Below are 134,213 nucleotides of genomic sequence, written 5' to 3' on the forward strand. Positions count from 1 at the left end.
AAGTGGGGCAGGATTTGGCCCACTGCTTGTATTGCAGTGTTTAATACAATGAATAAGCCCTGCTTCTCTGATATAACTGCTGGCACAATTTAGCCCTGTATAAAAACCAGCTCAAAATGCTTGTTTTACAGCAAAGCAATTTATTCACAGTTCTAAGCATCTTGCAGCCTTTTTTTAACTCATTGAATAATCCTTTTAGGTTGCCCATAAAGCAGGTGAAATGCTTCTGCTGCAGTCCTAAGGCAGAACACAGGCTGCATAAATAGCATCTAAATTACTAGGAATACAAAATACACATACAGTAATACATACCTACAAAGGCAAATTCATACTGACAGGACTGCAGTGTGTGCTTATCAGCAGCAAAACATCTCGGGGAAAAAAAAAAGTGGCTTTATATTGAAATTTTGTATATATTTCTCTTTATATAAACACTTAAATACTATTTTTTGCATATTCTAAAGCCCAGATGCAGGTTCCTTTTTAATGAGCCTGCCTGCTTAAACATTTATTAGCTTAGAGATGTATAGTTTTCATAAAGCTGGCTGATTCTTTTTGCAGAATATCTTTGCAAAAAAAAGCTTTTTTTTTTTGTGTACATGGCCTCAGTCCTTGCAACCTCCTAGAGAGTCTGTCAAGGCACAACTTAAAAGCTCGTTCAGGCGACCATGACCCCCTGCTAGCAGATTGTCTGCCTAAAAGGTAAGGGAAAGCTAAAAAAGAAGTAGAAACTTAAAAGTAGCTTCTCAAAGGCTGCATAGATCTTTTTTTTTGTTAAACCTAAAGTGTTTAAAAGCTTTAATATTGATGGCCTGTCAACTTTGTCCTGATTCTTTGGCTTTCAGTTAAAAGGTTTTTGTTGTTGTAGCTTATGCAGTTGCTCTGTTGCTATGGAAACGTGACATCAAAATGACGTTTCTCTGTTTAAAAGCTTTTAACTAAATTCCTGCCTGTCAGATGTAGGCCCCATTTTGTGCACTCAAGCTTCAAGCTGTTGCAAAAAGGTTTCATATGTTCTGTTGTCATTCAAATTCTTTATCCACATATGCATGTCTTGCACTACAAAAAACCTAAACTAAAAACTCAATCTATATTAAGTGTCCTCTTTTAAAACCCTTTTAGGTCAGTCAGCAATGGCTGCAGCAGAAATTCCCAGTTACATTGTCTCTTCTCAGACTGAGAAACACAGGAGGGCCAGAAACTGGACTGATGCAGAAATGAGAGGTTTAATGCTGGTTTGGGAAGAATTTTTTGATGAGCTGAAACAAACTAAAAGGAATGCCAAAGTTTATGAGAAAATGGCTAACAAACTCTTTGAAATGACTGGAGAAATTCGCCACGGAGAGGAAATAAAGATAAAAATTACAAATATGACATTCCAGTACAGGTAAGCTTCAGTTAATTCTTTTTATTTTAAAAGATTTTAGCAGGGATGGCGCAGTGATTTTTGCCTTTCAGAAAGAAGTCTCCTAGAGGAAATCTGTCGATAAAAGATTAAAGATTGTTCATATCGCTTTTAAAATTCTCTCTTGCCAGTGCTGTTACGTCATTGTTAATTTCCCCCCCCCCCATTTCATGTCAAACTCTGGGACAACTTTGTTTCTTTAAAATTAGCTGGCGTTGTTATGATGCATAGGGATGGAAATGTATTTAATGGGGAAAAGAGATTTTTTTTTTTTTGCGCTTTGCTGAGGGGACTGATTGTGTTAGCTTGGCAGCCAGTTCCTTGCAGTGAAACTCCTGCAGTTTCAAGTGGCCACTGAGGATCGGAATTGCAAGGCAAAGTTAAAAAAAAAAAAACAAACTAGAACAGAATAATGTTTGGGGGGGCTGATGCTCCTAGATTTTGGTCTCATGAGTTGAAGGGTTACACTTCACGGGGCCAAGAATAATTGAATGTCTTATTACTGAGTGACACACATTGCTATAATTATAAGCAGCATCAGTGAAAGAACTATTATATCTGCAGAGAGAATCAATGTGCACCGTCAATACTGCTCCAAAGGAGTCGGGGGGAGGGCGGAGGTGTCTACAAGGGGATGATAAAGAACAGGCAAGCAGTCAGGAGGGGAAGTTGGCTTCAGAAAATGTGAGGCATTTGTGCATTTGTTGTTTGCAGGGAGAAAAATAATTAGAACTTAACAGAAATATTCCCATATCTTTTTTTTTTTTTCTTAATTCTTATCTCTGCGAAGCACAAACTGCCTCATACTGGAAATCCTGAGTGGTGATTTGAGCTATGTGCTTGTAATGCAAGAAAATCAAATATGTGATTCTTTTATTTAATCTCTCCTCAAAGCTCATATTAATAATAAAAAAGGTTATTACAGCAGGCAACCATGTTAAAACTGCTCGCTTTTCTGTAAGGCACCCTTACTGTATTTAATGCAGAGACTACTCATCAAATAGAAAACTAGGGAAAATCCTGTAAACCCCTTAACTTTGAATGTCCTTCTACATTTCTATGATCCACAAGCATAATGTTTAACATCATTTGCCATAATATTAAACCTGATGTTTCGTAGCAAATGCTAACATCTCCAAAATGTTTTACCAACCCTGCTGTAATCCCTACAGTTTTCTTCACCCAGACTGTAGATGAGAAAGCTGGAAGTAAGATAAATTTTTCTCCAGCATCACCGAGCAATTCACACTCAGATGCAGATTTAGAAGTCGGGAGTTGCTGGCTACCAGGCTTTTGCTTAGTCTGCTAAATCTGCAGTCTTCCCTGCTGGGAATTGCATCTCGCGGCACTGAGATTTTACAGGTGTCTGTAGCAGCAACACTGCACGATAGTTAAGTGCCGTAATTGTCAAGTGGAATAGGTTATTTCTGTCAGTCTTTGTTCTAAATTTACAGTGTTGTCATCAATCAGAGAGTCTCATTTTTTTTTTCTAAATAATGTTTTTACTTTAAAGTTGCATTGGGGGAAGGGAAGAAATAAAACCACTCGCATACGTGCACTGTGTGTGTGTGAGAAAGTGTACTTTAAAGAAATATCCTTCTATTTCTGTGAACTTCTAAGATTGCTTCTGTTGCATGTTGTCACTCTGCTTTTCTATTTTGCAGTGTATTGCAGCTCCCTGCTTATTGATTGAGATGCTAATTTAGGAGAGTTAAAAACTGCCTTGTGCTGTCAGAGAGCTGTTTCATTTTGTGCTCTGGCTTATGAAATGCATCTTCTTATTGTTTGTTAACACGCCTGTGTGCTTTGCTGTCAAGGTGAGCTGGTATGGAGAACAGGGACAAGCAGAAGCTATTACTTTAATTTCTAGTTTTCTGGGTACTTTTTGGTGGTGTGTGAGAATAAGGAAGGTTGTGGTGAAACTGTAAATGATGTGAGTGGCCACTGACTGCTGGCTTTGCTGTGAGGCAGCCAAGTTTTTAATCCATGTTCAGGTACTTGCAGGACACTTGAGGAAGACGCTTCACATCACTGTATTTCTGGGCACCATCTGTGGCACAAACTGGAAAAGAAGATCCTGAGAGTAGGAAAACACTCTATTTTGAGATAATAATGATTTGTAATGATTTTGTTGGGTTAGTAAGTGTGACATGGGAGAACATGGCACCAGTAGCAGGAGGGAGGGCGGGTGTTCTGCACTTGAGTGCTTATTTCTTCCCCCATTTCAGGATCCTTTACTTCTTTGGGCAACTCCTAACAGTGCTGCAGAGGTGGAGTGGCCTCTACTCTTCCTTTAACAGTCAGAAATAAACTGCATTAAAATATTTAATCAGATGATATTATTTAGCTCTGTGCCACAGTTTCATAAAGGAACATAAAACCTCTGTCCTACAAGTTACTACACATACGTATACTGATGAAAAATAAGCACATTTTTATTATAAAAGGAAAAAGCAGTACTTAAATATTTCTACATGTCTTTTTAACCAAGTTCAGTTTTAAAAGTGCTATCACTGGCATGTCTTATCCTGGGACATCTGTTTAAACAGATATGGATGATCTGAAACATACAATGATCTGAAATAGAAAGCAGTGAACATGTTTATAATGGTGCTCTCCAGTTTGAGGATCCCATGGCATTCTAAGAGACAGTTGAATAAATGCTGTTTTCTTTATTCTGCTCAGTGAAAGACATTCATGATGAATAGAAGGTGTCCAAGCCAGACAAACACATATGCACAAGTAGGGAATGAGTGTTTCTTGGCCAATAATTATTGCAGCAAGTGCAACCTACATGGGTGTGTACAGTGGCTCAGAAGGGGCTCCCACCCCAGGTATTCACCCTGGTTCTGGGTGTGTTTGGATCCCACTTGGGGTCTTGTGCTGCCAGGTAAAGTTACTTCAGGTGTAGCTCATTGTGCATGAGTATCTATCACAAAAGCAATTTTAGGGTGATCATATCCCATTCCTCCACATCTGAGGTGAAAGCATTTTTCAGGTGTTAAAATGCCATACAGAAATCTATTTCATCTCATTATTTCCTCCTTGAATTCTTGTGTTTATTTCTGCCTGCCCTACATTTCAGCAAGGTGACAAGAGAATGAGAAGAAGCTTAGAGAACAGTTAGGCTAAGATGTGGAAAGCTTTCTTTAGTAAGAGAAGTGGAAAAGTTTGTGAATGCTTAAGGAGTTTTAGAGGTGCATAAAAATATGCACTATTTTTCAGGATGTAAAGCAGATTTTTTTGCCACAATACAAGAAGTTATTTATAAGAATTGCAAGGCAAGAAATGTAAAACTAGTTAAAGTCATATAAATCTGTATTGCACTGCATAGTAAGCATGTGGAACTCATTGCCACTGAAAACCATTGACAAGAAGAGAGCAGCAGGTTGTTTTAGTATTATTATTATTGTTATTTTTACTAAAGATTAGATTTATTAAATAAAAATAATTTAATAATTATATAAAACAAACAGATGTTTGTCTTCCAATTAGGTATAGTTATGAAAGACAGTGGGTTTCAGGATATTACTGGCTGTTGATGGAAAAATAATCATGTGCTTTTATGGGTGAATGTGCCCTCAAAAGCTGTCTGTCAAAATCATTCTTGAAGTATTTAGCACTGACCTTTGTCAGAAGAGAGTGAGATGATGGACTGATCTGGCAGTGGTTCCTGTATTCCTCTGCATTACTGTAGTCCAAGTGCATTTGGAGGAAACTAATCAGGGAAAAATATATCATGACCTGAAGTAATTCTTACTGGAGTCTCAGTATATTAAGGGACCATTTCATCCACTGTGGAAATTGACTGGGTGGAAAATTCTCCACACCACCATAGGTGCAAGGAAAACCCTTTCTAAAGGTGTATTTGAGTAAAGTTCTGCTTTTAGGCATTGCTGTAAAATCTGAAATATCTGCTGTGGATAGATCAGCCACCAGGTTTTTAATGTTCCACTTCAAAGATACCTGTGTGGTGAGCTGCATGAACCTCCCCATTTATCCATCTTGGAAGAAGGAAGGGCTGAGTCAAGCTTCCTGGAATTCAAAGTTAAGCTTTCAGATGTGCTGGTCATCAAAAGTTTTCCTGAGATTAGTGTGCCAGCTCTTGAGCTTTAGCATGCCTTAGAGTATGTACCCAGTTCTTTCTGTTATGCAGCCTACTCGGGGCTATCAGCTCATGTGAACCTGTAATTATTCCTTCTAAAAGGAAGCTCTGTCCTGTCACTGCTAATGTGCTGATCTCACTGTGGAACAGGGCTCTGTAACTGCTGTTATAACACTGCCACTGACACAATACACACTGGCTGATAAAAAGGAAGCAGAGTTTGCACAGCTTGCACAGTGGTCCACAGTTTTGACTGATTCCTTCTGATGTTTAAAAATAAGAACTGTGTGAATGCAAATTTATTATTTTCAAAAACATCACCCTCCCCAAAGCCTAGAAAACAGGATGCAGCTGTTGCTCTTTGATTTGAATTGCAGTCAATTAATGTTAATGATTGGTAAATTTGAATCAGTCTCATGATTTGAATGAAAGAGTAGTCTAATTTTTTATTTTCATGTGTACATGACAGCAATTAAACATTTCTGCTTGTGTAATCCGTTGCTATACTCTATGACATTATGCAACTGGAATATTTGACCTCTGTTACAGCAAATGATAAAATATGAGTGTAGCCAAATTACTGTAAAAAGTTGAATTTGAATATTTTACTATCTTTCGCTTTAATTCAATAATTTATGGCAGATGCACAACCTAGTATTGTACTTTCATCATCTTTCTTTTCCTCACCATTGATTGGTTCATAAACAGTTGCTATTTATTATTTATTTTGAAAGCTTTTCCTAGAAACCCCAGGAGATGGATCTTGTATCCATTCCTTAAGGCAAGTAGTAATATCAAATGCTGCAATAATAATAAAAAAGCAATACTGCTTTGAGCAAAGCCTAAAAAAATGAAGCAAGTTATAGATTGCTTGCTTTTTGCTGACTAAATAATGATGATTTAAAAACTCCCAACTCTTTAGAACATAATATTGTAATAATTTTGTTTTAGGAGGTGGATTAATAGGCACAGAGAATAAAGTCTGAAAAAAGGTCAGTGGCAGCACATATGACTCAACAGTTGTCTCAGTCTATTCAGTGGAGCATTTTGGCAGTGGGATCTCAAAGTCCATTAATTTATTCACTTCTCTGGAATAAGACAAGCAATCACCTTTCAAATTAACTGGGTTGGCATGCTTTGGGTATTTGTCCACTGGAAATCTGACTTTGATCCCTGAGTTTTTGGAGAAAGTTCTCAGTTGCCTCTGCTCTCAGCTGGATTTTAATAGAGCCTCATGAAACAGCAACAAGCCTAGATAAACTCAGTGTGAATTTGTTTTGCAAGCTCTGCTGACTTTCTCGCTTCCCGGTGTTTCTTACCTCATTTTTTCTGCCTGGCTTGCTCAATCAGGCAGTGATTTGCCCAGTTTCAAAGTGTTAATGTTTGGCTCATCTTGCTCTCTCGTTTCTGGACTATTGCATTCCAGCCTTCATATTGTCCTGTTTCTTTTAATATCCTCATGTTTCATTAAAACAAACAAAACCCCAACTCTTATTTTTTGGAAGCAAGATTGCTGTGATGAGTTATGCTAATGACTGAGGGCAGTAAATTAATCTCTGCTTCAGACTCCAGTTTTTCCAGGGTTACATTTACCTCAATGCAGGCAAAGGCTCTCAACTGTCTCACTAGGTTTTCTGGACTTCTGGCAGTTGTAGAAAATATACTTAAAAGTCAGTAAATCCTGGAACTTGACATTAGTATTATGAAGGCAGCTATTTGGTTTGTTTTACCAGAAAGTTCAAACATCACCACTATTGCAGTGACTGTTCTCCCTATTTACCTCCACCTGCAGCATTTCTACTTCTCTTCCAAAGGACTGACACTCCCTTTCCCCTTATCTTCTCATCTCTTCCTCTGTTTCATCCTTTTTTCTGTGTGTTGAGCCAGACTCCGTACAGGTAGATGATTGCTGCTGGTGCTGCTTTTAAGCTAACACAGTTCCCTTGTCTACCTCCTGGTAGAGATCCCTTTTATTTAGCTCAGAGCTATAGTAGGCAGTCAGAAGTAGAAGAATTCGTATCCATTCAGTGTATTGAGAGCCAGAGAACCTGGGTTTATGTAACTGCAACTCTACAGCTCTGTGAGCAGACAATAAACAACAGCTCTTCCTTCAAAATTGTCATAGTTCTGTAAAAAAGGGGGTCTAGGTACACAGCTGAGCTCAAACAACAAAAAAAGGGTACCGACCTACTCAGGCAAAATGCCTGTGCCTGAAACCTTTCCATTGAATCACAGAATGGTTCGGGTTAAAAGGGACCTTTAAAGACCATCTCGTTCCAACCCCCTCCCATGGGCAGGGACACCTTCACTAAACCAGGTTGCTCAAAGCCTCATCCAAACTGGCCTTGAACACTGCCAGGATGGGGCATTCACAGCTTCCCGGGGCAACCTGTTTCAGTGGCTCATCACCCTTACTACAAATTTCTTCCTTATATCTAGTCTGAATCTACAACAAGGTGTTCCTGGACCTTTCTCTTTTCCAGGCTGAACAATCCCAGCTCTCTCAGCCTGTCTCCATGGCAGAGCTGCTCCAGCCCTCTGAGTATTTTTGTAGCCTCCAGGTTTCAGGAGAGCAGAGGGGCGGAATCCCCTCCCCCAGCCTGCTGCCCATGCTGCTTTTGCTGCAGCCCAGGATAATGTTGGCTCTGTGAGCTACAAGCACATTGCTGGCTCATGTCCAGCCTCTCATCCACCAGCACCCCTAACTCCTTCCCTGTAGGACTGCTCTCAATTTCTTCATCCCCCAGCCTGTATTTAGACCTGGGTTGCCCCAAAAATCACCACAGGGGTGGGTGATTTAATGAAAGCAGATGCAGATAATAAGGCTGAGGATACTTGGTATCTTTATTTCAGATAAACTGCCCAGATGTCTCAATCAGGTGTGCCTGCAGCAGAGTTATCAGAAATACCAGTCGTAGAAAAGGACTGAGTCAGGAATGATCTCTGAAAGTTTGTGAAGATTGAGGGAGGTTCCTGGGGACTGAAGAAAGGCTGTTGAATCTTCAGAAAAGGCAGGAACAGGAATTAAATGTTCTTCCCTTCAACTCCTTGGAAGATCATTGAGCAAACAGTCTTGGAAGCAATTTCCAGTCATGTAAAGAAAAAGATGGTGACTGGGAGTAGCCAGAATGGATTTACCAGCACTGAATTTACCAGAGTGACCTGCTTGGTTTCTGTTTTTAAAACACTAGATCTGTGGATAAGGGTAGAGCAAAGTATTGTCTAGCTTGACAGTACAAACCCTTTTGACACCGTCTCCGAGAACATCCTTGTGTCCCTGCTGGCATGTTATACTCCAGATGGAAGGACTATCAGCTGGGTAGAAAACTGTCTGGATCTCTGGGCACAGAGAGTAGTTGTTGGTGGATTGTATTCTGCCTAGAGGCTCATTCCCAGTGGAGGACTGCAGCGATTTGGAACTGTTTAATAACAATCCAAAGGAGAAGGTGGAGTGCATGTTCACTATTTTGCAGATGATGCCAAACCGGGGGGCTGCAGTCTGCACCTGCGAGGGCAGGACTGACACTCAGAGGGACCTAGACAGGCTTCAGAAATGGGCTGACAGGGATGCCATCAAATTCAACGAGGACAAATGCAAAGTCCTCCCCCTGGGATGGCCGAATGCCCTGCACTGGTACAGGCAGGGGACGGCCTGGCTGGGCAGCAGCTCTGCTGATGGGGACCTGAGGCTCCTGGCTGACATTAGGCTAGATACAAGCCTGTCCCCTGAGCAGAGTCAGCAGAGTATCAGCTCTAAGCTTGTCCTGTCCTTTTTGACATAATGTTTTGCAGTCCTGAAGGCTCAAACCATGTCCCAAGAAGTCTTAATGCAGCTGCTGGACTTGGCAGTGGCTGAGATGTGCTCACCCGGGCTTTTGCCATCTCACCCGTGGGGATGACTGACCATGGTGAAAGCACTGCGTAATTGCAATTCAGTTTTAAACTCCATAGCCTAAACACATTGGGGGTTTCAACACAGGCAAGCAAATGTGGCATGTAGGCTTGGCTACTAGCTTATAGTGGCATAATTGATATGTTTTTCATGCAAATGGCCTAAACAATTGAACTAAAAATAATTTATATTAATTGATGGTTGTTGTCAGGCCTGTATTTAGCTATTTTCTGTTTGTGCTGGATGGATATGCATGTATTTGTAGGCTGTGCTTGATATTCTCTATGAAATCACAGCAGTAGGTTGTGAAATATGTATGAAATTAAAATTTTGAATGCATAGAGGGCATAAAAGTATGGATGGCTGTGAGGCTTTGCTTTGCAGGACTATGATGTGCATTTCTAAATAGCTGGAAAAGCTCATCAGACCTTACAAGGACAAGGAAAAAAGAATCCTCAAATGGCTTTAAAATCTAAGCAATCTTACTGCCTTCTTTTCTCACTAGTGGATTTCCCCTTACTCTAAGCTGAGAGTGGTTTAAAAGGGAGAACTTCAAGTTCTCACTTTTAAGTCTGGCACCATTTTTTTCATGTTTACATGTTATTTAATTCTATCCCTTGCAGGACTGGTGGGGGCAAGATGGATTCTGAGAAGGAAAAACCTGAAAGGCTTCAAGAAAAAGAGGGTGGGCCAGGTGTCCAGGAATAGTTTTTATCCTTTTTTTTTAAAATTTTTTTTTATTTCCTGCAAATGCAAACCTCTAGCTGTGAGAATCACAGTTGGTTCAGCTTTTTGTTGATTTGAATGAAATCTGGTTTATGAAAATGGAGCATTTGTCATTGGTCTTGCCTTTCCTGTTGTGTTCCCTTCCTGCCTTTTGATTTAGAGTAACAAGATCTGAACTGGGAAAGGCAAATGAAATGAAAGTTTGGGACTCTAGTTGTGCTCTGGAATTTCTTTGAGATGTATACTTCGTCTATATACCTCATTTTATATTTCTCAGTAAAAGAAAATAAAGTAACACTGGGTACCAACTGGGATAGCAGTGAACTTGTCTGCAGACTGAAAAATAAATCTCATAGTAAGATACATGTGAAAGACAAGGTCATGGTTGATAGTCCACTGTAATGTTTTTGTGCATGCTGTTTCTAATGCATCATTAACTGTATTAGTTGGTGTTCTCGCTCTCTTTTATTTATTTTTTTTTTTTGGTAAATTAATGAAATTCTGTACTTTTGCTTACATGGATCTTTATTCTGTAACAAATGAACAGACATCTGTATCTATGGTTGTTACGAGGATGTTTACCAAGGCAATTCAGGGCTTTTAGGCAATACTAGAAAAAGGATATGCATTATATTTATAGCCGCTTGTATTCATTATAGGAAATAGATACTCTTTCTTCAAAGCATGGAAGGACAGGGCTGCCCACAGTTTGGTAAAGGCTGTGGTGTGTTGCCTACTCCTGTTGTCAGGGGCTGCTCTCAGATTGGTTGGTTGGGTGTTCTGTAAGGGGAAGAAAATTATTCAACCACCAACACAGTCCTGTTTCCATTAGAAGTTGTAATGTTCTTTATTTGTACTGAATTTCATTTGGGGTTTACATGCAACTTTTTATCACAAGTCAAACCTAGGAAAAGAACCTGAAAGGCTTCACTGGAGGTTAAAGAAGAAAAGTGTCTAATTTTATTCTCATTAAAAGCATTCAGTTCAACTCCTAAATGTGACCAGAACAAATGTTTTGAGATACATCTGTATGAAAAGTACTTTTTATAGGAAAACAAGCTTTAATGTTTTGTGCCTTTTCTTACAGGAAATTAAAATGCATGACTGACAGTGAAACTGTGGCACCTGACTGGCCTTACTACAAAACCATTGATAGGATCTTATCCAAAGTGACAGACCACAGCGATGTGAAAATGCATGAAAATCAGCAACCAGGTCCTTCTACATCACAGACAGAGGCCTCACAGTCTCCATCAGCTAAGTCTACACCTCTGTATTTGCCATATAACCAGTTTACATATGAAGGAAGGGAAGAATGCTTTGAAGATGAACATTCAGAGAGCTCATCAAGCTTACTTTCCTACAAGCTGAGGTAGCATCTATTTTCCCCTCTTTTTAGTGTTCTACAGAATGAACCGAATTTGCTGTATAAAGGGAACACCCTCACACATTTTTCTCTAGCAGCTCTTGTATTTTTTCTGTAAATCGCAAATGAGATCTGTTCCCCAATCTCAGCCACTTTGCTGAATTAGGCCATTTTCTTTATTCCTTTATGAAAGACTGGAAGGGAGTAGGAGAACTGGACAAAAAGTTGTATATTATTGCCAAAACTCAGCATGCATGTCACGGCTCACATCAGGGAGAGTGTTCATAAAAGCAGTACAGGCATGTTCAAGAGAGTCCCGCGGTGCAATCAGAGATATAACATACTGCTTAGATGATTTTTGGCTTGCTCTAGTTCTGCTTTTGATACGAGTATGAAATTTCTCTGGCTTCAGTTATTATTAAAATGGTGAAAAGATGCAAAATAAATATTTCTATAGACACTGAGAAGCTGCTAATGCAGTTTGAAAGTACATTGCAACATTTTAAATACTATTGAGAATGTAATTTTTTTCAGAGTAAATGCTACTTTGAGATGCAAACATGTGATTCTTTTTTTTTTTTTTTTTTATTTTTTTTTTTTAATATGATTTGAGTTCCCTGGAAGGCAGCTTTCTTAACAAAAGGCAGGGTTGTACTCTTGGTACAAGTTTTAGACTTTACTGGTCTTATTTTTCATCCAGAGTGGTGTGAAATAAGAGTTGATTACAGTTTTCTGGCAGGAAAAAAGTTGATCCTAGAGATCCTTATCATGAGTCTGTGAGGCTTTAACTGTAACAGTAAAATTACCTGTCAGTCATGCAACTGTAAAGATGCTGAGCTGGAAGAAGAACCAACCAAACAAGTTTGAATTATTAGTTCCAGACCCACTCTTGGATGATTGAAACTAGGGTAAATTCATTCAATCATTCCAGCAAATAGTCCTTGAATAGCTGATTATTTTTAAAAACTTTTTTTTTTTTTTTTGGCAGCTGAATATTTATTAGGATGTGTAACTTTTGAACTATAGCAACCTTAGTGTTCGCAAGCAATGATTTTTTTTCATCCTAGTTCATTGTAAGTAGTTGATATTCCTGATACACAAACTCATTGACTTTAAGATTTGCAGACTCCACAGTCATGTTTCAGATGCAATAACTTCATTTCCAATTTGATTTACAATAACATTATTTAATATTTAATTAGAAGGTCACATTTCCACAAACGTTGCGGAGTTTATTCACTTGACTAATTGATAACATCAGGTTTTTTAAAGATGCAGGATGTTAAGATTTTTCAGCTTAGGGACAATTCCAGGACAACACAGATTTTGTACCATAAGGAAGGACAGAGGTCACCACACCCAGTTTCACTACAGAACATGGACAACCCTCACAGAAGTCAAGTTAATCAACCCCAAACCCACATCAGTTGTGCCACAGTTTGCAGGTGGACCCCCACTCTCAGGTAGATGCTTTCATTTACAGCTAAAGTGGACTTAAATCACTCAAACCAAATTATTTCTATAGTGATAAGCTCTGGAAAGTTTGGGCTATGATGCACTTTAGTCAGCTTCACATTCGGTAGTTTATTTTTTTAAACTTTGTCGAAGGGAATTACCTAACCTCTTATAGGAAAAAGTATTTTAACTTTGCTTGGCTAAATTTAGAAACTGCAGCACATTTAAATCAAGCCTCTAATGGCACAGGCTGGCTTTCAGCTGGCTGCAAGTCTGGGGCAGGTAATGGCACTCAGTCCTTGCAATGCTGCTGTTGCCTGCTGGGAGTGGCTGCACTGGCTGGCTCAGGATGGTCTGGGAGCTGGAGGGAAGGGCAGGGCAGTTCTCAGGGTGGTGGGACCTCCATAATTTAGGAATGCAGCCATGCTCTCGCAGTCTCCACTACGAAAGAATTTTGTGCAATAGAATATTGTGCATATAATTTAACAGCAAGGTAGGTACACATTTGCAAGTTAAAATAGTCCCCTATTTTTTAAAAAAGGAGAAGTTGAGCAGTAGATACCACATGAGAGATCAGTGTAATATTACAGGTGAGCATCGTGATTGGATTAAAAATTAGAAGGCACTTGTGATAATGGGGCATGTGTCTGGAAGGAGAGAAAGTGTTATTCCAATAGTCATAGGGGGTTTGAAAAGCTTGTCCAGCTTTCATCTGTTTAATTTAGCCTGATGAATGAGAGCAGAGTAGGGAACCCTTTCTTAGCCAGAAGAAAATACAGTGCTTGCTAATGATACCAGATGGGTTAAAATCACTTAGAGCTGCCATGGTTAGACAAGGAAGTTAATTCTTTTAGAGTTACTAGTGGAAAATTATGAACTGAGGAAGCAATTTTCAGCTTAAGCAATTAGTGTGTCATCCTGTATTTGAAAAACACTTTGAAATAGCCAACAAGAGAGAAAAGAATTAGCATAAAAAGTTTGGGACCACCTTGGCTTTTTTATCAAATCTCTTGCCTCTAAACAGTAGACAGTTGATCCAACAGGTACAAAAAAGGAACTAAAGACAATTCCGGGAATTGAAATCAAAAGAACATTTTAGGTCCTCAATTTCCCTATTTTTGTACTTTACTGTTATGCAAAACAATTACTTTGAAACCTATTTTGAAAAATACACGCACGTCTATATGTAAAATACAGATGTGTTTTGCAGCTGTACATTTTACAACTTACACCACGGGACTTTTTTCTTCCTTAATAAAAATCCTAATGTTATGGCAACAATGGATAGTGAAGAAAACTTTCAAAAGTAGTTCTTTCTAAGTAACTTAAAAACTTCTGAAAACTTTCCTGTTATTCCTTTAAACTCTCCAACACAGCTTTAGAGTGTCAGCTTTATGTTTTCCAGAGTATCTTTGAACATAGCAGGAGGCTACTTGGCTATATAAATTGTAACTTTAAAAAAAATTCAATTGAATGTTTAGCTTTCATGATAGCAAAAAATGTCAAGTTTTCTACTTCAATCAGTACATACATATTGTTGAGCTAAAAATAGTTGAAACTGGTTTTCTTTGCATTTCTTTGAGTTTGGGACGTTCTTACAAAACCCAAATTTTGCTAGTTAGTGATAATAAAATTAATGTGAGATAAAATTAATTTTAATTTTTGTTTCAAATGTGTAGATGAGAAAAACATTTGGAATCCCTTTAAAGGGGCACCTGCTATTTGTTTAGTATTGTTCTAACACTAACACTATTGTACTGTACAAAACATCTGACAATAATAGAATTTTTCTATGATGGTAACAAAATATAATGCAATGTGGTGGAGTCTTGTACTGCAGCTTAAACTTTTAAAATCCAAATTCCTGACACCACTCTAAGTGACTTTTTATGTAATTAAAATCGGTGTTTATTCACCCTGTGGATTAATTTATGGTCGTTGTTTTCATTGTAAAGTAATGACAGAACATAATTGTACGGACTGTGAAAATGGTTCAGAGATTATGTGTTCTGCCATTTCTATTGTACTGAAAATGGGGGTGAAAGAGTTACTGTCATAGATTAAAAGACCATAATAAAACCACTGTGTCATCTAGCCTGACTTCCTGTTAGATACCATTTGAATTTGGTTATTCTGATGCAGAGCCCAGAAATGTTATGGAGAGGGTTCTGTCACATCCTTCCCTCAGCAGGGCACTGCTGCACTCAGGAGCCCCCTGTCTCTGCTGTCCTCCACTACTTTGTTTCTATGATTTGTTTGATTCTGGGAAATGTTTTGCTGAATGTCTGGTCTATATCTGATAAATTCAGAAGATGGAGAATTCACTCTTCCCTTCTTTCTCATGATAAGCAAGCCCTTGTCTAAAACAGTCTCTTTTTTCTAATCTGAATTTAGTGAATGAAACTTTCAGATGTTACTTCCCCTTACCTTTCTTTTCAGTATATCGGAGAACCTTTCAGTGTTTTTTGCTTTCTGGCAAGGTGGTTGTGTGCCATGATTGCACTGTCTTTAGTATTTTTAAATTTTTAAATGTAGATTAATTAATTTGGTCCAGAAGGTTTACACAGGGAGAAAGAGTGAGAATTGGTAACATGAATTAGCCAAGATATGAATTAAAAGAAGTGCATTAAAACTCGGTGATGATGCTAATTTGGGAAACAACAGCTTTGGCAAAGCCTTTACTATTTCTAAAATTATGCCACGGCTATTTAAATCTGAATGGGCATCATCTACAAAGAAGTTTGAGCTTTAGGCTATGTGCATTATGTAGTGCATCTTAGCTCATTATGCAGACTTGTTATCCTAGCAAGGTGCTTTGCCCAGGCTCCAAGCCATTTTTGTGATTCTTTTCTGTGCTTTACTTCAAGGATGAGCCTTGTTAATTCCTGAATGCATCTGAATGCTTGAATGAGCCTAGTTTACCAGAAGATCCAAGTTGCCCCATCCTCAGTCCTTATGCTCTGAAGATCTTTGTATCATCTCTAATATTAATATTGTTTATTTCCAGATCATTGTTAATTTATTTTTCATAAAGACATGGGTTATGGAGGTCTGCTTGGATTTGTATGTAGCTAAAAATGCTAAAAAGCAAAACAGCAAGAAACAGCTGTTTGGTGTTGAAAGCCATAAATTCCAGGAACTGATGGTTCTGGAGACCTGTTTGCTGTGAAGTAGTCAGAAATTAGGAATTATTGTTAGGGTTTTGTGGAGATAATAGATTTTGATAAACAGAGAACTCTTTGTATTCAACTCCTGCTTCATTAAATATTCACACAGGTCCCTGAAACAAGGTGTATTGGATAAGTGTAAGCAATCAATCAAGGAACTTTTAATTGAACAGTGAATTAAATTTATATTAGGTAGGCAGACAGCAAATGCAGTTGAGACTTGCCTGTTATGTTGCCTGATTCTATCTGGAGGTTTTGCTTTGTTCCCCCTCGTGTCCATTACACACTGTCCTTTCTGCTCAGTCTCTTAGATGAGATGGAGCAATTTCTTTCCCTTGGTTTGCTTCCTTGGAACTCTGCATGTCTGTTTTAGAGCATAGCATGGAATTATCTTTGTGAGGTTCTGCTTGAAACATGGTTCCAATGCCAGAGGTCTTCCACACTTCGTTCATGTGGTCAGGGGAATACCAGTGCCAGTCTCTTGTAGGTTCCCTGCCATAGACACTGGAAGCCCAGCAGAAAATTGTATTTTCCTCAAAATCTACCTTCAGAGACTAGGCTTGGCAAAGAGGGAGGTGCTTCTTGGGCAGGTTGTGGATGCTGTCAGGATCTGTTGCACCCCTGTTGTCACAGAGATGTTGGCTGCACAGGAATGCAACATGGAGAATGGGCAACAGGAGCTGATTGATGCTACAGCAATTGTCAGTCGTTTCTTACACTTGTGCCTATACATTGGCAAACTAGACATGCTCCTAGCTGAAACCGTTTGAGAATAGTGATGCTGGTCGGGTTACTTGGTGCTGAACCCATATTCCTATCCCTGCTTCCCTCTTTTGTATATATGACGTTGTTATAAAAGTTATTGACAGAGAGGGGTCTCTAGGACACCTAGAACTTCTCAAGAAAGATGTCTCAGTATCTGAGGAAACACTTCAGTATTCAAATAACTCCTTCAGGCATCACTGGACATTTTACATTATTTCATGTTGCGAGTGTTCTTTGCTCGTAAATTAGATTCTTTAGAGCCTTCTTTTGTAGACCCATTCTCAAGAGCTCCCTTTCAGGACCTATTCTGCAAGAGGAGAGGATTGTAAGTGCCAGGTCCTTACTGCAAACTTGTGGGTGACCACAGAACCCTTTCACTCTCAGTCAGTGGAGAGAAAAGGAGATTGGGACCATCACCAAAGCTAGGGGTTTCTGAAAATTTCTGAAATAAATCTTTCTTTTCAATGAAGGCTAATTACCAAGTTGTGTTTGTTACTGTGAACAAATGTAGAGAGTACTTGGGAGACCTTGAAGAATCCTTGTGTCGTTGCTTTGGGGGCACTTCTCTGTGCTGAAACACAATTCTGAGCTAGCACTCTTCAGTGAATACTTTTTTAGTTATTAGCAGACTGCAGATAGTGCTGACAGTAAAAATTTGCTGCTTTTTTCTCTCTGGAGCTGTGCAAGGCAGTTACTGTCTTGGAGGTATGGTTTCATGTCTTACAGTCTTTTGATGGATTTAACTGAAAAACAGGTAAATCCTTTACAGACTCTAGGAAAACACTTCAAAGATTCTTTTCTTCCTAAAAATGAGGCTTATTTTAGATCTTTCAATCTAAATCACTCCATCTGAGTTTTTTATGGTTTTTTTTGTTGTTGTTGTTGTCTCAGTTGAAATTAAAACCCAAATGGTGGCTACTGTTACCAAGAAAGACACACAATACTCAGTGTATCTCAGCACCATTGACAAGCCTCAGATTTTCTCTCTCATTCCTTACTAAGGACCATTCTCACCAGTGCTTACTTTGACAACACACAAGCCCTCTTGTGGAGTGAGTTCTTACTGGTTTCAGGCAAGAGATCTTACCACAGCTGCTTTCTAACACTGTATGGGAAAGAGAATACAGAATCATCAAGTTTTCAACATTTAAATCCTCTGTGAAGACAAGTTTAAATTCAAAATGTGACTTTGGCTAAAATAATACCACAATTTCAGAAAGTTTCTTGCTCTGCCTACCAGAAAGCATGCATTCTTTGTGAATGTGAGTGCAGTGATGGGAACCTTGGAATAACCAATTCAGTGTTGTCCTTAGACTGCTGTAGATCTTTTCCACTGGCTTGACCTCTTTGAGGACCACATTTGAAGTAAAATTCTGGCCCTTAAAGTTAATGGGAACAAACAGAATTTAGCATCAGCCAAGACCCATTCTCACAAGATTGTGAGACGGTGATGATTTTGGTGATCAGCAGCAAGCTTGACCCACAGTTTGAGCAGAGCCACATGTATTTATTTTATTCACGTTTATTTGATGCTCTAAATCAAATATGCTATATAGAACCTGCAAAGCTGAGTTTATTGTATACCTTCCAAAGTTTTATTTAGCATAAAGTTGATGACTTCTCATTTGCCATAGCACCATTGTGCCAGTATAATGTTGATGAAGTTCTTTGAGTTGTACAGGTAACTTTAAAGTCTTGGGCATTCTGAAAGTCAGTGGTCTTTGTTCACCCTGTTAGTGTACATGAAGGAAGATTGTTTTTTTTTCTCTATGGATTCAATAGCATTTAATTTAATCTACTTGTTTATTTCCATAGATCTCACCCTTTTTGGGTCACTGCACGCTTAAATGTCAAGGGGCTTGTGTCTTTTTCTTATATTTGCATTAAGCCTTTCAGGTGCTAAGGATTGTTTCTCCTGCTGAAAGACCTGAATGTCACAGTTGCTGCTGCACAAAGCCTGTCAAGTAGGATAAGAACATGAAGCAAATTATGATACAAATCTGCCACAGCTGAGTGACCTCACCCCCACTATCCTTCCTCACATTAATAAAAACCCATTCTGCAAGAGTTCAAGTTATCCTTATTCAAGGATGTCTTAAAATCTGCAGCATGTTGACATGGCATACTAGTCACAACTGTACTATCTCATTATTGCATTTCACCTAGAAAGGATACTGCATTTGGCAGAACACGACTGAGATTGCTGTTTGTGTTAAGGGACTTTGAGATACATCATCAGGTAACTTTGATGTTGGGGACTCCAGTCTGGAGTTACAAAAAGTGTAAATGAAGACATGGACTCTCACTTGAAGTTAGGAAAGGAGTTATCCAGCTCTAACTGGAGGTTTCTCAGATGTGCAGTACACTTACACATATGCCTTCTACTTGCCTTTCTTCCTCTTTCATATTTTATCATGATTCCTTCTTAGGTTGCAGGTTAAGAGGCACAGATCTGTGTGTGTGTGTGTTCTCACTTGTATGCCATGTGGGGTTACTTCGACTGTGTTGCACTGTCACCCCAAGTTAGAACAGCCATGTGAACTTTACACCTTGAGAGCACTGTCTCTGTTGCCATGTTTATCTCTCTTCCAAAACAGAAACCCAGCATGATAAAGCATACAGGAAACTCTTAAAATATCCCTGAAATTCCACATGGCAGTTCTGCATATTTCAGATGAGGATGTCTGTTGCCTTTCTCTGGACATGCTCCAGCCCCTCAATGTTTTTCTTGTAGTGAGGGGCCTAAAAATTGACAGAGTATTCGAGGTGTGGCCTCACCAGTGCTGAGTATGGGCGACAGTCACTGCCCTGGTCCTGCTGGTCACACTATTGCTGATCCAGCCAGGTGCCCCTGGCCTTCTTGGCCACCTGGGCACACCTGGCTCATGTTCAGACACTGTCAACCAGCACCCCCAGGTATTTTTTCTGTCCTTTCCAGCTTTTATGTTGTTTATAATGTTTTGAGATGGAATATGAAAAAAAGAGTGGTCAGTGCCACTGCTGTGTCTTGGTGCAAGGACAACAGACCCTGAGACTCGTATCTGGAGTGGGACCAGCCTTACTGATGCAAAGCTTTATAAAACAAGCTGTAAGATACCACCACATGTAACCATGCAGCACTTTCTCTGGATTGGGATGGTTATAGCAGCTTTAAAATTGGAGTTTCAATGGCCAGATAAGCCAAAATGTCTCTCTCAAAACAGTGTATAAATTCAATGTGTAAGACATGTCAAGATTAAAAAAAAAAAAAAAGCCTGGTATTCTGCAGGGGAAAATTCTTATTAAAAACAATGAGATGTAAAATCTCTTTTTCTTCTTTATTTTTTATTTACAATCTGTAACACTGTGCAATAATACATTAAATACTTACGTTTTGGCACAAACTTGAGAGGGAATTTATTGGAGAACACAGGGCTTTAAAAATATGACTAGGTTGTAGCTTGCCCAAGAATATGCTATAGAATTTTGGGTCCTTTTTTTATAAATATGAGTTTAATTTTAACATTAATATTCACATTTCAGAGCTGAAGAAAGACCAGTTAAGAAAAGAAAAATGCAAAACTGCAGTTTCCAAAAGAAGAAGCTAAAATTAATGGAAGCCATGTTGGAAGAACAAAAGAAGTTGAGTAGAGCTATGGAAGAAACCTGTAGAGAAGTGCGCAGGATTCTGGATCAGCAGAACATCATTCAAGTTCAAAGCTTACAATTACAGGAGAGAATGATGAATCTACTGGAGAAAATGATCTCCAAGTCTAATGTGTAGGTTCCTTTGTGAATGCCTCTGACATTACTATTGCTATTATAGATAACCATTTATTGCACACCATATGTGTGTCTGTTGCCATATTCCCAGGTTTTCCATGGAAATCCAAACCCTAGTGTAATCCTAGTTCAGCAAAGAAAACAGATAATGCAGGGCGAGAGCTATCCAGTATGATAAAATTAGTGCAATATATGCCTAAGTTGAATTATTTTTATACAGAAAGGTTAAGGGATAAATAGCTCGGGGAACTGAAGTACTATTTATGCCTACGTCAGGTATTGTTTTGCAAACAGTGGTGTTGCATTTGCTTCACATCAAGGACTGCAGCTTAATCTGTTTTAGGAGAATGAAATAGTGCATTTCTAAACATGGTTATTGCACCTTGACTTTGCTGATGATTAAACCCTGTTTTGAAACATCTGCCTGATTGTATAAGTGACCTATGGTTCTTGTGAAGAGCTAGTTGGGACCATGAGATACATAATTTTAAACTCCATGCCTGATATGAATAGTACTCTAAATTATAATGGTAAAACTAGTCTATTCAAATACATCTTTTGATATAAAAAGAACCCCCCCCCCCCAACCACCTTACTATATACTGAATACTAAAATGTATAGAAGATACTTGAAGTTGCTTTTGATATTAAACGTCTAATTTTTTTTCTTTATTAACTGGAATCTGTTGACTTAACAAACAACCAGCAATGAAAACTTTCATTTATTCTCTATCACAAAAGTATTGTACTGTGTGTATATACATATATATAATGTCTATCAAATGAAATAAAGAAAAAGAAGAAACTTACTGGTTATTGCTGGGCAGATAGTATGCTTTGGGACAGCAGAGGATACTGGGAATGATAACCGCAGTGAGAGGTTCACAGTTACTAATTGCAGTGTAAAGATCCGCTGGGCTGATGCCCAGAATGTAGAACTGGAAGTCACGGTGAACACTGAGCAGCTCCCCAGCAGTATTTGCTGGGGGCACGGCTCTGGGGGAGCAGTTTATGTTTGATGGGGCTCTGTCAGGCAGATGGACAGGGATGCACCACACGAGGGAGCCGCAGGCACAGAGGATTTTACCCAGGGAGCTGAGATGAAGCACCAGCACGCGTTTGGCTCCTCCATGAAACATGCCATTGAAATAATCTTTCACTTAAATTCGAAAATTGGCCAGCAGAATTTCCTATATGCCATTTCCTTTTGTGTTCTCCTTAAAAAACATATTTCTGCCGGTTTTACTGTACAGGCAAGAGCAAAGGTTGAATTCCAGTATAGAAACTATAGAATTAGTACAAGAAACTCAGGCCTTTTCCATTCTCGCTATTGAACAATGTCCCCTCTTGAAACTTTGTCTTTGAAGGTGTTTGCATTCTCCTATATTATTTAATGTGTTGTTGCCTATGCAAAGGTGAGCTAATATATTTTAAAACCCAGACATAGCAAATCAATCTCTAATTATGCTTGCTGAACAGGATAAAGGTTATACTCACCAAGCAAATTAATAATATGTGGAAATATTTCTTAGAAGATCCTGCAGGTATGAAGATTAATAATTATTAAATATATAAATGTGGCCTGTTCCTACAGAGTTTAATAAATGAAAACAGGATAAGGCAAATGTAGTAGGAGACTGAACTTGGAGAAAATGGTGGCTGCTGAAATAGAAGTGAAGTAACTTTCCCTCACCCCTTCTTTACTACAGTGATTGCATGATTGGAAAAATGTCAAGTGTCTGATTCTGCAAAGATAGTTTTATGCATTTCAAATGTAGGTCTGTCACAGATTCAGGTAAGCTACATGTTCCATGCTTCCTGACACTTTAACTTGCTTACAGCAAGATATGAAGAAACTTGCCCCTGACTCCACAGGAATTAATAGTATTTACTATCTACTTAAATCATAGAGCAATTAAATCCAATTAATGAGCAATAACAATGGCAGCACAGCTGAACTTTGTACTGTTGAGTAGGTAGCCCCTCTCCTTTCATGTTATTACAGCTCCAAATCTGTAGGAACACAAGAATGGAGAAAATGTTCTTATTCCTTGTCTGCTACCACAAGGAACCATGTCATACATTCCCTTTTGTAAATGTGTGGACCTGTATCTTAAAATCAGTTAGGTGTTTTGTCCTCAGAATTATATGAAGATCTGCATTACAGACAGTAATATAAGATTTATATTACAGTTTATAAGATTGCCTCTAGGATTATTCCTGATTAATTTATACCAACTTCTGCTTGTATCAACATTGATTTTGCTGCTTTATGTAGCATTTACTCTTGAGAGCCAGAGGTTGTGTTCCATACAACTCTTCTGATGGATAATACTCTTTTATAAGGTAGGATTTTGATGACTGTTCTGCTAATTTTGCTCTTTTGAGTTCATCTATTTTAAAGGGGAGTGACCAGAATGATACAAGCATTCGAGATGAGACTCTGAACGTTGTCTTACATAACTGCATTAAAAGAAATGATGTTTTCTGGTAGTTGTAAGATTTTTTTTTCTGTATAAAATGTCACTATTAGTAGTTTCATTTAGAAGTTCAATTTTACATCATCATCTCTTTAACAAAAGGCTTTATTCCCATCCTTGCAGATTACCTGTGTTCTAGCCCTGTTTTTGCCTAGAGAGTGAACACAGCAAAGCTGTAGACAAGTATTACTAGTTTCATGTATGACAGAATTTTTCTAATGCTTTTTGACAACAGGTTGAAAATTCCCTACCTACCCATAGTTTCTTTTTGCTCTTGTTTCTTTTGTTCCTGTAAAGACTGAACATTAACTTAAAAAAATAGGTTGAATGTTTTTTGTGGGGATTTCTTTTGGTTAAGGTACTCACAGCTTTTTCATCTGTATGTGACAGTTAGCTGCAGGTACAGATATTTGAATGTTTGTGATATTTAGACAAATTATAACTTGAAAGACCTGCCTAGAATTAAAATTCTTGGTAGGATTCCTGGCTTTGCAAAACAGAGACACTGCTTCTGTGTCTGTATGAGTACGGAGTATAATAAGTATTCAAGGGGACCACATGAGGGGTTACCCAAGTTTATAATTTTAACTAGGACATTAAAGGCACTCCCTCATGGCTTCTAGAAGTGTGATCAACAAAGAAACTGTAGCATAGGAAAATCAATTTCTTATTTTTCAGGCAGTAATGGGGTCAACTCAGTTTGATATCACTTTCACCAAATGAAGTGGTTGTACTACATATACACACACAGATGGTGCAAATGGAAAAATTAAATAGAGGAGGAAATGCACTGCCTGAAGGCAGGTGACTTTGTAAGTGATGGAAAAATAAAGGAAAAGGAACCTGAGGAGGCAGATGAGAAAAGGAGATACTGAGAAACACGCAAGTAATTGAGAAGCAGATTTTGATGGAAGATGGGGAAAAATATGTTGGGCAAAGGGGCAATGTAAATGCCTCCAAAAAAACCCCAGTAATGACAGGGATGAGAGAACACAACACTTTAGAAAGTGAAAATTAAAGAAAAAGCATAAAGCTGAAGGAGAAAGAGTATGAAAAGCTAACACTAGTGAAATTCTGTGTATTTTGAATAGACAGATAAGTTACAGTGTAGAGCAAGGGGTGACATTTTTTTCTCACCAGAGGAAAATACATCTCTGAACAAATATTTAGAAGCAAGGACATTTTTCACAAAGGAGAGAAGTTAAGTAATTTGTAGGGGTATCCTGCTGTAATTAAACAACATTTCCTTATGCTGGTATTAACAATTTGCTGGGTAAAAATATTTGTAAATTTTTTTTTTTTTTTTACTCCTTGACTTCAAATTGGAGAAGCATTTTAAGACTTCAGTTTATTTCAGGCCCTGCCAAGTTTAACAGTTATCCACCAAAGCAGGAGATATATTTATGGATGGGGAATGTCTTTTATCATATTCTCCATAAACTGCTCTCTCTTGCAAAGAACAAAACCAGAACAAAAACATGTATACAGGATTTTAATATTTTTTCCAGACTTAGCCTGCCCAGTCTGGTGTAGGCAAATGGTTTACAACTCTGTAGACTCACCCTAAGTTGACAGCCTGGTTCTGTGAATAGTCTCTTGTTCTAAAGTCAATGGGACTACTCAAATGAATAAATATATTGAAATCTTTATGTGTATGTTTGCAGGATCAGTTCCTATGCTGATAATGTAATGTGAAAGACAAATTTAAAAAAGAAATTTAGGAGCATTTGGTGGTGTTATGTCAGCAAGTAAATACTAACCATCTGGTCTCTAGATTGCTAATCTATTTCCCCTGATTTTATGGTAGCATGCTTCCTGTGTCTGCAAGCTTGAGACTACATCATTAAACTTTTGTGTTGATCTTTTTTAGTGTTTAACAGAAACATTTGAAATACTTTGCCATTTTGGATGTGAAATTTTCTTCCTATGCATAATTTTTCTGGCTGGAAATTTTTCATTCTGCTACAGCTTATTTTAAGGTGTCTCTTGAACCACATTCGTAATAAGGATGAATTATTTCAGATATGTTCTTTACAAAACAGACCAGTCATCCACAGTGAGTGACATCCAGTTATCTAGGGCTGACTAATTACTACCTGTAATTAGGCTGTAAGATCTCAGTCTGATCCTAGTGTCACATAGTACGAGGTTGGAAGGGACCCTGGTCCAGCCTTTCTTGGCTTTCTTTGCTGCAGCAGCAGCACCCTGGTCACTCATACTGAGCTTGTTGTCTACCAGCTCCCTTGCCACAGAGCTGCTCCCCAGCCAGATAGATCCCAACCTGTGCTGCACTCCTGGACTGTATTTTCCCCAGGTGCAAATTCTTGTCCTTGTGGAACTTCACAAAGTCCTTGTCAGCCCACTCTTCCAGCCTATCCAGGTCTTCCTGCAGGGTGGTTCTCCCTTCCAAAGGGTCCACTTTCCCCCTCAGCTTGGTATTATCAACAAACTTCATCAGGATACACTTGATCCCATCCTCCAGATCACTTATGAAGAAAATAAACAGACATGGGCCCAATATCAATCCCTGGGGGACCCCACTTGTCACAGGCTGCCAGTTTGAAAAGGAGCTATTTACCACCATCCTCTGGCTGTGTCTGGGCAGCCAGTTCCCCATCCACTGCATGGACCACTTGTCTAGATCCTAATGCATTCCTAGTGCATCCATTTCTTTAGGAGGAGGCTCTGGGAAAACATATCAAAAGCCTTGAGTCAACATCCATTGCTAAGCCTACATCAACTGAGTAGGTCATTGTGTTGTCAGAAGGTGATCACGTTTCTCAAGCATGACTTGCCTTTGGTGAATCTCTGCTGGCTTTTCCCAATCATGTGCTTCATTTGACTTGTGATAGCCCCCAGGAGAATTTGTTCCCCAACTTTCCCAGGGAGTGGAGTAAAACTGACAGGCCTGTAATTTCCTGGATCATCCTTTAAGCCCTCTTGTTGATGGGGTGACATTAGCCTTCTTCCAGTCTTCTGGGATGTCCTCTGATCTCCACAACTTCTTCAGGATTATGGAGAGCATCCTTGGAATGACATCAGCCAGCTCTCTTAAAACCCTTGAGCGTGTAACATCAGGACCCATCAATTCGTAGGGGTCAGGCTCCTGTAACAGCTCCTGTAACAGTTCACAGATCAGCTCTTTTTTCACTGACAATGTTTGTCTGTGTTTTTATAAACCTGGGTTTTTGATCCCAGGACCTGTAGCCCAACAGTACTGGTGAAGACAGAGGTGAAGAGTGTGGTGAGAATCTCCACCTTTACAGCATTGTGGGTGATTAATTCACCTCTGCTGCTTAACGGTGGGCCAGTATTTCCTTCTGCTTGTTGTTTATGTACCCAAAGAACCCTTTCTTGTCTTTTTTGACCTTTCTGGCCAATTTCAATTTGAGCTGAGCTTTTGCTTTTCTAACTGCATCTGTACACCCTGGCAACGCCCTTGTAGTTCTCAATGGGTTTTCCATCTCTGATACGCTTCTCTTTTGGTTTTGAGCAGACTCAGAAGCTCACATTTAAGCCCAGAGAGTTTCTTATTCCACCTACTTTCCTTATCTTTAAAGGGCATGAACTGGTTCTGTGCTTTCAGGAGAGTGTCCTTGAAAAACTGACAGCACTCACAAGTTCCTTCATCTTCCATGGAAGCTTCCCAGGGAATCTATCCCAACTGAATTTGGAGTGAGCTAACATTCTTGATTGTATGTTGTTACCTTAGGGGTAAGTTCTGGATTGCTATGCATCGCAAGGAAAAAAATGAATTGGTGCATACCATTAAAGGTATAAAATTTCCAACAGATTTAAATGTTGAGAAGCACTTATCACAGCTTGAGGAAGGCTTGTTTCACTAAAGGAAGCTAGAGAATATCAATTTTCTATGAACTGCAAAGTAAACATATTTAGAAAATTAATTAAAACTACTTTAAAAACTCTCCATGATCCTCATTCTTCTCCCTAGAGGTTTAAATATAATTTATCTTTAATTCAATATAATCAGATCAAATGCAATCTCTTTCATGAACGCCTAAGACCTTGCCTGCATGAACTTAAGTTAACTATAATGCCTATGCTTCCTTTAAACTTACATGAATAAGGTTTTATGTCTTTCCTTTTCATTTAACTTGGAACTTCACTAAATGAAGATTAAATACCCCAGTGATAAATCTTTAACAAAACTAACTGTCCACATAGGGTTTACATCTACAGATCATCTATTCAAGGAGTTAAGCATATTTTAGATCTAGTTCACATTGGTTAACATAAACTAAAAAATGAGACTGAATTTCACCAGTTAAAATGGCATACTACAGATTATACCAGAAATTATGCACTTGGTTTGTGTCTCCTTGCTGCCAAGAAGTTCTTGTGATTTGGTTTGTGCATTCTCATGAGAATAATCTGTGGCCTTATTTTAAGAAGCTGGTTAAAAATGCTATACTGTACATTGAAGAACTTTACTCTTAAGCAGACTTTGCTTCTGTAAGATTATCTGTATGTGTTCATTCATGCAATGAACTCCATGCAACATCCCACATGCATCATGGTTTGCTTGCAGAAGGATACCAGCATCTTCAGCTGACAGCCCTGTGCTGAAACACCAGGAACAGCAGGGTGCCTGGTGAAAGTTTGAACTGCCTCAACACTGCTGCAGTGTTCATCAGCACTAGAAAAAAATGACTCTCTGATAATTCTTATAGGCAGCCATCAGTCTCCAGGTACAACTGCGCCTCTGAGTCTCTTAGCGGGAGACACAGCAAAATCTTGTGATTTTGTCTTGCCCACTCCAAATGAAAAGGAAGTGCATTTGATGTGTAAGGTATGTGGCTGAAGTACACTATCAAGAAAAATATACCTTATGAAAGAAATCATAGGCTAATTTTCTATTTCAGATGAAATTAGGATGTTATGCTAGGCAATAACTTGGAGGATGCCAGTTATCAAGGAAAGAATGTAAGAATGCTTACGGAAGACCAGCCATAATCACCAGGACTTCAGCAGGAACTGCCTGGATCACCTGGCTCATGCAAGTCACCACAGATGTTGTATCCTTAAAAAGGTGAAAGAGGAAGTAGGCTGCCACATGTTCAAATAAATAATCCATCAACATTCAACTTTTACCATGGCACTGAAATTTTAGTAGGAGGCAAGACCTTAACCTAGTTCTGAGAGAAACTTAAGAAGCGATGGTGAAGGTACTGAGAAGAATTCCACACATGCTGTCAAGGCCAAAATGACTCTTAAGAAATGAACTTCTACTTCAGAAGGTCATTTAGAATAACTGCAAGTCTAGTCTTAGATGAAACCAAAGTTTTGGTGGAGCACAAAAAAAAATAATCCTCTTTTATGTAAGTATATCTCAGTGCATTTTGTATGAGTTTTAATTGATGAAGTTATACTAATAATCACGATAGTTTTTATCTGGAATGAGCAAGTCTCTTCTAACTTTAAAAGTCATTCAGAATCTAGTAATGAGGTGGGGGAAGATGAAGTCAGTCTGAGCTAAAGCAGATTTGAGAGCTAGGGCAGAATCCTGTCATTCTGTGTTATGAGGAATGGGTGCTGTTTGTACCGAAAGCACCTTTGCTAAGGTGGACCTAAGTGTCACTGCAGTCATGCCATGCCTTGTCAGCTGAACTTCAGGAGAACAGATTACCACAAGCAGAGCTGTGTCTCTGGCTGGTATCGTAAAGACAGACTGAACTTGGTCCAAAAGGACTTTCTGTCTTCTCCAAAGTTTGGAGGTAAAAAGCTTGGACGCAGAAATGGAAAAATGCTTGGACTTGACTTTGTCACATACCAACTGGAGCAAGGTGAAATGTGTTCTCTGATTCCTGGGTTAACTGCTGAGAGTAGAGCATCCCTCCTCCTCACTTTAATGCTGCCTAATTTGTCCTGGAGCCAGGGTCTTTTATCAAGGGAATTATGTTAAATAGGAATATGCAAAGTCAATTTCTCTATCTATTACTCATGTCACCTCTTCTGTGCCTCAGGCTCTTATTTTCACTCAGTTTCTTTTCATGGAATTGTATGTGAATATGGAGAACTCTCAGCATGTTTTTCCTGAGGTTTAGGGATATGAGGGGCATTTTCAGACTGACATTTGTACCTCATCACTTAGGACATGTGCTTAGTGATAACTCAGCCAGCAGATTCCTGATGTGTCACCCTTGTACGGTGTGTGAACCTGTGAGCCACACTGGAAATGACTTCAAAGAGGAAAAGAGAGGGACATAGGAACAGAACACTGGAAAATATAATGAATGATCCTAATTTAGCTTGCTGTTTAGATTCACGGATAGTTGGCTTGCTCTGTGAGTATTGCAAAATAATAATGACGTTTTTGGCATGGTACTTGAAGGCACAAGGAATACCTCCCTGAGATATCCCTTTCCCTTACAGCACCAAAAATACATAGTACTTCTTCAGAACATGTAAATTCAGCTGCTAGATGATACACATTTTTAAGCCCAATGGGACACTCTACTTAAATGAGCCCAGTGGGACAAGAGACACAGCTTCAATGGAGCCACAAAGCCAGACCAGGTTAATTAGTCAGGCAATTTTGAATTAGAAAATTAAAGCTTCAAGGCTTAAAGATCAAATAAACAAACAAAACCAACAATCCCTTTAGAGAAAAAAAAAAAAGGGAAAGAAATACACTAGAAATTTTTTTCATTTTGGTGTATGTGTTTTAACAATTAGAAGGTGTCCATGATACGATACGAAATAAATTTACACTCATTTAGGCTCAGCAAGGCATTTATCAGGAACTGAGGAAACTTTGCCCACAAGAAGTAGTGGGTGGAGGTTTCTGTGCTTCCACTGATACAAGTAAGGCCAAACTCAGGTTGTGATACTCAAAATTCCTGAGTTTCCAGTTCTTGACAGAAATGTATTAAGTATGCTTGTGTCCTTGAAGTAGATGTTTTAGCAGAGGTTTTGGTTCTATATACTGGGGTTGTTCATCAGCACTGAAGTTTTAACATGACATAAGCTTCAACAACATGTAGCCATAGTTAAGGAAAGAAAAATTGACACCAATGAACAATAATTTGTGTTTTTAGTTTTTGATTACAAAAATTTCTTAATTTGAATGGAATTTGGGAAAATAAATACCGCACATTCTATTGTAGGGGAATTAATTTTCTTAGGATATTAAATAATTATATTGATATTGTGGTGCTTTCCAAAGGCACAGTCAGGACCATGACCTGGTTGTGCCTGTTTTCACACACCAAAAATATTCCAGACAGTTTACCATCTGACCCTTCAATTTTGCAAGTGGCAGCATTCACATATTTAAGTGCACAAAAGAACCTTTCAACACAAAAACTATATAACTAAATGTTTAAATGTCATAGTAGGTAAGGACACAATTACAAAGCCAAGTAGATGCACAAGGATCAATCCTTTTAACCCTAAATAGGATTTGGGAGGATATGTCCTCTACTGGTCAGTCAAGATTTAACAGGATCAGTATCCACCCTCCTTTATATCTACTACTTCACAGCTCCTTGTAAGGGTTTTTTGTACATCTGCATGCGAAGGTGGGAAACACCATCATCCAAACCAAAATGCATTTATACAAAAATATTTTCTTCCATTTCCCACTGCCAAGACTGTCTCACACCAGGTAGAAAACTATGCTCAAAATAAAGGGAAAAGCATTTCTAGATATTAGATGAACTAGTAAACCAAGGTAGATCCTGATGGCTGTGTGTTCATACTGTCCTCAAAAAAACATGATCTTTGCTGACCCTTTGAACTGGATGGTTAACAGAAGGCAGACAAGCTCTCGGAATTAAAAAATAAGTCCTATAATGATGATTTTGCTCCCAACTACTTATTAACTGGCCAACACAAGCTAACTACAATGTATATGATACATAATCTTCCTTGCTGTTCAGAACAAAGTCAAGCTGGGAAAGCTGGAATCATGTTTGTAAAGTGAACAAGCATTCGATACTGACAATCATGTACAATTTTATTATTTTAAACAGGTTGAAAACATTAAATGATAAAAGTAGTATTTATGTGAGGATTTTTCTGTATGTCTAAAAACCTTTTTGGAACAACCAACACTTCCATTTCTTTAACTAAGGTAATTAAACAATGGCAATTAAAACCACAGACTTTGCATCAGATGCTGGACTATGTTTATTTTCTGACTTCTCATCTGGTGTTTGTGACAGCAATAATCACACTCCATTAAAGGATGCATTGTAAACCTCTCCAGATGAAACCTGACAAGCTGTTTTGTGACAGCCACCCTCGGTGTGATTGAGATGTCTGCATGCCCAACATTAAGCTACTTAGGCTTATAAACCAAAGCTTTTACACCCCAAAGCCACAAATCCTTATCACTTTGTTTCACACTCTTTCTTCCTTTATTGTCTCCAACAGTAGTGAAAACAGTAAGTTACAGCTGAGACCTTGTGTGGATTTTTGAGGGGCCATTAATCACCTTGCTCCAGATTATAACATGAAGTCTTAATCACCATTTCCGAAAGCACTGAAGCAAAGCACTAAATTCATTCTGGACAAGTTGGATTTTTCTGACTGCAAGTAGAGTGTGTGAGCACACCTGTTGGCATGTCAGTCTTCACTTCTTCGTTCCTGAGTGTTACTGACATAGGAAATTCTGCTGTAGTACAAAATAGCCTTCTGTGAAGCCAGACTAATTACATGCTCCTGTGCTATTACAAAAGTGCAAGCAATTCTGTTGGTTATCACAAATACAACAGGTTCAGTGTATTTGGAAGGGGTAATCTGACACTGCCATGGAATAATTAGTTTATAGTTAGCAGATGCTGATGGCACTTTTTAGCATCTGTCCTCTTTGAAACAAAATAAAGCATAATTTCTCTGTATTAACTCCATAAAGACGCAGTGGAGGACCTGCAGATACCTCTGTGGGACGCTTGAAATTCCACTTTACTTGTCACTTTCCAAGAGATTTTCTTCAGTTACAGCTGTTTACAAGGTCAGACTGAAATATGTGGTTGATCAATTTTCCATTCTGTAGGCAAGGAGGTTGTGCAAGTCAGTGCTAGACCCGTTTGGGTAACACAGCAACAGAAGTAGTGGCAAAAGACAAAGTCTTGACAACCTTAGGTGGAAGCTGGAAATAATTGGGCTATTAAGGGATGGCAGCCCAAACCAACACCTTTGATTTGTGGAATGCAATTCTTTGCCTGTGACACCTTCCCAGTCAAAAGGATACAGAATTATAGCTTGTCTGGGCAAATTTAAATCTCTAGAGTATTTTTAAAAATTCTGTACCTCACCTGAAAGAATCAACTGTGGGGTTTAAAAATCAACCCCTCAATTTTCTTCCTTATGTTTTGAATTTTTATCCTCCTTAAGGAATTAATAATTACTTTTATAGGACACAGGATAGCTAAAGAATTTCGGAAGTCTTACACTGATCTGCCGTGACATCTTCTGTGAGGATGAGAAAAAGATATAAATGCTTATTTTATTTGGTTATTTTTCCTTTCAGAAGCTTTTCCCATAAAACTGGATGAAAGAGATAGCAAAACTAGGATCTATGTCAATTGGAAATGTCTTAGATTGGAAGAAATCTCCTTGGGAGGGATTGACAAAGAAAAAACCAGCAGAATGAGAAGGTGAAGTCCAGAGTACAGGAGCAGGATCCTCTGTTTTTCCAAAGAGCTTTTTCCTTTGCCCTGTGTTTGTGTTTTTCCTGAAGATGCTGGTATACTGTAAGCATTTCAGCTCAGGAAGGAGTTATTAAGAAACGATTTCCTAGATTGGATAACAATTAGACAAATTACTGAAATTAAACCATTAAGCCACAGTATTACAATTTGTAAGTTATCTTATGGACATAACAGCGAGTTGGGGGATAGATATCCCACTCTGGAGACTGGGAAAAAAAACCAACAAAAACTCAGAAAAAGGTAAGAATTCTTCTTCACCTCGTTCTAGTAGGTTCAGTGTTGGTTTTCCCATACACAGAGAAATGAAATGAAATACTCTACATACAAAGGATTTCAACACGTACATGTTAACAACTAAAGATCCCATTCTTCTGCTAAGATCACAAAAATCTTAGAGATTTGGTTAATTCTTCCCTTTTTCTAACTCATATTCCTTACAAATTTCTTAACTGCTGTTAACCTTTTCCCCCCCTCTTCCTATTTCTCGTAATTTAAATAAGGGCTACCAGTTACCCTTTTGAAGGGAAGAGCTGTCTCCGGTGTACTTTTAGCACTTACTGTCTGTGCCCTGCTCCATCCCGGCGGCAAAACTCCCCCTCCGCACACACGCTTTGCCCTTTAGGTGCTTAATTACTACCAAGTGCCTCATCTACCTTCTCAGCCTCCCCGGATAAAAGGCAGTGCCACCCTGCTCCCTCCCTCTTGTACCTTTACCTTGCCCGGTCTGTCTCACTTTATTCCCAGGCTTCAAAGGCGCGGCACACCTGTCTAAGGCACCTCCGAGCGCCTCCCTGAGCCACCTGCGCTCCCGAGCCGCAGGCTATCAGTCCCTCCCCTCACACCGTCCGGGTGGGGCCGGGTTCCGCTCTGTTTCCCCGGCTCCGCGGGGCCGGACGCGCCGTGCCTGCGGTGCGAGGCCGAGCCCGGGTCCCGCTCCCGGCCCGGGGCCGCTCCCAGCCCCGTTCGAACGGCCGCCGCCAACCCGCGCCTGCGCACTGCCCGCCCCGCCGGAGCCCAGGGCGAGGCGAGGCGAGGCGGTTCGGGGAGACCTGCGAACTACGCGCTCCGTCGTGCCCCGCGCGGCCCGCTCCCCACGGCCGGAGCGAGCTGGCCGCTCGCAGGGCACGCCGGGAGCTGTAGTCCTTCGGCGCGGGGTATTGTCTCTCCCCTTTCTCTGTCCGGGAACCCGACCGCCACCCCGCCGGGCGAGCGCGGTGACTGACAGCGCCGGGCAGCCAGTGGCCGCAGGGCCGTGCGGCCGAGCCCGGCGCGTCTCCCCGGTGACCGGAGCAGCCGCTGCCTCGGCGGAGTAGCCGGGAGTCCCGGGGGACAGAGGTGAGTGGGTCCGAGCGGGGCAGCGCCCACCGCAGCCCGCCCGGCTCTCCCATCCCCCTCGCCGCCGAGCGCCCGGCCCGGGACCCCGCTGGGATGCGGCGGGAGGAGCGCGGACGGCAGATGGACGGCGGGAGGGGGGCCGAGGGGGGAGGGGAGCGCGACGGTGGGGGCCGAGGGGAGGGAGGGGGCAGACGGGAGCCCCTGCCCGCCCCCGTGGGCGCCCCTCGGGCTGCGGCGCTGCCCGCGACCCCCGGCGCGCAGCGCGGAGGGGGCGGCGGGTCCGCCCGCCGGGGGGGTCGCGGGCGTTCCGTGCCCTCCTGTCTTTTACCGCTTGATTTTTCAAATCGTCCCTGCGGGCTCAGGTGCCGCTTCTCCCCTCCCCGCAGCTCCACCCCCCGGGAAGCGGCTGCCCGGGAGCCGGGCAGTTAATGGGTAACCCCGCGGGGCGCTGCTCCTGGGGCGGACGCACCGCCCGCTCCGCCGCCCCCCGGGTCGCCCCCGGTCCCCGCGGGATGTCCCCGCACCCGCCGAGGGCAGTGCCGGCAGCCTGCCCGGGAGCGGGGCAGCGGTAGCTCGGCTGCGAGAGTGGCTGAACAGAGATGCAGCGAGCCCGCCGTGCCCGTCCTGCTGCCCCGGCAAAGCGCCCCGAGCCCTCCCGGCTGTCCCTGAGCCCATCCCGCCTGGGTGTCGCTGCTGCCGCCCCAAGTGCCGCCCTTCTGTGCGGCGTCCCAACAGTTCTGGAGCGAATGTGCAAGTAAAGAAGGGGGGGGAAAGTGCCTAACTGCCAACAAAGCCTTTCCACCTTCTTAAATACAGCAAATAAATTAGTCTGAATGTAGATGCATGACTAGAAAACTTAGCTTTAGAAAACTTTGTCCTTACTCGCATGAGTCTTGTCAGACAAAACAGCAAGAGTCCTGTTTGTGTTCCTTACACTTCGTACACTGTCTTCATTGGAAGAAGACTTTTTATTAACAACGATTTTTTAGCCTGCTGTTACTAATTACAGTCGGTATTTTTTGAATGATCACACTAGGTGCCCCTAAAGGAAACATAATGATCTGTCTTGCCTACTGTGAAATGCTGATGAGATTTTCTTATTACGACATTGTCCTGCCCAAGTTCTCAAACAACTGGTAGCTGTCTTCTACAGGTTGTGCTGTTACATTTCTTGTGTAACTTGTCTATTAACGTGTACCACATTTGAATAGTTAGTGGAATTCAAATGTTATAACTTCATTTGAGCTTTGTAGGGACTTGGCATCAGTTCTGCCTCAACAACTGGCATCCATGCTGAAAAGTCTTCTGCATTACTGTAAGACCTGTGTGAGGAATGAGGGAACTGTCTCTCTTTCTTCTATGCACTTCCACTTTGCATACTTTATTCTCTTACAGTCCCAGTATTGAAAAACAAAATGAAGCCAGACAGAATGAAACCAGACAGTTCTCTGCTGTCTCTCTCCACATTAACATGGATCCTGTAGTGCCAAGTACCAGCTCATTTCCAGAGGCTTTTTGGAAGGTAGTGGTGGTCAGTCATGTACTCCTGAACTTCACTGGCTCCCTCGCTGCCCTCTGTAACTGCTAAGTTACAGTTTAACATAGACTATAGCAGGAGTGTGCCTCCTGTTTCAGTTCTTTTTGTTGCTATGAGATAACAAGAGCAGAAGCAGGAAACAAACCACCTCTCTCCCTTGAAAGTAAGCAAATACATGTTATTTTCTTTGGAGTAGAGGGTTTGAAAATGACATGAAAAGCTAGCATGGATATGTAAAGACATTGCATACAGAAATGCAGTGTTTGTGGGATACAGTACAATTCAACCATAACTAGTATTTTTGGTGGTTTAGACCCCACAAATAATTGATTCAAATGGTAGACCAGAATGTTTGCTGGCAGAAAACTTGAATGTTTTGCTCTGTTTTGCAGTTCTGTGTCAAAGCTGATGTGTATGGGCAAATTATGTTGTTTCCTATACTTGAACAACTCTTAATGTGTATATATTAGTGTTTTTGCCTGAAATGTTCTGTGAAATATTTTGTAGTTATAAAGCTACAAAGCTTTATATCAATGTAAGTGAAATTATGTTTTTGTTTCACTGGATATGCTACACATTTGGTAATTTATTTCAGGAAAAGGATATTCAGACATGATTACGTTGGAACTGTGTAAGTTTGTGCCCCTTCTGTGTCATGTCTCTTTAGATCCAGGCTTCAAATCTGCAAAGAAATTAGAAGAAAAGTTAGCAATTAGATAACTTGATAATTTAGTTTTGGACTAGTCTGTTAACAGTTTGACAGTCAACTAATCTCTGCTTGTGAGAAACACTGTTTTCATATTTTTTCCATTTCCATGCCATTGTTGCAGTAAAACATAGTTGGATGCTGAGCGTTCTTGCAGAAGAGATACATTTGTCCTTTGTCTTGAAGTTTCCTAGATAAATTTAGTGAACTGTTGTTTGACATGGGTGTAATTAGCATAAAAATTGCACAGTAATGTTCAGGTACTGAGGGAGGGAAGAGGTGACTTTTTTAGTGAAGTAATACAGTTTTTCTTTGGTTGGTATTTTTTTGTTTGTTTTGGGTTTTTTAGTGTATAGACACATTAATTGCAAAAACCCTTTAATGTTGAATTATTTCCTAACTTTACACCTACAAATGTTTACAATATATTGTAACAGCTGAAAGCCTTCACACCTCTGGAAATCATTATTAGAGAAAAGTAACATGTTAGCGGCCTGTGGGTTTTTTTTATAATTGTCCGGGTTTTGAATGATGTTTCATTATCAGTGGTTATCATCTAAAATAAATGCTTGATGTGTAAGGGTCATAGGTTAGGAAAGCAAGTAGGTAAATTGACTTGTGAATAGAGTTAAAAAGAAACCTCTCTTAGCAAATGTGGAATTGTGAGGTAAGACAGCATTGGGATTTGCCTCTTCTATAGATTAGAGAGATAGCTGGAAAAAAATCTGTTTTTCTTACCAGCCACTTCAATATTACAATATTGAATCTCAATTTTTTTAGTAATAACTGCTTTTTTATTATATTTTTAAAATGAGATTATTTATCATCTCCTACTCTCAATTGTTTCCTTTCCTCTTGCAAGCTAGTAGCACAGTTTTAGGTGCCAGATAGTACAAGGCTTTATAATATGACCAGGTTAACAGCAGCATTTTGGAGGGTACTGGGGGTCACATTAGGCTGTTCTCCAGACAGCTGAGAACAGAAATATTTACTATAAAGCAAGTTAAAAGATGTATATATTCATGCTTATAGGTAGCAGGTTTTTATGTACTGTTGGGCATTTGTTGGTTCAAATTTTTTTTGTTAGAGAACTATATCTTGAAATATTTAAAGATTATTCTCAAAAAATACCAGACCTAATTAGAGATAGCTGAATGCACAGTGACCTCTTGGTTCCCAAGTTTAGCCCCATCAGGAAAGGGTCAAACTACATTTAAGATATGAGACTGGATGCAAGTTGATGAGGGTTTCTTACAGCAATGTAAGAGTTAAGTTTGGTTAAATGTTTGCAAAGCACTTCCTATATTATGATTTCCATTCAAAGGTTAAGTGTGAAGTTTCATTACTTCTTAAAGCCAAGTTGTTTTTTTTTTCCCTCAAATTATAGGAAAACTATCGTTAATGAAGCTGGATAATTGCTATATTAAAACAATTTGCAAAAACCATATTACACTGAATAGTCACAGCTGCACCATGGAGACATAAAAACCTGATGTCCCTTTGTTCAAAAAAATAAAAACTAAACCCCAAAAAGTAAAGCCAACTGGATGTCTTCTGGCATCTTGAAATCTGTCCTATTTTGGGTTTGGAAGGGTCCTGTGGGAATTACATCCTGCAGTTGTGTTTTAGCAGAATATTTGAGAAACAGCAGTAGTTTCTTAAATTTGGTAATCGAAGAGCTTGTATGTAGTTAAGATTATCATCCTAAATTGTATTTGAGTTTTGGTTTGGTTTTTAATTGGTAAAACTTTTGAAGTAATTGCCTTGTTTGTTCTAACCCAGGCAGAAATACTGTGGAAGTAGTGTGCTGTGGATTTAATCACATTCTGAGTGTGTTTTTTTTTGTTATTTCTGTAGCTGAGAGCAATGTCAGTAGGATTTCTTGGTCATTTTTCTTCCATGCGAGTAGTGGGTGGGACGCCACTAATTTAGCACTTTAGATATGATAAAGAAATGTGTTGTCTCTGTGTGTATGTATATTTATGTTTATGGGAATGTATTTATCTAAAATGTTGCCTGCATTTTCCCCATCCATGCAAAATACTTGGTTTCAAGTACCTTACACACTTCAAGTATGTTACAGTGTGACTGAATTAAAGATAAGCCTGTGGACTAACTCAGAGTAATTATTGTCAGATTAGTTCTCACTTGCTCAGATGGAGTTTATTGCAATTTTTTGTAGCTGCAGTCCCATGGTTATTTCTGTCAGTCATCCTCCAGACATACGGAAGGGAGGGTTCATATCGTGCAAGAAGGGGATAGTTGCAAAAGTTGAAAAAGTTGTAATTTCTTTTATTTGTGTGAGCCATTTTCATGCATTTTAACCTGCTTAGTGGGGGAAACCTCTTTAAAACAATGGAATTTGCCTGAGTATATTTAGAACAAGACATCCAGACTATAGTGCTGACACCAAAATGCAGTGAAATATTCTATTTCTTGCTGTTCATATAAAGCTGTTATATGTTAATTGTAAACTCATGGCTAGATTAATACTGGCAGCATGTGTCTTTTTCACTCCTTTTTTTTTTTAAATTTTTAAGATAAACTAAAACACATGGATGTTGGAAGGATGGTCTGAAATGCATTTTTACAGTGTTTTCTATCTGACAAATTGTTTTGAGTAGATTAATTGATGGGTGTAACAGTTAATCTGATCTTGGATCCCTTTGGTCTGATACATGACTGAATGCCCATTTGTCATTGCATATGTAAGTGAAATGTATGTAAGGAAGTTGGAGATACTTATTTTAAGCTGCTTTTACAGTCAGTGGAGAGATACAGGCAACTGTAGGGGTAATTAATCTATTTTACATGATACATGTGGTACCTGTTTCTGTACACTGAGTGTAAAGGGGGTGAAGTGTAGCTGAGTAGATGGGCACAAGCTCTCATTTTTATTTTGCTGGGAAAGGATGGATGAGCTTAATTAAAGATTTTCTCTGTGCTGTGAAATGGAGTGGTGCATTTTACAATGGTGCAGTATGCCAAAAGGTAACTGAATAGTAGGTAATGTGGGGGAGTTGGGGAAAACATAACATGCTTAGTATAAAAAACACTGACTGTACATCAAAAGACTTGGATTCTGTTCTTTGCCATTTTGTCACGTTGTTATTTTAGAGAGACACTTTATTTGCATTTGTAACTCCTTTCTTATCAGTAAAATTAAGACTGTGGTACCTGTTCTTTTCAAACTGTTTCCTGTGTTTCGTTAATTCTCTGGCAATAGCTTGTGGTAGAGTTCACTAGCAATTTTTCTGAACAGTAAAGGGAATACTGGGTACTAAAAAGACTGAAATACAATGAGAATTATAATGTCTTTTTTTTCTTTCTTTCTTTAGAGCTTCATCAGATGAAGGAGTGATACTCTTGAAACATGACAAAAAACTGGACTAAATAAAAATTTTCCTGTTTTAGGAAAAAAATCCAAAATGTATAGACCAGGAGAAACGGTCAAACGTCGACTCAACATGCACGCTCCTCCACGGATAAGAAGCGTGGAAGTTGCTCGAGGAAGAGCAGGTTATGGGTTTACCCTTTCTGGACAAGCTCCTTGTGTTCTCAGTTGTGTGATGAAAGGAAGCCCTGCAGATTATGTTGGACTTAAAGCAGGAGATCAGATATTTGCGGTTAATGAAATCAATGTGAAAAAAGCCTCCCATGAAGATGTAGTGAAACTTATAGGGAAATGTTCTGGAGTCCTGCACATGGTCATTGCTGAAGGGATGAGTCATATAGATTCATGTTCAAGTGATGAAGAGGTTGGTTTTTATGATGGGAAGGGGTGGCTGAAACCCAAACCTGACTCTAAAGCTCTGGGTATAAACAGAGCAGAGAAAGTTGTTGAAGAAATGCAGTCTGGTGGCATTTTCAACATGATCTTTGAGAATCCTGCTCTTTGTGCTGGTAACTCAGATAATTCTGCACCAAAACAAAGATCATTTTCAGTTTCTGCTGCTATTAAATCTGAAACTGGCAATGAAAGTGTAAGCAATCCAAACCTACTGTCAAAGGAAGAAATAGCCAAAGTTCTGAATGATGATTCAGTTTTTAGAATTGGACTGGAGAGTGCGGAAGACTTTGGATTAGATGCGAGCATTTTGAACGTTGCCATGATTGTGGGTTACTTAGGCTCCATTGAACTTCCTTCAACAACCTCAAATCTGGAAACTGAGAGTTTGCAGGCCATTCGTGGGTGCATGAGACGTCTGCGGGCAGAGCAAAAAATCCATTCCCTGGTGATGATGAAGATAATGCATGACTGTATTCAGCTCTGCAGTGACAAATCAGGTGTTGTGGCAGAATATCCTGCAGAGAAACTGGCATTCAGTGCTGTTTGCCCAGATGATAGAAGATTCTTTGGACTAGTTACAATGCAGACAAATGATGATGCAAGCTTGGCGCAGGAAGATGAAGGGGTCCTGAGGACATCTTGCCATGTTTTTATGGTGGATCCTGAATTATTTCATCATAAAGTTCACCAGGGTATAGCAAGGCGTTTTGGACTGGAATGTACAGCGGATCCAGATACAAATGGCTGTCTGGAGTTTCCAACATCATCTCTACCTGTCCTGCAGTTTATTTCTGTCCTGTACAGGGATATGGGGGAATTGATCGAGGGAATGCGTGTGAGGGCTTTCCTTGATGGTGATGCAGATGCTCATCAGAATAATAGTACAAGCAGTAACAGTGATAGTGGAATTGGAAATTTCAACCAAGAAGAAAAGAATAATAGAGTTCTGGTGGTTGATTTGGGGACCAATCCAAGTAAACATATTCCTAGCAGCATATGGGAAAATCCAGTAGGAAGGGGACAAAATCAGCCTGCTTCCCATTGGAATGGCTTCTGTCATGAGCAAGAGGGAAACATCCCTTTAGAAGTAATTCAGAATGATAAGTCCCAAAATGTAAGCAAACATTTGAGCCCTTCTGCTCGTATTGAAGTTCCATTGGTTTCCTCCCGAAATTCAGTACCCCCATCAAAGAAAAACGCTGCAGGCATGGGCAATCAGAGGTGGTTGCCTGTGCATGTGTTACAAGAGTGGCAGCATGGAAATGCCAGTGACCAGGAGTCGTACACTGACTCTACAGATGGCTGGTCGAGTGTTAACTGTGGGACCCTTCCCCCTCCAATGAGCAAGATTCCAGCTGACAGGTACAGAGTCGATGGCAGCTTTGGTCAGCCGCAACTAAAATCTCACAAAAGTGAATGGTCTAAGAAAATGTTCTGCATTCAGAACAAATTTGGCCCTCCGCACAGTATCAGGAAATCTAAAGAAGATAAAAAGGTAAGAATATGTTGGTATTGGTTCTTAACAGCATCAAAAAACCCCACACCCAAACCCATCTGCCTATGGTACTTTTACACAGTAATATTTACATATTAAAATTTAAACATGTATTATATAATTACAGAATTTCAGATGAAGAAAATAATATGTTTCTCTCTTGTTTGCAGAGGCACTGCATATTCCTCTTTGAGTGCAGCTCTGGAATTGTACTTCTGGTGGAAGTATTGTCTGTTAGGCCTTTCTCACTTTTCTTCTTGTCTCTTCATTGTTTCCAAATGTTGCAGTGGCACTGAAATGAAAAGGAGGCATGACATTTTAGCAACTTCAGTTTCTTCTGACCTTCAGCTGCAAAAGAATGGAAACAGTCTGCATCTTTAGTCTGGTTCCTTTTTGTAGAAGGCTGGCTTGCAAATGTTATTTTAGTGGTATCTATTTTTATAGAGACATGGTATAATAATTAGTCAAAAACCTGGATTATACACTTTTCACGGAATAAGACTGTTTTATTACAAAACTTCACTCCAGTGAACCTCTCAATACAAGGTGTGTTAAAAACTGACATCAAAACCTAGTTGTTAGTGGTAGGTCACAAATCTAACATTCTGCCAGTAAGCCTGTAATTCAAATTTTATTCCAAATTACTGTTCCATCTACTTGTTTTGTCTACTATTAGACAAAGTGAGGAGACTTAAAAAACAAAAAAAGGTGTGGGAGGAGTATTCAGCGTGATTACATACCCTTTGTGACACACACATTTTGCTGTTGAGGGAACTAATCTCAGGGGAGTCTGTTGTTGATAACTGGAATTCTAGTAAAGTGGAGCCATTGTTCTGATACTAAAAGAATCAGTAGCAGTTTTGTATCTGAAATGTTTGCTGACTCCAGGGAAAGACAGAATCTTATACTCCAAATTAGTCTTCAGGAAGCTTTGTCATTCCATGCTTATATAGCAGTTTTGTATCTGAAATGTTTGCTGACTCCAGGGAAAGACAGAATCTTATACTCCAAATTAGTCTTCAGGAAGCTTTGTCATTCCATGCTTATATTAGTGTTCACCTTACCAGTACTCTAGTGTATATATTAAATATACTAGTTTGGTTTTTTTTTATTTTCAACACAAAAAGAGTACAGAATACTGTTTGTGAAAATTTTGTGTATTGCTTATATGATTGTTTCAGATGTCCATCATGCTATCCAAATCTGTTTTGAAAAACTGTGTTTTTTTTCTCACCTGATTAAAAATATACAACCCCTGCTCAAGTGGACGACAGTAGAGGTTCATTAGTTGTTTCATACTGTTAGAAACTAAATCTTTGCAGTGCTGTGACAATCAGTCACAGACATTTTGGGGATTAGGCTGTGGAACTTCAGAACATTTTGGGTTTTGTGTGGAAAGAGAAATTATTTTTTATTGCTTTTCCTGCACTGTAAAGCAAACACCTTTTGCATACGTTCTACTGTATGCTTTTTGTGCTGAAAATAAAATAAACTAGTATGTATAATAGTTACACATTAGTGTATTGTTAAGGTGAACACTGCTACAGGCAGCAATGTTTTCCAGGCCTGCAATAAAATTAAATTTCAAATGTTCTTAAATACAAGGTGATTCACACTTTCAAAAACCAGACAGAAGTTAGCCAAACAGAAACACTAAATTTGTGAACATATCTCACCCAAACCACTTAAGAATTGATTCTATCTACTGCCCTGAAGTCTGTGTGCTTCATGATCTCTTTGCTGATGGACCAAGGAAAAGGCCTCTTTATATGCCGCACTTGGTGCAGGTACATGATGGATGTTGGTCCCAAGTGCTCATTAGAAGCTGAACCAACTGCATTGGATGCTGCTGAAATTCTTTAGGGGTCTCTGTAATAAGTTTGTGTCTGCAGTGTCATCCATGATAGTAATATGGATTAGATTTTTTTAAGAAACACTTATTTCATGGAAGTCAAGGTTATAATAATTAAGTTCTCATAGAAAATTTTACACTTCAAGATGAAAGATGCTCCATGTGTGGGTAAAGAGTAATAATGTTTCACCTACTCTATCACTCACATCAGCATAAACCAACACTAAGTATCTCAGTCTTCCCTTTTAAGTCTATTTGATAATAAAATAGGCATTCTGTTCTTTGATTACTGACAAATTTGTTTGCAAGACACATTTAAAATGTTCCTACATGGCTTTAGCATTTAATCTCTTCATTGAGGCTACAGAACCTCTTTCGCATTTTAATTTCATTTTTCAGTATTATTGAAGGCTGTTGAAACTGATGAGAAAAGCTCATAAAGGTTATTTGGAGTAATTCACAGAGATGAAATTGTACAATATTCTCATCTTAAATCTTTAATGAAGATAGGGGATGTCATTACTGATGAACATAGCTCTATACTTCTTCAGGTGCTGCAGAAATAGGGAAGATTTGTATTTGCATTTTAGAGCACTAGTTTGTTTTCATAAGAGAGAAATTCAGACTTTCTTTTTACTTTGTGTGTAGGGAAGAGGTAAAACTGCCCATTACAAACCATTATTCAGGTGCGTTAGATCTGTGTTCTAGAAAATTACACATCCTCAGCTTCCTGTGACCTTTGTAAGTGGTAAGAACTTATTTTACCCAGCTTGCTCGGACCCATTCCAGTCACGGAATAAAGTGAATAAAGTTGCCACATGGGATTACATTCATATTTTTACAACTTGGTGGCTCAGTCTAAGTCTTCATTTGGCAGAACAGTCCTTAAATTGCTTTTAATTGAGGTAGGTTTTTGTCTTTTACATCAATACTGAAGATAAAACCTCCTATGAGTGGGAATGTAGAAGCCACTAGAGGGAGAAAAGATTATCAAAGCTAGAGGTTCTTGTGGTGGACTCTGTACTTCTATGTTAAACACTGTCTTCCTTGGAATTTTCGTTACACATGAGTTCCTGGATGCAATTCTGCTCTAGCAGAGCTGCTGTGCAGATAAACAGTGATGATCACAGCGTGTAATTCTAAAATATATGCTGTACTGTACAATGCTAGTGGGGGGTAAGATGGGCATAAACTACTTCCAGATTTTATAGCTGCACTTACAAAACATTTGCAAATTGCACAGCACGCAAGAGCAGATGTGAGAAAGTGTTAGTGAACATATCTATTTAAAATTGCACTTTCCGAACTAGCCTGGGAAGTGCTTCTTGTGAGTCTGGCATTTCAGACTTCAGGTCACAAGCAAGTTAACACATTTTTTGAGCTTTTTTTCCCTTTAATAATGATGTTTTCAGCTCACAGACTAGAATTGTGATAATTGGCAAATTCACTTTTAAAATACTAATTTTCTTTATGATGCTGTAAGGCATTTTAAAATTCAGTGTAAGTGTAAATAGTTGAAAATAGTTAAAAATGCCTCATTTTGTTGTTAGTGGATAGCATGAGGTTTTTTGTTTTCTTTAAAATGTTGTAATCATTAATTATCCCCAAATTACTGAACACATACTTTGACAATTGCTGTATATATATGTTTTTTTTAAACCTTTTAAAATGGTTTCTGTGCATGGTAAGAGGAGAACTAAATCAGGGAAATTTTTGTTCTAGTCCACCTCTTTTGGCTGAGACTTACTAGAAGATATCTCTGGCCCTGTGCACCCCTCAAATTATTTCCTGAACCTCACCTTTCTGGAGTTTCTTAAAAGTGTCACGTGAACAGATTTCTATTGAAGCACCTAATGAGCATTTTTTGGTGGTATCCATGTCTTCTGTAGGTCTTAGATGAAAACAAGTAGTGAGAGGCCTGATGATGTTGCTGAAATGTACTGAAAAGTCATGGAAGGCAAGGTACCTTTCAATTTGAGATCAACTAAGGAGGATTTCTGGTGACAAGAAGCTTCTAAATTGCTCTAAGATTGATGCTGGATGGAGGTGTGTGCTCTCCTGAGGTCTGTGAGACTAACATGAAGGGCCTGATTATGGTTTCTGTGGGAATGGAATAATTCCTGCTTTTTTGTTTGTAATTCCAGTTGCACTATCCTGCCTTTGCTGTTGCATTGCTCTTTCCACCTTCTTTAGCATCCCCCTAAGTTCCAGTCACTTATCTACACACTCTTGTGCATGATTTTTGGGTGACGCAAATGAAAAGCATCGTAAGCAATATGAAAACATCAGGGGATGTTAGAATTGGCAAGGGACTTAAGAAATTGCTGAACAGGGAAGCATTCCTTTCCCTCTAGACTAAATTAATATAATACATTTGATTTTGTTCAACCCTCACTCTCTGTTTTCAGGCTAGTGCCTGGCCAAAAATATGTCTACCCATTACTGTTTTAAATTAAGTTTAACTGGGAAAATACTCATTTTTCCACTGGAAAGCTTCATAACAGCCATTTTAGTCTTTGAGGACTAAACTTGAGGACAGAATCCTAGGCATTGACCTCTCGCCATCTCTTCTGAAAAAAAGAAAGTCTGTTTTAATACTGTAGGAGTGAGTATAACACTGAAGATCAAAAGAAGTTTAACAACCTGAGCCTGATATAACTAGCATTTGGGCACTGGGTTTATTCCAAGAGAATATGACAAAGCTATTAAAATGTAATTAAAGAGCTTTTTAAAATTTTGGGTATTGACTTTTAGAAATCCTTTCCTGTTTCACACTTGTTACGCTTCTATCTTGATCACATTATTGTTTGTGCTGATGAAAAGTGTGAATTTGTAGTTGGATCCTGTTTGTAGATCTTAGAGGAAAACAAAACAGAAAATCTTATTGTATAAGACTCACTGGACAATAGTATTGCAAATATGTATGCATTTTTTTAAACCATAAAATATATCAGCTGCTTGGTAACCTTCCTAATTTAAGCTCCTGAAAATATTGTAAAAATGTAGAAGAGAAGACAGGTAAGGAGTAAGTACTGTGGGGTTCACTAAGGCATCTGTCCTTGCTAATCTATATCTTGGGTAACTATTATTGTTACTCTGTTTTGATCAGAGGTTTAACTGTAACTACTTCAGAGTTGTCTTTGTTTCCAAAGCAAGTATTACTGAAAAAGATATGCTGTTCAAGTTTAAAATGATGATTTTTTTTTTTTTTGTGGTGAAAATCTGTAATTTGCTTCAGATCCAAGTATTGCAGTTTTTTAATGTTGGTAACTGGATGGTGAGCTAACTGCAAAGCAGAGATTTTAGATGCAGAGACAATGTTGGCAAAGCTTTGTGGTTCTCATATTTGTTTTTTTGTTGTATAATTACATGTTTTTTTCCCTTTCTTTTAGAATTCTGTTTGCTCACTAGCTTGAATTGTTCCACCACAGCTGTTTTTGAAGCAGAATTAATGGCATCTGGATTGCTATTCTTACACAGTACAATTTAATGTTAACTTTTGGAATTATAGACTTTGATCTGATTTGAGATCTACCTATATACCTTAAAGAGAACTCAAGAAAAATCCCAAACACCAAGCTAGGTCTGAGAATGTGCTAGTGTGAATTAATCTGCAAAGAGGCATTTAGAAGAAATAGGTCCTCTGATTTTTGCTTTGAGAAAATGAAAAGCAATTAAATATTTAGTAATTTCATGCAGCCTTTTCATATGAATTGTAATCTTCTAAAATTATTTTTTAAATGGTTCTAGGATCTTTAAAGCATATAAAAAGGCCAAATAACGCTGGCTGTGTTTCTCTGAAAAATAAATCAGATAAAATCTGAACAGTAAATGTCTGTAGAGCGATGTCAACTTTTGTGAAGTGTCCTCATTTCAAATTTGTGTACTAGAAAGAAAATGGCATGGAAAAAATAATTAGGATAGAATGAATTGAAATAATGAAAAATGGCTTAGTTTTTATGGTATAAACATAAAAGCTTTGAGGTGGGAGGTTATAAAGTTATTGCCTGTACAAAAAAAAAAGAAATCTGAATTTCTTGAAGTTGAGAAGACTTAGAGGAGAAAAGGAGTTGTAAAATACCAGTTCTTCACTGGAGAAGAAATAGATCCATATGGAGTAAATATGGAATAAAGGTCTTTAATTAACAAAAAAATAAATATGGAATTGCTAAAACTTACCTGAACTTGTACTTTTTGGCATTCCTGATATCACTTGACTTATATATTCTGCAGTTTAATAGTGTGGAAAGAAAACACCACATAATTGTACTTTATCTGTAGTTTCATTTCATACCTGCTAATATTTGTCCTGAGAAATACTAACAGTTTTACTCTACTTTCTCTTACTGATGTTATTTTTGTTTTAAACCTCAACCACCAATCACTTACTTTTCAATCAGAAGTCAGCTTAGTCTTCTCCCATGCAAAAGTTTTTCCATAATTGTAATATAATTGGTTGCTGTAATACTATTTTTGAGATGGGTTGACCAGAGTTACAAGTAGTTTTAAAAATGTGTGGTCAGGCAATATATTCGTAAGACTTATTTCTTGATGTTTTTTTCTTTTCTGATGATTTTTGGTCATAGTTTTGATTGTTACTGTTTGTTGGACTATACTGAATTAATGTTCCCAGCTAATGCCTACCTAATGTTCAAGATGATTTGAAACCAATTGTTATGTCTGTATTTATATTTTTCTCCACATTTTCCCCTAGTGTAGTAAGTTCTTTCTGTTCCTCTGCAATTTCCAACTACCAGGCTTCCAACTTATATAAGACACTTTTATCTAGTTATAAATATACTAGCTATAAACATATATATATATATATGTATATATATATATATATACTGGGAAAATGATCTTTTTAATCTGCATAAACAACATCAACATTTATTGGGGTAGTTTTGTTGTTTTGGGTTTTTTTTTTTTCCTTGTAAAGGGGTTAGGATAGTACTGAAGTGTAGACGGGTCAGTGTTTTATGCCTAATATCCTTAGTACAGGAGACTAGCATTAAATTTCATTTACTTGGATGTTCATGTCAGGACAGTCTCTTTTCTGTGTCTTCCCAAAGTCCATATGGATTTTATATGAAAGATCTTACATTGTTCATTGTATCATGGGCCAAACTGGTATTTAAGCCATTATAATGGTTAGGAAGGGAGTGAAATGTGTCATTATCATCTGATCAGTAAAGAAGTATTCTTAAAAGTCATCGAATCTGTTGATCAGGACTGGCGAATATAGCAGTTGAATTCTTTGTCATCCTGGTGTAACCCAACCAAAAAAAAAAAAAAATTACAGGAATTGAAGTGTAATTAAAGCCTGCAGAAAAGCTGACAGTAAACTTTGAATGAGGATAGACCTTTTCTAATTAACCCTCTGTCACCTAATCTGGTTTTGTGAGGTGCTGTCACTCCATGATGATGGCACCAGTGCACGGCAGCCTGAAGGGTGTCATTCATTCTGGTTTTGTCCATAGCATCTGGAGCCCTCTCCAGCAGCACAGATACCTGTACCCCAGGACTTACTGCTTCCTGTTACGGGCCAGGGGACTGGACCACAGCCAGTTCTTTTCCCAGTTCCCCCCAGATTCCTTTATCTCTTTCAGAATATGAGAAGTCCTCACCTGGCATATCCCGTATGTTAATCCATCCTGTTCTCAGGCCGCACAGACCGTCATTTAACAAGAACTGCAAGTTTCACTGTCAGTTTTGGGTGGGGAACACGTGATGCTGGCAGGTGAGATGAGGGGCAAAGGGGGGTCAGGCCTGCTCTGCACTGCTCCAGGGGGGTGGTCAGTAGTCAGGAGAATGGATGCTTAGGGTGGGATGGACAAGAGAGGAAGATAAAACCCCATGGCCCAGGGCATTTGAGCAGGATTTGAGACTAATATTGATGGCAGTATAATATTTGCATCAGCTGCTTTTTTTTCTGTGATCCTTTCATTATGTTTTGAGACTTTGTACGCTTTATTGGCATTACTGTGGCATCCTTGTTTCCCATCCCTTTTCAGAAAGGTCGAAATCAGCAACTTTCTGAAGTCTTAAACCTGCATTTTTTTAAAAGATGAACTGCCTGTTCAGAATGACCCTTCTGCTGAGGGGCTCAACAGCCAGGATTAAATTTGGCAAATTTTGAGTATCTACAGAAGTTTCAAGTTATATGGTCAGTGTATCTGGGTTCCAAACTGTTACGCACTTTACCATACAAAGCCATAGAATGAAGCCTAAAAACAGTTAAGAGTTTTTCAAAGCTTCAGTATCTGGAAATAGGACAAATTAAAATTTGGTGATTTTATAGTTAGTATGATTAAGTTCTGTGACACATAGAACATACCAAATTCTGTTGAGCTCCTTAATTAACTGAGCTCCTTAAATTGAGGCAAGCAGTGTGACCGTTCTAGCATGTGCACGGTCCTTTTGTATTCTCTTAAGTGGCCAGGATGCAGGATGGTGTACTTGTTCCACCTGAACAGGAGGAAGAACATTTTCTCTAAAGATTAGTGCATACCAGTAATGATATTTTTGTCTTAGAGCTCCTAGAATTTTGTTCATGACATTTAATTACTTTCTTGCACTTTTTTTCATCAAACATTTAAACTTTTAAAACTATTTCATTCAAATCTTGTGAGATTAACTTTTGTTCTGAAACAGTTTTGAAAGCATAGTTCTATAAATGTAGATGATCTGGCTTGTCAGTGCTTTTTAAACTTTTTTGATTATCTTCCCTTATATTCTACCTTTCCTTCTTGCTGCTCTTCCACAGAGCAGGCAAAATCTCTGTCCCATCAGATTTAGTCCCTTTAGTTTCCTCTCAAGATCCCAAACTATAATGTGTTTTCCATGAAAAGAGTAAATTTGCTGGAAGTTGTAAAGCTGGCCTAAAGCCTCACAGCTTTTTTCTTTCTCCATTTCTCCCCTTTCTGGACTCCTGCTGCCAGCTCACTGTATTTTTTTGTTGTCAGGAATGCCTGAACTAACAAACATTTTCCCCTTCCGTAGTCTCTTATATTCCAGTAGCTGCCTGTGTTGTTCCTTGCTACCCCCTTCCTTCACCTTCAGCTTTATAACGGGTACCAGAAGAGAGGAAATTTATTAGTAATATCCAGACAAAAACTGTAGAGAGGCACAAAGACTACTTAGCACAAAATGGAAATTTCACGTTGTTGCATATGATAATTTGTTACAAAATTATTATACTTAATAAGTGCATTTGCTGGAATATGAAGGAGCATGGTACAGCTTGTGCTATAGATGGGAATTCCTTTAAGATAATTGAAGATGTTTTCTAAAGGTGTTATGTTTCTTTGTGTTCTGAATAATTGATAAGGTTTCATCGACTTTCTTCTGTGCTCTCAGGCTCCAGGTCACAGTCACATATTGGCTGTCAGTTTCGCAGTGCATTTGTTTGGTAGTTCCAGCTTAAAAGAGCTCCTGTTGTGCTCAGGCTGGAGTTGGCAGTGAAGATCATGATTTGTGCTGGCATGACTGTCTGTGGATCTGCCTTAGAAACAGGATTATTTCATTTTGTGAAGTCTAGTTTACTGTTAGTGGAGATGAGGGCACAGCCTGCTGCAATTCGTGAGCTTGCAGGAGTGGTCAGAGGTACATGCAAAGCCCTTAAGCTGCCACAGCTGCTGAAAATCTTATATGGAACTGCTGCCTAACTTGTTTATCAGTTAAAAATACTTTTAAGATCCCATCCTTTTCGTTCTGTTGTTAAATAATTATAGTTGTGGAAATCATCTTATATTGGATACTTTTTGTTCTTTCTGTCTGTCTGTGTGCAGTCTAACATGAGTCACGTCCTTCTTCACTCCCTCTGCCTTGCTAATACATGAAGTACAACATTTTCCACTTTCTCATTTGTACTTCTACACCTTTCTTGTTCTCAGACAGAAACTGTTGTCACTTGGACACATTCACAAAATGCTGCTCTATCAGTCCTCCCCTGGTGACCTGTTTTCAGTGCTCTCCTTGTGATATTTGCACTTGCCATTTCCATTTACCCTAAAAAAAGGGGTGATCTAGTAATTTATTTAAAAAAACAAAAGGACACAGACACATTAATTGTCCTTTTTCTCTTAGGATTGTACATTTACCTGGTATTTCAATCCATTCTAATTTTTACTTTTTTATAACAGTAGAAAAAGGAATGGATTTTTTAAGAGCATCAGTACTTTAATTCCTTTAATCCTTTGTTGTTTTTCCTTTCCATCTGCCAAATCATAACAAGATAAAGGCTTTTAGAGATATGCTCTTTTATACTGTCACCATGACAGATAATAGTAGCAGGGTTGCAATTATCAGTATTGCAAATAGGAGAGGATATATTGCTGTAGCACATGCTTCTCACTGATCAACTTGTTTTCACAAATTCCTGTGCTTTTCAGCTGGGGCTTCTGGATTCCTAAAATTTCTAAAATGAAGGCACTTAGTGAAATGTCAGGTGGACTTTAGTTTCTAATTCTGTTCTCTGATAGAATTTCTTAGATTCTCTTGACTATTTAGATACTTTTGGAGTTTTCTTTTACGGGTTTAGCAACCCTGCTTTTGGAAGAGAATTTTTAAGGTAGGATAATAAATTCTAGGGCTTATAGGCAATCTGTACTTAAAAAAACCCCAAACAACCCTCCAGCCTAATGTTCATGCAGCAAATTTCAGTGTTTTAGTTTGGCAGCTAACAGAGAATGAAACAGCATGTTTTTCATAGAGTGGCTTGGGTTGGAAGGGACCTTAAGATCATCTTGTTCCAAGCTCTCTGCCAAAGGCAGGGACACCTCCCACTGGACCAGGTTGCTCCAACCTGGCCATTTTGTTGGTCATACATGTATTGTTCTGAAATGTCTGTGGATAATTTAGTGGTTTTTAATATCTGTTTAATAGTCTAATAAAAGCTTTTAGAAGTATGATAATTTCTTTATGTCTAACGGACTGCAAAAATGACATTAATATCAGTCATTGCACTAACAATCTCTCTGTGCTCAAATACCATGTATTTCTTTAGCCGTGCTGATTAGTACATTCTAGTTTCAATGGCTGTTTTCTGTTCAAGTCATAGATGCTTTTATTTCCAGCTCTTCAGAGTCCCATGAAAAACGTGCCAAAACGGTGCTATTTGCTTAAGATACGTGATTCTTTCCTTATTTGTGTGCATGTGTTTATGCACAGCAATTTTTTAAATTGATCTGGAGAAGGAGGTCTGCCTTCATAGTCTGAATGTCTGGAATAGAGTCAAGAAAAGATGAAAAGGGAGACTTCCCAGGAAATTAAATACTTGTGAATTGCAGTCTTTCTGGTTTTTTTAGTAATGCCTTCGTTAATTTCCTAGATTATGAATTTGATTTTTCAGAGCAAGGAAGAGATTTTTGTCAGTTGAAAACATTTTCTTAATTGCAATTGTTATCCAGATGGGTTGGGGAAATGGTTAGCTCAGTGCATTTTTGTATTTTGTAATCATTGCTTAAGCGTTGTTTTATTCTCAGGGTCTCTTTTTTTTTTACCTGTTCTTATCTTTACTGTTCCACACAGGACTCAATAGTCAGTTTTGCATAAGAATGTCAAAACCCATAAATAAAAATCTTGATTGGATGCTAATTCACTTCCTCTTTTCTAATACCCCACAATTTACAAGTGGTTTTTGTCCACTCTCCCTCTTTCTCTTTGTTATTCTTCTGACCACAAATAGGTAAGCAGCGTTTGCTTCCAAACTGGGGCATCTGGTGATAATTAATCTTATCTAGAATCTGCTTCTCAGTGGAATCTAATTAGATTTGTCTTTAGGCAGTTGGTTCCTCTTCCTTCAATTTGTAATGTTACTGTTTGAAAAATTTTTTGAGTGCATGTTCTCCAGGTGCTTGTTTTAACCTCGCAGAATCATATATGTCAGTCTCTACCATTTAAACAAATACTGGACACTTCATATTCTTTTTTGGGATGAAATAGAAGGAAAAGTGAATTGTATTCATTATTCTGAATAGATATGTCTGCTAGTTTTTTCATCTTTTTCCTTTCACCATTTTATTTTCAATGGAAGATGAAGTTCTCTGAGGGATGCATCTGCTTTTAAGAAGCATATCAAAGACCATTAAGCACCCGTACTGTGTAACTGTTTCAAAGTACCAGTTGTACTCACACTAATGATGCCATTAATTTGCTGAGTTGTTGTTAGTCTGAGAGTTTTATCACAAATTCTCAGATTAAAAATAAATTGCAGAACTAGTGTGTTTGTCCTTGAATAGTGGTGAAATCGAGTAGCTGTACACATATATTCATGTTTTACCAGGAACATATTCATACAGGAGGAACCTTTTTCATGTTTTGATCAGCTGTGCAGCAACAGTAATGGATATTGCTGAATTCAGTCAGGGGTTGAGGTGAAGTTCGCTGTGTGGCACAGGTTACTGCATCAGGTGTAAGCTTTCCATTCAGACAGGAAAGGCTGGTGTGGCTGTAAGGGATGAGGCAGATGTGAACCACCTCAGCAGTATCTGCCTGGATGAACAGATGACTTTAAAAGTTGCTCAGAAAGACAGGAACTGTCCTCACTCTATTGGGTGTTCCTTGTCAACATTTACAGAGAGCAATTTTCCTCCCTTCACATTGATTTGATCATTTAGCAAAAGCCATCTTAGCTTGTTTATACTGTTCTTTTAAATGCTCTCTTAAAACCTTGGAAGCTAATCTTCGGTTACCAGATTTCCAGCTTTCTTTGGCAGAACCTGCCCAATTTAATTCTCAGCCAATAAAAAACCACCTTAGTAAATTGAAAATTGGGAGGGAAAGGGATTTCATGGAAAAATGGATCACTTTTATCACTGAATGAAGTTGGACTCTCAAGCCTGCTGAGGGGATGAACCCTGCTTCATACTTTGGATCCAGATTCCTGTTTTGTCTTGACAATTCTTTGAGCTTGTAAACAGAATCTGTTGATAACACTGGTGATGGCCAGAGCCCAGTTGCTATAGAACAGTGTTGTCTCCATGGGAATTAGCAAACAGGCAGACATCTCCGAGGCTGTATAATGCTCTGGCTGCTCTTCTCTGCTTTGTATGAGTGGTTGCTGGCATGAGGTTATGAGGATGTGAAATTTGTGGTTGTTCTTTTGATTAAAGTGACGTGTATAGACTTTCCAATGAGTGATCAAAGGGAGGGAGACCAAAATATTTCAGAACTCAGAGCACAGAAACTTGCCCAAAGGAAGAAATGAACACAAATAGAAAATTTAATAAATATTACAAATCTGCCAAATGAGCAATTATAAAAGTACTAATAAATATATTTTTAAGCTTACTATAATGAAGAAAGATGCTGACATGGAACAGAAGGGAATTTGCTCTGATTTAAAGTCTTTTATTTTCTAAAGCAAAAAGGATCAGTAGACAGGGAGGAATTTTCCTCACACTGAATGTTACAATGAAAGGAATCCAAAATTTCAGGCACATAATCACAAGTTTTTGTAATGTAGTGAGTTTATGTACATCTGCTTAGCACCAGTCACTGACTGTGTGCCTAATTTTAGGTTTAAGCTTACACTTTGCCATTTGGCATAAACTTGATATGTACATGCTGAGTAGCTTAACTGACATCTGGTGATTTTTTAAAGAGAAAGAGTATGATTATGGGTACAAGAGAAAACCATTAGATTTAATTACTGCAGCACCAATTCTAGTAATGGATCATCCAAGTGAGATAGTTGCTTTCCTCCGAACAAAAGTTCCTGCAATTTTGTACTGTGTGATTTAAAAAGTTGGACTTCGCAGTACCAAGGCTTTAAAACAAGAGTAGTGAAAGTAAGATTTTTAAAAATGTGGAGAAACATTCCAACAGAAGCTGGGTGAGATGATTTCTAGGATGGTAATTTCCTATAGAAAACCCAAATATTTTGTAGTTAAATAGTTTCCAGTTAAGACAGTATAGAGCTAGGATCATCTTACTTTTATTAGGGACATATATCATGGGTACATTTTAGCAACCTAACTGATCACTCATGTTTATACAGTAACTTAATGATGAACGTTTAAGATATTTGACTTGAGACTGGAAAAGTCAACTTTACTGAATTTTAGTATGTGATTTTACAGGGGCGTGGCAAATGACCAACTTGTTTTGAAACTTTGGTCCTGTTACAGGTTTGCAAATCCATTTCTTTAAAATTCAGATGTTGTCACTATGATCAGCAATGTACTAGAATTAAAGAAGTAAATTAATATGTATTTTCTGTTTTGTATAGGGTGCAAAATTTGGACATTCAATGGGATTAAATCAGGCTCCGCCCCCACGTTCTTCTGCTCGAAGATCATTTGGAAGATCTAAGCGCTTTAGTGTTACTCGCTCTCTGGATGACCTGGAGGTAATTAACTTTCACTTAAAATTTAGAAGTGAGTCTTAGAGAGCTTACACTAGATAAAGCTGATAATTGCTGGAAGAAAGTTAGTAATATATTAGTGTAATAAAGTTACTTACTATCATATGATATTTTTGTGAGGGGAGTACAGATTTGAGGTATCAACCTGTCTTTTTCAATATTTCTTTAATAGGTTACATTGGTGCCAGCAGTGTCCATTCTTTCTGTGCGGAATTCTGACTTTATTTTTCCTATCACACTTGGTCCTGTGTAAATACAAACAATACACTTTTGCTGATCAAAATGTTCATAATGTCTTAGAAATGAATGTATCATGATACATAGAAAAATTAAATGTTCATCATATTCTGGTTTTGTTTGTTTGATGCTATTTTACATCTGGTGTAACATCAGCTGATGCCTGGCTCTGAGTGGCCAAACCATATTGGTTTTGGTGAAAACAAGGAATGAAAAGCCATCCTCCTGTTCTGCTGTAGGAACCACCTGTAGGCATATGGCTTCATTATATTTTCTCTCCTAGCGTGCCTCCTCAGGAAAACCTGACCCACAGTGATGTGAAGCTGAATGGACAAATTCTTCCCTAACCCCTTTACTGTGCTTATTTGGTGGAAGGCTGGTGACTGGGGAGAAACAAATTCTGTGCAGAGCTCTTGGCACAAGAGCCATGGAATACATATTATATACCACTCTTCAGCATGGGAGGGAATGTGGCACACTGAGCCCTCAAAATGGGAAGGAGGTGTTTAAAAAGCATTTGAGATGGGAGGAGGAAAGAAGGAGACACTCTGAGTTTTCTGCTGTGGGAAAATGTAGGAAGAATGGCATTTCAGTGACTCTGAACTAAAGGAGAAGGGAGCTCAGTGCAGTGGATTTTTGGGGAGCAGAATATATGGAGGAACTTCTGGCATGCTTAGGGAATGCAGGTAGGAACTGTAATTATTTATTTCTCAGATGTTTTTAGATTTTTCTGTTTTTCATAGTGGTCTATTTCTATGTTGTCTGAAGTTTTTAAGTGTCTTGCTTTTTTTTCTAGTCAGAGGAAATACTTTTGCGTTTCTTTGCACTCATAACTTTAATACAGTAATAAGTAAGTGCATAAATTAAACACAGCAAGAACTTCTGGATAAAGGGGTTTGGGAACCATCCAACAACATCTTTCTTAATCAGAAAATGGTGATTTTTCTAAACTGAAAAAGCTTGTTGCTATATATTACCAGTTTTGACAGAATTTCTGGTTGCAGTAAGAGTGAATTCTCTCAGAATACCAAAGAGTCTAGTGCCAGTAATTCACATGCAGCAGGAAAAACATGGTTCATTCCACCGTCTTCTACATGGAAATTTCCTGCAGGTTTTTTGCACATCTTGTGTTTTGAGTGTTTTAAACATCAAGAATAAAATGTAATTTCTGTTGTTGGAGCTGTTTTACATTGCATAAATATTCATTAAAATTGGCACTTGGAACTTTCCATTAATTTTGGAAAGATACCATAGTTACTGGCCTAAAAAGCTCTTTTTTCTCTCATTATGTCCTAGTTGGTACTGGTTACTGTATGTAAACAGAGTAGCACCAACAGGAGGGATTAAGAGTCGATCTGTGTCCCAACATCCTCATTGTTACTGCAGTTACTTTGGAAGGGGAAACTTTCATTCTAGGTCACAATATGAATTGGACAAAGGAATGGTCTGTATTAAAATCTGTATCTGGATGAATGCCCTTACTACATGTAGCTATGTGGGTGTGGACTGTTCTCTGTACAACTGCTTCTTTTCACTTTGAAATCTTTTTTTCACTCTGCGTGCTGTAAGAGAATGAACTCCTAGATATCCCATCCACCAGGAGAAACAGCAATCCAGAGGAGAATTTCAAAAGCTTTGTATGTCAAAATAAAAATGGTGTTGGGGTATTTTAATTTTGGCTCAAACTTTAACACTGCTGCTTCAGCACTTGTCCCAAGTACTCTTACACTAAGTGTAGTAGAACACAATATTGTTAGTACATGTTTAGTTTATTTCAGGCCATCTATTTAGGGTTGCTGGAAGAGGAAATAACAATAGCAGGAAATTCTTAGAGACTCCACCTTTGGAATAATGACCATGAACATATTGTACAGGCTACTTGCTTGCTTTTGTGTTCTTTCCAGTTATCTTAGCAGAATGGATAAGGTAATAATCCAAACATGAAATTTGGAAGTTAATATGCTTCTCTGAGCTTGTGGGTTTGATTCCTGCTGGCATCCACAATCTTCTAAATTGAGCAGTGTAAGTAGGTTCCATGGAGTTTCTTTTATGGGCATTTGCTGAACAGTGTTCATTGCTTACATGTCTAAAAAGGCTGTATTTGGATTTTTTATTGAAGTACGAACAGTGTGTGAAGTACCAGCTGTCCGTGTTGCCGACTGCTGCCATAAGGTGGCGTGATTTCTTTGAAATTTGTTATTTATTTATTTTTAAAAAGATCTGTCCAAGAATACAGCATATTAATAGATACTTTAATAAATAAAAACATGATTTCACCAGAAAAATGTCATTTTTATTTTAAATTGTTAGATTACGTCTGGCTATACATGCACAGACAGAATTCTTACAAGGTTAGAACTAATGATAGAGTTGCCTCTCCTTAAGCATTTTCTTCTTACCTGCAGAAGCTGTATTACACATAGAAAAAAACAGACAAGTTTTTAGGATTAATGTCTAGGTGCTGTTTTTAATAATAGAACTAGTATACAAGATTATTTTAAATATGCAGAGATCAAAATGGGGTGAGAGTGAAAAATTAATGGTGCAGTTATGCTGTAATTGTGGTAGGAAAAATGTCTCACAAAACAGAAAATGCACAATTTTATTTCTGAACTGTGGAAATTGTGCTTGTTCACAGCAGGGCTGATTGTGATTAATTGTCCTGTAAATTGAATTCAGAAAATGAGCATGTCTAGTATGTGCCTCAGTCATGCTCTTTTCACAAGAAAGGTATTTAGAAATTTTTCTTTATTAAATTATAAGAAATCTGGTTTTGTTAAGAACAGATTTATCTTTTATGTAGTAATAAATTTTCCTACGTGAATAATTTGTTGTTATGAAATAGTGTCCACTAACAACCATGTTAACATTCTGTGATTTGCACCACAGTTTTACTTTTTAGCATATTTACTGGTTCATATTTTCAAGGTGTAACTTAAGCTACAAGGACCTTATGATTATTTAATATTTGGCTGAATGAGAGGGCATGATCCTATTCTTCTTCCCACTTTTCTTCCCTGTAGGTGAATGCCACTACTCTCATTCTCTTGCACAATTCAGTTCTGGAAAAGATGTTTATAAATTTATAAACACATTAAAGGTGTCTCTGTGAGACCGCAGACAGTAGAACACTGCCTATGTAAAAATTTACCTTAGCCACAATAATTGGAATTCTTTTACTCATCAACAGTTTTGGAAACAGATTCCATAACACTTTCAACTGTAGCCCATTCCACTTACCTTTTAATTTTTCTTGAAGTCTGTAAAAATGGGGGAACCTTGCAGTATTTTCTTGAAGACAAAAAAATTAGGTTCCTCCTCACCAAGAGGAACATTCAAACCTGTTTTTTCCTGAAAATCATTTTGGTACTTGTACTTTTGGTATTTCTCTGTGGTTAAAAATAGGGCAGAGTAGTATAAAGAGAGATATAATCTCTTAGGGAAACAAGTGTCAAGTTCTTTAAGTATTCTTAAATAATCATTTAATGCAGAGAAATTTTTTAACTTAAAGATGATTTAATTCTTTTAACTAAGTATCAGGACAAGAAAAGATGGCTGTTGCAACTTTTCTTCTTGTTCTCATCCTGTTTCAGAAACCTTAAAACTATATTGTATATGATAAACAACATTTGTTCTATCAAATTTCTAGAGTTTAGTAATGTTTTCAAAGTTGGAATGTATCATGTATTCTTTTTAAAAAGCAGTGTGAGGACTTTTGTTAGAATGTTCCATCTTAATTATAACCATTAACAATGTAGTATTATTAGGTGTTATTATCGATAATAATGCTTGATTTTTTTTCTGTTTTGTTAATTCTACTGAATCAACTTCTTTTTGCATTTCATCTGCAAATTGAAAGCATACAACACATCTCTTTGGTATGAGGTTTTTATACTAATGAATGACATGTCTCTGCTGGATATTAGCTTTGGCATCTGTGGGTGGCAAAACCCCCTAAATGCTCATTTGACTTAATAAGGAGTTTTTAAGTGGGTACCTGTTTTTGTTTGACTGATTTAAATAATCAGACAAAGCTTACACAGGGAGATAATAGCTTCTATTAGACCAGCTAGTAGGAAAATCAGACAAGAAGATCTAAACATGCCCCAAACTTTTCCCACCCTCTCATATGATCTAATAAAAAGTATTAACTCTCTCTGCAGAGGTTGCTTTACTGATGTTCTTAGATCATCACCATGGCCACGACATCACCACTATGGCGAGTATAAGTACATGATTTAAGTCAAGAGGCCTCTTCCTTCTCAGCTTATAATAGTGAATTTAAAATTTGAAAAGAATGTATAGTGTTGTCTTAGATTTCACCAATTTGTTAAAGCTATGAAAACTTGCTGTGGGCTGCCAGTATATATGTGTTCCACTGTGTACCCCCTTTAGGTATTGTATCTTTAGCAATATTTTGTCCTAATTTTTATCTAAGATATAACCAATCAATAGGCAGTTTTTCTGTCAGCTTTCATGAAAGTGGGGGAAAGGCCAGTTGTGAAAAAACAGTGCACACATGAGAAAATCTCCATTTTTGTATGTAAAAGGCAGTACTGTATTTTTAGCGTGCTGATAATGAGTTCTTAAAGGCTTAATCCAGTCTCATATATGGATATTCTGAAGTCTGACACTGAGCAGCCCCTGATGCTGCTGTGTTGGAAGCCTCATGGATCTGTGCCCACAGATGAGGTTCTTGTTCCTCTTATCCCTTTGCACCAGGGGTCAGCTTCTGGAACAGTGAGAGGTGTGCTTAGTGATTTCAGAGTCTCTTGCTATGCTGGCTCAAACTGTCTTGCTGAACCATGATATCTAGATTTAAATAGTGTAAATTAGTCATGACATTACACACTGATGTTTTTACCTTGAATTACTGATGTGGTCACGGAGCTGATCAGTAAGACATTGAAAGCATCCTGGGGTTTGTGCCAGGCATTCTTCTGCTCTGTTCAGACCCTGGGTTGGTACAGTCCTGGCTGGAGTTGTTCACCTGCTGGGCTGCACAGTGGCCACCCACCTGTGCTGGTAAGTGAAACACTGCCAGGACACGGGGGCAGGCAGGGGATTGCACTGTCCGGACTGTCACACTGTCCAGCAGCATCCTTTGGTTTCACATTTAGATCTCCAGACTGCTCTATTAAGAATTTTAGACTCTCCAGCCTTCTCTAGAGGATCATCTTCAGGCTTTTACTTTGGCATGTGGGATCTTACCAGGTACTTTAGTTATATCTGTTGTTACTCTTTGAAGAAGGAAACATCATGCTAGTAGTATACATTTCATTGTTCTTCACAGATTGTACACCAGCATTACTGTTAAGCTTTTGCTGGTATTTTATACTATACCATAACTTTTAAAAGATTGTCAGTACCTCAAGTTTACATTTATAGTCTTTTTTATGGAAGGTTCTTGTGCTCCTCATAGTGTTTTGTAAAGTATCTGACAAAGTTGGGTTGGTCAACAGATGAGCAGTTGTGTGCAACCTCTTTATTGTGAATTTGAGATACTTATTTCTAGATACAATCCAGAGTGAAACTGATTTTTTTCCCCAGACACTGAGAATAATGGGATTTATTTTCTGTTACTGCAATTGGTAAAATGACCGTCCTTCAGTAATGCTACTTTTTTACTCTTTTCTCCTACTTTTGGGTTATTTTCTTCAGATTCTGGAGGAATTTGCCATGTAAATTTGCATGTAAAAAGCAGAGTAGTCAGAGAATGTGCTGAGAGCTGGATCTCATCTCTACTTTTTTTTGAGGTGCATATGGCAGTGCTCATCACGGCAGTGCTCACCCCATGCTGTGGTGCTTGAGAAGAAACCAACAGTGTTGCCTAGGATGGATTCTGTAGGGAATTAGGTCCCCATATGTGCAAAGGCAGTTGGCAGTATATGGAGAAATTTCTTTTTGAGGAGGCAATCAATAGACTGTCTGACCCTGCCACTCATGTGCTGTCCAATCCTTACTGCCTCCAGGCTTGGCTCTCCAACGCAAGCCCATTTCTGTCACAGAACCAGAGACACGATATGTGCTTTCAGGGACTAGAGACAAACTTGTATTCTATATAAATTAATCTCCTTGTAGTAGCCAGTACTGCCATTCTTAAGATGTGTGATTAAAGGGACACAGGTGAATTCACAGGCTGTAAATACCTCTGCAGTTCATGGAACTACAAGGATCAGCCAGGGTGAGCAAATTCAAGTAACCATCTGAAGCTACAGAGGGGTTGTATTCCTTAGATCAGCAATACAAGGTCCTGGGCTTTGGCATTTTTTGGTTCTGGTTTCCTTGAGCAGTGACAGAACAGTCCATGCTCACACAAGTGGAGTTCTTGGTTGGTTGGCAACCTCTCAGGGGTGTCTTTCTCCCTAGCCTAGCATTTTTCTAAAATTGGGCTTACTCTCTTTGAACTGAAACTGTTCCATCTTCTGGGTCTGAGGCATGTGACGTTATGGCAGAATAATGCTACTATTTCTGCACTGGGGTCTGTTTCTAAAATGCAGAATTATTTGCTGCTTAAGGCTGATCCTTGCTGCAGTTTCTTATATTACATATGTTGATTCAAGGGCGTCTTTTAAGGCTCCTCCCAAGAAGGTGAGCAGTGAGGTGAAGTTACTCCAGGTAATAAGGACAAGAGCAGTCTCTGAAGATGAGACCAAGGCAGCTTTTACAAGATTGAATGAATGGGCAACAAAATGGCAGATGAAAATATACGCAGATTGATGTAAAGTAATACAAATGAGGCGAAATAGCCCTAGCTTCATATAACAAATGATATATATGTTTCTTAGCAGACTGTTTCTTCTCACAAGTGAGGTCTTTGAGTTATAATGGAGAGTTGCATGTAAACAACAGCTCAGTACAGTAGTAATGAAGCAAAATCCTGTACTATGGATTATTATGGAATAAATGATTCCATTGCATACACCTGTGGTTTGTTTTTCCATACCTGGTCTCTTTATTTTAAAATGGTCTGATATATTAGAAGAAGAAAAAATTTAGAAAGGTGTAAGAAAGAGTGGAAAATTATGGGTGGGATAGGAAAAGTAGTTAGGATTGACTGCTCACTCTCTCCTTCGGGACAAGAAGTCGGTACCATTAATTAAAGATAGCTGGAGCCAGGAGCAAAACAAACAGGAGAACACGATTGTTCATGTAGGAGGTGAGTCGGTCTGTGGGATGCCTCACCACTGAGTGCTGTGGATGCAAGAAATTTGCATGTCCTGGAGGGAAAGTGGACAAGTATTTGGGAAAGAGAGCCACTGGGGATTATTAAGGAGACAAGCCATGCCAGGTTCAGGAAATCTCTTGAACTAAAAATACCGGGACTCTGGGTGACTGTAATCAGGGAAATGTCTGAGTTGTTGCTCTGTGCTGCTTGCTGGTAGACTTCCATGTGTGGCCACTACTGGAAACACAACACTGAGTTTGATGAACCCATGTTCTGAACTGGTCATATTCCTAGATGTGAGGGTGGACAGTGCTTCTGCTTGGCTGTGGGACTGTGGGTGTCCTCTTGGCACAGGAAGCTGTGCTGCCTTTCCCTTGGTGGAAGGTTGTTGTGAAGGGCTGGCTGGCTGTAGGATCTCCTGGTGCTGGGTGCCTGCCCTGGGCACTGGGAGCGTTCCTTGTTTGTGCTGCAGCGCTGTGGGAGGTGGCTCTGCTGCCCTGCCGAGAGCTGCTGCCGCAGCTGCAGAAGCGATTGTCCAGGCAGCGCCTGTGTGGGAATGAGGAACTGCGTGACTGGTTTGGTGCCTCTCTGTTCCTGCCCTCCCTTGCTGCTCTTCCTGTTACCTGGTATGTCTTTTTGTCACGTCACATGACAAAATAATATTTAAGGAGGGATATTTGCTCTGTGATGAGACCTGGTTGATGTTAGGGAATGAATTAAGGCTTTATTGAATGAACTGAATTGGTATTTCTAGAGCATAATCACAGAATACATATGGCACAAACGATAGCATCTGCAAATTGTTTCTGATTCTCTCTCATGCTTAAACTGCTGGGATTTTGGATAGGAGTTCGTACCACTTAATTTTCACTGTCCTCATGTATTTGTCCGTCCAGTGAAGTTGAAAAAAAGAAAGGAAAAAAGGAATCACCTATAGCTTCTACTAGATGCTTTTTATTTATTTACTACTGCTTTTTATTCACTATTAAATCATTAAAGCATCTCACGTGTACTTCTAAAACTTAAAAAATACAGTAAAAACCCCATCCTCAGCTTCCGTCTGGACCAAGGAACTGCTGAAGAATGATATTTAAGGATTACTGTTGGGCAGAAAGTGCATGCATTTCTTTCTGAAACTGCACAGATATTGTGGGTCTGTCTAGAGAGTAGGTGTGGTATTGAAAATTATGAGAGTAATGTTTCGCTTGGAACATGTTCCTTGTAAATGCCAATGCTCTGCTTACTCACAAGAACACAGAGAGTTTTGGTAGGATGAGATAGGTTGCACAATATGCATACATGTGATTGTAATCACACTGAGAGACACGTACATACATGCCAGAAACTGGTAGAAATTTGCTGTGAGTCTTACGTGTTCTAACAATATTTTTTTAAAAATTATTTTTAGATTATATTTTAATTATTTTTAGTAGAGATTGGTGACTTAGTTCATTCAGGTAATATGCTCATCAAAGGGGAATGTATTAAAAAACAGAGAATACTTTGGATGAGAAAGCGATGTTGACTCAATGCTTAAACAAGTTTGGACAAACCTTTACGACAGTGTCCTGTAGGCCCTCAGTGGATGTATTTTACATTAGCAGATTCCTCAGCAGTGCTGCTGTCTTTACAGAAGCTTCATTGTTACGCAGGACCTGCCTAAACACCATTTTGAAAGCTGCCTGTTCCTTTTGATGAGAAGATACAGAACCAGTACTGAGGGCGGGGAATGTGCTGGGAAGGGAGGAGAATGGGAGAGGTGTTGATAGGGCAACAGACAGAGAAGCCTCATTTTTTTACTGGACTCTGGAAGAAGTAAATATGTGTTCAGAAAGAGCGTAATAATAAAGTTGAAGGGACTGTTTCTTAGCAATGAGATATTAAACTATTTATACATGGAGAAAACTTTTACTGATAGTCAAGTGTCTGTAAGTATAAAGTTTTGTTTGTCTAAAGCGAGCAGAAAACAGGAATACGGTTTAATGAGTAGTCTTCCGAGCTAAGAAATCTTGCAGTGAAATATGATAAATTATGCTTCTAAGGATTCATTGAGGTTTTAAAGAGACAAAGTTTGTAAGTATAAGTATTTAAGTTGACTTTCTATATAAGCTCTGTTATGAAATTAAGAATACACCCTTTTTATAGCCATGTTTAAAATTCTTTTGCAGCATTGTGTTGTTTTTAAAATGAGTGTGGAAGATATACAGATATTTCTCTAAGTTTTTTTACAAATCTTTCACTTAATTTTTATTATACTTGCATGTGTTTCCGTAAAGCAAAAATGTCGTTACAGATATGTTACCTTTTAATTGTTAGAGTGTTTTTTTTAAAGTTGTGCACCTAAAGGGATTTTTCTTCTTCCAGCTGGATTTTTATCCAATAAAACAGAATCCAGATGGTGTGAGTTATTAAAATAACTGAAAATAAGTTTAAGGTATTTATAGAACACAAAATTTCTGAGGTGTAGAGACTTAGATCAGTTTTGGCTTCTTGCTCAGAGAACACTTATTTTGCAAGTAAGTGTCCTAGCTGTATCATCAAATTTTGACATTATAGTCTTTTTCTTTATGTCTATATATCTCAGAATAAAATTGTTTTAAATGCTAAAAGTATGGCAGCAAAATTTTCATATTTTAAAATGAGGAGGAAAGTAAATAATTACAAAGCATAGGAAGATATTATATGCATTATTTACTTGAAGTATAGTAGTTTTCCTGCTCACTTTTACATTGATTTCCTCAAAATCCATTAATTTTTAGGGACTACATCTTCAGTAGTAGGAAATTCAGAAGTGACTAAATGTGTTTCAGTGATGTGTCACTTAATCATATCCTCTTTAATATGGAGTTTAGTTTACTGTGGGACTGCAAGTTACCTTCTATCTGCATGTGCAAGTTATGCTGTTTCTGCATGTTTTTATTAGTGGGGAGAATTCAGTTGTCTTAAAATGTTTATCAACGGAAGGGGAAAATAAAAATGGAATTGTTTACAAGCATTTTTGAAAAACTGTATTTTTTTATTTTCATTTTTCAGTCCTATAGAATTGTTTTTCGAAGTTTAAAATATGGCTTGTAGAACCAAATACTTGTTTTTAGAGTGGATTTCTGGATGACAAACCTTGAGCTTAGCCCTTGAAAACATGCACCGGAGTCTGAGCAGCGCCGCAGACAGCAGATGGCACTCGGAGCAGTCGTTTGCATCTTTCCCTTTGCTTCGCGGGATTTACTGTAGGGGAAGTCTCAGTGTCTGACAAGGCAGCTTCTACTTCAGTTATTTATACACGAGCAAGTTCCAGCTAGTTTGGCTTCAAAATATTTTTGTTAATATTGCATTGGAATAGGAAGGACTCTTATTTCAAAATTCATAGAGGGAATCCACAATGTTCTAAATGCGAGAATTTTTCCTCTTCTCATCAGTAGCACATATGGGGTCTGTTTATTGTTGAGTAGCTGACAAATCATTGACAAAAATATATTTAGACAGATTACAGAAAATTTGGAAAATTAGGGGAAAAAGCTTTTTATTTTATGGCAGAGCTTTCTTAATTTATGTGTAGGCTTTTTGATGCTCCTGCTTTTTATTTCAGTAACTGGGGTCAGTGAACTAAATCATATTCTTAACATGTGGCTGTCATGCAAGTTGTTGTTACTTTAATATGACATAATAAAAAATCAGTACTTGATGAGATTTAAGATTTTTGGTGGTGCATTCTGCCAATGTCACATTTAGCTTAGGACTCAGTGTGACAAGGAGCTGATCCAGGGGATTGCCTCTTTCTGGTTGCCTGGTGGTTTTTGTGTGTGTTTTCTTCTTTTAGGAGCCAGGGATATAATAAATCCTGTTCATCTTTTGACAAGTTAAAACTTATCCAGGCTCCTTGTCATTCTGTCTTTCTCTTCAGCTTTTTCTGCTCTGAAAACAAATGTACAAAAGAAAATATGAGCAGGAAGTGGAGGGAGGGTAGGAGAGAAAAACAGATCAACCTTATCTGGGGTCGCTACCCCTTCCCACAGTTTAGCTTCTAAGCAGATGGATGTGGGTTTACAAATGTCATCTTTGGTATATCTGAATAAGGCTTTTAAAGCTGTTGTACCATATTTTAACACTTTACATTAATAGCTTTTCAGATTAACATTCCTTCTGCTTTTGACCTTTGACCTCTGAGTTGCCTGCCTGATATACAAGTATGCTACACAAAATCACAAGATTTTATATCTGTAGCTGCTGAAATAAGCTATGAAAATGTAGAGGGATATGAATTTTTACAGAGCTTTCAGTGCCACATGACAGTTCATAGCTATGATCATTAACTGCTGCTGTCTAATTGGTAGAGGTTATTTTTCAGTGTTAGTGGAGTCACTGTATGGAAAAAACGTGGATGTGCAATGCTTAGTTCAGTGAAACAAAATCAACAGTTCTAAATGTCTGTTTAAACTAAAGGATTATTAGGTTTATAATGCTGAGTGTGAGTGCCTAGAATGTGTAAAACATTGCCCACCCCCAGTGTTCCCAACACTGCAGTTGCTCCAGTGAGCTGCTGGTCTTGCAGCTACATCCTGTTGTTGCGTGTGGGGTATTTTCCTCTTACTCCTTCTTATGGGCAACATTCTCACCTGTTAAAATTGTACTAGTACTTTTGGTCTTTCTAGGTGATTCCTAGAGGATTTAGGTTGAGTGTTGAGTAAGTGCTATTCATAAAAGTCCTGTTTTGTGTTACCCCAAAAGGGTGTTCCCAGGAAAGTTCTTCAAGCATTTCTGATCCATTTGTGGTTTTTACTCATCCATTGTAAGGATTATTATGCACCTGATTGTTTGTAATGGTGTTGCTATTTGGTTAAAGTATTGGCAATGAAAATACATTCTGCATCCCACTCAGTTTAGTGTCAAACAAAATGCAGTATTTAAACAGCTCTGGCATTTTTTTCTTTCTGAAGTTTTACGTTTTGAGTACTTATCCACACAGTAAAACTGTTCATCTGTGCAAGTGTCATAGGGCACTTGCTTCTGAAATCCTAGAGTAACGGAGGGTGTAATTTATAATTTTTAAAACACATTTCTTCCTGTCTACCCACCCATTTGTTTCCATTGCATTTTGTCATGGTATTAAATACTTGTAGGAACATTCATTACTGTAGTGGTGTGCCTATTTAAACAATAATCAATCAAAAAATTAACTGTCCATCACAGCAATTGGCTTATGCCACGAAAATTCTAGTTAAAATAGGCTTCATCTGATCACTGTAAATTAAATTGAGATGACTGAGTTTTTCTGTTAACCAAGTCTCTTCATCCTAAATGCAGAAATGGGAAGATGTGCAGACTTTTACATACTGACTGTTGCAAGTCAGTCTCACCATGGAATATTGAGTGAAGGCTCTTTTCTTTCCTCATTTTCTCTCTTTATAAGAAGTTCCAAGTAATAGTTGCCTTCTTCACAGGGTTGTTTGTATATTAGGGGCTCAAGCTAGGAACTTTATGCATGAGGGGGATTCCACATGCTTCACTAAACAAGGGAGAAAGTTCCTCTTTCCTGAATGACTACTAGTACGTCCACCTAGGGTTTAAGGATATCCCACTAGCATAAAAATGCCCACTAATCACTCCCGGTTTGGAGTTCTGGTGTTTCTTTTTAGCAGAAAATTGTGTTCTGATTGCTTTAAAAATGTCAGCAGTGAATGCTTTAGGTACTACCACTGTTGTGGACAGCAGCAAACTTCCTGAAATGCTGTACTTTCCATATAGAGTCTCTTGAAGACACTGCTGTCACAGGCAAGTGAATTGCACTTCCCTCTTACATTACAAGGAGCCTGTTTTGCTCTCTGTTCCTGAGGCTCTGTGCACAGTACTCTCTTGACATCAGCTGAGCACAGGTTCAGGTCGTGAGGGAGGAAGGGCAGAACAGCAGTTGGTTTCTGAAAGACGAATTTTGTCTTTAGTGACAAGAGGCTACCCCTAGGTTTAATGAAATAACGCCAAGTCTCCTTGTATTGCAGGTTTTTTTGTGCAGTTTATAGTGTTAACCACTGAAAAGTTAAGCAGAATGGACCGTTTGAGGTCCTATTTTGTTCTGGCTTGCATTATGTAAAGCTCTGAAAATAGTGGTTTACTATGTAAATGTTTCTATAACTAACGTTAGGGGATTAACTAGTGTTTTTTTGGAAACTGTCTTGGAAATCTGTTTTATTGAATACAGGACTATAACACAGTTCAGTGTCATTTTATTTTCCTGATTTGTTATAGGAAACATTCTAAAATACAATCAGCATGATTTATATAAAATGATCAAGCTTTTCTGGTGAGAGATAATTGAGATCTAATCTGAATCCCTGACGAACCACAGCTTCCTGCATTGGCCTGTTGCTATTGGTAACATAAAGGGAGTAAAATAGAACTTCATACGAAATGCCTTTAAACTTTACTGGCATGTACAGGCATGGAACAGCGTTGAATTTTTTAGTTTAATCTTTGAGAAGCCGACGTGTTAAGGAAATGCTTTTTCCATATTAAGTGAAGATGAATTTAGGAAGAGTACTGCTAGGAAAAATAACTGCTGTTTCTTACGAAGAGCGGGTAAGTGATATGAATTATGTTTAGCTAAAGCAAGGCATTGTTGCAGTGAGGAATTAGAATAGGCTATTGTTATTGGCAAGAAATTAGAGAAGAATGGTATCAGCTTCAGAATGCTTTTTGCTTAGCCTTTAAGCTTTTTTACTTTAAAATATTTGAGTTAAAATTCCTTTGTAAATGAAAACATTGGGTTTTATTCTCAGAGAAAAGTAATCTTGTTATAGCAACTAACACTGAGCTTTTGATATGTATTTATGAACTATGCCCAGTATGTATAGAGCTAAAAACCCAGTGTGTTTATGATGTGTGCCTATTTTTTAATTATGTGCAATGTATTTTGTATATGCTTTCTGTACCATTATATCAATATTATATCTTTAGGTAAGACTGTATATATCTTGTATATATCTTTATAAAAATAATTTTAGGCATGGTTTTCGCACTTAAGGCACTGTGTTTATATGTGATAGGATTGGTTTTGTTTGAGGTAAAAAGTTGAACATTTATTTCTTAAAGGAATTCCAAATGTCACATCATTTATTCTTCATTTATTGTTTTAATATATTCATATATTTGACAAAAATATATTGAATGTATTCAATAAAGTTATTGTACAGTAGTTGTACAGTATTTTTTTCTTCAGAACGCCTACATGCAGAATGCTTTTAAAGTGTTAACTGTTATAAATGCAATTTGGTGGTAGAGAATTGAAAAGTGAAATTGTGTAATAGTCCTCCTTTAAGTGGCATTCTGAAGGGGCACTCTTCTCAAAGAATTCTAAATCATGAAATTAATTGCAATAATATTTTGAAATGAGGACAAAAAGCCTGTAATGTTATGCTACTTTTTAGGTGAGAAGTACATTTGAGATTATTTATTAGAAGGAAAATCTAGCAATAATTGATGAGTAATATGGCTTTATTTTTTATTTAAAATGTTAGAACTGTACATACCATATTTTGTATGACATGATTTTGAGACATGATCACCCTCCCAGAGAACACTGGAGTTCATGCCATGAACTATGTTGATGCTGTAATATATTTAAAAATATGTGTATATCATGTAAATCTTGGAGTAATGTGACTGAAGACCTTGGGATCTGCTCATAATTCATACCTTGGCAAAAGGAGAAGTTGCTTCAGGTGATTTAAGAAGTAGTTTGAACGAAGTTAGATGCAAGCAGACGGTCAACTGAGTGATAGGCTTTCCTGAGACAAGTGACAGAATGTTTGAAAGTTGGCTCTTTGTATTCAGCCTGTAAATCTTCAGAACCCAACAGATTCCCTGGAGTTATCCTCTGCACTGAAATAATATGAGGAAATTAGTTTAGAAGGTTGGTGGAGATAGGTGTGCTATTGTAACCTGAAAGGCTTATTTACAGGGACTATAGTAAAATAGTGTGTAAAAACAGACTCTGGCAGCAGTCAGAGAATTCTTTGGATGCAGCAAGAAGTCGATGCCTGTATTAGAAGAAAGTGTGCTTTAGAAAGGTGACAGGTCATTTTTAATTCCTTTTCTTCTGAATCTTTCTGGATGCCCAGGAAAGGAATAGATATTTCTGTTTAGTCTATGATTTTGTCATTGTTAGAATAGGAGAGAGAAATATGTCCTCACTCTCCTTACAGATTTTACCCTCTGTGTCTTAGGAGGAGTGGGAAACAGAGACGTCTTTTTTGACTCAGGAAGGCACTCACCCCCACTGTAATAGCACAGATGATTTCATGTTGCTCCATTTTATTGCTAAGGCCTGGCATTTCCCAGTATGTGTCACCCCTGCCAGTATCCCCCTCTTTCCCTTTGTTCTACTCCAGTATTTGAGCATGACTTCAACTTGAGTGACAAATCTCAAGGTGGAATAAAAGGACATTTTTGTATTGTGTTACCTGGGTAGTCTGTACACATGGATTTATTTGCTCAATATAATGTCTGGGCATACATAATATAATGTAGGGTATTTTTTGGTTTTCTGCATGATATTGTTATGGCAGAATTTGACAGTACTTAGTCACTTCCCTGGGACCTGATTCATGTGAAATGGAACATGTAAGATGGAACTAAGTGGATAAGAGTTTCTGTCACCTGAAAGATGTCACCAGACAAGTTTCATGCAGTGGTGCACACATCTAGCAGGTTACAGGCTGTGAGAGCTAAAAGATATAACCTGTTCCAACCTTATGAACTTCCAGCCTTATGAATTATTCTCCTCTATGCCCTCTCTCCCTTTGTACCTTGTTGTTGGTGCAAGGTACTACGTTGTCTACTTCTATTCTGGAAAAAATATTAGGTACTTACAAAATAGTTTTCTCCCTGATAATTATTGTAAGATTAAATTATTTTGGACTTTTTGCAAGCAGATCCTGAACACAACATCAAAAGCTCACAGGCCCTTCTGGTTTTTCCACCTAGCAAAGAGAGATGATGCAAAGGGAAATTTAACATGTTTTCTCTTATTCAGAACTTTATGCTATCAAATATATGCTGAAGCATTTGCCAGTTTACAGAGACCTAGAGGATCTTTTATGCTGTATGGTGGCTGGAAAGGCAGTCTTCAGCTTGCTGGCCCTGCACTGAGCTTCTCTCTTGAATCACAGGGATCAAGATCCTGCCCTGAAGTCCCTGGAGCAGAGTTGCATCCCCCAACTTTGCGGGGGGTGTGTGTGTCTGTGTAACTCAGCTGCTAATCCAGCTATGTGAGCAGGCACAGTTCCCATGAAGGCATATACTGGAAGACATTTTAGCTTTCCTAAATTAGATTTATTTTTTAAATAAATCAGACTCCTGGCATATACCATGGGCTTTTTCCTAAACCAATTTGGTAACTGGGGCAATTTGAAGAACTAATTTCAGTTCTTATCTGGTTGTGAAAGATTTGATGGTTTCATGCCATTAGATTTTATCTCTGGATGATAGTTTATATATACATTCACCACATATGTGTTCTGCCATTTGGAATTAAACGCTTAAATACTTTTTAAAAAATCTTCACATTAGCCCTAACTGGCACAGAGTCATGTCCTGTCCTTCCTCCTGTTTCAGAAATGGCTACCTACAGGAGCTGTTCAATTTTATAGCTTTCTGATACATACGCTTTTCAATAGGTGGTTCTTAATATATGCGTAGTGTTAAATTTCATCAAATAATCAAACTTTTTAGGTGTAGTAGATCAAATTTTGTCCTGAAGAGCCTCCAGTGGTGGGAAACATGAGTGCTGAAGAATGAAAAACAGCCCCCAACATAAAGTGTATTTTCAAAATGAGATCATCATGGTATTTAAAAAAATCTGGTCTTGCAACTTATACTTTTCAAAGACAAATCTAGACAAGTTTCAGCTGAACAGTTTAGAAGAGAAACTTCTTTGTCTGAATGTGGACTGCATGCAATTTCTGACAGGTTTGTACTGAGATTTCTAAGTACTCACAAACGTAGTTTGAACATATTACTGTGAATTCTTACACAGTAATTACAAGCTTCAGTTTCTAGGTGGTTTTATTGAATTAGGTGGATTTAGTTACACAGATGAATTTAAAGAACTGTTCTTAAAATAGATTTTATTCTGTGATCCATAGAAATAAACAGATAATCCTTGGGACACAATAGGTATATTTAGTGACTCTGTAATGTAAAATATATTTCCTCCTATAGGTGCTTTTAAAAAATGATCTAACATAAAATCTACTAAGGCCTTTCTTTGAGACATTTTAAGATGCTAGTACATGTAATGTAACATGGCAGTAGACAAAGCATTTCAAATAAACACACAAAACCAACCCGTGGTGTGTAGAAAGTTCACTGTATTAACGTATGCTAAATTGATTGAGATAAAACTCTCATTGTCCATTAATGATTGAGCTTTTCTATGAAATTGCACCATTTCCCCTTTAAAATGATATTTTGTAATTGTAAACTTCCCAGTTTTTGATAAAAATAGTATGAATATTCTTTCTGCTATCATGAAAATCCTATTAATTTTGCTTCATACCTTTCAAAAGCATGAAGAATTGTACTTGGTGTTTGAATCTAGGTTAATGAAAGCTAACAAAGTAAATGACCATTCCTAAAATATAGATATTTTGAAAGTACTTTGATTTTTTTTTTTTCTGTCTAATGTGTAAACTGATACTATTACTTTACTTTGAGTCATCCTTTTCTTTGTTCTTTGAGAAATTACATTGAAGTTGTTTATTCACTAACTGTACTGTACCGTGATGTGACTAAGAAATTAGAAGCAATCACATTTATAAACCAGATTTTAGTAATGCAAATTAAATTTTCTAAATTACAAACATGAATTAAGTTATGGCTTCTGAATGCATAACATGATCACTAGACTTATGTGCAAAATAGAAGTAGAAAAGATGTCCTAAGGCCCACTGAAGAATTGTAACCAGAACTACGTTATTGATACCTGAAACAAAGCTATTAAAGGGAGATGCTTGGATATACTTTTCATTATATTATTATGCTTCACAGATCCAGAAGCATTTATTTTTGTGCAGTTAAGCAAGAAGTGTCACCATTCTTTTTGTTTTTTTAAAATCTTTTTCATGAGAGATGTATTTGTGTTTATCTGAACTTAGCACCAGAGAAATGATGTCAATAGGGGTTAGTTTAGACTTTTTAAGTCCCAGAATACTTGTGTCAAAGACTAGATCAGATCCTCTCCTGGTGGTGATGCGAATGGTGAGGCCACAACTATTTGTAACAAGTTCTTCAGAGAGTGTTAACAGCAGTCTGAGAGCCTGCAGTGAAAGAAAGAAAGGGGAAGATACTACTGAAGGTTTTTGTGGATTTTGAAGAAGAGTGGGAGTGTTTCTTGCCAAGGCTGAAAAATACAAACTATGAAGAGGTAGCTCTTAACTTGAACTGTGTATATATTTGTGCTTTTCTTCCTCTGTGTATTTCTGATCTTGAAGAAGTTGTAGATATTGTAGGGCATTCTTTCCTAGCTTTTTAATGGACAGTACAAAAGAAGAGAGTTTCTTTTTAACTATTTAGAAGGTTCCCTAAAGGTTCAAGGACACTTTCTATGACCAAGAAAAGATTCCCCAAACTGAAATAAAAATACTTTCTAGTAGTCATTAAAAAATCAACCTAAACTGAACTCTAAAAAGCTTTCGTTCTCCAGACTACACTCAGCTGAGTGTCAAGTTTCAAGCATTGGAGTACCTGTTTGGGAAATGGTCACTACTTGGATTTACAGAGGTATTAGATGCCTTGAGGTAATTTGTGATCAAAGTTGAGAAGTTTAGGGCAGATAAGTGCATAAACTTCAACGTTTCACTAGAATACTAGTTGTCCTTGAAAATCTGATGTACAGTACAGGTAGAGGTGGTGTGGAGTTCTTACTGGAAGTTAGTTTTAGCTTATTGCAAACACTCTGAATATCCTTGTGTGTCTGTGGCAGTCACAAGTGACTGATAGGGAAAGTTTTCAGAGTTACCTGACTGACAAAACACTGAATTTTCATTTTAATGACACATATCTCCAGATACTACAGCAAATTAAAGCGCACGAGGTATTGTTTTCGTTTTAAGTCTCTGCAGGTCAGTTTTAAGTATCTACTTTTTCACAAGTACCAGCCGATTGTCTCTGCCCATCTAAGGACTTTTGGAAGCAGTGTAGCTGCCACAGCAGAAATCTTCCAGTAAATATTAGTGGGATCAAATCCCTGGACAGTAGTGGTTGAAAAGCCTGGGGTGAATTTCATGGTGGGGAGAAAACACCTGTGAGAAGTAACAGCTGGTTTCTTTAGAATTTCCTCTCTAATATTATGTTATTAGTAAGATGATTAAAGTAGCTAGCACTGCCAGTACTAAGTGAAGCTCAAAGATTTCTGATACTTGCCATGAAACTTCAGTAACACTTCTTTTTTTCTTTCTTATTGCAGTCAGCAACTGTTTCTGATGGAGGTAAGCTGAAGCTTGTTTTTACTTTATAATGAAAAGTAATCAATTTTCCACATTAAGCAACATAATATGTGGTAAATTATGTGATATATTACAAGATGTGAGTCCAAGGTGGTGCAGAGCTCTGCGACTGCTTTGGGAACTGTGCCAGTGAAAATATTGCAGGGTTATGTTCACATACTTTCACTGGTTTATTTGCATAATATTTTTTTATGGTACATTTATATATGCACGTTTTTATTATAACTAGGCTTCTTTATTCATAATAATGAAGAGGCAGAGCTGGTAGACTTCTGTGTAATTGGATGGTAGATAAAATCTCATTCTCTGTTTTATTGTCCTTTACATACCTCTTTTGTTTTTGAAGAGATGTTCTGGCTTCTAAGTTGTAAGCTGTGTTGGTACATTTGTTGAGGTTGAACTTTGTTAAGTGTGATCCTTTTTGAGAAGGGGGTAAGTAATTTGATATTTGTAAAATCCCAGCGTGGAGCTTTTGCACTTCTGGAGTACTTCTAAGTAAACTCCTCTTTATTGCACATAAGCTTGTTTGTTTTGATTTTAACATGCCTTTAATGTTTTAAAGGATGTCCACTCTTTGTTAAACATTAGAAGACAATTTTTCTGAAGCTTTGAAGTTAATTGAAACAGTTTAAAAATGCTTCCTTCATGGAATGAAGGAATTTTTATAGTTCAGGGTATACAGGAGATGGCTTTTCTCCTTGTCTTCTCTGGCAGGACTTGGTTCACTTGAGCCTGCAGAGAAACTCACATATTTTTGCATTTGCTATTCTTTGACAACATTACAAGACAATTTTATTAAATAGAAAGGGCAAAAGGGAACAAGCTGTGTTGCTGTAATCAGTGCAGTGAAATTGGAAAAAATATTTGGAATGCTAAGGATAATTTTTTTAAATTACATGCAAATGTAAATGAAAATTAGCAATATTGTTTACAAAACTTCTTCATGTCCTAATTTCCGATTCCTTGCAAGACTAAAACTGCACTTGAGAAAAACATTACTGTTTTGGTCCTTTTGCTAGAGCCATTTTCCAGTGGCTTTGTCAGGCATTTTCCTTCTCTACTGCTGACACAGTCTAATGCTTTACTGTACTTCTGTCTGGATGAGAAGATAGGTTCTGTGTTCTATCTCTCTTGTCTGCAAAGTGACAAAACAACAAAACAGAAAATAATAGTGTTTGTTCCACTTTCTATTTCTAAAATGTAGCCTGTGTTTTTCTGGGAAAAATACTTTTTTTTTTCCCCCCCTGCACGTTACCTGCTTGATATAAAAATCAAAACAGACCACAGACTTTTTGTTTGTGTATATAGTTGCTGAGGACCAAAAGTTTGATTGATCTTTTTTTGCGTAAAATGCAATGTACTTGTGTCTTGTCTCAGGGTTCTTGTTCTATGTTAATGAAAGTTATTTTGGTGCTTATCCAAACTTTGAAATTCCTGTGATAGTACTCATACAATAATAATTTCAATCTTTTTGTCCTTCCAGCTGAAAATTTATTTTAAAATTCCACTTACTTTCAGTTCTTCCAATATGACTTTTGTATGTTATTCCAAATCTGTAGGTAACCATTTTCACAATTAATTCTATACAGTTTTTTGAACTCATGAAATCTAAGGGCTGTGTAAGGTCGCAGAGGTAAAAGAGCAGCCAAGAAGCTATGTGCAATTTTCTGCTGAGTTGTATTCCTTATTTTTTCAGCTACTTCAGAATTTAATATGAACTCTCTTTTCATTGTTAAATGGTTCTTAAGAAGGGGTATAATTTGTGTGAAAACTGGTAGTTGAACTATATTGGATAATATTGAATCAGTGCTTAAATACCCAGGTAGTGGGTTGGAAAAATAGGAGCCAGAGAGACTGTAACCAGAAAAAGTGAAATTAAATAAATTCCTAATTCATTTTGAGCTGCATGGAGTAAAAAGTTCTGATTCATGTGTGAATTACATTTTCTAGCTTTTACTTTCATTGAATATGTCACAGCACTGAAATTTTTTCAGTTTTCCTTAAACTCACTAATACATAAATAGATCCACAGACAGAGACATTTTAGGATATGTCTAGTTTAAAGAAATTTTCACCAGTGTAACTATTAGTACAGCACTGCATACTTCCTGTCCTAGACTAAATCTTTATCATCCAAGAATCACAGAATGATTTGGGTTGGAAGGACCATAAAGGTCAACTTGTTCCAGCTCCCCTGCCATCCAAGCTGGCCTTGACACTTCCAGGGATGGGACATCTACAGTTTCTCTGGGCAACCTGTTCCAGTGGTATCAGCACTGTCAGTGAAAAATTTGTTATATCTAATCTAAATCTACCCTCCTTCATTTTAAAGCCATTACCCTTTGTATACTCTTGTCAGAAGTCCCTCTCCAGCTCTCTCTTAGCCCCCTTTAGGTACTGGAAGGTACTCTAAGGTCTCTCCAGAACCTTCTCTTCTGCTTTGTATTACTAATTAATATTAGTGTTTGTACATATTGACTAGATACTATAAATACTGTTGTTAACCTTTAGTTTGGGAAGAAAATTCATGTGTAAAAAGCAGTTATATGTTTATATACATCCCTTCAGTATGGTGGGAGGCACAACAGTTCTCTGTATGTTTTCTTTCCAAAGTCAATGAAGCTTTATGTCATATGGCTTTTATTATGTTAGAGCCTGGCCCTGGAAACCATCTACCCCTTGTTTTGTTTATTTTATATTTTACATCCTAGCTTGTGCAAGGCCGGGTTATTCCTATCTGCCAAAACTCTGCACTTGGGCATTTCAAGATAGGAAACGTGTAAATTAGCATTGTTTCTAGATGTGCTGACCAGTGGCAGCTCTTAACTGTAATTGATTTGTGTAATGAATTGCAGGCAATCAGAATGCAAACTGTAATAATGTTTAGATGCAAGATTACTGCTGTAGATCAACTGATCTGCAGCACCTATGCTCTAGGAGTACAGGAACCATTTTATGTTACTACAGCGACCTGTAATTAGCAGGTTTCTCTTACTTCCCACCTCAGAAACTGTCCTTTGCTGCTGCCTGTGGGAGCAGTGGGAGTGTGTACACAGCATGCAGGCTGTGCCTGATGATTTGAGCACTGTGCCATCTGAATTGTCACGGGGATGATCAATAGTCTCCAGCTAATGTCTGACTTTGCTATTTATACCTGGATGGCACTTTAGAAAGGGAAAACCTTAAGGTCAAAAGATCTATAACAGAAGTGCCGTCATCATTCATCTCCCAGACAGAGAGGGTGAGGTATCTGAGCTAGTGAGAATGTCCAAGTCAGTTCTTACCTGCTATTCCCTGCAGAGATCAGTTCCACAAAGCTGGAGTCTGTTATTTCCAAATACTTCAGCCTAACAGGTATTATATGCACATCTTTTTGATGCTACTTTGCTGTAGTTTCTGCTGATTTTTGCTTTTAATGTTCATCACTTGGAAAGAATTTTCATAAGGCAAAATGTTTCTAAAGACCTTTTTTGAAAGGAATCTGATGTTTGCAGTAATAAATAATGTAAAACTGTATTTTAAAAAGTAACTGAAGGTAAGGCAAAAAATTCGCAATTAAGTACAAAATAAAACACTGTTTATGCTTTTTACACTATAGATACAGATGGATTATTTCCTTTAACAGGTATGTGACTTATTTGTCAGTTCTGCTGGTGGTGCATGCTCACTGTAGCTGTGTTCCACTGTAGCATAAATAATTCAAGTTCCTTTAGCAGCAGTGGCAAAAGGTCTTTTCTTTAAATTATTTATGTAGCACTTTATAATGCTTTGTGTTAAGTATACTATTGCTTCCCCCTGCTTGAAGCCACGAGGGTAAGGAATCAATTTGTTTAGAATGGTGTTAGAGGCTACCAGGAATTGCTGTGGGGAAATGCATTAGCGTCCCTCATCCCAAAATTGCAGAGGAACAATGTGCTGTACAGTCAGACTAATCTACACCCAATGGGTTCTGGAACATTTCAGCTGAACTTGGTATGGATTCAGAAGGATGGCTTTCAGTGAAGGGCTTGAAGTATTTGATTAAGTGGCACCACAGTGGTTCTTATCAGCTTTATCCAGGTAATGTATTTGGTGATTAACTAACTAGAATATCTTAATAATATGATTGTATGTTCCGATGATTACAAGGAATATGCTTAGCTTCTCACAACAATAAAAAGTATTTGGTTTGTAGGCTGAAAAATGTATACAAAATACATACAAATTAGCCTTCATTAATTGTATTCAGGCTTATGGCATTATATTATCTAAACCAAAACTTCTGAAGCCATCTTACCCTGAATACTTTCACAATTTAGTTGATTAAATGCCTGTATTTTCTTGCATAATTCTGTTTTTGTAAAATAAATAAAACCAAGACCCTCTGTGGAATGTGTAAACACAAAAGGTGCAAAATACTGGGTTTTGAGGATTTTTTAGATAGCACTCTGTGTCAGTTCTGTATTTCCAAAAGGCAATAAATGAAACGGAATGAGTTTGCACTCAAAGTAGTTTTTCCTCACTAGGTATCGTTGCTTTCAAGCAGAAGAAAAATAAAGTTAGGTCCCTGGGATTTGGAATGTTTGAGCAAGGAGCCTCCTTTTACAGGTAATGCAAGATGAGTTGGTGGTTCTGACAGGCACGACAAATGAAGGCAGACATTTGGAAAGTTCACAGCACTGCTGTTGTCCATGTTATCCATGCAGAGCTGGGATTTTTCACATTAAATTCCTCTGGCATCCTGAGATTCCCAATTGCTCATTTTGTTTTTTAAAATACTTTATGAGGAGGAGGAGTAGTAGTTCACTTTGCACAACAGCCCTGTGGTGAGAACGTTTGAGGCGGGAGTCAGGACTCTGTGTTTCCTCTGATGATCATCACAGAGGGTTCATTAGATGAAATATGTGACCCAGTTGGAAAGTTTCTCCATTCCTGCTTTCTAAGGTGGGCTGTGTGTACCTAGGAATGCATGACCTGTGAGAGTCGGGAAACCTGATGCTGAAGTCTTACATTGGAAACATTCCTCTGAAAGAGGAGTGGAGCAGGAGTTACAGCTTATACAGTCTTCATTTAAGTGTGATTTGGATAAATTGGGTACTAATGTTAGAGTCAGGGAGGTTTTTTCCTTCCATCTGACTTCTTCTCTGGTTCTAAATGGTATATCTGCACTAGGCTGTAACTGTTTAAATTGCAACTGATGATCTGGGTGGTAAAAGAAACTAGAATAACCAAGCCTTTTCTGGGAAACAACCTTGGTTTGTATTGTTTTCAGGTTGACAGGTGCCACAGCAGAAAGCTCTACAGATTTTGAAAGCAAACTGACTGAATTTTTTCATTAAGGGAAACCAAAGCTGTGTCAGGGTTAAGTATAAATTATAATGGTTCTTTTTGAAAAAAATCTGCATTACCTAAATTAAATCTAGCAGAACAGACAGTTTACTGGGAATGAGTAATCCCTTAATACTGTGTTAACACATTGGAGAACCTGTGCCAGTAGCTCTTTGGTTGTTGGAAATAGAGTCTTATTTTGGTTCATTTGTTTTCATGGGATCTCCAGAGTCAGCAGCGTATCAGACGAGGGAGAACCCAGTAGTTTAGAGGAGTGTAACTCTGAGGAGCTGGAGAGAGCAGGCAGCTGGTAGCAATTAAAGGTAGTTAGCAGTTACCACTGGTGTAAACACTGGAGGCTGTAATTGCAGCTTGGTTTCCCTGCTGCCATAGGGAAATTGAACGCCTGCCACTGGGAGGGAGGTGAGGCTGACTGGCTGATGATTGCTGTGCCTGCCACTTCCCAATTCCTTCTGAGTCCTAAGGCACTGTGACTCCAGGACTGAGAGTTGTGCTCTTGGTGTGGCTGCTCCCTAATTTCTCTCTGTCAGTCAAGTAGGTTTCAGGGGTTTGGTATGTGGGATGAGTTTGGCTTTCTGACTCCGCCTGAAAGGAACAAGGAAATTTTCATCGTTCATCACTGGAGAACACTGGGGATTGAACCCTCCAGGAGTGAGGCAGTATCTGAAACTGTTCCAGATCTATCAAGAAGTGGGTGTCTGTTTGTATCCTGGACTGTAAAATAGAACATATCCACCTGCAGAGTTAAAGCAAAATACTTCAGATAATAAATTTAGATATCATTCTCTTCAGATTCACATTAGCTTCTTTCACAATAGTTTCACTGTGGTGACAGGTATTCTCTAATGAAGTTAACAGTTGACTTGGTTATGCTCTTAGGTATGTTTTAAAGGAAAAAGTGAATATTTCTATAAGAAAATTTGGCATTATTTGCTGAATGTTTGCAATTAGCTTTGATTAATATGGTCATTAGGCAAAGAAAATGATGTATATACCTGTTTTGTTACTAGTTTCCTTAAATATTATCCTTGTTGAAAATACAGTTACATTTTGTTTTTCCCTAATCTTTTTCTGTGTCTTTGTCTTACTTGTTTTATTTTTGTCTTAAAAGATAGCTTTACTTACAGAAACTCAGAGTAGTTAACTATTACATCTTAGTGAATATTTCTGAGCTAAAAATAAATTTTAAAATGAAGTTTCAGAACTTTAAGAAAATTTTTTTTCTTGTCTTTACAACTATCTTCATAACTTTTTCCTATGCTTATAGCAGTTTTTGAATGGTGCCTTTTTCCAAAGCTCTTACTTCCAGGGAGGAACAGCAGTGTTTTGTAATGTGAAGTTTAGAAGTGCAAAGTGCTTTCAAATACTTCTAACATAAAAGGAGACCCTGGGGTACCTCATAAAGTAGGGTATTTTTGGTGAAATTACTCATTTCTTTAGTTAGTCCAAGTGATTAACTGAGGAAAATCATAAAAACGTCCCTGTGAAGCATAGTCCATTTCTGACTGGTTGTGAATTCAGTTTTCTCAAACAGATTGCATTCCTAGTGAGCTACATACTTTTTCATTTGGCATAAAATTGATGAATATACTATCTATTTAATTTGAGGGTATTATTTTCTCACATCTGTTACTTCAAATTTTTCAAATAATTGAATGTCTGTGATTTTTTTCATCCCTTCATCACAGAATCTCACTCAGTTTGGCATCTTTCTATGTGCAACACGTCCTGCTTGAAGCAGGGAGATCAGACTAGGTAGCTCAGGCTTTAGTTGTGTGTTCACAATGAATTAAACCTTCTATCACCTCTGTGAAGTGTATAGCTGTGAGTTCAGCATTGCCAGTTTTACATTTGTGTACACTGGGAGGTGGAAGGACCATTCTACAAAAGGGTGTGCAAGAAGTAAATGACAAATCTGTGAGTGAATAGAACCCTATTGTAAGCAGTTCCTTCTCTTACTTAGAGCAGCCATTTCTTTCCCCTTTCTACTTCTGTGAACAAATGGTCACTTTGAGATTTTTTGGGTGTGCATATTTCATTTACTAACATGTGACAAAGATGATCTGGGGTTAATACTTGAAATTGTTAGGCTGCTACACAAGGAGTTTTTTGTGTTTCCCTGAATTCTCTGTGGGTTCTTGGTAATTTGTTTTTCAGAATACAAAATCACTTCTGTTTTTTCAAGATCTAAAGAATCTGGTAATTTCTCATCTTGAGGTTTCTAGATGATTCCATTATGTTCGCTGGAATCTGGAAGGGATCCCTATTTTTATCAGAAACCATGATAAATTGAGGATCTATGGTTTGATGCCTGTATTTCCTGTGGATGAGGAAGGCGTCCCTTATTAGCTCATTTTCCTTAATGTTCTTTTCCACAATTGACTCCTTTCCTAAATTTTCAGTATAAACAGGAATCTTGTATTTCCATGTAAAATTTCACAGATTTTCTGTCTCTACCAGTTGAAGTGTGTATGAAATTTTGCTGTCTCCTATCACCAAGTAGGTTTTTGCCCACATTCTGGTGAACGGTGGGTTCTTGAACATCAACTTACCTTGGGTAATCTTATGAAGGTGTGCAGTCCTTAGAGTGAGAAATATCAACAGGAAAATGTGTTTTATTTTGTGGAACAATAAAAAAGATTTTGTTTTGGGCCTGCCCCTTTTGCTTCTGTCAGAGGACTGCTTTTAAGACACTCATTTAATTTTCTTTGCAGTAGAACAGAAGAAACTTGAGCGGTGTTTGGGGTGTTTTTTTTCTATGCAGGTGCTCTTAATAAAAATGGAGAGGGATATTTAGATACCTGCACCACTGTGAGCTTGAGCAGGAGGTGTGATAAGTAAACAATGTTGAAGAGTAAAAGTGAATACTACTTTGTTGACAGATTTAATTTCCTTTATTAACAGAGCTGAATAGCGCTGAATTGAAGGACTGCATCAGTGAAAACAGCCTCAGCAGCAATGCCAGCCTTCCCAGTGTGCAGAGCTGCCGGCGACTGCGAGAAAGGAGAGTTGCAAGCTGGGCTGTTTCCTTTGAGCGTCTTCTTCAGGATTCTGTTGGTGTTAAATATTTTTCGGTAAGTTTTGAGGGACAGCAAGAGGCTTTCCAAAATACCTGATACTGCCACAGTAATTTTCCTGTATTTTCTTTTATTTTCTTGATGCTATCCATGCACAGGACAAGAGACAGGAGTTCACTCATGCTCAGTTGTTATATGAGTATGTTTCTGAGTTTACACGGGTTCACAGTTGAGTAAGAGTTCATAGTAATGTACAGATTGCCATGCATTTCTGCACAGCAGAAGTTCAGGTGAAAATGGAAGCTATATTTGGCTTTGTCTTTTTCATTTCAGAAAGCTTCCCCATTTTGTAAAATGCCGTTTTGTAGCCTTTGTACAAGAAGAAGGAAGTACTTTTGGTAGTTTCCTAAGAATGGGTCATTATTCACATCTATCTCCACTGAAACGTTGGAAGCCACATAGAAGATTTTTTTCAATGATAGAGCGGCTTATTTTCCTGAAAAAGGTTTTTAGAAATACATTTTGGAAGTAGTTATGGTAGCTAAGAGTAGCGTATGGTTAAAGCTGCAACATGAAGGAATGATGTTGAGTATTTGCAAAGCATAAATACTTTGCAATACATAAATACTGTTCTGCACAGCACATTTATGGAGCTGTAAATAGCATCATCTCTATTTTGCATGCAAGGAAACTGAGGGTATATACTTTTGCTTTGCTGCACTGAGAGTATGTTGCTGATTCTGAATGTGTTACACAGGGACAGTTTGTGCTGCCCAAGTAATTTTCACAATGAGAATATAAGGAAACCTGTGGTGTAGGAGAGGTAGATTATTGGAATCTGCAGTAACTCAGACTCTTTTGCTTGATACAAAAGTATTAAGATATCACAATGGTTAATAAACAGACTTTCATGTTAACTGGTAAGGGGAACCCAAACCCCCACATTTACAGCGAACATCTATTTGAGGAAACAGAGAAGAGGAAAACAAAATAATGCATCTTGGATATTATGTTCTCTGGTTTAGCAGAGTAGCCTGAGAGTTATTAGCATTTCTGCTTTAATACTGAGACTTCTTGTCAGGCTGAAAGGAAAAATTCTGATCTGATATTAGAGTCCATCTGAAAAATGACATAATTTGTGTGCCTGCTACTGAAAACTCAGTTGACTTTTTTAATTACTTGTAAATGTTCAGTACACTTAGAAAATTGCTGCATTAATTTTTCACTGTCATGTTAGTTCAAAACTTACATTAAAAATGTAAAAACTAGTTCATATCATTTTATAATGATAATAATATAATAAATTTTCAGATTAAAAGGTGAAAGGTACTTTCATTTCAGCAAAAGCCAACCTCAGATATTCTGAAAGTTTTACTTTTCCCCCCATTTTATTCTAATTAGAACTTCTTTTTATAAACACTGCAAAAGTGCATGTGTTAAAGAAATACCCACTTTAAAAAACAATTAGGGAATGTTAAAGTTCATTGTGCGCACCACCATTTTCTTGAGGCCCAGGAGATTTCCAGAACCACTGCTTAGATTTATTTGCAACCTGGTTGTCATAACACTATGCAGTTACAGATTGCTGCCAGTATCCAAGAACGTTGAGGCACCAGCATTTAAATCATGGTTTCATAGTAAGTGTCTTGGTGCATTTGTGATCCAGCCTCTGCCTTTCCTGAGGACAGCTTTGTCACAGAGCAGGAATTACTCTGTAAGAAGGAGAGATTTTGCATGTTTTCCAAATACTCACACTTTGCATAAGAGCTGCTGCTTAGAGCAGTCAGCCAGGAGGTGCGAGTGCTGTTTGCAGGTTCCCCCATTGAAGGCATTCAGACCAACCTCTCCAGCTTCCCAGCCATGGGTGACTGCTGAGCAGCCTGATGTTCCAGCTGGGGCACCACTTGGCCTTCCTGGTGAAGCTGTGTTGTTGGACAGCCAGCTGTGCCCAAATCCTGTGGCCACAAGGAAGCAAGTGGGAGATGGACTCTAGATTCACAGGGAATGTGCCAGGGGAGAAGTAGGCAGTTTTGTTCCAGTTCCTGTTCACTAATTTGATTCTCTTTTAATATGTAATTACACGTAAAATGCAGAAATGTCCCCTGACTACTCTCTGGATTGTCTTTTATGCGTTTGGTGTCTCAGCTGATGCCTCTGAGGAGCTTTAAATTCAGAGCTTGCTTGGGCATTTAGATTCCCTGTATGCTGGTTTATCTCAATTGCTTTCTTACAGCTGGACTCCCTAAACTCTATGTAAATCTGAAAAGCACAAATAAGCTAAAGTTTATTTCTGTGGAGGTTCTTCTTACACAGCTTTCTGAGGCTGCCTTGTATGGTAAGGAAGCTTCAGTGATACACCATGTGACAACTGAGTGAAGGTTGTGGTGGATCAAATTATTTTTTTATATCTTTATTTTTCCCCTGATGGTTAAAATGCTTTTAAGATGCAGAGAGAATATTGAATTATACAGATTTGAACATGGGACAGTTTGTGCTTGTAGAGTTTTCCAACTGAATTGGTACCAGTCTTCATTTGGACTTTAGAATCCTGTAATATAAATGTCCTGATTATTGTGTATTGTACTGGGAGATATATTTTTTTCCTCTTAGTGAGTATTTTCCAAAGAGATACCATGCAACCACATCAGCGTACACTGATAAAAGATTTTTCTTTTGTAGTTGCTATGTGATGCAGAGAGATACCGTAATGAATCCAGAACTGATTATGGGCATTGCTTGATAAACATCTGCTCTGTTACATCAGTGGAACTGCAATTAAAGACAGTTTACAGTGTCATTTTTAAATGTAGTTTATAAATTATTTAAATTTTTATTAAAAGTTTATTCACTAGTTTATGCACTACTTAGCATGATATTTCAAACTTTGTACTTGCAAATGATTTGATTGTAACTTGATGGATTCTTCTCAGTTATATACATTTAAAAAACACGAGAAAGAGGGGAAGCACTACATATGTATTGGACATACATTGATTTTTACTGTAGAAGAAAACTGGACTGTGAGACTGATTGAAAAGTTACCTTTTTGCAAACTTTCTGAGCATTATAAATATGTTGTTTAAGCTGGCAAGTAACTTTTCTTTGAGACATTTATTTATTTGCTTTTTTCCCCCCTAGGAATTTCTACGGAAAGAATTTAGTGAAGAAAATATTTTATTTTGGCAGGCCTGTGAATATTTTAACCATGTACCTGCACATGATAAAAAAGAGGTAAGTCAATGTTGTATTCCAGTACATTGCATTGCTTCTTCAAAAATTATTACTCCTTCAAGGTTATAGAAATTAATGGAGCTGTGCTTGGTCTTCATACTGTGACGTCACTAAAATAGGGTTGGATGACCTAAATTTAAGATGCTGGGTATATTTGAACTGCAGCAGAGTGCAGAGGAAGCTCTGTAAGAATGAGGTAAGGTATCCTGGATGTTGGAAATGGCCAGCAGTGGTAGCCCAGTGCATGGAAGTGCAGAGCAAGTTAATTGAACATGTCAAGGAGAGGCCTCTTACACTCTTTTAGGTAGACTGCCTCCACCAACCAAGATTGTGTTTCTAAGTAACTTAGATTATCTGCTGCTCTAAGTGTAGTGCTCTCACGTTTGTTCACAAATTATGAGAATCTCCATCTCATTCTTTTGAGGGAATTGGTCAGGCAGTTTGGGTGAATATTGAGCTTTGTACAGGTTGGCAACACTTCTGTCTACACCACAGCCAAATCTAGTCAGGTTTATGTGGTGGAAACAGTTTAATCTTCCAAGTCTCTCTTAACTCTTTTGTCTACTAATGAGGTTTTTTTCTCCTACTTTCTTCTGTCTTCAAACAATGTATTTTCTGAACACCACCCTTAAGGGCTGTGGGCTCAGCTTGGTGGGTTTTTCATTATTTTTGTGATGTGGGTGTTTCAGAGTAAACAAGTTAAAAATGAGTGATTGTGACTGTAAACATTCATATATATATTTACTTTTTTCTCACTTCTAGAAATTGAATCTTAGAGGATTTATGTAAATAGTAACTTATATAAAAGGTCTAAAATCTAAAAAAATCTACTTTCCTTTTTAAAAAATACTTGCTGTGCTTCACTGCTTGATCATTTTAATTTTTATTTGGAGGACAACATTTACTGCTTAAGAAATAGTTGATGAATATTTCTAATTTTAAAGGAAAAACCCTATTTATGTGCCTAAAACTAACAAAAGCTGACTTATGAAGAATACATATATTAAAGAATTGTGGCTATCTGTTTTTGGGTGAAATATATCAGTGTAAGAAATGCTTAGCTAAAAATACAGTTTTAAAATCAACATACATTTAACATTTCTTTTCTGTAGCTTTCTTACAGAGCTCGGGAGATCTTCAGTAAGTTCTTGTGTAGCAAAGCTACAACCCCAGTTAATATTGACAGCCAGGCACAGTTGGCAGATGATATTCTCAATTCTCCCCATCCAGATATGTTCAAGGAACAACAGCTTCAGGTAATTGTAGTAAACATGAATGCTCTGTGTACGTCTGTTATCGTTTCCTTTATAATCTATATAAATAGTTTCACATGCTGTATACCTTAGATTCTGTTAGAAGAATAGAAAAAAGGCTGCTTGACTGTTTTTCTGTTGTGTGTAGAAAATTTTCATATAACTAAAAAATAATCTGAGAAGTACTGTTACTGAAATGAGGGTTTAGTGCGAGTAAATAAGTCTATGTATTGCAGCACCATTGCATAGAGTGTTGGCATATGGCTGGTTTTCTTTAGTGGAAGTTGAGTGCACAAATAGTGTCTACTTTTGGTTTTTAAAATGTCAGTTGTATTGAAGGAGTTCTTCTTTTATGCTTTAATACTACTGTCAGGCAAAGAGATTTTAAAACTGTTGGAGTCTGAAGACCTCTGAAGTGGATGTATTTTAAATAATTACGGATATTCAGAACAGTTATGCAACAACAGCATATACTTTACATTTCCTGTAGAATTTAAGTTTCTAATTTTTTCTCCTAAGTCATCTCTTTGGTAACTCTTCCACCCTAACAGTTTATTAGTAGAAGTAATTTTGAGATCATAATTTTGAAATCAAGGCCATAGCTTTAATGAACCAGGTCACAATCTTAGGACATAATCTCAGACCACATACTTTTGGTCAATATGAGCAGCTGGGTATAGTATCGTCCTCCTGCAAAGTGGAGATAGAAAGGTAGGTCTGACTGCTGGTCTGGCAGCTTCCAGCATTATAGCTATTCCTTATGCACCTCCTAAGATGAGCCTTCTGTGGGAATTACCAGTCACCAGCTTCCCAGACATTTTTTCATGCATTTGTCATCCTGGTGTTGTGGAGACTATGCCTGAATTCCTCCACATCCTCTCCCATTTGTTTGGTGGAGTACAAGGAGTCCCGATGAGTCAGGTGACAGGGCTGATGCAGGTTTTCTCCCTTTGGAAATGCTGTATCCTTAGTTGGAGGGCTCATAATGCTCTTGAGAAGTCCTGCTCTGGGTCCAGTCCCAGCCACAAGGCCTGTCTGTGCCTGATCTGCTTATCTCAAATTGTCAGTGCCTCAGTCAGATCCCTCAGTCAGACCCGTTCCTTCCACTGGAAAATGAGGTGAAGCTGGATGAGAATTACTTCTGCTGAAGGATGTGGCCTGGGAGCTTGTCTGAGGTGCTGGTGGTGTGTTGCCTGGCCGAGGTCAGCGCTGGGGAATCAGCTGCTCGATGGCCCTTAATTTCTTGGATTCAGTGAGTGGTTCTGCAGGAGGTCGGTTTGTGGTCTTGGTGGATGGCACCACCCTGAGAACATAGAGCTGTGGGTTGTGTAGTTACTGCATACACCCACAGACTCTCAAAGTTCAACTCATGGCAGTGCCACAACCTTAATAAAGCAAAAGCTCTGCATTTGTGGTCTTTCACAAGATTTTTTGGATTTGAACACTGACCACAGAGTGCAAGGGTGCTGCTCTGTGGTGGTTGTTGGATGACTGTGATGCTGGGGAATAGGGAGTGTTGCTGTAAGTCTGCACAGGAGTTGCAGAAGTGTGTGGGAAAGTGCCTTGGAAACACTTTCAGACCGTTCTCTCTCAAGCACTGCCTGCTGGGAATAATCCTGGAAGTTGCTTTCTGTCCATATCCTGGGAAATTTGTCCTTCATCTTGTTGTTAGAGGTTTTAATGGCAGTGTGGATGCAGCCAAAATAGCTAGTTGGGATGTTCTTTTTTATAAATTGAATACAAAGAAGCATTATGATTGTTTGTGGATGGAGGACAGTGTAGGTCACTTGAACCTACTAAAATAAGAATAAAATATCAAGTACTTCATGTAGAGTTGATAATGGATGTAAATTTTTCTACTCTTGTTTATCTGTAAATTTCAAATTATGCTTTTAAAAGATACTTTTCTCATTTGTAAGAACAAGAACTATCATCTACTAGCCTTTTCCAAATAAGCAGAAGTCATTAAGACGTGTAAATATGATAATAATGCTAAATATAGGAAATCATGGATGTACTGTGAGCTAGAAACATAGTAGGACAGATGATAATCAGCTCAAGGTAAATTAGTTACGCTCTCATCACTTTGTCCAGCAAAGTTAAAAGGTTGTAATTCTTGTGCTGTTTTAAATATATTTAATTTGCAGACTGCATCTCTGCTATAACTTTTCTTGTGTCTCTTACTTCCCTGCAATTTTTTCCTTTATTCTTCCTGCCTAGCATGGAATAACTATTTTATCTTCTTAATGGCACTAGACTCTGTGATGGGCAACTGTGTAAAGCTTTGTTTTCATCCTGATGCTGTGTTAAGTTTAATGTATTAGTGTAAGCTGTGCCATAGAATCATGTCTTATATTTTGGGGCACAAAATGCATTCAGTTGAAAGTACTGTGATTTGTTGAAGAGTGTAACCTTTTAAGTTTCATTTTCTTAAAAAGCTCAAGGACAGGTGAAATATTTTGTATTTTTCAGTTAGCTTGGGTTTTGCATCTGTGTTGGAGCCTGCAGGCTATACTTAGCATTTTTTCCCAGTAATCTTGTATCAGTGGTGCTTCTGTGAGTCCTTGAGACTGAGGCATTTTGATTTCTTTTAATTGCCCCTCTGTATTTTACACTGTTTTGGCAATACACCACAGTATTCTTTGAGCTCAACAGAACTCAAGAATTGTTTCAAAGCTGTGTGTGTTGTGTACACTCAATAGTCTGTTGAGGCTTGGCCTAAGGATTACATGTGCTCTGAAATTTGTTATCTTTTTCAATTTTGCCAGTGTACCTGTGGTCAGAGAAGGATGGTGTGAGAGAGATGTTCCCCTTTGTGAGCAAGGTTTCAAGTGAGAAATCTTTGGTACTAGATTGTCTCTTTGGCATGGCCTTGAGGGCACATTGGACTTTGCACTGAGCCATTTAATCATGTTAAGCTGTCAAAGCTAACATGTACGAAAGTATTTTTCCATCGCTTACCATGTGGAAAACAGTGCATTAGAAGGCCCAACAAAGATGACAGGCAGCACCTAAACAGGAATGGAAGTGTACAGAGGAGAAAGGCAAGAACATGGAAGTTGGCATTCAGTTTGATTTAGGTTTCTGTGACTCTGCAAGACCAAGTTCTCTCTGCTTTATCTTGCTGTTTCCAAGGTAAGTTTTGGGCTAAAGCCAGTTGAGAAGGGCATCTCTGCACAACCTTAAACATGATTTTGATCTGCAAATGGACCACTCTGTCTCAGTGATGGACTTTCCTTTATACTTCTGGGAATACCTGAGGGAATACTCACAGCTTTTACCGGCTAGGCTCGTAGTTCAATGCCTCAGAAAGCCTTGGGCAGCCTAGAGAGGTAGCACGGGCAATCCAGCATTTCAGTAGCTCTGAAAGTGGCAAATGGTAGCTGCAAAGCTGATACCACCAGCAGAAGCAAAGAGGGAGAAATAGAGCTTTTGGTTTGCCTAATTGCTGCAATTAGAAGCTTTCAAACAGAGACAGAGATGCAGATGTTTGCAGAAGGATTGCAAAGTCCAAGAGGGCAGGTCCCCTCTCAGGCCCTTCTTTTATTCAGAGAAGGGGAAAGGGGAGGACTGGGGGCGGACCCGGGGTGACCGGCCAATCAGACACTGCTAAAGAGTTTGAGTTGCGTTTGGTTTTGCCCACGCTTGGAACAAAGGAGTTCAGAGCACATGGCAAAGGCAAGTCCTGGCTTGTCTTGAGGAGGGGGAAGGGTGACCTCGGAGCAGGCAGCAACAAATACCATAACTGGTTGGGTGATGCATACCTTCCTTTGCTTGTGGGGAATTTGTCATGTCCAGAGAAGCAGCCATTCAAACTGTTTTTTCAGATCAAGTGAATCATGGCAGAAGATATAGAAGTAAAAGTATGGATTTACTTAAAACAGCAGGGTTGCAAAAACGGAACAAAAAATTCAAGCATTATTTAACATTTAAGAAAAAACTTTTCTTCACTTTCATAAATTTAGCTTTGGTTAAATCAGCCTCAGATATTTGCTCCAGGCCTCGTAAAGAGCTGCTTTCTTCCTCTGTGGATAAAGATAATGTAAACTGTTCTCTTTCAAGATTTACAGCATCTTGATTATTGAATTGTCCAAAGATATCAATGGTTTTTTTTCCTTATGATTGAGCACGTGACCATGGCTTAGTGGTGGACTTGGCAGTTCTGGGTTAATGGTTGGATTCGATGATCTTAGAGGTCTTTGCCAGCCTAAATGATTCTATGATTCTGTGAAGATTATATATACTGTAAAGGACTCTCAGCTTCTCCTCACATCAGCAATTAACTTTGTGTGTCTTGTATCATTGTGTACTATTGCATATTGTGATTATATCATATTTGTGTGTTTTAGAATATAAACTTTTCTTGTTCACAGCTACCTTAAAACACACTTGTATAACTTGATCCTGTCACATACAGTGTTAGTGTAATAACCTCTGAAAATGTTTTAAATGTTCCACATAGAATGGCATCAATGCTGTAAAAGAGGATGGTGTTGTCGAGACTCTACAGCATCTTAGCTTGCACTTTGCACAAATCCTAACATTTTCTCTGAACCTGTAATAAGGGAATAGGTCAAATTATGTTTCACTTTAAATGGGTGCAGCGTATTTATTAACCAGCTCTAGACAAAATCGTACCTATGCTGTTTACAACCGAATGTCCTAAAATTTGTGGGTGTTGGCTGTTGCAAAGTAGCTTAATGTTCTTGATGTGTTACTGAAGCGCATGTAACCGTTATCCACTGTGTTTTAATTTCAGATATTTAACTTGATGAAGTTTGATAGCTATACTCGCTTCCTCAAATCCCCCCTTTACCAAGAATGCATCTTAGCTGAAGTGGAAGGACGTCCTCTTCCTGATCCTCAGCGTGTTCCCAGCAGCCCCACTTCCAAACACAGCGTCAGTTCAGAGAAGTCCAACATGTCAACACCAAAAAAGGTGACCTTTGCATTCCTGTTATCTGAAAACCATGTTTTTAAATAATGCTTTTCAAGTTCTTTAGAAAATCAAAGATAATATATAAAATAAAATTAAAATGTGTGGTTATAGATGCTGGCAAGTACAATTGCAATATTTTTATATATTCGGGAAAAGACTTTTTTTTTTATCCTTGCCTTTGAATCAGTTTCCTAGATACTGACTTTCTGAATATAATTTTAAATCTTCATTATTATTTAAATAAATGTGTACAAATAAAAAGTAAGAGTTATTTTAATGTGCCAGTTCAGAAGCTTATTTAGGTTGAACATGGGAGTTAAGATGTGATAATTTAACCTTTGTTGAGAGCAGACATTTTATCAGAAGTTTTGGAGAAGACTTAACCTAAACGAACTCATTTTTGCAGAGGGCTTTTTTAATTTCTTAGCTTCTACTAAACTAAGATAATTCTGTGTTAAATAAGTACAGTTGCTTAAAAATTAGACCAGTAGTCTTACTGACTGATCTCCTGACATTATTTAGGGTTTATTTTTTTCTTCTTGTAGATAATACCACCATAGCATTACATAACTGTATGGGTAAATTATAACTTTTCGTTTTTCACGTCAGTCACTACAGATTACCCCATCTGTCACTATGTATTTTTATGACTAGGAACCTTTAAAAAGTGGCATTTTAAGGAATAGTCTAATAATCTAACAAGAATACTACCTTGTTAAAAGCAAGTTTAGTTTAATATCAAACATTCCTGACATATGTATTCTTCAACTCTAATAAATACTTGATTATACTTGTAAATGCTAAACAGTTCTTTGTCATTGTCTTTAAAAGCTGTTCATGTTCAAGCCTAACCTAGGAAAAATACCAAAGTGAAATTCAGTGTTTTAAAAGCGAGGCAAATGGCCTTTCCACATTAACTTAGGCGTTACTGGTGAGCTGGGGACAGTTCTTTCATATTTGCTGGAGCTCTCCATGGCTCATTTCCAGCTACTGTTTTGTATTCCCTACCAAGTAGCACATTTCCATCTATGTATTTCTTTTTGTTGCCACTGGTGAGGTTTTTTGGGTTTTTTTGATTGCTACTGGGAGGAATGCTGGTTGGCACAGACACTTGTGCGTGGGATAAAGAAGGCAGCTAACCTGGCCATCACACTCTTGTTTTAGGAAGAAGTGTGGGAAGGTTTATTTTAGACAATATACTCACAACTGTGATCCAACCAGTGATTTAATTGTGTTTTGGTGATAGCTAAGTGGTAAATCAAAGTCAGGAAGATCTTTAAATGAAGAGTCAGGAGAGGAGGACACGGAGAAGAAAAAAAGGGGAACATTCTTCTCATGGTCAAGAAGTAAGAGTTTGGGAAAATCACAGAAGAGAAGAGAAAATGGTGATTATCCAAACGGTGAGTGTTCACATTCCACTTTGTTTCAAGGTTGTTTCAGCAGTAGATGTGATTAGTCTTACTATGATTAGTTGCTATCTGAGTGCATTCTTGGGAGCGGCAGAGGAAAAGAACTGTCAAGTCAGAAGGCCACAGCATGGCTAGTATTGCTGCAGTTTTGTGGAAGACGTACAAGTGAACAGATGAAATTATGACAATATTTAGATCTGTTTTTACCAACTTCCAAAAGACTTTTTTCCTACTTTTTGGCACATTCTGCCTTTCTGTGTGCTGGTATTTGCTTTTTCAATAAGAGAGCTACTATTTTTGTAGAAAGATAATTTCAAATCTTTACAGAGAAGTCCAGGAACAGTACAGCAAATAGTGCTATAGTTACAGCTATTTAAAAATTCCTCCATCTGTGTTATCCTACTTTCTTTCTTTTGTCAGTAACACACAGGTATGTTCGCTTTTGAACAGAGTCACCATCTGTTTTCACCTTCCCTGACTAAAATGAAAAAAGGAGAGTCAGAGGTGTGAAAGCCCTTGTAACCTGCTGTTTTGTTACTTAATTGTGTTTGAGAATTTAGGGAAGAGTTCCCTTGTGAAAGCACCTGTACATGGCCTCTAGAGGAGATGAAAGTTCTGCAGTAAATTATTCTATTGAGTTAAAAATAATGAAGAAATTCCAGTGAAGTAGCAACTTTGGTCCATATTTGTTACTGTAGTTTTTGTTTCTGGTAAATGCCCAGACCTACAAGATATCTTTGATCATTGGGATACTTTGAGTGCTCTTAGTATATTCATACGTGAAAAGACATCAGAGGCATTTACTGAGATTATAGGCTCAAACTTCTGAAAGTGACTAGTAGTTGTCTCAGATTTTAGTTTTCTAACACCATACTTGCGCTTTTAAAAAGATGTATTTCCCTTCAAAATATCCGAAGAGGTAGAATAATTTTTAAGATGAAATATTGAAATCTTGTTAGATCTAATTAACTAAACTAAGTTTTTTTAATAAAAGGGATTATATTTTTCTTTTTTAATATAAAAACAAGTGGGTTTATTCAAGGGCTGCATAACCAAGAAATACTTGACCAAGAGTTGCTTTGATTTCCATGCTTCCATGCACAGTACAAAGGTGTTTTTTTTCCTTTTAATGAAAAAAGAAAAATTTATGACTGGAGAAGCTAATATTTGAAATAGTTTTCTGTATTATAATAAATAATAAAATAAGCCTCCTTACTGATTGCTGATTCTTTCCACAAACAGATTCTTTTCAGTCCAATGGATTGTCATACAGACGGGAATCACAAGGCTCCATGTCATCCACTGCTAGTCTTGACTTGGTAATGGCTGCCTCTTACTAATGAGCAAGTGGGGAACAGATAAAAAAGTGAATTACTGATTTTCTAAGATGTGTGATGTTTGATGTAACGCCTTGGGAAGGGGTCTTTAAGTGATAAAGCTGGAGCACAAGATGTAATACTAAGCAATTTTAGAGTGTTAGAAATGTAATAGAGGTTGCATTCATATACTAGTTCTTATTTTATCCTTGTAACAGAAAGATATTCTTTGCATCTTGTCTGTCTTAACTTCAGGCACCAGTGAACTACCAGAATAAAGTTTTCCTTTTAAAGACTATAGCTCTTTAAAAACAGTGTGTTCCACCTACCAGAGGGAGAATCTGTTTTGAACAACCACAAGTTAAAGCTTTCCCTCTTCTTGGCCTGTGCATTAAGGGGGATGCAAGTTGAATTAGGTTGATTTTTGTTGTGCCAGTGTCTGTCGTGCTTCTTCTCTGTTTATTTCTTTTAAAGTTGTGTGTTCTTGTCATTATGACTTAACTTGGTCCTAAAAATCTGAGAAGTAGGGAATTTTGTTGCAAACACTTTGTCACACTAATAAAATAAGTGAAGACACTGTGATTTCTAACCAACAAGTTCTACCTTCACAGTGTAAAACTAGTGAGATGCAAAATTAAAACACTATTTATAAAGCATAGATGTATTAGTTTATTTTAGCTATGTTGATATGGAGGAAGAATCTAAAAAAGGAAATTTTAAAGTTGTTTGTGCTTTTGATATCCCTCTAATTGACTAGATTCTGTGTAATTAATTACTAACTGATAACTGTGTAATTTTGCCTATGCTAAAATATTGATCAGAGAAACAAGCATGGTGAAGTCATGTTTATTTCTGTTGCAGAAAAGTCTTGGCTTGAGAAATAGAAAATGGAAAGCCTTCCTAAAGCAACAGCCCCTCATTTCTCTCCCACTCCCACTTGATTTAAGTCAGAAAGTTACTGTGATTTGAATGAGAAGCACCAAGTTAAAAAGCATGATGAGTACCCTAGAAGGCTGACAAACCCAGTATTTTTAGTGTCCTTTTAAGTTACAAGTGAGACTTTTGTTAAGTTTTCAAAGATACTTTTTATATTTAGTAGTAGTGTTTCTATTCTACTGTTACTCTAGAATAAAGGTTAGTGACTAGCCCATAACATCGTAGTTCTAGTTCCCTTTAATAAAAACAATTAATGGTCACAAAGCAAATAATTTTAAAATTTTAATTTCTCAGTGGTGTATTTGTGCATAGAATTCAGATTATGTTAAAAGAGGAAATTTTGAGAGGAAAGATTGAGAAACCTGATATTTAAAGGCATTGCTCCTCACTTAAATGTTGATTCATAGTGTGTTGATGGTAATTTTTACATCAGCAGGACATTATTGAGCACAGGCATTTAACTATTTGGATGTTTAATAAGATTTTACTTACTTTTATACTTTTTAATTAGGAGTTCTTTAGTAAATTTCGTAACTGTTTTACACACTCGCTGTATAAAATTTCATCTGTTCTTGAAATAAATTTATATTTGTGCAGTATTGTGATCTTTATCTAAATGTTTTTTCCCCAGGATTTAAATTTATCTGATATTTGTGGTATTTGGAAGGATTTCTAAAGCATGGTGGAAAGTATGGTTCTTGACTTGGTTTGATTTGTGCAGGCTCTAAAAGTTTATACCCAGTCCTAATTTTCCCATTGGGCACTGACCTTATTCTTTCTTTTAAGTCTGAAACCTCAAGATTGCCTGCATTTGTACCAGATAAAGACAAATCCCCCAAGTACTGCTGTGTAAACCTTCCGGATGGCTCATCGAGCAAAATGGCTGTGAAATCCGGGTTCTCCATCAAAGAGGTGCTCTCTGGGGTCTGCGAGAAACATGGCATTAACATAGCTGCAGTGGACCTGTTTCTAGTTGGAGGTGATAAGGTACTGTACATTCCTGGGCTTTTTTGGAAGCATTTTCATCCCAATTTTACGAATAAGGAGTTCTGTTCTCTCAATACTGACGTGTATTTCCTGGTTCTACCTATAGCTTTACATTGGCAATGCTGGTTAATGTAAGGGGAATTATCCACAAAGAAAACAAATGTGTGGTAGTAGGTGCTACTGCATTAAAGCCCGAAACCATAGTGACATTCAGTTGTTCAAAGATGAATGGGATGCATTAATGCTAGAAACGAGGTACAGGTTTTAATATTGAAGAAAATTTCCAAGACAACAATCTGTGTGGATGGTGCAGTGTGTATGTGAGGGCTCTTAGTCCAACAGAAATATCTCCAATTTAAAGACAAGCTGTGGGCATTAAGTATTCTTTTAAATTCATGCTTTTGATCCATCCAGATGATTACGATGACAAAAGTCAATGAATGGTCATAGGTACCAGCTTTTTCTTTTAAAGCTTTTAAAGACCTGGCTGTGTTTTCTAATGCACCATTTTGTATAATTTACGTAAGTTGAAGAATCTAGGTTTGTTTTAAAAAACCAAGTTCTTGAATACCTGCTGACTCCAGTGGAAATTGAGTTGTGGTCATTGTTTCACACCTAGCCAAAAGAAAATGTGCTTCAATCATGTTCCATGTTGTAAATGAATGCTCACTAGAATGCATGCAGCCTATAGTAATAATATTCTGAGTTATTTTAAAAAGAATTAACAACACAGTTGCTCTTTTTTACGTACTTTAAAATTAATTTTCTCTCTTCTCTTCTCCCTGATGTGCTCTGTAGCCTCTGGTATTGCACCAAGACAGTAGTATCCTGGAGTCTCGGGACCTGCGCTTAGAAAAACGCACTTTATTTCGGTAAGAGTCAAAAATAGCATCTTCCTCTGGCATTTTTCACTCCATTTTCTATTTTACTTTTCGTAAATGCAGTAAAGGATGTTGCCAGTTACCTGTGGAGGCTGTGGAGCTGCAGGAGGGGGATTTCTGGATTGCTCTTAGGATACAAGTGGGATCTTGATGACAGTGTTCTGGTTTAGGGACATTTAAATATTACTATGGTGTCAAACAGCTCAGGCTGAGGCAGCTGTGAAAGCACTGGACAGATCTGTGGGTCCAGAGGGACCTTCCACATCAGGAAGAGTAGGTTGGAGTAGCACAAGAATGGGATGGAAATTGAACTGTGAGTCTCCTAGTCTTAAAGTTAAGTGGATATATTTATTGATGACATGTTCCCATTCAGTTATATCTGTAATTATATGCCTACCTGGAAAATTACAGTAAGACTAATTGTATAAATAAAGTTCATCTGATGAACCCTGAGTCTTAAACAAGTCAATGTTAAAGTATTAGTATGGGTATAATATAATGCAGTACACGATATATTTAGTTTTATGTAATATATCTGATAGCATACTTTTTTTCAAAATAATGTTTGTATTTTTTTCCAAAATGAATCCAAACTAATGCTATGAAAACTTCTTAAATAATTATTTCAGGAAAAAGTAATGAAGTAAAATATATTACATTACTGACCTGCACTTTTGAAGTGAATAAAGTTTATTTTGTCAGGCATTCCTCATTTTGGCTCTATATTACTTTTCCTTAGGAAGCAGGGCTAGTTTCTATTTAAAGGTACTTCAGGTTAATAAATACTGCATAACATATTCAGTTTTGAAATTGAGATTGAGCAGTCTTTTATTAGGTGTGAGCTTGCTGGTTTCCAAGTTAAAAAGGAACTTTAAGTAGGCAGTACCATATGTTATTTGTGTGTTAATTAAAATGTAGAAATATTCTACATTATTCCCTTCTCTGGGTAGATGCTATGTAAGCAAATATAGTCAAATATTTGGACCACTTTCAGACAAAGGAGAAATACTATGTGGCTATACTTAGTTACCTCAATGTTTGCCACTTCTGTATCAATTACCAGCTAATGATTTAAATGGATCATTTCAATTTAGTAACTGTTGAATTCAAAGAAAATATGAAAGACAAAGTTTCAGTTATTCTGGCTTCTTGTGGAAGGGAAAAGTCAACATGACTAAACATCTTGTACATAAGTAATTTTTTTTATAGAAAACATGAGTTTTATATTTAATTGAGACTGACAAAATTACTGATAATTTTAATATCTGATGTACATTTCTTCTGATTGTTTTGTTAGTAATAAGCCTGTCCTTATTTTCATACTATAGTACCATTGCAGTCAAATGAGGCTTGTGGAGGATTCAGGGCACGGATAAAGAGCATTAAAAAAAAAAAAGGCACCAAACCAAAGCTGGCCACAGCTCTGTGCAGAGAAATAGATGCAAATGAATTATTTGTTTCGGTTTAGGGTTTTTTTTTTTAGTTTTTTATTTCATTCTTCTTTGCTGTTTCAATAAATTTATGCAAAATTGCAAAATAGACTCTGAAGAGAGCTGTCATTAGCCTGTAAATTCTAAGTTAATTGCTTTTACAGCTTTGCTATATAAGTTTCTCTTACACCAAGTTTCCATGATGTTGCATCACCAACCCTAAAAAAGTAGCATCATCTGCAATTCTACTGTGTTTGTTCCTGTGTGTAAAAATTAAAATACGTGTCCAAATCCATCTCAGGTAATTGAATAAGAGGTTGTGAGTCTCTCCTGCGGAATTGAGAAGAAATATTTTTATTGCATCCAAGTCTATAGTCAGGCATGGAATCACTTTGGAAGCACTCCTGGACCAGACTGGTCAAAGTATATCTCCCTGTAAAGATGAAAGTGCTGTGGAATGCTTTTCATTGGTCTGAAATAGACTGGCTCATGCCTTCACTCAGCTCTGGCAAGTGAAACAGTGGAATTTTCATTTGTGTTAAACATAAATAATAATAATTTAGATATAGTAATAAAGAAATAAAAATAAAATAATAAATTCTTTGTCGCTTCAGTTTAGGACAGATTTGTGCTACTGCCGTCCCAGCTAGTTACTAACTATGAATTGGTATAACTTTGCTGTAGATTGGATTTTGTATATTTTTGGACACTTTATTTACTGGAATGTTTCACACTTAATGTTACAATTACTGTGTTTTAGGCTGGACCTTGTTCCAATCAATCGGTCAGTTGGTCTGAAGGCGAAACCCACCAAGCCAGTAACAGAGGTCTTAAGGCCTGTGGTTGCAAAATATGGTTTAAATCTTAATGAACTTGTGGCAAGACTAGTAAGTATCTTTTGATGTAATTCAAGCAGCAGTATTTTCTGTCTGGAGAAGATCATAGTCCCTGGAATGATTCCTCTCCTGAGAATTAGGCATTAAAATATCTATAGCTACATGTTGAGATAAAATGCATTGTAGTCATAACCATTATGCTTAATAGTAGTCACCTCATATATTTAGTCTACATCTGTTTGATATTCTGCTTCAGAATAAATCCAACATCCTAAACAAGCAAGCCTGAACTTAGCTTCTTCCAGAGCTCAACTCCCATTATTAGCCAGGGAAAGTTGGTTGGATTAAAGCTTTTGTTCCATTATCCTGGGAATTATGAAATTTGCCGCAAATCCCCTTGCAGAAACTTTTTGTGAAAGCAGACTGATCCAGCTTCTCTACTACTGAACTCTTGGCTATCCTGTTCTCTTTTCTATTATGCTGGAATACCTAGGAATGTAAAGTTAATTTTGTGGTATTTCTAGTATGTATGCTGTCTTAGCTGAACTAGTCCAAGTTTTTAAGATAACTGAAAAACACGTTGGTATAAAGGTAACTTCATTTAATAAAATTACAAAATTAACAAAATACAATCAATTTAGAATATAAAATAATCTTCCATGTCCTCTGAAAAACATGATTTTCTGAAGATATACACTAATGGTCCTAGAGTATTTGAGCACACTTACAAATTGGATGATTTTTTTTTCTCCATGTATCTTTTTTCCCCCAAATACCATTCTCCTCACAGAAATGGGTTACACTCACTGAGATCAAGGTATTTTTACACCAATGGAGTAAACATTCTTAGAATGGTAGAAGACTATATTGAAGCTACTCTGAAGCATAAAAAACGCTTTGCTTGTTTTCTTTCAAAAATGTCAGGCTGCATAAATTTGTTCTAAAAACAGCTTTTTCTCTATTGCATACAAACTGTGATCCGACTTTAGAGTGGTGAGCAGGAACCACTTGATCTTGGTGTCCCTATATCTAATCTGGATGGTCAACGGGTTGTTCTAGATGCAAAAGAGCCATCAAAGGCTAGAGGTAAGTTAGTATAAAAGCTTTTGTTTATGGTTCCAAGTCAGATTTATAAACCCTGACTCTGGTTAGTTTTTCCTGTTGATGTGAAGGTGAGGCAAATGTGATTAAATTTAGATACATCACGTGTGGCATATATTCTTTTTAACTAAAAAGGAGTGCAGTTTCTGAAGATCAAAGATTAACTTAATCTGTGATAGCAAGTACTTCTACTGTTGCTGTAAGAAATTTTGCAGTAGTAATATTTGAATTTTTTGCTTGCATTCAGCCATAGATCCACACACGGACTTAAGAACATAGTGCCCAGTAATGAGAATAAAGAGCCAAATATCTTCTGTGCATTTGGCAGTTATTCAGTAAGGAACATTCTGTGTAAGAAAAACAGATGCAGTTTGTGCAGCAGCTATACATACTGCTATGATAATCTCCTTCTTTAGCATGAGAAAGTAGCAGAGCCTGCTTCTCCAGTTTTAAGTGGTGATTTCTGGAAATAATGCCAAAAAGGATAAAATTTGTGATTACCTTGGGCAACATAATTGGAAAAATAAAAATTTATCAACTAAACAGTTGACAATCTCTTGGCATAATTAACACTCTAGATTAATGTAAGCAGCCTTGAGAGTAAAGGTTTGGTTTCATTAGGAGACCTTTTTAGGTCTCACTTAATTTTAAAAACTGTATTAGATATGGTTAAATTAAGCAGACTTAGAGCAGAGATCCTCTTTGAGGGAGAACTGGCATTATAAAGACGGAGGTATTTATTGAGGAGAATCAGATTTGTCGTTTTTCTAGTCAACAGAAGCAACTGTTATTTTGAAACAAGTTTTCCATCTAAATACTCTCACAGATAATTTGTTTAAGAATTACAAGTAAAGTCTAAATTGCCTGAATCCAGTGTGCTGCCAGCAACTGTAAAAGCCTAAGTCATAGAGGATCATTCTGGCAGTGGATTGGTTCTGTGGCAATGTACCAGTGAAAGAGGGCTATGATTCTGTGTTGGTACATTTGCTGTAGGCAGATTTATTTTGATTGAGCCATTTGCTTAGCTAGAAGATGGCAAGGAGGATATGACAGTGTCTACAAAACAATTGGTGCACGAAACAGCTTGGAAAAGACTCAACATGGCCTTTCAATGGTCTTTTCTGCTGATTTTCTTTTTTAAATTCTAATTTTGAGAATTGCGAACTGAATTATTAGCTCAGATTTTACAATTATTTGATCGAAAGCAACTGAAAATTTAGTGTGTAAGTGAAACTTCAGCATCTTTAAACTTTAAAAGTAATGTTAGTATGAGGAAAATGTGAAGATGGGAGGGTGATTCTGGTAGGTTTTTACTGAAAAGTATCAGAGATACCAACTGTGCTCACTCTTTATTTTCTGAGTACATATTAGAGCAATTTTAGAGCAAAAATCTGTTGTGTCTGTCATTGTCACTTAAATGTTGCTTCTTTGGGGAGTTATAAATCGGTAGTTACAGAAGGTATGTTTATGTTCAATGTTTACAGAGAAACAAAGAGGCGTATTAGTAAAACAGACTGCAACTACTTCGAGAAGTCAAGGATCTACTGTAAGTCTTCTGCAACGATTTTTCTCCATTAGATCATCTTCTGTTTCCTTCTAGAATTCTAGACTAAAGGCTGCATTCACACATGATTTTGAATCGGCCAGACTATGTAACTAGATTGATTATAGCTGTAACTCGTCCGATATTTTTCCACTGTCAACAGCATTTATTTGTGAAGAACTTTGTCTTCATGATGAATCAGTTAACTCTTTCACTGTGTGGTGTTTGTTGTCTTGTGTCTCATTGACTTATCTATGTTTGAAAATAATTGAATTACTCTGTAGTTCAAAAGCCCTGTGTTATGTGAATTCTTCAGAGTAAAGAATATTATATTTATTTCTACCTTTTTTGGGAACTGCTGTGGCAAATGTTCTTTGCCATAATCAAGACTAAACTAAAGCGTTTTTTGTGGTGTTAGAGAAATGTGTTTCCAAAATAACTTTCTCATTCCCTTAGGCCATTTTATGTATACAATGATAGAACCTGAATGTAAGTAGTACCTTAACTTTCCTTCTAATGCAGGGAGAGGGAAGAACTCTAGGAAAGTCTAATTCTATCAAAATGAAAGGCGAAAATGGAAAAAATGCTAGGGAAGTCCGGCTGTCAAAGAGAGAAGACTCTATTGCAAAGATTGGGAAAAAAAAATGTCAGAAAATAAATTTGGATGAAGCAGAGGGTATGTGAACTTTATAGCTTACATATTAACATAAGTAGTCTTAGAAAAATTTTGTGTCTGTGTAGGATAAAGTACCATGTGTTTAATACTGTGTTGTGAAAATCATAGTTGTGACCATTACATTTTTGTTTGGTATGTTTGAATTGTCAAGTTTTCTTAAGTTGAAGGTAAAATTTTAAGAATACCTAAACACAGATGTAGGTGCCCAATGGGATTTTCAAAAGTGAGGGCTACCTAATTCCTGTAAAATAAAAAGGAATTGGTTACTCAACTGCAGCTGAACATCCCATTGGATACTCTTTGTGAGCTGTGTAGAATCCTGGCTTTCTGTTCACCTTTATGTAAGTGTTTGACTCACTGACAGGCATTGCACAGTAGTGTAGACCCTAATGTACTCAGGTAAGAATTTTTGTAAGTTTTCTGCTGAACTCTGTAACAGCCAGGGCAGTGCAGTCTGACTGCGGAGGAGTCGTGATGGGCAACAGGAAAACTTGCATTCAGCAAATGCACTGAAAAGGTGTTTAGAAGTAGAAATAAGCAAAGAGGCCATTGGTAATCTTGCATTTTCTGAGTCCTATTTTTACCTTTGTTACATATTAATAGTTCTGGTGATATCATCAGAAAAAATCTCATAAGAGAATTTGCTTTCTTATAGAAAGATGTCCATGGGAGAAAGAGAAATAAAAATGATGTAGCACTAGAAGTCTTGGTGTAACACCCTCTGCCCTAGGACATGAACTGAAGTGATTACCTGTCTGTCAGCCCTACACGTTCCTCCTTATTTTCCTATGTAGAAAAACAAAAATCAAAGGACATACTTGACCCACAGATTAAAATTTACTGCTGAAATCACCCCATATGCATATCCAAAACCTGGTTATGCACATTTATGCAGCAAATGAATGTTTTCCTCTGAATGTTCATCTGTGAATAAATGTCCACTGACTAGAACTGAAAAAAAAAAAATGCTATGACTAAAACTTCTACTGCTTAAAATAGATGTTTTTTAATGTAAGTTTTACTACAAAATATTAGTGCATTTTAAATTATTTTCTGTTACTTACTCTTTTGTTAACTTGTTTTTCCACATTTTAATACTTTCATTTTTTTTCCTAGGACTGAGTAAAACATTAACATAATTTGAAAACTTCAGAATTCGAGGCTTTCACATTTTATTTTGAGTTTTGTGAAATTTGTCAAAGTTTGGAAAATGCATACCAAATGTTGTAGACTGTTTTTTAATGCAGAAACATACAACTGTTCTATGAACTTTGAAATTTCAGAGACATTTTTGTATGACACATCTTAGAAATGTTGCATGTTTTAATATGCCTACTGCCATTTTGCAAAACTTTGGCAATAAGAAGCATTTTGAAGCTTCCATCTTGGCTACGTTCAGATTTTATGGCATTTGAAAAAGCATGTTAAAAAGTCATTTTTACAAATACATTGCAAAGCCTGCCAAGTATGAGTAGAGGATTTAGGAATAAGGTCATACAAGTGCAAGTGTATGACTTCGCTCTAAGTTAAAACTGATACTAACATTCTGTTGCTTTATTTCTTAATGGCTTTTGCTTCAAACAGTATTTATAAGCTGGGTTGGAACTGTTGATTTTTAATTAATCTGTTGGAGATGGCCTTTTAAAGCATCTTTTAATATTCTGTAGTTAAAGTGCTTTCCTCTTGAAAAATTAGGACATGCAGAGACCCTATATTAAGAATTACATATTTTTATATGTCTATGTTTTGTACCAAAGAGTTTGTTTATTGTTGCAATGCTTCTTTTTTGAGGAGTGGTATAATTCTTAGCTTACAATTGATAAGTTTCTTGTTGCCAAGTTTTGAAACTTTTTAGAACAGTGTTGATCTATTATGAGTATTATTTATATACAGAAACATATTAAACCATTGGATATCATTAAGAACATGATCAGAAAATCGCTTCTAATTGTGTTAAAACCTCTTTAAAAAGCTGCCCTATCGCTTTTGGTAGTGGCTCCTTGGATGGTTACTGACTACCTGTAAGCTACTGATTCATTGCAGCTCCAAGTAAAATGGGGTTACTTAAATCATCTGATCATACCCTGTGATGATAACATCCTGGTTTAAAACTACACCATGAATTGAATTTAAACTGTGATAAAATATAATTACACTGAGAGAAACTCAATATAACGAGGAAGTTTGCAACATTCTGAATCTTTGAATGTTCAAATGGCATGCTATTTTTGAGTTAAGATGGGTAAGACCCATCCAGAATATAAAAACGTGCACCCATTGTCTGTAAGACTAGAGCCTTGTTTTGTATAAAGAATTAAAAAATCCTGTGTATGTGTACAGATTTATTAACTGCGTAGAATAGAAGATGTGTTCAAGGCTCAGTGAATTGCAGCTGTTCTAAACTGCAAAACTCTTACAATAGCAATGCTGATGGTCTTAATTATAGTGATGCTAGTGAACATTGCTGCAATTGAAAAAGTTCCTAATTAACATGGGATCTTATTTCAAGGCAGCATTGAAAGAATTGAAGATCTTCATGGAAAATAAATGTGCTGAAAATGTACGTTTTAATGGCATTGCACTTTCTGACAAAAACTTGTCAATTTTGGGTTTTTCCCCAATAGAATTTTTTGAACTCATATCCAAAGCTCAAAGTAACAGAGCAGATGACCAACGTGGACTGCTAAGGAAAGAAGACCTTATTCTTCCTGACTTTCTTCGTTTACCACCCACTGGACCAGAACCATCCTCATCTACTCCTGCAGGTCCTAAAGGCCTCAGCAAGCGAGTTTCAAAAAGTGATGGCAATGATGGATGTACATCACCCAGTGGAAAACAGGAGTCCGTGCAAAACTTTAATGAAAATTCAGTAAAGAAAATGGGTTACTCAGAAAATAAACATAAATCTGCTTTGGCAGCACTCCACAGTCAGAAGACTTTCAGCGTTCCTTTTAGCCCTCCGTTGTCTCCAGTTCCGCACGCGCCAGAGAACAGTGCCACAGTATGGAAAAGGCAGTCGAGAGAGTTACAAGCCGAAGGCATTCAGATGGTAGATGATGAGAATGTGGCAGACTTGACTCTTGTGGCTGAAGGAGATATTAGTAGCCCTAACAGCACTTTGCTACCACCACCCCCGCCGACGCCACCGTCAGACATCAGTAAACTCACGGAAGCCAACTATCCACCCCCAACTCCTTTTGCAGGTAATCAGGAAAAATCTGGATTTCAAAGATCCAATTCAGGTATTTCTAGATTTTAATAGTGTTTCCTTTTGTGTAAAACTACTTTTCCTTAGCACTGTTAATCAGTATTTGGCACCCATTAAAACCACAAAGAAAATTCTCTCTGCACCTTAATTTTTTTTCTTTTTTTACCAAAAAAAAAAGAAGGAAAAAAGATTTTAATTGCCTTAGTCTATTCTAACTGTAATATTTCTGGTTGCCTTTAACAATGTACTTTTGTTTGGATTTAGCGTGTAGCCAAAAATGGCCACATGCAGGCAAATCTTTGAAATACATGCACGTGCTATAATTATCTCATTCACCCTCAGAGTACAAAACAGGGTATCAGCATTTTGAGCTCCATAGCACTGTTGTGTTCCAGATTCTCCGATCCATTTCTCATAATGAGATACATGATTAGTGTTTGGAAGTCTAAGTACTTTAACAAAAATCCTAATTATGTGGTGAAAATTGCAGTTTTGTTTATGATTAAAATTTTAAATGGATAAGCCTCAACTTAAAATATATTTCATTAATAAATTAGATATTTGTGACTAGAAATAAAAATGTTATTTTTTTTAACCAATACTTTGCTACACAGGGTAGATTGCATCTATCACACTTTCTCCCAGAATATTCACGTATCAAGTAGCTTTCTATTAGATAATTTTAAAGAAAATATGTAACTTTTTTAGGATGTAAGTTTCATGGTCTAGCAATATCACAGAGCAATATTATCCCAAGGCTGAAGTATGGAATTTCTTTATAAACATGGACTCTAATAATAATTGCTATTACCAGAAACAAGAATTTGAAGACAATGGGTGTCGTGACATTGACATTTTACAGTCATTGTACTGTGCATTTTAATGTAAAATATAAGAAGAGGTATCTATGTGCTACATTTATTTTTGATGTTTCACAAACATATAGTGCCATATTTGTATGATCACATTTCTTTGTGATGTGGGAATATACATTTTAATTATTTATCTTTTTACACAGAGTATTTGATACTGTTCTTTATCTGTATGGCTGATGATTTGTAAATACTTCTTTGGTTGTTGGATGCTTATAAATGGCAATGCAAATTATTCCCTCCTCTTGGTATTTTAAAAGCCAATTCCTTTATTAGTAGTATCTGAGAAATGTTCTATAAGCGCTACCACTTAATTTCTGAAACTGAGTATTGGATGGACTTGTAACCAGTGCCTATGAATAACAGAACCACATAATGTACTTCAGACATATTGATGTATATATGCATAGATTTGTGTTGGTGTCTTTCTGATAATATGACAAGTGTACAACATAGGTATCAATTTGCATATTTTTCAGTGAGAACTGTTAAAAAACCATTTGCACTTAAAAAAAACTTCATGAATTTACAATATTTTAATGCATGCCATAAGTTTCTTTGTAACCCTGAGCTGTAGCTTTCCCTTTTCCCACTTTCTACTTTTTACTTTGTAGAAATCTTTGTGTAGTTTTCACATGTATTTTGTATCTTTGTTCTCTCAGGAGTAATAAATTCTAGCTCTAGTTACACAAACTGGTTTTAAGCTTTCATTTTATTCATTGTTTTAAAAATTCTTTCAGTCCCGAGTTAAGAAATTATCTTATAACAAACAGATTAATAGATATGAACTAGCAATTACCATGAGACAAAGCTGACAAACGTTAGATTTGTTATTAATTTAGACATCAAAGGGCAAACGCTGTCTTGAGATGCTGACGGGTCACATGTAAAATCCATAGCATTGGCATGTGCTCCAGAAGGCAGATAAGACAGGAGATTTCTTTTGAATTAGTCACAACAGGAACTCCTGAAAGGAGAACATCTTCTGTCTTTGGGTTCTTGGGCTAAACTTTGTATTCATTACTTTCCTTCTTATTTTAAACTAAAGCAACTCTTCCCTGGGCTTTAAGAAGTGAGCTGGTAATCTCAGCTCATTTGATGTGGAGTAACCAAAGTAACCACCTCTTTATGTGGTGGTCTTGGGTAAGAAATGAGGGGTTGGATGGGTGCTGGAGACCACACTACTCTTTTCACTCTTTGAGATGGGTCCTACATAACAGCACTGTGAAGCCTAATTAAAAAAAAAAACAAAAAAAAGCCTGCAGAGAGGCCTGTAGTGCTGTTAACTAGGTCTCATTGTGTTCTGGGGGATGAAAATCCAGTTTTTCCAAAAGTCACTGTGTTCCCATGTATTCGTGGGCCTCCATGAAAGAAAATAAAGCAGTTGAAAGTCCTGTAGCAGTTCCCCTTCTAAAATTATTCAGACTTTTTCCTAACAAATAGCTAATACCCTTCATATTGAATTTAATATTTTTTAAATGTGTTTTAATTAACATATATTCCAACTAGTGTTCCCTACTTTCACTGGTGATTGTGTCTTATTATTCTGTCATAGTCACCCATGAGAGTAAGTAATCAAACTAATTTTGCAAAATTAAAATCTAAATTTATTTAGCTTTTTGACAAACCAGATTTTTTTTTTTTTTAGGAATAACAAAAATTTTAAAACAAATATAAAACACCTTTCTTTTTTGCTACAATCTTACTGCATAGAATAACTGCATTCTACACTCCTCTCACAACACACTACTATTTAATGGGAACTGTATTCTATAAAACAACGGTGATTTTATGGAAAAAGTGTGGGCTGAAGCAAAACTTTTCTATTTTCATGATTGGAGTTTGCATGGAAAGGCTGTTCAATGATGTACATAATTCTAATAAAGACTTCTGGAAACTCTCTCCAGTCAAGAATCAAATCTCAAAGGACTAAATCATTAATAATGGTTGCTTTTTTAAGTGCTTTAATGGTTCTTCATTCATAATCTCCTATCAATGGAAATTGCATTTCTGATTGGTTTATTCAATTAAAATGTTGGGATGTAAAGAAGAATAATGACCACATAATTTGAAGAGGTCTGTAATCTTGGTTCCAAATTGGCACAGAGACAAATAACATGTGTGCTCACCCTGCTCACGATGGGTTTATAAATGCTGGGAAAAGGACTGGAAGGAATGAAGGGGTCCCTCATGTTCTGCAAGGGGCAATTGCTGGTGTAGCAAAGCCAGGCCAGTGTCCATCCCTGTCATGGGTAATGCTTGAGGGTTTTTTCACTTGACGATCTAGAAAGCAAAATGTAAATGGAAGGCAGCAAAATAAGGCTTGCATCACTCTGAGCTTCTGAGAACAAATTTGCAAACACAGTTCTTAACTTTCTGAAATAAATGAAATGTTTTTATGCTGTATTAATACTTAGCTGTGAAGTAAATAGCAAATCAGTTAGCAACACAGGAATCATTACTGATTCTAGTTGCGTTACTCATCAAGAGAAAATGTCTTTATTTTGAATAAGCCTGCTAGTTCTGGCAAATTTCCCACTTTAAAAATCAGAGGTTTCTGGAATCTGAAGACATTCTTTCATGTCTCTGCATATAATGGTGGTCCCATCTGTGGAAGGAATAATTATTGTGTGGTGTGATGGGCTTGGAGTGATGCATTCATTTTTGAAAGTGTTAAAATGCCGATTTAATCTCTTTGGCGCTTTTTTTTATTTTCTTTTTTTTTAAATTGGCTGATATGGTCTGGGTACTTTGAATGTTGTCCAGTTTTTCCCAAGGGGTTGGGCGCGTGCATTACTCAAGTGCAAAATATCTGTCACGGGGAAAAGCAGCCTTCCAGACCTTTAGTCTCCTCAAGAGCTGTGAGTGTTAAGCCACAGGCTTTGCACTGGATTGTTCATTCTGCAATATTCCACTAGTCTGAGTTGATCATGATGGTTGTTAACTCTACTACAAAGTAGGTGGGCATTTAGTCATGATAGCAGTTGGGCTTTTTCATGGAATACCGTTTCATCCTGAGGTAGGACGATTTGCAGCAATCCAGATTGAAGTGCACAGACTGTAGATTTGAGTCCGTCAAATTGTTCTTCCTTCTCTTAAAAAATTCCCTATTGTTTTTGGGGCATTTTTTTCAGCTAGGATAAGAACTGTTCTTAAAATGACACTACAATTACAGTCAATGGAATTAATTCTTTACCAAGTATGAAGGTGTTTTTTTTTTTTTTTAGTAGGTCCTTTTTTTTTTTTTTCTTAAGGATCCAGCAATGCAATCTAAAGAAGAGTTTATTCAAAACTCCCCTTAAATAAGAATATAATGTCATTGGTTAAGATAGAGAGCCAGCTAGGGAAAATAAAAGCATGGTTAACTCTCTGGAATTATACTTTAGTAAAATGTCTGTGGAAGTTAAAGAATGAATTTAGAGAGTCTAAAGTTATATAACTGTTTTTTTGGAAGAAACTGCTTTGTTTCTGAAATAGGTATACAACTGTACCCTCAAAAGAAACTTGCTTCATTTCTTGTTGAAAAGATTTTTTTCAGAAATAGAATAGTTAGTACCAGTGCTAGGATGTTTTTGTTGTGAAAGATTAATTACACAGAAATAAAATGCAGGGTAATCTCTTGGAGCCTGGGACTGGCTATTGTTCCCAAAGACAAAAAAAAAAAATTCTCCAACTGCTCTTTATTATCATTCCCAGAGAGGATGCAGTGCCCTAGAGCTGAGGAATAGAGATCAGATAACAACAGTGGGTTTTCTGTGACTTTCACTTTTTTGGCTACTAAACTTTTCAATTCTAATGGTAATGAAGTCCAAGTGCAAAAAAGTTTGTGATAGTTAAGGAGATTAGGAGCAATCACATGTCCATCTTCAAAATTTGAAAATAAACCTTTGTTTTTGTAATAAATTATATAACTTATATAACTAATATTTTATATAATCTCTTAATTCATGTAGCATTTTTTAGAGACAGTCCAGTGGCATTCCCTGTGTAAATCAAGATAACCACATGAATGAAAACATAAATAAAAATTTAAGAAAAGGAAGTGATTATGACTTAAAAGATGTAAAAATAACGTAAATTACTATTTTTAACAAAGAATGTTTTCTTGCAGTATCTTACATCCTTACTGGTTCTGTGTAAATTTATAGAAGATAATTGGATTCTGGATCAATATAAATAAGTACTCATGAGGATCCAGAAATACTAAGGCTGGGATCTGTTAATCCTCTTTTACTCAGAGCATGATTAAATGTGAGGATTACATATAGTATATGCCTGTGATCAACAACAAACAAAGGAGGATAGTTTTAGAGTAGACAAATGGGAAGGAAGGAACACCTTGGGGGATGATTATTTGAAGTGTAAAGTTTTTTCGAACAAGCAACAAGATAAACATTTTCGAAAGAACTGCAAATTTTATCACTGACTGGATGAAATGTTAGAAAAATGACAGCTGCCCTTTGAACCAAATGCACATGGGCTAAACCCAGATCTATGCAAGCCCATGGCAGCATTTGGATGATGAAATGAACTTCATTGAATTATTGGTTGAAATGTAACCAGTAGCCCTGCGAAACCACATTTTAGACTTTCATAGTTGAAAAATACCATAAAGAATGGCAGATTAAATGAAAATGGATTCAAGTAATTCAATCCACTATTTCCCAACACAGGACTCTCTGCAATTATTAAACCTGCTGTTACCGACCAGAGGTGGAAAACCAAAACGAAGGTTAACAATAAATGCTGGAAGATCACACTGAGGGCTGAATATGTGTAGGCTGCTGCAGAGGCGTTTTATCATGTCTGCTGCTTGGAAAGTAGTCAAAAATTGTTTCAGTTTTAGCAGTGGAGAAACAGAAAGTTTGAGCAAATTGGACTGTGTTATTGAGGGCATGCATGTCTGCCTGGATCAAAATTCAGAACTTTTCATTTAATTTATTCTTGGACTGTTCCTGGCCTTTAAATAACATATGTAGTTCCCTTCAGCTGCTGTTGTAGCTGTGTGCATGAAAGGTCCCTGCCCTCAGCAAACACAGGTTGCAGTGTTCCCTCTTTTGCATCTATATGCCACTGGTGAGCAGCAGTGGCCATACCAGCTCCCTCTTCCATGTGATAGTCCAAATTTGTCTTTCTGAATAATGCTTGGTGCTTTGTTCTTCCTGTGAATGCTTTGGAGATAAGTGCAATGAAAAGATTTCCATCTGCCCTTTCTAAATTTGATGCTGCAAATGTATTCCCAAAATTTCCAAGACAAAAGTAAATAAAAAGGTAATGTAGAACATTGCTGCTTTGCAGAATAACCCATTTTCTAGCTCGATGCCTTCATTTTACTGAGTCAGATTTCAAGGCACTGAGCATATGCTGCAGTTGCTGTTTCATCATGCAAGTGAAATTCAGCATAAAAGTCAAATTTCCTTTGAAAAGATTTAGCATAAACTGTAGGTAGGCATCTTTTATTAAAGCTGCTTTCTCCTCAGTGCTGTGTCAATTAAGAGATAAAAAGAAGGAAACTGCCGAAGGAAATTTGACCTGTGGAATTCTAAAGCTTTAAATTTAAAGTATCTTTTCCCCTGCAGAAGCATAAATAACTTTAAAAAAAAAAATCTTGCAGTAGTAACAGTATGTCAGCCAGTGTGGAAGTCATTCATCCACCACTTAAAAGAATCCATGTGTGGGAGGGCTAAAATGTAGAAGTAGCATTTCCTAACAGTTTAGGAGAGGAAGGGATAAGTGTCTTTCCCAGAGTGAAACTGCCAGATTACATCCACGTTAAGAAGTTACTCATACTGATTTATTTCCAGGACCCTGAAATGAACACCCACTACAGGAGTGACCATCACAGAGCTCCTTTTCTCAGTCTCATGTAAGAAAATGCTCTCTCAGGCAGTGTGGTACTACCGTGGGACAGGCTCCAGGGGTCAGAGGCTGTGTCTGCCCAGACTTCCCTGTTACAGCACACTCCAGAGCCTTGCTGCTTTGGAGACTGGAAATGACTGATTACAGGTGGGGGTGGTATATGTCTGTAAATCACCAGTTCCAGGAATTGCTCCTGAAAACTTCACTGGCTTCTTTTCACAAGAGCTATATTCTAAGTATTATGATATACTTCAAACAGATTCTTATCTGCTCTAAGTCAGTACAAAATCATTAATCTGGAGCTCATTCCCTTTAACTGAGATCTAATCCTCTCTGACATTAGAAGTCAAATGCCTGGCATCAATGGTATGAAAATCATCAGGATATTCTTATCTTTCACTAGAACTGAAAGCCATCTAGATAGTAAATGATTTTGACAAGAACAGTATGATTTTAGCAAAGTTAGAATGATAAGTGAAACACTCAATTTACATGGAAGAGGTTTTATTAAAAAATCATAACTTAAATTTGGCACAGTGAAAAGAAATGAATTTATCAGTTATGGTATAGAAACAATATAATTGCAAGGTGCTGTGAGTGGACCTTTAAGTCCCCAGGCATCTGCATTAAACTTAGGGTTATATGATCCTATCATCTGCATTTGGCAGTTAATGCTGCTCCTGAAATTTCCAGGTTTTTTGTGACCTCGACTTTGTCTGGAATTTGGCCAAATACTCCCTCATTCCTAAACTACCTGGAAGACAATATCTTGTGATCTCTTGCTTAGATCTTAAAGTTTGAGGAATATTTTTATACAGAAGATTTCCCTTTGTCTTTCTATCTATAAAGATAGTTCTCCATAATGATAATGTTAAATTTAGAATGCTTGAGAATAATACACAAAATCCAAATATCAGAAAAAGAGAAATACTGGTAACAGAAATCAGGAGATCAGCCAAAACAGTGCCTGATTGTAGTCACCTTTGGAAAAATGCAAATGGGGGCAGTTAGCCTTCTAAGCAGTCATTTGGCTGTGAGTCTGTAACACAGCAGATCTCTGGTTTGAGGACAAAAGATGACCTGCATCTTCCCATCTCTAAACCAGCTGGAACATATTAACAGGATCAGATGCACAAGAAAGTTCTCTGAGAGCTGTGCAGAATGCTTAGCAAGGGAGGAGGAGATTTCCAAAAGGTGTGATTGTGGTATTCCAGCCTGGAAATTCACCTGTGTGACTACTCCCCTAAGCAGTAGTTTCCTTTCCCTGCTGAAGTTAGATAGGACATTTGACAGATTAGATTTGGGAAAATGTGATAACATTCCTGATGTGTTTTATACAAGACAAAGCAATCTGCAGAGCTGTCCACGGAGGTTTTCATCACTTCAGTACAAGAATATATGAAATTTTACTTGTGAAGGCCCTCTGCACCTTAGACGGTGCTCTGCACAGCTAAGTGTGTTCAGGTAGTTGTTACTCAAAAAGAAAATATGAGAAGGAGACCAGTGCAAAAGTGTTACAAACTTCATTGAAACCTCATTATAAAGCTCCACTGAATACATGCAGATCTTGAGTCTACTTAAAAACTTGTGGGATACATTTATACACAAGCTGTTTTGGTGAATCTCGCCTGTTATTTTTGCTGAACAGCTTGCTTCATAAAAGCTTTTTCTTAAAAAAAAGAGGAAAAAAATTACATTAAAATATTTTTTTTCTGTGTAATGCTACTCTTGAAATCATCTTCCTGTTTGGTGAAGATGAGCCAAGATCTTTTCTACCCTGACAGGAAAAGTGAAACCATCTTCACAGTATCATCCCTTAGTAATTCTATATTCTTTTGAACTGGTATTTTAGACAAGATGTTCTCTATTACTGCCCTGCCTCTAGTAGTAATTTATTTGATGCTACAGAGAAATTGCTCCTGAAAAGGACATTAATAGAAAAATACGTCTATAATGTGGATGTGTTCTTGTTCACAGACGAGCTTATGTCTTGTGAAGCCTGAGAGCAAACATTGACCTTATTTTTGCTGTGTTCCTATAAGACAACTTGCACGCGCAGTTGCTTTGTGTTTTGACTCAGTGGCACCATAATTCCAAGACTTAATGGCATTTCTTATATTTAGCTCTAGAAGGGCTTAGCATCCAAATAAAGAGAGCAGTACTTGCACCTTCCTCGGCAGGAGTTTCCAGCTCTTTAATCTCTTGTACCCTGTTAATGCAGGCTGTGTCTTTAGACTGTGGAAAGTGTTTCAAGCTAGTTCAGGTCAACGTATATGAGACCTTCCACCCCAATCAAAGTTGTTCCTTTACATGACATTTAATAGGAGGAGGTATTCTCAATGCTAGGACAGCTGGATGACTCATGCTCTGTCAATGCCATGTATTTGTGGTAATTTGTCATTAGTAGGCATTTTAGCAACTTGTAGCTCTTTTAAAGCAACTTGAAAGGAGAATCACAGATCTTCTTCAAAGGGCATAGAATAGTAGATTAAAGAGATCAAGAGAACAATTCAGTACACTCATGTTAAGGTAAACGTTCCAGAACAGAGGAGCAGCATTTTGCAGCACAGCCATGCCAGCAGCAGTTAAAATTAAGCCAATGTTCAGCTTCAGCAGGGAGATTTAAACACAAAGTGTAATTTAGTACCATTAAATGTGAGCTGCAATTTAGTAGGCTGGAGTCATGCTGGGCTAACAGGGCTGAGAAAGCTTTCTGTCTCTCTCTTCTCAGCTGATTTGTTTGGAGTTTGATCTAATTCCACTGAAAAAACGGCAAGCATTAGTGGTGCGAAATATCCACATTACTCATGTGGGGCTGCGCTGTAGCTGAAACACCAAACATTGCACTACTTAGGATTTTAACTTATTTTTCTTAAATAGAAAGCTTTAAGCCTCAAGAAGACCCTGCAGTGATTTGATTGAAAGTGCTTTTTTTGTCTTTTTCATTTGCATTTCCCCCATTCTCCATATCAAAAAGTTCTTGATTCCGATGATTATACATGGAAATTTCTTTCCCTTGCATAAAAATGTACCACTCACTATGTGGAACAAACACAAATAAAAGATTTGAAAGACAGCTGTGGGATTTAACCACACCAGTCTCATGGGATTTGTGTGGCTAAACATGCTGGTCAGGCACTTGCATGTACTGTGGCACAACATTTGAGAATGTTTTGGGTAAAACATATCGGATAAGATGGTATTTTTTAAAAGATGGATAAGAAGTTATATGGAAATAAGGAATTATATGTGAAATGGAAGCCCCTACTCAGGTCTGCTTTTGTGCCTTGAAAGTTTATCTTTTTTTCCCTTGGCTCTCAGTTTGATTAAAAGCAGTTCTCTGTCTCTGAAAATGTTGCCCCTCTTTATATCATTATGGGGAGAACCTCAACTAGAGAGCCCATGTTGTTAACTGTGGTGCGAATCCTGAAGTCAGCTCCTTCTTCATCCTTCCCTTCTTGCTGCTGTTGACACAGGCAAGCCAGCTTCAAGAAGCTCCTTGTAGTTTGCAGGGTCACACCTAACACAAAACTGGCTTTTGGGAACTCAAGGGTTTAAACTACAGTTGTCTTGGGATAGTGACACGTGAGAATAGGCCTGAATCCTGGCAATTGTGATTTCAGAAGTGCCCATGATCACTTGGGTATTTCTTGCGTGTTTAAAGCCCTCAAACCTCAGAGGGTTGTGCAGCCCTTCAGAGGGACCTCAACAGGCTGGAGAGATGGGCAGAAAAGAACCATCTGAAATTCAACAAGAGCAAATGCAGGGTCCTGAACCTGGGGAGGAACAACCCCATGGACCAGCACAGGCTGGGGCTGACCTGCTGGAAAGCAGCTCTGCAGATAAGGACCTGGAGGTCCTGGTGGACACAAGCTGTCCATGAGCCAGCAGTGTGTCCTTGTGGCCAAGAGGGCCAGCGGAATCCTGGGGTGCATTAGGAGGAGCAGTGACAGCCGGTCGAGGGAGGTGATCCTGCCCCTCTGCTGAGCCCTGATGAGGATCATCTGGAGCACTGTGTCCACTTCTGGGCGCCTCAGGACAAGAGAGACATGGAGATCCTGGAGTGGGTCCAGCAGAGTGTGACAGAAATTATTAAGGGTCTGGAGAGTCTCTCTTCTGAGGAAAAGCTGAGGGAGCTGAGCATGTTCACCTCGAACCGAGAGGGGACCTCATCAATGTCTGTCAGTATCTGCAGGGAGGGTGTCAAGAACATGGACCAGACTCTGCTCAGTGGTGCCGAGCAATAGAACACGAGGCAATGGGCAGTAACTGATGCACAGGAAGTTCCACCTGAATATGAGGAAGAATTTCTTTACTGTTCTGAGCACTGGGACAGGCTGCCCAGAGAGGGTGTAGAGTCTCCCTCACTGGAGTTATTCACGAACCATCTGGACACAATCCTGTGGCATCTGCTCTGGGTTGACCCTGCTTGGGCAGGGAGGTAGGACTAGATGAGCACTGTGGTCCCTTCCAACCTGACCCATCCTCTGATACGGTGATTCTGTGAAATTGTTTCTTTTATTCTTGTCCTGTAAACTGTGGCCCATGATTGCTCTGTGGCAGGACAGTGAACTGCAACTTCAAATAATCCCTTCCTAGTCTGCTAGAGAATTAAGCTCTAGCCAAGTAAAAATACTATCTCAGCAGGGTCTTGAAGGCCAGTTCAACTGAAGGAACATCTCCCATTCTGCCCCAGTAGAAGGTCTATATTCTCCTCCTTCACCTTTGGGTTTGCTGGTGTGAGAATTTTTTGTTCTAGAGATGTAGAAAATTATACCAAGTAGTTATTTTTAATGGAGTCTTTTTAAAAACACTGAAAAATGCTACATTAAGACAGATACATATTAGTATTTCACATTTATCTTTGAGGTCTAATGTTTAGTTACTACCTGGTACATCAATAAGTCTCTTTGGTGGATGAATATCCCAGCTGACTACCATTAGGGCCTCAGAGGAGGTTGCAATTTTGAAAACTGCTAAAACCAGAAGATATGTAACTGTCCTATTTTGTGTTTTCTTTTGTTTCTAATTCTTCTGTTAGGTGCAAACAGAAAGAAAAAAGATTCACAAGGGACTTCAGGAAATTCTTGTGAGCAGACCTCTCACAAAGCAAAGCCCAGCAGAAACCTTAATCCTCCTGGTGCGAGAGGGAACCCCGGAACGGAGCTCCCTGTAAACAGGATAATCGATGTGGATGAGGTCAAACTGGAGGACTCTGGCATACGTTCCTGTGACGATTCTGAAGGGAACCTCAGCTTTGAAGGTTACATTTCTGAACTGAGATCTTGCCAAGGGAGGATGAGGACTGGAGTTTACAGGACCTCAGACCTTCCATCTCTGATTGCTGTCAAGAGCGAGAAGAATAAGGCCACTGAGAATCAGTATAAAGCTACTTTTGTTTAAATCTCTGCTTTTAATTAAACTGTCTGGTATTTTTGCTTGGCATCAGCAGCAATGGAGATATGCCTTAGAGACATGTTTCTGCAAGATATAAGTGGTTTTCAATATCCACTTGCCTTCAAAGAGCCTGCTAGAAACCATGACTTCTGAGTTGGAAGCCCTAGAATGAAAAAATAGTGTTCTAATGAAAGTAATGAGCTATTTGGTTTTGCTTTTTATTCATTTTGGTATTATTTTCCCTGGGATGATTCCACTGAACAGTGCAATTAAAATTATGATTTCCACCCCTACCCTTCTTGTCTTTATTCAAGACAAACTTACTCTAAATTCCCCTGTCCAAACCTTTTATTTGAGATAATTTCAGTTTAATCATCTAATGGTTTTCCCTTGTCTTCAGGATTCCCTGTGTTTTAGTAGACTTTTGAAGTGTAAGTGAAATCAGTTACTGGTGTAAAAGGATTAGGAATATTTTCTTAATATCTTCCTGTCTGTCTCTTAACATTTGGGAAGAGGTCCAAGTGGATTTCAGTCTTGTCTAATGCAATAAGACCATTGTTATACAAGCAGCAAGAAGCAGAAAAAAAAACCAACCCCAAAACCCTGAAGTGTAAATTTCCTATGCTGAGAATATTAGCTGCTTTCATAGCCAACACTGGTGATGTTTCCATACTAGAAATATATATCTAATGACACAGTGGTGTGATGGTCATTGGGTCCCTCCTCATCACTGCTCTCAGTGCCTTTTAACTTTGGGGAAAGGCAATTTGGTTATTGCTCTTTCAATAAGGGTTCAGTGCCCCTCATTCTTCTTGTTGTTCATTTTAGTTTCAGTTAATTTTCTAGCCTTAGGTAGAGTTTTGAGAAAGAAAAGGTATTTAAGACTGCTGAACATGTGGTTTTTGCCACCTGCTCCTTTTCCTCCGTTACCATTTCTTCAGGGGAGGTTATAAGCCTGGACACGCAAAAGGGTACACGAAGAACTGAGAGGGTTGGACATCTGCTCATCATATTGAGTGGGTATAGAGAGACTTCCGGGGGTTCACTGCTTTGAAATTACTGTGAGACTTAAAAAGTCATGCTGCATGTCTCCTGGACTGCAGGTCCACACAGGCAGTAGGTCTAAAGCATCAAGGTAGATGTTGATTAACTACTCTTTCTCTGCTCCTAAAGCATACCAAGAGTCATGAATTTTCTAAATAGCTGAGAGTACTGGATGCTGTCACTCAGCTTCTTAAACTCAAATGTGTAAGGTGAGAAAGAAAGTAAGTATGATTTTGTAATCATAAATTAAGATTCCTAAAGCTTAATGCTTAAGTATTACATCAAATACTCCAGTGAGATAAAAGGATGCAACACCCATCAGCTTCAATACTTTAGGTTTTTCTACTGGTAAGCGATTCTGCTTTTGATATTGAGGAAAATCCTTGTTAACATTAGGCTCAACTTGGTGTGGGCCCAAATGAGGGTATATGCTTTGAAAATAGCTGTACTTTTCAAAACTTTCAAGCTTTAAACTAATTTGAGAATCATGATAAAATCATGGTGGTGTAATGATACTACAGATTTGAGAAACAGAGCAGGCAGAACATAGCAAAATACAGCAGGCAGAATATAGCCCAGTGATGTGAAAATATTTAAATATTTATATATTTTTAAAGAGTTTATTTCTTATTTTTCTTTTTTCCTTTTTTTTGTAGTATTTTGATAGTAGTTGTCCCTTGAGCAGATATTTCTTTGTACAGATAAATGGCCATAATTTTTTCCTATCATCTGGAAAATTAATAGCTTTGTTCTAATCAAAACTAAAATTACAACAGCCAAACTCAAGAGAGGGCTTTTTGACTTGGGATATGCTTTGCACTGTTTTTGTGTCTTGGAAAATAAATTCCTAACATCTGACAGATAAAAACTTGAAATTCAAATGCAATCATTACAGTCTTTATTAATCCCTGATCAATATTTTAGATGAAACAGGGTTGCTTATCTTATATTGTGCAAGGGCACTGAAGTGACTGGGAGTGAGCAATACAGGATTCTTTGTCTGGTAAAAGAGATAGCCGAGGGGAGATGCAATAACAACTGAAAAACCTTGAGTGCCATGGAAAGAGGGATTGACTTTCACGCTCCTTTCTAATGCAAAGATTAGAGGCCATCAGATGAAGCTAATAGAAGCCAGGTGTAAATCAAAGAGCTATTTTTCCACCTTCTCCTGTTTTCCATCCCCAACCTGCTGTGCTCAGAAAAACAAGCAAACAAAAGTGCTGTTCATAAATTCTGAGTGCAACGAACTGGATTTGACTGTATCAAGGGTTCAAAGGGAATTTGACAGCATGGGAGTCAAGCTGTGTGCAGGAAAATGAAGGATGTGAAAGAATGGAGTTTTCTTTAACATAGAGAAAAATCCTGGCATGCTGCCTGGAAATCCTGTAAACAAAGGGACATGGGAAAAAGTGTTCCTCCCCATGCCACACTATCATGCCAGTTAATGGCAGATTGTTTAAAAGAATGACTTCTTAGCTAGAACTAATGGAAATTAATTCCTTAGACTTAGAAATAATTAATAATATTAGCTTTCCTATTCAATATCTGGCAGAATATAAAAGCTAAACCTGCTGGAATCAGGAGTTAATAAAAAGGAATGTGGGCAGCCTGTCTCTGGCTGATGGTTCCCAGTATTTTACTAGGGATGAGGTCTAGTTTTAATTACTGTGTGACTTCAACACTATAACATGATTTTAAGTTTCCTCCTCATACTGTGATTTACACTATTAATCAAATCTACTTACTATTAAAAATCAGCCTAATTGAAGCCCTGCTTGATAGCTTGATCCTTTATCTTGCCAGGCAGTTCCTAAATGATAATTGAATTCTAGCTGGTTTTATTTCTCTTTTACCAATTTTTCTGTGTTGAAACTCCCCTTGTGCAGAGTTACTCTTATGTCTTCCTAATCCCTAATAATAAATAAAAGGGGTCATCCCATGCTTTTGGGTGGAAGAGGGAGATCTACTGACCTGTGTCAGTACTTGAAACTGTAACACCCAGTGATACAAAAAAACTCCAACCCCAACACTCAGAAAATCCTGCAGCATTCCAAATCTTATTTAATGTAGCAGTTGCCTTATATTTCACTTGTTGTCATGGTATCTGATTTTCAATTGTAGTTGTTTCAGCCTCATTGGTTCCACAAGTCACAGTTTGTTGTGGTTTAATTTTAAAGGCTTTGTGAAGAATAGAAAATTTGCATACAGGCAAACTTGCAGTGAGTCTTCCCCCGTAGGATTACTGTAGTTTTGTGCCTTGTCAACAAGTTTGTGATACAACACACGCAAGATAAATTGCTGCACGGTTTGCTCTGGGGGACTGTGTGACAAAGAGCTAGTGGGTTATGAAGACACATAAACAGTCTTTGCAAAGAGGCTTTGCAGAGCTTTACTGCTCCGTGGGAAGGAGCCAATACCTGGCTGTTTTGTCCTTTCTCATGCCTCTGGAAGTCTTCTGGGGGCTATTTAATGTCCTTCAAAGATGCTGTGTCCTTCTGGCACTACTCTGCCTGCAAGTTTTGGCTTCTTTATGCCTTTGCTGTAGCATGAATTGCTTTATTCCCGCTTCTCTTCTGATGCTGGAATTTAATGTTCTTAACAGAAAACTTCTAGAAGATGTGGCTCAGCTGGCAGCCTCCTTGTCTTGTTGTATCAGAGATAACCAGGACTTATGAGCATATTTTGATTTTTTGGAAGTAGCTTGATTTTCGCCACAAAACTGAAATCCTTGCCAGTAGTTGTTTCTCAGCAGCAGTGTTGCAGCTCATCTCTGCCCTCTCCAACACAGATTCGACAGCAAATACTGAAATACTGTCATTTAAAATGGACTCTCCTAAGGTAGTTGGTAGCTGGGAGACAGGGAGAGTGTGTGGCAGAGTGATGCAAACACCTGGAGGCATCTTTTCACAATTTCTCAAAGATTTTGAAAAGTTTCCAAAGACTGAGTTAGACAAAGGCCTAGTTAGACAACAGCAGGTCCTTATCAAGGGGTGTGAGAAGCCAAAACCTTCGCAGGCCCGAGGCACCTCCCAACTCCCAACCACAGCTCAGTGACTTGGGTTAAGAAATGACCCTATTTTCTGCATGAACAGGTAGATTTCCAAGCTTTGTGGGATTGTAGCAAACCTGTGTGATAACAATGTTGCTCTGTGGATAGTGTGGGTGTTTACCCTGCAGCAAAAACAAGTGGCACATCCAAGTGCTTCTCTTTGCACTCTTGGAATAGCATCCCAAGTGTAGCATTGTGGGGTGATGAAGAATCGTGAGATTTGTGACCCCTAATCCTATGCCATTTAAAATACAGGAAAAGATTTCATTGATCTTACTGAAATATTTCCTTTCTGTAGACCAACTGTCACTTTTAGCCGGGTTAGTCTTGATTTTTTTCAGAAAAAAAAATGTGCTGAGAAGTGCTGGATGATCACGTGTCTGCAAATCTTGCCTGCATTACTCAAAATGTTAGCAATCCAAGATGTTGCACATGAACCAACATGCTTTCTGAACTGTTTGTGTGAAAGATAAGAAAATTGTTAATATTTTTTTGTCCCAGTTGATAATTCTGTTGTACAGTCTAAAATGCTGCTGTACAGAATTTGATTTGTATCCTTGTTTTATTTGTGGTTTTGTCTTTAAATATCTATATGGTCACTTTCTAATGTGAAAATGCACATTGGTTTTCTTTCTCATCCCTTATCTCCCCAAAGTATTAAGAAATCCTGTACTGCACAATAATGTTTATAGAATCTTAAGTGTGTCAAACTTATTAAAATATTAATTATGTATGTAGTAAGTAAGTAATTTATACCACTAGAGTTCATAATGTTTCATTGATATTTAATTTCAATGTAGGGAAAAGATGTGAAAAATATTTTTTCAGTTATTCTGGGACCTGCTGCCATTTAGACATTGCAGTTTAAATGGCAGTATGAGACAACATAAAAATCACCTGCATTTTATTAGATTCTGCAAAGATATCTTCTTAAGCCTAGCCTACATAAAGAAATTCCTTTAAATGAGGATTGTAAAGAATTCTTGCCAAATATTTATATACCTTAAAAATAGCTCATCCTCTGGAATTTAATAATAGTAGGGTATTTTTTTAGCCTTTAATTATTTCCTTTTGCTCTATTCTAGCAACACAAAGGGATTGCAAGCCTGAATAGCCAAATGTTTTCCAGGTACAGTGTAATCCTCCTCTGGCTTCTTGTCTGTATAGTCTTGGTGTGTTGTCTAGCTCTGTGTGGTGGTCTGAGGGGACCAGTGCATCAGAACTGCTCTGCCCTTGCTGCTAGCACAACTAAAATATACAGATGTTCTATCTACAAAAGAAAGAAAACAGAAAGAAAGGAAGGAAGGAAAGGAAGGAAAGGAAGGAAAAAAGAAAGAAAAGGAAGGAAGAAAGGAAGAAAAGGAGGTGACAGGGGTTCAGTGCCTGTGTAAACTAAGCTGTATCAGTGCCACAATGGTCCTTCAATGGTTCCCTTCTCATCCACATCCCTCTCTGTTCTTTGAACAATCTGTGACAGAACAAGAGGAATACAGAAATTTAAGTACCAATAGTGGAAAATAATGACTGATCGGAGTGGGATGAAACCTAAGTTTTCCAAGTCCATGCCAGCACTTTATTGCTGTTTGTGATAATCTCATCCCAGTTTCCAGTGATAAATGTGAATCCCACCCCTGCAGGTACACAGAGCTGCAAGGCCACTGGAGCATTTCCATAGGTGCCCATAGCCTGCAGCAAGTATCAGGGTGGGCGCTGTAAGGGCACTCACCCACCTTCCTGGAGAAGGTCCTGGAGTCCAAGTTTGGGAAATGTGTTCTTAAATACTTTGTGTCTGCCTTGCCAGGGGACACCAACCTGTTCCTCATTTGTATTTTTTGCCTGCAAAGATCTGCTTACAATCTCAAAATAGTCTAGAACTCAGTTATTGTGCAGATTCACACCTCAATTCCAGAGCAGACTGATAAACAAATGAAAGGCCAGCTAGAAATTCATCTGAGTAAAGCTAATCCCTCTTGGAGTGGTGTGTTCTTAGGCCAGGGCACAAAAATGAAACTAATGCTTCTCCCCATTCCTGAAAGAGGTAACTGGAGTCTTTCTTAATGATTTGCATCTTTTCTGGAAAGATGAAACCATATGATGAGGAGAAATTTAATTACTATTACTTTACTATTCTCCCTCATTTATAGACTTGCACAGCCATCCTTTTCAGTTGCTATTTGCCATTATTTACCAGTATACCAACAGCATGAACTCCCTCACCACGAACAGCTACATAACCTCAACCTCTTCTATGATTTTAAAATTTCCAGAGTCAGTGCTATGGCCAGGATGGAGCAATGCCTGGCTGAGATCAGCCCTCTGTATGCAGAGCAGTTAGCTGAAACTTGTTTGCAAGCAGGAGATAATCCGTGGTGGTGGGAGCATATCTCTGATCTTGCCCTTGCTCATTTGAGTGTTGACTAAAGTTTGTGTTAGAAAATCCAGGGCAACACATGCTGCAACCTCATTCTGCGGTGAGATTGTGAAGGGAGGCAGATGTTCATCTCCTGTGGGAAGGTGCTGGAGGGTGAAGCTCTGCTGGTCTTGCACCACCTCCATCTCCTGGAAAAAGCTGGTTCTCCCATTGCATCTTGCCTGTTTTTTTATGCTCTTGTGAGAAAGAGGTATGAGATTCTGCTGCCATTCATTGCAATGACATCAGCTTGTACCTACTCTGTGATGTCACAAGATGTAATTTTGCTTGCTAGACACTTTAGTCAACAGGATTTGGCCTCCTGTTTGTGAAAGAAAGTCCAGTTTAGTTCAAAATACAATTAGCAGAGCTGATCTGAAAGTCATGATTTTTCTTTTAGGAGAAACCAGTTTGGATCTTGCCTCACTTTAGGTATCTACTCCAAAACTGCCTTTGTGCCCTAAACATGGATGTTACTTTATGTATTTGTTAGGGATGTAATTAATACTGTTCGTGGATATAAAGAATTGTTTGTTTAATACCATCCATGAATATAAAGAATGATTTGTTTCATCCTTCTGTTGAAACATACTTTCGGATGGGTGACTCATACATTAAATTTAACACTTCTATGTTTTTGAGGTCTTCACTGCTTAATCTGTGAGCCTTGATACCTACCTCAGATGTAAACACATATGCAGGAGGCCCCTGAAGCTAGGTGGGGTGACTCTCATCTGCCAGTTCCTCCTGATCTGTGAACAATGTAAGTCAATGACAGCTCAGATTATTTCAGCAGCAATTACACAGAGCAGCAATTACATTTCTGCAGCAATTACAAGGAGTGGCACTGGAGGTACAGGAAAATGAGGGGGGAAGAAGAGAGAGAAGGAAATACAGCAGGGATATTGACTGTGTTGTGAAATCTTTAGCCTAAGCCTGTTCTTGAGGCTGTGAGTGGTACACTGTCACTTCTGAAGTCAGGATTTGTGCAGTGGGGAGAGGACTGCTCACCAGAAGGGAACCCAGGTTCTTCCTGGGACATCTCTGCCTGCCTAGCCTTTAGGAGTGCAGGAAAAATGGTCCTGGAGTTTTGCCAGGGACAGAATCCCTATTGATATGGTGGACAAAAATGTGCAGCAGTCCCCAGCAGGATGAGACCATGGACAGGAAAGAGCAGAGGGAGATAACAGAGGCATCAGTAGTGGTGCTTTTGTATGCAGTGAGAGGGCAGCCCTGCTAAGAGACACTGTGTCCCTGCTTCCAGGAGGCAGCCTTATCTCTCTGCCTACCTGATCCATCACCAGCTCTCCCAAATGCAGCCCAAGGCATGGGACTGAGGTCCAAGGGTCCTTTTCCTGCATAGGAACAAGACCTTGGCAGCAGGGAGTCTGAAGGGTGAAGCTTGAGGAGTCTCTTACAGATTTGCCATTAGATTTGGGATGCAAAAACTCCAGGGAAAGCCTAGGCAAACACTGTGCTAGGTCAACAGACTGACAAATCCAGGGTGAGTATCCTCACGATGATATGGCAAAATGCAGTGTCCAAGCAGCCCTGCTGGCCCTGGGCAGCTGCCTCAGTGACCCGGAGGGATGGGAGCACTCCCTGCACAGGGCACAGGTTTAGCAGAGGGCACCTCTTTGTCTGGCTTGCCCTGGTCACCATAGCCAAAAGGCTGATCAGCTGATGTCTGCTGGCTCTTCAGCCCTTGGCATAGGACTTACTTGCAGAGCAGAAAAACCATCTGGTTTCCATATATGTATACATATACACACACACACAAGAGAAACATACAGAAAATGTAGATATATACATATATATACAGCTTTCCATACAGGAGATTATTAGGCCTGCAATCAGAATAATTGGAGCATTATTTGTGAACTCTGCTTTCCATCCTACCATAGGAAATCACTCCAAAGTCAAGGCAGGCTGTGGGGCTGGCATCCCTCCCATGAGGTTGTCCCTTCCTCATTAGTGCTCTTTCCCCTTCGAAAGGGAAGGCTTCAGCTGCAGAAGTGGAGCCCCTTCCCTCACACATGCCTGACTTAGACCATTTTAAACTATGCCATGGGGGCGTCTAATATGCTAATGAAGAAAGTGGGTGGAATTGCAGGAATTTGAGCACAGCTAAAAATGTACATGCCTAACAATTGCAAATCAGCCTGTGCTCAAGTTACCTAAATGTGTTGGTATCAGTGGAAGGTGGGTGCCTCCACACCTCTTCTTGTCAGTTTTCAGTGAGTACACAGCTAAAAAAAACCCCACACGCCTCTGTATATGGGCCTACTGTTTCAGCCAGGGTTATCAGCAAAGGTTTGTACTAAAGTCCTTGAAAAATACAGTTACCTACTTTCCACTCTTATTCATACAGTAGGAGGAAGAGTCTCTCCATGCAAACACACTCTAGGCTGGTTGCCGGCATAGTATTTCAGATATAGCATGACATCTGGATGTATGAACAGAACGAAGTGTTATCCTGAAATGGACTTCTAAAAGCTTGGTTAGATCTGGATCTGGGATGTATAAATTAAGATTCTACATATTGTGACTTGTAGCAGAGCTTTAAATCACTCACAGATTTGTGTGACTAGGAGCATAAAAGCACAGCTTGGTTTTGTTTCTGCAGCTCAAGCCCAGCTCTTCCATTGCTATATTTATATGGTTTGTTTTTTCAGAGCAGAACTAAAGCTTTTTTGGATGCATCAAAAAAACATCCATAAGCACAGCTGCAGGTAAAGGCATTAAAAATATGTACCTGCAATATATAGATGCAACTGCAGTGGCTATATCTGGCCAAAAATGAGATTTCACAGAGAAGTATGCATGAAGCCATTACAAAAATGGCCCAGGGTGCTGGGTTGTGGACAGTCCTGTGCCTGGTCCTGTGCAATGCAGGCAATGAGGACAGGCTGTGCAGCTCTGGACTGGGGGATGCAGGTGACTACAACACCCTCTGACTGGAGAGGGAATCACAAGGTCTGATACTTTCAGCTGAGGGTTGGGACAGCTCTGAGTGCAGGCCCCGTAGTGTGGGAAGAGAAGGTGCTAGGGCACAGCAAGATCAAAGAGGTCATGTCTGTGGGGCAGCAGAGAGATAAGAAGGTAGAAGTGTCAGATAAACACCAGGGTGTGGGGTTTGCTGAAGTGTGATGTTTAACAGAAACACACCGAGGCCAACCAGAGGAACCATGTGGAGAAAATCCAGGAGCAGATCAATCTCCGTGCAGAGATGTGATGGAAATGTGAAGGTCTGCAGAGCTGCCAGAGGAGGCCCCAAGCCCTGCAGAAGGCAGTGGCAGGAGGAATACCCAATAACACCCTGAGACCATCTTGTGCACAGAAGGATGACATTCCCTCTGCTGCTGTGCTCTCTGAGGTGTTGGAGGCTGCTGGCAAAGGTCATGGGCCAGGATGGGACATCCACAGCCAAGGTGTCAGAGGGGATGAGGGTGAGGAGTGAGTGAGATGAAAAAAATAACATGATAGATCTGAGAACTGCTTCAGTCCCTGGAGAGAAGAGAAAGGAAATCAGTGCAGAAAACCCCAGAGCTGAGAGCTTGTGGGTGAGGGAAGCCAGGAGAGCTGCTAGAGGTGCTGAGGGAGTGTGGGAGGTGAGAGGAGTGAGGAGGAGTAAACATTTGGGTGAAGGCATCTCTTTCTCTCCCAGGATTATCTAAGTGCTGCAGCACCCAATCCATGTTTGCTGGATCCCAGCTGCTCAGCAACCAGACTCTGGCAGCTGCACTTTTCGCAGCCTGGCTGCCTCGAGGAGTGGGGACAGGGGTTTGTAAAAGGGTTTGTTTGGCAGAGGTTATCCCCAGTTTGGGGACTGCAAATATTAGCAGCAAAGTCTGGTGCAGGAGAGGATAGACTGGGACTCCAGTTCTTTCTGAAAGCCAAAACTATGTCATCTTTTTTACCCCCAGGATTTCTGAAGCTCCCAGGGGAACAAGAGGGGTGACACACAGAGGTGTTCATGGTTGCAAGGTAGCTGGATTTTACACTGTCTAAGGCTCATATGAATAACTCAACTTTTCAGTTTGATTTGAGCCAAAACTTTTATTTTTTTCTTGCTGAAATAAGCAAACAAGCAAAATTATTTCAGCTTTCTGTCTTCACTCTAGCAAAAGAAACAGAATGGCTTTTCTCAAGGCACCACTCCAGAAGACTTAAGAGAAGGTGGAGGTTCACTTGTTGCCTGCAGCAGCCTGTTAACCCCCTGATTCTGTGATGCTCCCCCTGTTCCCTGCCCTAGCCCTGGCCACTCCCTCGGTTTCTCCCTATTTGCTCCTGTACCCCAACCCCACCCAGGGACCGCCCTTGAGTCCCTGACAAAACCACCCCGCACCCAGACCCGTGCTCTTTCTCTGTCTGCCTTCGAGGGCGCTGGGACAAGATGTGAATAAAGCCGTCTCCTGAGAGACCCTTCTCCACCTCCTTTGGCACCCACTGCGCTGTAACGCTGCTGGCTGCCGGAGCCAGATCGCGGGGCTGTCCCAAATGGACTCTGGGATGTGACTGATCGCACGGCTCTAGGAAACCCTCGCTGAGCTCTCCGGGAGCAGCAGCCTGCTAGGCAGAGTCCAGCGGTTACAACAGTTGCCCAGGGGTGAAGATGCTGGTTTTGGGTGTGAGTGACAAGACTGAGGTTGCACCATTTGCTAAGATAGGTGTGACCTGTGCCCTGCTGTGTTGGGTCAACTGAGGAGGTTGAAGGAGAGAATAGGAGGGGTTCCTCATGCACTTCCAGTGTTGCTGTGTTGCCTTATTTATTAAAAAAAAGTCACTATGCGTTTAGCCCATGACTGTTAGCCTCAGTTCTGGTGATTTGGATCTTCACTAATTATCAGGGACAGCTGAGCTTTGGTAATGGCTGCCGGGGTGATGGGAATGTCATGAAGCAACAGAGATGAAGGAAATCATCAATGTGACAGTGACAACAAGGTCTCTAGTGTGGTTTGCAGGTCCCCCAGAGGAAAAAAAAAGGGAGTTGGTTTGGCTTGTACATCAGTCCCATGTCAGCACTGAGCCCCTTGTTAGTACACCAGGAGCAGAATTGTCACATGTGATTGCTTGCATCCTACCCATTCCTGAAAGATAAATCAAAAGTTGTATTTTTAATGCCAGAAATAGTTCTAATTACTTCCTGTTCACACATACTCATCAGTTTGTACTAAGGTCTTGGACACTGCACACTTGCAGAGGCTTTAGATCTTGCACTAGTTCCTCGTGCCAACAATGCTCCTGCAACTGTCTCCTTGGCCAGGAAGCTGGGTCTGGGCTTTGTAGCAGTAATGTCAACTAAAGCCATGAAATCAGATCATCTCAGGGGGCAGCATACCCCACTAGTTTGGGTTACCTTATCACTATGAAAAAGCTTAGAAATTTGCAAAAATACAGGGGGAATCAGTCATTAGAAAAGTTTATGGTTTTTCTTCAGTTTTGGAGTAGCTGAGTGGAAGTTTCCTCAGAAACATTTACAATGGTCAGAAAAGAATGTAAAAATGGTGAACACATGAACTTAGTCACCAGACAGCCCTCTCACTACCTTGGTAGCTGGTACATAGGAATGAATGCAAATGGATGTGTGTGTGTGTGTCTGTCTAGACTTGTCTTTTCCACTTATGTCTAGTCAACTAATTGATGAAAAAAACCCCCTGCAATTTTATTATTTCATATTGATGGCTGACTCAGTTAATTTACATTTGTTGATATTTAATGATTTAGGATGGTTGTTAATATTGTTTCATTATTATTAAATAGTTCAAGGGCTGGGCTCAGCCTGAGCTTTTATTAATTATTGTTAAATTTAAAGAAATAAAAAATACTGTAGTGTGGGAATTGAGGAAAAGGCAAAGCATTATCAGTGTGTGTTATACAGCCACAGCAAGACTTCTATCTCTTTCTCCTCGTTTATTTGTGTGTTTATTTGCCTTTTCTTTTTCCATGATGTCAGTATAAAGGGGAAAATGGCTGCTGAAACGAATGGATTTTAGCCTTTGATACAGAAGGATTACAGCCTGCAAACATGAAAAAGAATTCCTCATCTTATTTTAAAACTTTACATTTTCTTTAGCAGTCGCAGAATCTGGCTCCAAATGCATTTGCATTCTGTGTTCTTCAGGAAATGTTCAATATTATGTGCAGCAAAATTAAGAACCAGAATGTGATTTCTTTAAAGGAAAATGGAATTTGCTTTGAGAACAAGAACAGGACTCTAGCTGGAGTTTCACTGGTGGGATGAGTTGCAAGGCAGGCTCCAGGCCTTAGAGCTGCCAAATATTCTGTCACTCCAAAGCCAGGTTTTCCTCTAGCTCTTATTTCCAGATTTTCTCTTTCTTATTTATGTTTATGTATATGTATACACACATATATTTACATCAATTTCATATTTTACAGAGCCTCATTTGAAATGGGCACTAGGTGAAGCCTAAAACCTAATGTTACAGAATTTATCTTGAATGCCATATGGATTGCTTCCATATCTTTGTTATTTTTCTCATTGTTGTTAAGTTATTAGCTCCACAGACACCTGATTCTTATTTCCCTCTGTACAAAATTTCCATCTCTAGGCTGGAAATAGTGAGTCACAGATGAATAGACTTGGGAAGGTTATGGAGAGCAGCTCTGCAGGCTCATCAGCCTGACCATGGGATGATGGTTTTGGCACAGATTGCACTCTTCACACTTATGAACTCCCAAATGCCCAAAGTGAAGTTTATAAGAATTCAGTATCAAAACTGAATCTTCAGTTTTCCGAGTAGTTTCTTGCTAATGAGATAAAACGTTTCTCAAAAAAAAAAAAAAAAAAAAAAAAGGAAAAAAAAGAAAAAGATGTGGCATACTTCATGTTAACAATTCTATGAAATGCCTGAAGGAGACAGGCAGAGTTTCTTCTGTTTATAAATAGCTGAAAGTTTCACTGATCATTTTATATAATTTACCAAAAAACCACACCTCAAATTCTGCCTTTTTGCTATGGCTGTAAGACCTGTTCAGACACCTCTCTGCTGAACAAAGGCAGGCAGTGTACATGGAGCACTTGGGGTTTTTAGCGATTCAGATCTGTCTGAACCCTGAAATCACTGTTCAGACCTTACTCAGGGATAATTCCCATTTTATGGTGGTGCTTTTCTGGCAGCTGTTGCAACTCCTGGCTTGGATGTCTTTTCCTTTTACTTTGTGCTAGCACCGTCCTATCAGCTGAAGTGGCTCCTGATGTTGGTGTTTATTCCTTTTTCTCATGTTAAGGAGTCAGTTTGAGCTAAAAGCTTGGAATTGTGATTCCCCAGGACACACTGCAGCTCTTGATGGAGATCTACAACATGAACAACAACAACTGGGAGTGTACACATTGACAATAGAATGCATTCTTGCTTTTCTTCTCTGTTACTTTTAGGCATGGAAAAATGCTTCTCTACAACACGCATTGGTCACCATAGAAACACAGTGTTTATGGTCCTGGAAGTGGATGATTTTCATTCTGGAAATGGGTAGAAGAGGGTATTTGCACTCCCCTTGCTCCCCTGCTCCTTCCTTTCTACAAAACTTCTGGGAACTCTGAGCTGAATAGCAGGTAATGGTTTTTTTTTTTTCCTTTCTTTGCACAATTTCAGTAACCTGGATGGTAAGCCATTGAACAGGAATTACTGATTTGAAACCTGATGGCCAAACTGAGGAATGAGGAGAGGAAGTGGAAATCTATGT

General features: G+C 38.2%; 2 protein-coding genes and 1 long non-coding RNA gene across 12 annotated transcripts; 2 read left to right on the plus strand and 1 right to left on the minus strand.

The window, feature by feature from the left end:
* The first annotated feature begins 549 nt into the window (after window positions 1–549).
* On the plus strand, window positions 550–21,452 carry MSANTD1 (Myb/SANT DNA binding domain containing 1). 2 transcript variants are annotated; one of them, XM_048305007.1, is made up of 4 exons: window positions 550–702; window positions 1,123–1,387; window positions 11,216–11,500; window positions 20,404–21,452. In XM_048305007.1, exons 2-4 carry the CDS (start codon window positions 1,134–1,136, stop codon window positions 20,642–20,644), a joined length of 780 nt encoding a protein of 259 aa, XP_048160964.1. In that variant the 5' UTR covers window positions 550–702; window positions 1,123–1,133; the 3' UTR covers window positions 20,645–21,452. The 2 variants fall into 2 exon arrangements, with proteins under 2 accessions (XP_048160964.1, XP_048160963.1); XM_048305006.1 differs by lacking the exon at window positions 550–702 and having other exon boundaries at window positions 944–1,387.
* Window positions 21,453–31,083: 9,631 nt separating this feature from the next.
* LOC125326587 lies at window positions 31,084–33,747 on the minus strand. Its single transcript, XR_007203905.1, has 2 exons — window positions 33,515–33,747; window positions 31,084–32,885 (listed from the first exon to the last, which is right to left on the minus strand). It is a non-coding gene; the product is annotated as an uncharacterized LOC125326587 (long non-coding RNA).
* A 272-nt stretch (window positions 33,748–34,019) lies between these two features.
* Window positions 34,020–120,296, plus strand: RGS12 (regulator of G protein signaling 12). 9 transcript variants are annotated; one of them, XM_048303536.1, is made up of 18 exons: window positions 34,023–34,135; window positions 39,717–41,663; window positions 55,748–55,867; window positions 75,745–75,766; window positions 84,017–84,186; window positions 87,268–87,360; window positions 88,473–88,616; window positions 93,373–93,552; window positions 94,799–94,952; window positions 96,204–96,280; window positions 98,000–98,200; window positions 98,999–99,072; window positions 101,272–101,398; window positions 102,337–102,433; window positions 103,933–103,994; window positions 104,514–104,667; window positions 107,292–107,909; window positions 119,648–120,296. In XM_048303536.1, exons 2-18 carry the CDS (start codon window positions 39,807–39,809, stop codon window positions 120,007–120,009), a joined length of 4,512 nt encoding a protein of 1,503 aa, XP_048159493.1. In that variant the 5' UTR covers window positions 34,023–34,135; window positions 39,717–39,806; the 3' UTR covers window positions 120,010–120,296. The 9 variants fall into 9 exon arrangements, with proteins under 9 accessions (XP_048159486.1, XP_048159488.1, XP_048159487.1 ...); XM_048303529.1 differs by lacking the exons at window positions 107,292–107,909; window positions 119,648–120,296 and adding an exon at window positions 105,784–107,182 and having other exon boundaries at window positions 34,020–34,135; XM_048303528.1 differs by lacking the exon at window positions 119,648–120,296 and having other exon boundaries at window positions 34,027–34,135; window positions 107,292–109,435.
* Window positions 120,297–134,213: the final 13,917 nt, after the last annotated feature.

Source organism: Corvus hawaiiensis, chromosome 5, assembly GCF_020740725.1.
Source record: "Corvus hawaiiensis isolate bCorHaw1 chromosome 5, bCorHaw1.pri.cur, whole genome shotgun sequence".
Lineage (NCBI taxonomy): Eukaryota > Metazoa > Chordata > Aves > Passeriformes > Corvidae > Corvus > Corvus hawaiiensis.

Excerpts from the sequence above, each read along its gene's own strand:
- MSANTD1 (XM_048305007.1), top strand. The coding sequence starts at position 1,134 with ATGGCTGCAGCAGAAATTCCCAGTTACATTGTCTCTTCTCAGACTGAG. Across the intron at positions 1,388-11,215 it reads AATATGACATTCCAGTACAG|GAAATTAAAATGCATGACTG; the intron begins GTAAGCTTCAGT and ends CTTTTCTTACAG. Across the intron at positions 11,501-20,403 it reads TTACTTTCCTACAAGCTGAG|AGCTGAAGAAAGACCAGTTA; the intron begins GTAGCATCTATT and ends TTCACATTTCAG.
- RGS12 (XM_048303536.1), top strand. The coding sequence starts at position 39,807 with ATGTATAGACCAGGAGAAACGGTCAAACGTCGACTCAACATGCACGCT. Across the intron at positions 75,767-84,016 it reads AGCAACTGTTTCTGATGGAG|AGCTGAATAGCGCTGAATTG; the intron begins GTAAGCTGAAGC and ends CTTTATTAACAG. Across the intron at positions 88,617-93,372 it reads TCAAGGAACAACAGCTTCAG|ATATTTAACTTGATGAAGTT; the intron begins GTAATTGTAGTA and ends TTTTAATTTCAG.